Source organism: Aristolochia californica, unplaced genomic scaffold (assembly GCF_029961685.1).
Source record: "Aristolochia californica isolate CCGP_79_NKW_82.1479 unplaced genomic scaffold, dmAriCali1.0.hap1 SCAF_14, whole genome shotgun sequence".
In the NCBI taxonomy this organism is placed as follows: Eukaryota; Viridiplantae; Streptophyta; class Magnoliopsida; order Piperales; family Aristolochiaceae; genus Aristolochia; species Aristolochia californica.
The window spans coordinates 10,509,234-10,653,412 of NW_027181815.1; the positions used below are offsets into that span (position 1 = coordinate 10,509,234).

The 144,179-nt window shown below is 39.1% G+C and overlaps 5 protein-coding genes across 11 annotated transcripts; 2 read left to right on the top strand and 3 right to left on the bottom strand.

Moving 5' to 3' along the window:
* Positions 1 to 3,911: 3,911 nt before the first annotated feature.
* LOC137950705 (myb family transcription factor EFM-like) lies at positions 3,912 to 6,197 on the bottom strand. Its single transcript, XM_068797305.1, has 4 exons — positions 6,011 to 6,197; positions 4,933 to 5,553; positions 4,721 to 4,797; positions 3,912 to 4,542 (listed from the first exon to the last, which is right to left on the bottom strand). Exons 1-4 carry the CDS (start codon positions 6,195 to 6,197, stop codon positions 4,072 to 4,074), a joined length of 1,356 nt encoding a protein of 451 aa, XP_068653406.1. The 3' UTR covers positions 3,912 to 4,071.
* A 52,911-nt stretch (positions 6,198 to 59,108) lies between these two features.
* LOC137950072 (pleiotropic drug resistance protein 1-like) lies at positions 59,109 to 65,769 on the top strand. 6 transcript variants are annotated; one of them, XM_068796431.1, is made up of 24 exons: positions 59,109 to 59,431; positions 59,537 to 59,657; positions 59,729 to 59,817; positions 59,898 to 59,982; positions 60,066 to 60,225; positions 60,319 to 60,395; positions 60,536 to 60,589; positions 60,739 to 60,829; positions 60,916 to 61,217; positions 61,303 to 61,584; positions 61,661 to 61,977; positions 62,066 to 62,226; positions 62,326 to 62,429; positions 62,530 to 62,686; positions 62,767 to 62,895; positions 62,938 to 63,038; positions 63,128 to 63,460; positions 63,555 to 63,845; positions 63,924 to 64,007; positions 64,106 to 64,239; positions 64,335 to 64,562; positions 64,674 to 64,845; positions 64,933 to 65,187; positions 65,272 to 65,769. In XM_068796431.1, exons 1-24 carry the CDS (start codon positions 59,109 to 59,111, stop codon positions 65,527 to 65,529), a joined length of 4,308 nt encoding a protein of 1,435 aa, XP_068652532.1. In that variant the 3' UTR covers positions 65,530 to 65,769. The 6 variants fall into 6 exon arrangements, with proteins under 6 accessions (XP_068652532.1, XP_068652533.1, XP_068652534.1 ...); XM_068796432.1 differs by having other exon boundaries at positions 62,947 to 63,038; XM_068796433.1 differs by having other exon boundaries at positions 62,767 to 62,846; positions 62,910 to 63,038.
* Positions 65,718 to 77,567, bottom strand: LOC137950073 (cytochrome c1-2, heme protein, mitochondrial-like). The gene is made up of 8 exons (XM_068796435.1): positions 77,420 to 77,567; positions 76,803 to 76,966; positions 75,670 to 75,854; positions 75,232 to 75,511; positions 75,080 to 75,151; positions 66,418 to 66,534; positions 66,268 to 66,333; positions 65,718 to 66,160 (listed from the first exon to the last, which is right to left on the bottom strand). Exons 1-8 carry the CDS (start codon positions 77,421 to 77,423, stop codon positions 66,044 to 66,046), a joined length of 1,005 nt encoding a protein of 334 aa, XP_068652536.1. The 5' UTR covers positions 77,424 to 77,567; the 3' UTR covers positions 65,718 to 66,043.
* An 8,922-nt stretch (positions 77,568 to 86,489) lies between these two features.
* Positions 86,490 to 93,703, top strand: LOC137950297 (ABC transporter G family member 39-like). 2 transcript variants are annotated; one of them, XM_068796689.1, is made up of 25 exons: positions 86,490 to 86,605; positions 86,776 to 87,120; positions 87,243 to 87,363; positions 87,479 to 87,567; positions 87,681 to 87,765; positions 87,890 to 88,049; positions 88,146 to 88,222; positions 88,327 to 88,377; positions 88,469 to 88,559; positions 88,661 to 88,962; positions 89,063 to 89,344; positions 89,468 to 89,784; positions 89,866 to 90,026; positions 90,146 to 90,249; positions 90,339 to 90,489; positions 90,587 to 90,715; positions 90,789 to 90,922; positions 91,014 to 91,346; positions 91,431 to 91,721; positions 91,812 to 91,895; positions 91,977 to 92,110; positions 92,187 to 92,414; positions 92,493 to 92,664; positions 92,755 to 93,009; positions 93,107 to 93,703. In XM_068796689.1, the coding sequence occupies exons 2-25, from the start codon at positions 86,786 to 86,788 to the stop codon at positions 93,362 to 93,364; spliced, it is 4,344 nt and encodes a 1,447-aa protein (XP_068652790.1). In that variant the 5' UTR covers positions 86,490 to 86,605; positions 86,776 to 86,785; the 3' UTR covers positions 93,365 to 93,703. The 2 variants fall into 2 exon arrangements, with proteins under 2 accessions (XP_068652790.1, XP_068652791.1); XM_068796690.1 differs by having other exon boundaries at positions 90,792 to 90,922.
* Positions 93,704 to 108,164: 14,461 nt separating this feature from the next.
* Positions 108,165 to 111,435, bottom strand: LOC137949680 (probable inactive receptor kinase At2g26730). Its single transcript, XM_068795812.1, has 2 exons — positions 109,906 to 111,435; positions 108,165 to 109,004 (listed from the first exon to the last, which is right to left on the bottom strand). Exons 1-2 carry the CDS (start codon positions 111,185 to 111,187, stop codon positions 108,358 to 108,360), a joined length of 1,929 nt encoding a protein of 642 aa, XP_068651913.1. The 5' UTR covers positions 111,188 to 111,435; the 3' UTR covers positions 108,165 to 108,357.
* Positions 111,436 to 144,179: the final 32,744 nt, after the last annotated feature.

Below are 144,179 nucleotides of genomic sequence, written 5' to 3' on the forward strand. Positions count from 1 at the left end.
CCATTGTCATTACTTTCGAAAATGTCAAGAGGGGCAAAGAATCAGCGCCAATAATTCGAAGATAATGAAAATAACAAATTCGGAGGAAAGAAAAAAGGAATGCCAATTGAAGAAGAACAGAAGACGGAGAAATATAGAAAAAATCCAATTACCTCTTGGTATCTTTTACTAGAACATCTTGCCAGAAATTATAGGGCATTCAGACTCTATGGGCGGTCGGCTGCCTTCATCTTCTTGATCTTCGTCATCATCATCCTCCAGTTCTTTGACGACGCTCGTTCTCGGCAACCAACAGCGTCGTCCCTTTAGTGGATTCCAACGAAAGACAACTGATGAACGCAAGAACGGCAACGCAGCGGAATTGGATGATGATGATGACGTAGACGAAGAAGAAAGGAAGGCCAATGGCATCAGTTGTGAGCTTCGGCTTCGTCTTCTTGAAATCTTCCGTGAACTCTTCATGACTTCAATAAAAAGCCTCCAAAAGCGTTAATTTATTGGGGTTGGGTTGGGCTTATTACGTTTCACTTATACCATGCAGAAGCCCAATACAATAGTATTTTATTAATTTTTTCCAAGCTTTGTCCGGGTTCCATTGACACTCAGGTTCGTTCAAGTATAATTAGTAAAATATATATATATATATATATATATATATAATGCCAAAATTATTATTTTTTTACATTTCAATTACTAGTTTAAACTATAAATAAACTATTAAATTCGATGAGATGATTATAATTTTTAGTACTCTCTTAGTCGTTTTAGAATCATTCATGAGATGTTGTTTATAAAAAAAATTCTGAGTCTTAAATAAGAAAATAACATGTATGCTCTTATATGTATCATATATCTTGTACAAGTATGCTCAATTTCACAAAATTGAAAGGACTTTTTCCTCTTTAGTTGTTTTATTTTTTAATTAAGATGTTACATAATTAAAGAAGATAACAATTTGAATTAGGGGTTAAGAGGATAAAAATATTTATGGGGGGGTTAGTCAACATTTACGACTACTTCAACTTCAAATTCAAATTCAATTGAATGATCTAATTCAGCTTCAACTTCAAGTCGGGTGTTAGTGTGGACGAGTTTAAGTGTATTAGAAAATAGTTTCCAGTGTTAGTGTCCCAAAATGATAAATATAACCAAAACAAGAGAATGGGTAACTTGTAATAATATAATTAAATAGAACATATATAACTAAACACCAAATTACTAAAACAAACATGATTACTACACTAAAATTCTACCTTTGTATATTATTTATTTTTCTCATGCATTTTGTAGTTGACTAACTCATTATCTCATGGTATTTTTTTGCCTATTCAAATGTTCACTTCTACCCGATGTTGAAGCCTTGAAATTTTGTCATTTCATGAATCATTATAATGCTCATGAAAATCGAAGCTCGGGTAATTCCATTTTTTTTCCTTACATAGTATATGGATCCGTATAACTTGAGGGTCACCCTACCTACTATCTTCAAGCCCATGGTGCAAAATTAATTTAAAAAAGCATAGTCGAGTTAGTAGAGTGCTAGAGCCTTTCGTCCCGAGAGAAGAAACCAGCTGAAACTAAAGACAATGGTGACAACGATTGAGACGAAGCAGGCACCAGTAGCGGCAAAAGAGATGTGCTCCGCAAAATTAGGAAAACGGGGTGAGAGCCTTAAATGGGGAAATCAAGGGAAATTGAAGTGGAATTGAAGAAATCAACACCGAAATGAGGAAAATCGAAGGAAATCAAAACCGAAATAGGGGAAATCAAAGAAAATTGAGAGGATTTTTAGGGAAAAATAGAGCAGCGACAGGGAGAAAGGAGAGGGAGGCCAAGAGGGAGAGCAAGTGCGCGCGCGTGAGAGACAGAGAGAGAGAGAGAGAGGGAGAGAGAGGGTGACCAAGAGGAGGAGAGGGAGAGGGAGAGAGAGGGTGACCAAGAGGAGGAGAAAAGGGAGAGGGAGAGCAAGTGAGAGAGAGAGAGAGAGAGAGAGAGAGAGACAAGAGGAGGAGAGGAGGGAGAGGGAGAAGGGAGAGGGAGGCCAAAAGGGAGCAAGGAGTGCGAAGACAAAGAAGCCGAGAAGGGAGAAGAGAGTGCAAAAATGATAGGGAGAAGAGAGCGGGAGAAGAAAAAAATAATTTTGGGATGAAGAGACACATCCCAACAGCTTCAAGTGAATGACTCGCAAAAATGGGCATATTCCTGATTCCACAGTTTAGCCAGGGGTGGCTTCGTCCCGATTACATACATCATTCAGATGAAGTTGATGGGCATATTCCTGATTCCACAACTTCTTTGAATGACCTTAGTAATTGGGATGAACTTCATCTGCACCCCCCACACCGAGGGAAAGAGAAAGTGAAAGCAAATTCTAGAGTGTGCTTAGGAGAAAGTACAATGGAAAGTGCAAAAAGAATTTATTAATAAATATGTTAAACAAAAAGACAGATTATACCTTTTTTAACTTAATAAATAATAAAAATTTAAACTATTGTTTTATATTTATTCAAATATATTTCAAAATAAATAAATAACCCTACATTGAAATTATAATTTTATTATTCTAATTTAGCAAAATTACCTTAAAAATTAAAATTGTATTATTTTAATTTACAAAAATATCCTTACTAAAATAACCCTATATGGAAATTCTAATTTTATTGATTTGATTTACAAAATATCCTTACTAAAAAAATTAACTCTACGTTAAAATTATAATTTTATTATTCTAATTGTTGGAAGATGGGCCTAAACCCACACGACCAAGTGTGTTGGAAGATGGGCTCAAGCTTACATATCCAAGAGAGGCGGAAGATGGGCATACTTGCCCACAAATCAAGGAAAAGAACCACCGGCCCACAAGTGATAGCATGATGGTAAATAAAGAGCCATATCATAAAGATGAAAATAATTTAATTATTTTAAGTTTTAGGCCATAATTGTAATATTATAGAATTATTAATCTATAAATTGAGCTTTAGGGGAAGAGTTACAACACAAGTCAACCTTTTTCTTCCTCTTGTTTTCTCCCAATATGTCGTCTCTCCTTTTCTCCATGAACTAAATACATGAAATCTTGAAAATCAACATGGTATCAGAGCATTGATTTTCAGGACTCGGAGCTTTGGTATTTTAAAATTCCAAACTTCTTAATTTTTTAGTTTTTCTCTTTATCATGCCCTTGTTTTTGTGCTCCCCGCTAGTAATTGCCACCAAGCCAGTATGCCCAGAGGCAACTTCCTGGTGAAGTTTATCGAGCGGATCGCCTTCGTTGATAGTGATGACCGCCTGCAAGCGCTGCAAGAGCTTAAAAATCACATCATTGGCAATCGAACCAAAAAGCTTTCCTACATTAAACTCGAAGCAGTTGAGTTAACCCAGCGAGTTTGGCCAACTCGAACTACCTTCCGTTGTTTTTGTTATGTCTCGTTTCACCTGATAGAGATCAAGATAATCAGGATAAGAGAAGTTGAGATTGTTTCAACTTCTAACTCTACGGTCATGTATATTTGTAACTCTACATTCATGTACATCATCTTATCATTTTGTAACTATAAATACATGTATCAATGAAAGTAATACGATCGGGAAATTATTCTTTTATCTCTTTCTATAAGCTATGATACCATATAGTTATTTAATAGTTTAGCAATTTAACTACTTAAACCATTTTTTCTCAAAGTTCAAGTAACTTCTCAACCAATAGACCAGGTCTTGTTCAGGTCTTGTTCAATTTTATGTAAAATTACTTTCTCCGTCTCATCTCAAAGGTCCAGTTTGTCGTTTCCCTAAGGTCAGACCCGACAGAAAATGACGGATACTGCACATTCGGTCATAAGAGTAAAAGGTCAAGGGTAAATATGTCTTTATGTTTTATAAAAAAAAAGAAAAAAAAAACTACAGTAGCCGCATAAATCCAACCAACTTGATTTTCCCACCCTGCGACAAGATTAGGAAGAAAACAAACGGTCGCTTTTGTGTTTTTCTCTTGCTTCTCCTTCCGTGATTCACGAGAACGACAGACACTAAATACCAAAAATACCCTACCCCTGGCTCTAATTCTCCACAGTGCTAGAACTTGAGAGTAATTTCACTGCCGTTACTCTCCTCTCCGTCGTCTCTCAGGGACAGCAATCCTTTAGGCCCGCCACGCTCGTTGTCCCCGCTGTCCCCCTTCCAGCTGCTGCTCTCCGACTTTCCGTCCTCCTCGATGCTCTCCGACCTGTCGCCGGGGCGTCTGAAGTCAGATTCCGGCGAGCTGTGCACCTGCGAGGACGCCTTGTAAGCGTGGTGGAGGTTTGGATGCAATGCATGAGGCGGCGCCGGATAAAAGTCTTGCACCACCGGCGGCTGCGCGCAGTAATGGGTGGAAGCATGGGACACCGAATGTGTGCCGTAGATAGCGGGTGCAGCTCCGTGAGCGGCTGCGGCGGTCGCGTACTCCGGTGGGACCCAGATTCCGCCCAGTACCACCAGCTGAGGCGTCGGGCTGTTGGATGGTTGTGGGGCTGGGCAAGGTCTTCGCGTGTGAAGCCTATATTTCTGTTAAGGAAAAAGAAGAAAAAGATGTTTCGTTTCGTCAAATCCTTTTCTGCTGTTGATTTGTACCGGAAACAATCAAATGTACAGAAGAATGACCAGTTTTTTCTCTTTCTTTCTTGCATGTCTGCTGCAACTAACTTGGCAGACAGAGAGATAAAAGGGAAGACAAATATGCTACCTGCAAATGGCTTTTCACTTCATCATTCGTCAGCCCGTCAACCTTCATCAGCTCCCTGATCTGCTTTGGAGTTGCAACTGTCAACGGTCCCAATCATTAGTGAAATTATGGAGAAGATAGATTACCACGTTGTTTATGTACATGAAATCGAAATCGAAATTGAAAGACTCCAGAGAGAGAATTCAGGTGAAGAATATACAGTGCCTGCGTACCTTGAGAACCGCCAAGCATCTGAAGGGCGTTGACAAATCTCCGGTGCAAGTCCGGCGACCAACATCGCCTTGCCTTCCTATGAGTCTGTGCTGTTGTAGTTGATGTAGGTTGACCCTCGGTTGTCATTGCTGCTCCCTTTCCTTGCTCTACAATTGCACCTCCACTGCTGCCTTTTGTACAAGTACTGTCTCTTCTTGAACAATTCATTCCTTTCTCCGATTCCGAGCATTTCTTCTCCTCCGGCTCTTTATCAATGGAAGACAAGGCCAAATCGGGGAGAGCTCGTATAGGGGAATTTGCGCCAGTGCTTCGTTCTTTCGAGAACGGAAGAAAGGCTCCCCCGTTTCTCTGCTTATTATCCAAAGAAAGCTTTGGGCTGATGCTGAAACCATGATCAGTTTCTTTGACCGACGAAGTAACGGTGCCTTGGTGCTTGTTTCCTTCGTTGGCTTGACTCCACAACTGTGCCGATGTCATCCAGTTTGCTTTCTCTGACATGTTTGGCGTCCTATCTGCTCCCTCAGAGTTGGGATTTTTGAGCGGCATGAATTCCTCTAAGACTGGTCTTGAGCCTTGATTCATCTGGAAGGATTCTAGCTGCTGCCTGGAAGCCTCAACAGCTGAGAATAGAAAAATGAAATTTAGAACACGAATCACAGAAGCCGTCTGAAACTATCTTTTCCTATTCGAACTTCATCTTGCAGATTCAAAACAGGATCAAACTGACTTTCACTGTTAAGACAGACTGATATCTTATGCTGAATCTGCTTTGGTAAATACTGTATTCTTGCTAACGATTTCAGAATACCCAACTGGATGAATTTTCATATGCAGTGTAACGTAAATTTTACGATAGGAATACAGAATAGGTTCAAATTAGGAAGCAATAGTAAATAAAAAAGGAGTAAGGAAAGAAAAAAAAAAAAAAAGCCAATCTTCGACGCAGTGGAAGAAATGGAAAAAAAAAAAAAAGCTTTTTCAACTTCACACAGGAACGGTTAATTTGAATCCCAGTACGTTCAAAGAGTCACTAAAGAAAGTAAAGCTGTCTCTGGATCGATGAACAATAGTAGCTACCATTATTCAGAAGTTGCATGCAGAGAGGCAGCTCACGCTTAAAACCATCGATCTTGAGACGTTCTTCTTCCAGATGGGAGAGAATCTCTTCGAGCTTCTGGTGCTCAGCTTGATCTCCAAAGGATTTCAGAAGCGTGGCGTAGCTCTTGGGTTTGCACTCGAGGGTGAGCTCTGAAGGTGAAGCCATGTTAATTCCAAAGCCTTGGCTTTCAACCACTTCTGATCTCAACCTTCATTACATGGGAAAAAGAGAATCGAGGAGGCGGACAGGGGAGGAGAGCGAGAAGAGAGAAAACTCAAGGAGGATCGCGGGGGATCGTCCTCCTTTTAGGGGTGAGTTCGAGGGGAGAATAAAGTTGGGTTTTGAAAGAGCAAAAGGAAAAGCAAGAGATAAAGCAAAGGGATGGTAACTTCTTGCAAAGAACAAAGGCAAAAGTCATTAGGTGTTCTGAGAAGGAATCAAGGTGAACACAAGTCATGTGCTCGGTGCCCATGTTTGCCAACTTTTCTGAGATTTCATTTCACCATTAAAACAGATTCTTCTCTCATTCTTTCTCCTTCACCTTCTTCTTCTCTTCATCTTCTTCTTCAGTTTCTCCAAACCCTTGTTGTCTCTCTGCTGATCACCCTCCCGTCGATAGAGCTAGCTTTTTCGCAACGTATTTTTCTTTTAGTACTCTCACTATTTCATCATGAATGTCTACCATTGAAAGCTTCGGAAGTTGAAACTGGTATATATGTCCAACTGTACGTAGATCGTAACCATTCCAGAGCAGAGACAATGATTCTACCGTGATTATTTAAATGATTAAGAAAATGGAAAGCTTCAAAGAGCATATACCAACCTATAAAAAAGGGAGCCTATGGAAACATTCCAAAATTTCTCCCTGAATTAAAGAAAAGAAGCCCTTTTATGCTTGAAAAGCTACATTCAGGGAAGAATATCTAAGTACCAGTACATAAACCAATATATTTTAATGAGCAACAATCAAAAGGAATATCAAAGTTTGAAATTTCTACGGTAGAGTACAATTAGCGCATGACCCCAAGCATTTAAAGAGGCAAAACTCTTAACCCCGAAAAGAATAAAAAAAGGATAATGCAGTCTACAGTGAGAAAGAGACAGAGAGAGAGAGAGAGAGAGCGGAGGAATCTTGCTCCCTGGCCTGCTACTCACTTTGATGAAGTGGTGAGGAAGTTAAGAAGATTCTCCCGAACTCAGAAAGAATTTAGAGAGAGAGAGAGAGAGAGAGAAAGGGGGGACGGAAGGGTGTGCATCGAATTCGCTGTGCAATAATGAAGGCTGGTAGCTTTCCATTAACGAGCCTTCTCACAGAAGCCTCCAGAGCTTGCCTTTTCTGGGGATTTTGCTGCTCTCTCTGCGAGTCCTTCGTTCCTGACATCTGTCTTGATTATATATTTCCTATTTTCTCCTTCGTCCTGAATATCCTTGTTGTCCCTGCTCCTTTCGAATCTTCAGCCGCGCGTGCCATATTTTCTCAAGCAAGAACGTAGAACTGTTTAAAAACAGAAGCAGAGCCCCCCGGAAGACGTTTTCTCACTGTACCAAGCTTCCTTGCACATGTACAGAGCTACTTGTTGTTGAGACTCGATCGAGATGCTCTTTGTGATCTGTTATTCTCTTTCTCTCTCTATACCAGTATCTGGACCAGCAGAACCTAATCCAAATCTCAATCCTCTAGCTGAAATTGGATACGTACTGGAAAAAAATTTCGATCTATAGACTCTTGTTGGTGGGTGCCACTCACGTTCCGCAGCTCCTAATCACCACCAAATTGGCATTTGGCACGGATGACTGTAATCCAGAGGATATGCTGCCTCTGTACTTTGTCGAATTTGAGGCAAATGGTTTTTTCCGTCTACTAAGATCAAAGTAGAGAAAACACATGAAAAGTAGCAAAGTTGCCGTGATTCCTGTGCTTTTGTCCAGGGGTATCCTTCATGGGCGTGCGTGTTCTTCACTCTTTGCTCGTTGTAAGACAACCCACAGTAAACTATGTAAAGTAGAATATGGCCAGATAAGGTTTTAGATACTAGTAGGATTAAAGGTTCAAAGCTAGCCCAAGTGATGCTCGTTGTATTCCACATTATCCAACGCAAAAATATCAATCCTCAATCGTCAATCTACTCAGCTGATTATAATACTGGAATAACTCTCGGTGGCTGTCCTTGAGGGCTGGTCATCCTCAAAGCATGGTTGGAAAATTCCTAGCCTTTATTAAGAAAAGCTGTTGATCCGCCCAGTAATGGAGTCTAGATCGTCTTCTCCTATGCAAAAGGGTCGCGCATCTCGACTTTATTGTTGGTCGTAAATTTGCTTCTTGCGAATGGTTTGAAGTACATTTTGTAGAATATATATGTACAAGATGTTTGCCTGGGATGTTCTTGTTCTGCCATTAAAATAAAAACATGGAGGTTGGGCCCTGGATCAACCCTGAATCACTCTCGAATATCACGACATGGGTAGCTGATTATTCACACACCACGTATCAGAAATGGGAAACGAAAACGATGAAGGAAGTTTCTACTGTTACATCATAAATATATATATATATATATATATATATATATAGAGAGAGAGAGAGAGAGAGAGAGAGAGAGAGAGAGATTCCCAGAAGAAGATAAGAGATTGTTCCAACTGAATTTTCACAGGAATGCTTCATGGCTTCCAAGAGAGACAAGGAGTTCATTATATTCTCCATCATTTTCATGGGGAATTGAAAGAAAAGGTCGCCCATTTTCGTTTTCTTGATTCAATGGTTTGACCATTGACTGAGACGGACGGCAGGCCGGTAGCATCTGAAGGGAGGAAGTGGAGAGAGGAATGGAATCGGCCATGGTCGGCCTCTAAAGAACTCCGTTTTAATTACATAAAGAAGTGCATAGAGTGCAATCAAAGGAAGGAATGGTGCATGTTTAATTAATTAAATCTCCATTATTCCAACTTTTTACACCAGTACGAGCCACAGCAGTAAAAGTCGAGTATCGTCTCTGGCCGCAAAGTGGAGAGTATCGAAACTTTTAAAAAATCAAATAAACTCTTTGAAATTGGCGTCTTGGTAACCTAGTGTGAAACATCGAATCTGTTGCCATTGATCGATTACTGTTCAGAAAAAAACCAATTTGTATACATCCACTGGGTTGTGATTGGCAGCAGAGTTACAACTAGAATTCTGTTTAAATGATAAAAAAATTTGAACTTGAATAATTGAAACCCAAAGTGATCTACCCTTAATTCAAAAGGTTAGAACTACGTTTTGTTTTTTGTGTTCTCACTACAAGAAACAAAACAGAACCTACTTCCTCGTCTCCCATTTTCCGCCCTTTTCCTTCTTTATCGAAAAAGAAAAATATTCCTTCTTTTTAACCTTCTTTCCAGCCCTTCATTAGAAGAGAAAAAGGAGAATCTAGCTGCTGTGGAACTGGAAATGGAGACACTTTAGCTTAAAGAGAATCCATATGGGAAGAAAATTCGCGGTTATGTTACGCGAGTGACTTTTCCCACTACTATCCTCAAGTGATCAAAGATGAACACGAGTTAGCCTTTAATTCCTTCAAATGGGGCATTTGAAACACAAATTTTATTAAAAAATTTCCTATAGAAAATTTTTATTTGACCAGTTTTCTTGCTGTATCTTCATAGTTTAATTGATCTATAAAAATAATATTAAAAATTCGTTTTGTTATTTTTTTTTTTCTCTTTTTGTGGGACAAGAGGAACTGAAGTAAAAAATTTCTCATTCTCTAAACTGACGCAAACATATAATATGAAAAAAATAGTCAATAAAATCTTAACTGTGTAAAAGGAAAAGAAGACGAAGAGGAAAAGAAGAGGACGAGAGGAAGAAAGAGGAGATGAGTCTTGAGTACCTGAGGAGAAAGATCAAAGGACGACCGTTGAATGTCTATGCCTGAACCCAATAACAAAAGACTCTTAATGCAGCATTTATTATTACTTTCTTACATGACATTTACTGTGAATGAGAAAGAGTCGAGAGGAGAATTTAAGAGGGGAAAATTTTGTTTGCCTGAAATATTATGAGTTATCTCGACGAGCCTCAAGCCTACCTGTGTAAAAGCTTGAGCTCAATTAAAGAACAATTAAAGCATAATGCAGAGAGCCATTGCCCTCAACATAGTGGCTAGAAGAGGCAGCAATGCTTCCCATGAGTGTAAGCAAGGTGAGAAACACCCTCTAAGTTCCCTTTTTCTCTTTGTGATGTGGCGGAGGGACTCATCCTCAAGTCATTTAGGGGTGACTACCTCTCTTCTTCCCACCTTTCACTTCATCAATGAGGGAGAGGTGGCCGCCCTTTTGCATTCAGCGTTGAGGAAAGTATAGGGTCCCTTAGTCAAATCAGCAAAACTAGTTCGAGCTAATGGTCAGAAGGTGTCTGGGTCTTGTTAATTTCCTCTAGGTTCGATTTCTGCTTGTTCTGATGCTCGTCCAACTACGGTCAGAAGGTATCTGGCACGGCTGGCTTGGCTTCAGAGGGATCTCTTTCCAAGATGAACTAATTGCTTACAAATGCTGAACAAGATTTCTTAACCACTTGAGAGAACTTTTTCTTGTTGGTCGTGATGGTCATTCTTTTGGTAGTTCTATCTCTATGATCTCATGTTGGCATGTGTTGAAAGACACCTTAAGTGGCATCAAGGTAATAACCTTATCCAAGTCAAGGAGGTACAAAGGGTAATTAAGTGTTTTCTCATAAGGATGGTACAAGGGTATAATTATGTAAGATGATGTATGTCTATTTGTATTTTTTTTCTTTTGAAAGTTTGTAGCCCTAAGACTATTGCAGTCATTGTAACCTGCCTGAATAAACTAAAAGTAGGTAAGGGGTAGATCATTCAAGTCTACCCTCTTCTTTGGAATTCGTCCCTAGCCTTTCTCTCTTTTCCCAATCTCTCTCGAACTCCATCTCTCTCTAGCCATCTGTCTCTTTCTCTCTTCTTCTTTCTTCTTGTCCTTTCTTCTCCCCTGCTTATTCCTCTCCTCTCTCTCACCCTCTACTCGAGGACCTTATCATGAGATCCTAAATCCAATGTCATGTACTTTGAATTAGTTAACAGATTTATGATCTTTAAATTTTCTCTTTTACTAGTCTCATAATCTAGTTTGTATTATGAATAATGAAGATGACTCTCTCTTATTTGATGAAACCAATCCCTTATGTTTTATTTTAGAACTTTTTATTTTTATTCAGAATTTTAAATACTTTATATGATTTAAACTAAGGAAATATTTTCTCTTATATTGAGAACTGAGTGAGTTACTTCCTAATTTGTTTGAGTTCTTTAAACTACAAGAAACTTCTAGTAGGAGTATTTTTTGCTGCAGAAGTTCTTACAACATGTGTACAATTTTCCCTATCAAGATTAATAATAAGTAATAGTATAAAAATAAAAAATGTAATTGCAAAACATCAAAAATAAATTAATGAATTTATAAATATACAATGTTCATAAAATATGAACAAAATGGACATGTAAAAATATACAAAAGGTTGATCTTGCTACATCACTCAAGGTAACCCAACAAATGTTTATCTTGTGATTAACACTCCCCCTTACGTGTAATACCTCTTTTGTAGCTTTACATGTGTACAGTTTGGGTGGAAGCCCATGTATGAGCACCTACTTTGATACTATGTGAAAGAGAATTTGGGTTCAAGGCCCATCACAAATGACTAGCCAAGTTAAAAAACTTCTTTTCCAACTAATAAACCTAAGGTCTTTGTACTCACTAGTCAATGTGTGAGTATGATCTTTAACATATCTCATACTATAAGCAGTTGTAGAAAGAATTGATGCATCTTGTCATGCTATCGTAAATTATGTAACTCCTCCCAAGTTAGGTACAATCCTCCTCAAGTTGTGTTGCACAAGTACTAGAAGATCTCGAGGTGACATGGGTGAGGAGAGTGACCTTGACCCAATCCCTTGATGTAGCCAGGTTTGTTACTGATGACAGATTGCAATCGCAAGCTTATCCATGGGGGTATTAGTTACAATCACTTCATGCGGGTGTAAATGGTATACAAAAAAAATGGAATAAGCTCTTCCACATACTGTTCCGATTAATGACCATTATGGTATTCCCTATACTTTTTGTCTGATTATTTTTTAAGATATTCTAGATTCACTTATTTACTCAATTAACACCTAGGTAAATAAACAGAAAATAGTAAAAATTAATATAGAAAAATAAAATTATTAAAAAGAAAAAAATATAACAACATGTTTATAATATTTGAAGACAATAAAAAGTCATATAAAAATATACATAACAAGGTCCTCCTACATACATAATAAAATTACATTAATACCTTTAATTGATAAATAGGGGTATGGATTAGGTATTATCCATTTTTATTTTGTTTAATAAAAATAAAATAATAAATGGGTTAAAATTATCCGATTATATAAATGGGTAAGATTTTTTTTTTCAATTTTTTTTTAGTTAATAAACTACAAATGAAAAATCAAGTAATCGAATAAAATTGACACCCTATCCACCATCTATTGCATCTGATTCTGTTGAAGATAGTGTAACAAATTAGATTAGTCTCTTAAATAAAAATAAAAAAATAAATTAATTTATGACAAAATAAACGTATGCTTCATATTTTCCTAAGATCTTGCACTCCATCGTGCCATCCTATGATCGGTGTCTTAGAGTTATGGAACCTCCCTCACCCTATAAATTTTAACATACAAAAGTTAATTTAACAATAATGATAAAAAAATAAAACATAATTGAAATTGTGAGACCACATGTCTTCTCCTAGCAAATATGCACGAATGACTTTTGTCCAAGAGTATGACTTTTGGAAGGATTATGAGAATGAGAACAATTGCCCACAATGTGGTGAGGAGATGACATGTCGTCTCACAATTTCAATATACTCTTGGACAAAAGTCATCTCCTTACATGCATGTATCTTATCATAATAAAATCGTAGCTTACGCAAGAGAGTTTTATCCTCATAATAGTTGTGAGGTGGTGATTTGCCTAGAGGGAGAGCTTCTTTCATTAGTGAGACTATACTATCCTTTTTTTTTTGCCCGTGTCGCATGTTGTCTTAATATAGAGCAAACATATGAGAAACTTCAACTTAGAAAGGCTATCACAACCAGGATCTAGTTATCAATTGGCATCCATGTTAATTTTAGGGTTCCATACTGTTGAGATCTTCAACTTAGAGGGTAGGAAAGAAGAGGGTAGAAGGAGAAGAGAATAAGTGAGGTGAAGTGAAGGAAGACAGGTAAAGATGGATAAGAGAGAGAGAGAGAGAGAGAGAGAGAGAGAGAGAGAGAGAGAGAGAGAGAGAGAGAGAGAGGAGAGAAGAAGGGGGAGAATAAGGGTTGTGCAATATTTCCAAAACCTCCCCCTTAGCCATTATTTATAGATGTCAAGAGTACATAAAATTACAAGTACACCCTTCACCCCAGAGAGAGAGAGAGAGAGAGAGAGAGAGACATAGAGGAGAGAAGAAGGGGGAGAATAAGGGTTGTGCAATATTTCCAAAACCTCCCCCTTAGCCATTATTTATAGATGTCAAGAGTACATAAAATTACAAGTACACCCTTCACCCCAGATAGAGTGAAGAACAAACAAAAAACTTAAGACATTTACAATAATGGCACCCAAGCTTGTCTATGGTTTTCAACACTCCCCGTCAAGCTGGTGGTGAAAAAAACATAATATATCCCCAGCTTGGTACATGTAGTGGAGAGAATTTGGAGTTGATTGACTTCGTGAACATATCAACAAGTTGTCTAAGAATTGAGACATGTTTAAGACGTATGATTCATGTTTGCGATATTTCTCTCACAAAGTGAAAATTCACCTCGATATGCTTAGTTCTCTCATGGAAAACTAGATTAGAGGTAATGCAAATTGATGCTTGATTATCACAAGCTCCATAAGGCCTTCTTTGTGGAATCCCAAATACAACTAGAAGAGATTTAATCCATAGAAGTTCACTTACTACATGTGTCATAGCTCCGTATTCTGCTTCTGCACTAGACCTTGAAACCACATTTTTTTTCTTACTCCTCCATGTAAAAAGGTTGCCTCACACTAAAGTACTATATCTTGAAGTAGATTTTTTATCATATGATGATCCAACCCAATCAGCATAGGCTTTCAATATTTAGATGACCATGACACTTATATAAGATCCTTTGTCCTGGTGTCTTTTTCAAGTACCCAACAATCCTCTCCAATGACTGCCAATGAGACATCTAAGGTTTATGCATATATTGACTAACCACATTGACTCCAAAAAAATATTTGGTCTAATCACAGCGAGATAGATAAGCTTGCTAACTAGCCTTTGGTACTTACCAACATCAACTTCTTCTCTCGAACCAGCACAAAGTTTTGTATTTGTGGGGTGTCAGTAGAACGACATCCCATCATTCTTATTTCTTCAAGAAAGTCAAGAACATATTTCCTCTATGTTAAGATAATAACATACTTGGACTTAAGTACCTCGATACCAAGAAAATACTTTAGGAGTCCTGAGTCTTTCGTCTCGAATTCATTGCATATCTTGTTTTTTACTTGACTGATACTATCAGTATCACTACCTGTCAAGATAATATCATCCATCTATACAACAAGTAGTACAAATCCTTTCCCAATATGCTTGACAAATATAGAATGGTCCATAGAGCACCTTGTCAACCCAAATCAAATCATTGTTTGACTAAACTTGTCAAACCAAACCTATAGAGATTGCTTCAAACCATATAATGATTTTTTAAGGCAGCACACCAACTCCCCCTCAGCCACATATTCAAGTGGTTTCTTCATATAAATTTCCTCCTTAATATCTCCATTGAGGAAGACATTCTTTACATCTAGCTGAAAAATATGCCATTGAGAATTAGTAGTGATAGATAATAAGAAATGCAACGAGTTGAATTTGGTGATTGGAGAAAAAGTTTCCTCATAATCGATCCTATAACATTGGGCTTAGCCTTTAGCCACAAGGCGGGCTTTAAGGCAGACCACCGTGCTATCGTTTGACAATGAAGACCCATTTATAGCCCATCGTTTTTTTTTCAGATGGTAGGGAAACAAGGCGCCATCTTTTGATTCTCATAAAGAGTTGTCATTTCTTCATCCATGGATGGTTTCCATCCTGGATTTTGTAGGGCCTCCTGATAAGATTGAGGAATACCATTAGAAGAAATAGAGGCAAAAAACTGACAGTGAAATGGTGATAACCAATGGATAGATAAAAAAATAAGTAATGGGGTGAGAGGTAGAGGGTCGGTTGTAGGCCCTAGGTTCTTTTCGAAAAACAATGGGTCGGGTATCAAATGAAGGACCAAAAATAGGAGGTGGAGAAGGAGAGCTTAACTAAGAGAAATATGGAGACTTGGCGAATGCTTCAGGAGGTGGGGCAGGTACATGAATACCACCATGAGTTGCAGAGACATCAATTGTCACAATAGGTTTAGGAAAGTCATCGGCTACAAAAAAACTAGGTGGGGCACCGGTGGATAGATAAAAGGGTTGGTCCTCATAGAATGTGTCATCACTAGAAACAAATAATTTTCGAAGAAGCAGACTGTATAAAAAATATCCTTTTTTTAAGTACGAGAGTACCCTCAAAAATACATCAAATTGCCCTAGGATCCAATTTAGTAGTATGTGGGGAAGTATTTTGAGCAAAATAGGTACACCCAAAAACGCTCAAAGGAAAAGAGAATAGCTTATCACCGGGAAAAAAATTAAGAATATGGTGTTTGGTTACCAAGAACAGAAGAAGGTAACTTGTTAATAAGATAACAGACTGTGAGGATGGCATGGGGCCAATGGAAATGAGGCACATGCATATGATGGAGTAGAGCACGAGTAACCTCAAGAAGGTATCTAATTTTTCTTTCAATGACACTATTTTGTTGTGGTGTGTTGACACAAGAGGTTTGGTAAATTATGCCTTTTTCTTGGCAAAAAAGATTGGAAGTCTTTAGATAGATATTCCTTGGCATTATCGGAGTGAATAATCTTTAAGGTAGTATTGAAGTGAGTAGACATCACGACACAAAAAGACTTAAAAAGGTGTAAGACTTCTGATCTTCCTTTTAAAAGGAACAACCATGTAGCTCGGGAGAAGTCATCCACAAATGTAACAAAATACTTTGACTAGGAAATATTGGATATATTCATAGGGCCCCATATATTAGTATGAACTAAAGAAAATGGGGCAACACTTTTGGTTTCGTCGTGAGGAGACTAAGTACTTTGTTGGTGTTTACTTAGTTGACAGTCTTTGCAATTAAGACTTGAAATGGACTGTAAGGTGGGAATAATCTGTTTGAGTGACTAAAGGGATGGATATCTTAACCTATTGTGCCATTGAAGAGTCATATGTTGAGCACTTGTAGTGGCTGTTAGTGCTGGTGAGTCAAGATTGTAGAGCCCCCCTCTTTCACGGCCTCCACCAATGAAATGTTTTGTCTTCAGATCCTGAAGAACACACGAAGTGTGAGAAAAGGTGATAGAACAATTAATTTTTTTTATGAGTTGACTAATGGATAAAAGGTTTAATGGAAACTCGGCAATAAATAAGACATCTTTTAAATGAAGAGTAGGTATAGCAAATGTTGACCCCACGTCACGTAACTTGGTTTGGGATCCATCATCTATGGAGACAAATTTGTGAGGTAAACAAGGAATTATAGAATTCAAGAGGGTACCATTACTTGTCAAGTGTTCAAGGGCCCCAAAGTCAATGATCAAGGATGGAGAAGTAGTTGAAACTATACATGTTATAGAAGTACCAACAATAGGAGAAATCTTATTAAAGGTGGCCTGACTGTTTGGATAAGCCATCAAATGCTTTATCTTATGAAATAGTGCAAATTCTTCGACAGGGACTGTCTTATGGTATTTTTAAGAGCCATCATGGTGCAAGCTGACAATATTCATTGAGTAATAATTCAATGTAGTCAAACCGAGGACAATGAACAACAATATACACCAGCAAGGGTAATGAGACACAATGAGTGTGTCAAGTTGGGTTAAGATTTTGAGTCAAGCCAAGTCGAGAGACTGAATCTAGTGAACCAAGGTACCAAGTTAGACTGAGTCAATCGACCAAGTCAGGTGCCAAGTCAAGATTTTGGGTGAAGCTGAGTTAATCCGGGTGATTATGAACCATATACAACTTAATATAAGCCGAGTTAGTTCTGTGGTTGGTCGGTTTCAAGTAAGCCAAATAAGCCTTAAGCCTTAAATTCCAACATATGAGTCTGATACCAGCATAAATTCAATGTAATTTGAGGATGTTTGCTATTTTCGTAACCATAGAGTATTGCTGCTTCAAAATAGATTACCGATAGTCAGTTGAGATTAAGGAAGTCAGCTGAAATCTTCCATAAATGGTATAGTAATGGCTATAGATAGCAAGGTGGCTCGGGAGTGCAATAGCCAACAAAGATCTTCACATAACGATAACTGCAAGGCTGATCACACAAAGGGGATTCCAGATGGCTCTTGATACATTAGAGATCTTCCAGAAATAGAAGAACAACTTGGAAGACAGCTGATACCAAGATCACTAAGATATTGCGAGAGACAATCTTACCAACAGAGAAGCAGCAACGAATCATCAAGATCCTAGATTAAGGGAAGTAAAAAAACTTCCAAAAGGGAATGATCCTTGCTATAATCTACCAGGCTGGATCAAGAAATTAATAGACCCTCGCCAATATTCTGTTAATTGCTGCTTCGTTTCAGTTAGGAAGCAGTGGTTGGTCCAACTTCCTTTCAGTCTCGGAAGCAATGGTCCAACTTCTTTCATGAAGAACGTGGTTCCATTTCAGAAGTTTATGACCCACGTCCCCACGTCCTTGGAAGTTTATGACCCACATCCCTCCCATCGGCCATTACAGGAAGCCGAGAAGCTTGGCTTATAAATACAGTGTTTGGTCCCCAATCTCATTCACTCATTCAAATCTTCAGCTTACACCTACACCATCACTGACAGTGATCAGAGAGTGGAAGAGTCAAACAGAAATAGAGACCTCCGGTGAATTTTACGGAATCCAATCGTATGGAGGGAGGTAAGATTTTGGGCTTCCGTTTAAATTTTATTCAATGAATTTCATGTGGTAATTAGAAATTCACGATGAACTTATAGTTGGTATTAGAGCATGCCTCTGATCCTACATGTCGGTTCCATGTTAGAGTTATAGTAGTTAGCTCTTTGTTTCTGCTCTCTGTTTGAAAAAAAATAATCTATGCACTCACTCCGTGCGACAGCGGTGCTCTCGCATCGGCGAACAACATCGGAGAACAACGCCAGTGCCAAAAATCATTCCAAACGGTTTGTTGGCATCAACATTGTACAGAAAGCCCATGTCGATAGACGTTTAAAGCTCTCTGTATGCTCACCGTGGCGATAGTCGGCAACTCTGGCATTATCGTAAAACGTCGGAGCCGATGCGGATGGCCTTTTCGATAGGTTTTTCGGCATCAACGATGTTTAGGAACGTCGATGAAATGCCGGCGAATCGACTTTCTGAGCACGGCTGGAGGTTGAAGATGACCTCCCGCGTAGAAACATAAAAATTAAAGTTATAAGGTTTGTTTGTAAATATAAGCTTAGTCGACTCGCTGTTCCAACTCAGCAACCGAGTCGCAAGCCGGGGCGACTCGGTGTAATAAAAAAAAGGTTTAGGTTGAGTTGGCTCACCAATATACGAGGTGTGCATGAGCACATCATGCAAATGAGAGATATTACGTCTCAATTGAAGAAACTCGAGGTTTATATGTCGTAATCTTTCCTGGTGCACTACATCTTTAATACCCTTCCGCACCAATATGGACCCTTCAAAATATCCTATAAGAAACATAAGGATAAATGGTCAATTAATGAACTTTGGACCATGTGTGTTCAAGAAGAAGGGAGACTGGTGATGGAACCAGAGTACCATGTTGGCAACGCATGGAAAGGGAAAATACCAAGCCAAACTGAAAGGAAGGGTAAAATACACACCCCTCCACCCCTCCCACCCCCCCCCCCCCCCCCCCCCAAAGCTGGAATTAAGAAGGATTCCAAGTATTTCTTTTGTAAAAAGAAGGGACACATGAAGAAGGAATGCGCCAAGTTTCAGAAATGGCTTGCTAACAAAGGTAAACCAACTTCATTTGTTTGTTATGAATCTAATATGGTTAATATCAATATTAACACATGGTGGATTGATTTTGGATCAATAATCTACATCTCGAATTCCTTGCAAGGTTTTAAAAACCTAAGGAAACTAGTGGGAAGTGAGTATAACATCTTCTCAGGAAACAAGATGAGCTCACATGTGGAAGTTATAGGAACTTGCTATTTAAATTTAAGTAGTTGGTTTGTTTTAAAATTAGATAAGATCTTTTATGTTCCAAGTTTTTCTAGAAACTTGATTTCAGTTTCAAGACTTTCACCTTATGGTTATTCCTTTACTTTTTTAGATTCATATTTCAATTTATTTTATAAGTCTGATTGTGTTGGGAATGCTATTTTGTCTGATGGTCTTTATCGCATCAATTTACAAAACAATACCGCTTATGATTCAATGCATGTTCACACTGTACTAAAAGAGGTGTTATTAATGAGAACTCCTCTACATTGTGGCACCGGAGATTAGGTCATGTCTCCATGGAAAGAATTAAGAGATTAGTAAATGAAGGGGTACTTAATACTCTAGATTTTACTGATTTTGAGACTTGTGTAGACTGCATTAAGGGAAAGCAGACTAACATGTCAAAAAAATGTGTCAATAGGAGTTCAGCCATATTAGAGATCATACATACTTATATATGTAGTTCATACATGGACTCACATGGTTAGAAATACTTCATCTCTTTTATAGATGATTACTCACGATACATGTATCTCTACATGCTTTATAACAAGAATGAAGCATTAAATACCTTTAAGATCTTTAAGGCTGAAGTAGAGACACAATATGGTAAGAAAATTAAGATCGTGAGATCAGATAGAGGTGGAGAATACTATGGTAGATACACAGAGAATGGACAAGCACCTTGGCCATTTCCAAAGTTTCTTCAAGAACATGGGATTGTTGCTCAATATACCATGCCTGGTTCACTGGACCAAAATGGTGTAGTAAAAAGAAGAAACCGAACATTATTAGGCATGGTACTGAGTATGCTTAGCAGCTCCAATCTTCCTAGATCCTTGTGGGCTGAAGAACTCAAGACGACAGTGTATATATTAAATTGAGTTCCAACCAAGGTTGTTCCTAAAACGCCATTTGAATTATGGAAAGGTTGGAACCGAGTTTGCGACATATGCGTGTTTGGAGATGCCCGTTTGAAGTGAGAACTTATAATCCACAAGAGAAGAAGCTAGACCCAAGGACCATTAGTGGGTATTTCATTGGATATGCTGAAAGGTCCAAAAGTTACACATTTTATTGTCCATCTCACAGCACTAGGATTGTGAAATCAAGAAATGCAAAGTTTCTTAAAAATGACTTGATCAGTGGGAGCAGTCCAACTCGAAACATAGTTTTTGAAAAGGATCATTTAGAATCTTAACTTTAAGAAGATCTACTAGACTAAAGAGATCAACAATTCTTGATGATTATATTATAAATCTGCAAGAATCTGACATTGGAGCCGTAAATAATCCCAAGTTCTTTTCACAAGCCATGAGTTGCAAAGAATCAGAATTATGGTACAATACCATGAAGGAAGAGATGAGTTCTATGCAAAGTAATAGAGTCTAGGATCCTCTTGAGTTGCCTAGTGGATTTTAAGTCATTGGATGTAAATGGGTCTTTAAGACAAAGAAAGACTCATTAGGCAACATTGAGAGATACAAGGCAAGACTCGTTGCTAAGGGATTCACCCAGAAAGAAGGAATCGATTACATGAAATTTTTTCTCCTGTATCTGAGAAAGATTCCTTACAAATTATTTTGGCATTAGTAGCCCATTTTGACTTAGAGTTGCAACAAATGGATGTGAAAATGACATTTCTCAATGGAAATCTAGAGGAGAAAGTTTATATGAAACAACCTGAAGGATTCCTCTCTAGTGATGGTGAGCAATTGGTTTGAAAGCTAAAAAAAGTCAATATATGGATTAAAATAAGCATCCCGGCAATGGTATTTGAAATTTCATAATGTAATTTCTTCATTCAATTTTTTAGAAAACATTATGGATCAATGTATATACCAGAAGGTCAGTGAGAGTAAAATCCATTTTGTTGTTTTATAAGTAGACGACATTTTTCTAGCAGCCAATGATAAGGGTTTTCTGCATGAGGTGAAACAATTTCTCTCTAAAAATTTTGATATGAAGGATATGGGTGAGGCATCTTATGTCATTGGCATTAAGATTCATAGAGACAAATTTTGAGGTATCTTAGGTATGTCTCGGGAAACTTGTATTAATAAAGTGTCAGAGAGATTTCAGATGAAGGATTGTTCACCACGTGTAGCTTCCATTGTGAAGGGTGATAGGTTCAATTTGAACCAATGCCCAAAGAACGACCTTGAAAGGGAACAAATGAAGGATATTCCATATGCTTCTGTTGCCGAAAGCCTGATGTATGTTCAAGTCTGCACAAGACATGATATTGCATTTGCTTTTGGAATGTTAGGACAATATCAGAGTAAAGTTTAAAAGCTTGATCTACAGCGACCAGGTGGACTTCAAAGTCTAAAAGCCAAACAAACTATGATACCAATCTACCAAGCTGGATCAAGCAAACTGCAGAGCAAGTTATGGGCCAAGTGAGCTATTCCAGAATGAGATATGCCATCAAGCAAGGTACGTGAGACATGCCATGAATGATACCAATGTCACTAGCTTTGGATGAAATATTATACCAGGAGGGAAGATATCACACGAGATCACAAAGAAGCAACAATTTACCACAAGCTCTTTCACCAAAAACCGAAAACAGATGCTATTGTTAGAAAGCAATCTTTGTGAGAGCTTCCTTGGATCAGTTCTATAAACAATATTTTTGCTCAAAATATAGAGACATAATTACGATGATCAAGCAGAAGCTGTTGTATATCTCGCAGGGTATGAGGGTGTCCAACAACGAACAAGCAATCCGATCTATTGTCAGAGTCATATTTGGAACAACACATTCAAGAAAAATTGCCTTGAATACAAAAGTGTCTTGTAGGTGTATCTTGTATATCTCGTATGTTGTAGATTGGGGGTGTAGCTCCAAGGTATTGAAGAATTGCTGAAGACGGAAATAGTTTTCTCCAAGGTATTGAAGAATTGTTGAAGACGGAAATAGTTTTCTCCAAGGTATTGAAGAGAATAAAAAAATCAAAAAGAGTTGTTTTAAGGTGCCAGATTGAGGTTCTATCCATAAACTTAAGAGAAAAACTGAATCCTCCCAAGTTCAACCATAGCATTCCAGCAGTATACCAACACGTATACCAATCATGGCAACAAGTATCCCGAGCATAACATTCAAAGCATAGCAACTTAAGATACCAACACATATACCAAGTAAAGTATTCCAACAGATTAACAATAATAAATAGTACTAAAGGAAACTGTGAAGTATTAATTGCTTCAGATCTAAGAACAAGAGAAAAAACTTATCTTTGTCATGCAACTCCTCCATGCCAAATAGTTCCTTCATAAATCATGATCCGAGTACCAAAAAAATATGTGGAATCCTGAAATTACTGCTCTGATACCATGTTAATTTCAGGATTTCATACTATTGAGATCTTCAACTTAGGGTGTAGGAGAGAAGAGGGGAGAGGGAAGAAGGAGAAGAGAAGAAGTGAGGTGAAGTGAGAAGAGAGAAGAAAGGATGGATAAGACAGAAAGAGAGAGAGAGAGAGAGAAAGAGATGGATACGTAATGGAGAGAAGAACAGGGAAGAATAAGGGTTGTGGAAGATTTCCAAACTCTCCCTCTTAGCCTTTATTTATAGATGTCAAGAATACATAAATTATAAGTATACCCTTCACTGAAGAAGAGACACAAAATTTAAGATATTTACAATAATAGCACCCAAGTTTGTCTGTCATTCAACAATCCACGAACGAATGTATAAAATTTTCACTAGCACATGTTTCTTGTCCCAATTGTTGGGTACAATTTTGGGCTTTGGTTGACTATCATTGACAAATGTTTGTTCCATTTACACGTCATGGATGAGATCATAGATTCCATCATGCATAAGGATTTCGTTACTCACTTGATGATCTATTTGGGCTCTAGAATGTTGCCTTTGATGGGTAACCTCATGGCTGTCAAACCCAACGCATGAAATGTCCATCGTATATAACTTGGTGACATCCCATGTAGTTTACTATGTTGCAAAAGTATTTACAGCTAAAACCAAACTTTATGAGGCAAGTCATATGCATGTAATATAACTCTTTCCCATTTCAATTAATGTCCTATTGTTCCTCTCAACAACACCATTTTATTGAGTTCAAGGAGCTAACAAGGTATGATTCTCTACCATGTTGATTACAATAGTCCTTGAACTGAGAATTATCGATTCTCTTTTATGGTCACTCCTAATTTTGACAATGTTATAACCTTGATCCTTTTTCACTTTTTTACATAATTTGGCAAAGGATGGAAATACATCATCCTTGTTTGCATGCAATTCTACCCATGTGAACCTAGAATAGTCATTTATAACCACTACGGCATGAGAATTCTCAATTTTCTTTCATGGTCACTCCTAATTTAGGCAATGTTATAGCCTTGTTCATTTTGTACTTTTTTTTACATAATTTGGCAAAGGCTGGAAATGCATCATCCTTGTTTGCTAGAAAATCTACATCTATAACCACTAGGGTCAGACGCTTTCTGTTTAAGCTTAAAGTATGGGTAGGTCCAACTAAATCCATGTGGATTAGTTGAAGAGATCACGTGGTAGAGACTACATTTTTGGATTGAAAAGATCTTTTACATTGCTTTCCAAGTTGGTAAGCATCACAAGGATTTTTCTTTGAATAAATTTCTGATTTGGTAGTCCTACTAAATTTTTCTATGCCAATTTGTTCAACTCGTCTATGTTAGCATTCAAACATATTGCACTTGTAAAGGGTGTTAGAAGACGGGCTCAAGTCTACATGACCAAGGAGAAGGCCCACACATCCAAGAGAGGTGGCATGATGGTAAATACGAAGTCATCACATAAAGATGGCACAAGGATGTAATTAGTCAAAAAGAACATGTTTACTCATGTCTTTTCCTATGTAAAATTTGAAACCCTTTGGGCATTATATATATTATAACATCCTCTCGAAAACTATAAATAGAGGCTCTTGTCTTGGAGTAGAGCATCAAGTCTCTCTCCCCTTATCTCAATTAGTCCCTAAGCTCTCTCTCTCTCTCTCTCTCTCTCTCTCTCTCTCTTTCTCTCACCACCTTGTTCAAGGTTTCTTCTTCTCTTTCTCTCTCACCACCTTGTTCAAGGTTCTAATCATGGGGTACAAATTCAACATGGTATCAGAACATTGGATTTAGGATTCTCACATCAAGATGATGCTCTAAAATTTTTATGATAAAAACTAATGAAAAACTCTTTGTGAAGCAAGGTTCAAGTTTGTTGAGATAAGTTTCTTGTTCTTATTATTATTACTTATTTATGGCTTCATGCTCTTGGTTTTTTTTATCTCTGGAAGATGATTTAGAGACTATTCTCTTTATCCTATGAAAGTATTGACATTCATATCTCTCGGTTTGGAAGAAGCTTGTAAAGGCTGGACTTTTTTCAGTCCATTTGCAAGTTTTTTACTGAAATCATTTGATGTTGAGATTTTTTTGCATGGAAAGCTACTATTTGTGCATGAAAGTTTTGTTTCTGATGGAAAAACATTCTCTGACACCTACTATGATCCAAGCTTGATAAAGTATCGGTTTTTGAGAAGTTGATTACATTTGTCATTGTGTTACTTCTTCATTCCTCCATGTTTTTTGGGAAGAGCTATTTTTGAATAACCGAGACTCAGTTATTTTTTTATTCAAAGCCGCGAGAGTATTTCCTTCTTCTTACATAGATTCCCACATGAAACTAAGGTTGGCAGATTTGTTTACAAAAGAAGGAGCAAAGAAAATGGAATTAAAGGTGATGTATTGGAAAGACTAACGTGGCACCAATTTTTTAAAAGGAAACTTTCTCTTTTCTTTAAGATCTCAAGCCACCTCGAGATCTCCTTGATTAGGACTAATTTATTTATCATAAATAAAAAAATACCATGCCTAAACAAAAAATAACTGAATCTAGTCAAGTTTTTATGAGTTGGATTCAAAGATTATTTTTGGAAAAGATCTTGGAAGATTTGAGTCTCTCGGCAAGGAAGATTGGAGAATTGATTCTTTGATGATTTGGCTTTCTTGATTGAATTTTTCGTCTTAATCTAAAAGGAAGATAAGAGGTATGATTCAAGTGATTATTAGCCAACACTCTTTCTTACTTAGTGGATGGGACATTGACCTAAGCCTAACATCAACTTTGGGCTACTTCAATTCAACAGGATTTGGAAATTACCTTCTTCCTTCATCCTTTACAATTAAGGTATCTTATTCTTCTCTCATCGTTTTTTTAGGATACTATAACCAGTTTTTAATTCTCAATGGCTGAAGAAAACATGGGAAGTAAGAATGATATGCTCAAGATTACCACTATACCCTTGAGAGGGTTATCTAACTACTTGAACTAGTCAAAATTGGTTAGGAGGTTTCTTATTACCCGAGACCTATTAGGTCACCTAACCAAGCTCGAACCACCTATTGATGAGGCATCTTCTAGAGGTAGCTCGCGACTTACTATACTCTATGAAAGTACCATACTTCTATTGGCGACATGTCATACTTACTACATGCTATTAATATGCTACCCTCATCCGTACTCGATCATAAATCCACATACTCTATATTATTTCCAAATGATGAACCATTTTCACTTCCTTTAAGAGTCTTCAGGTGCACATATTTTGTTCATGTTACATCACCTCGGAGAAATAAACTTGATCCAAAATCTGTCAAGTTTATCTTCTTGGGATACTCTCACACACGGAAGGGTTATATTTGTTTTAACCCTTCTCTCTGAAGGTTACATGTGTCTAGGGATGTAACCTTCTTTGAAGACACTTCATACTACTCCACCGAAAAATGCTCCTTTGGGTCTCTCTTCTGTATAAGCCTCTCCTTGATAGGTTGTGCCCGATGCTATGGATACTCTTAAACCCCGTCAAGCATTGGTTGATACTACACCTATGGATTTTATGGATCCCACTGAGGTAAGTCCATCTCCACCTGTTCCATTTGGACCACAATATGATACTCTGCCCATAGCCTTATGGAAAGAACCCAAGACTTATACTTGGCCTTCTACTTCTCACCAAATATCCAATTTTGTGTCTCACCATTGTTTGCCTTCTTCATGTTGTCAACTTCTTGCATCTATCTCTTTCATCTTTGTACCATAGTCCTATCAGGAGGCTATGAGTCATCTAAGATTGAAGATAGCAATGGAAGAAGAAATGCAAACACTATATCAGAATCAAACGTGGAATCTAGTTTCTCTTCCTTTAAGTAAGAAACCCATGGGTTGTAAGTGGGTTTGTACCATTAAACATAATCCGGATGGATCAGTTGCTCGCCTTAAGGCACACCTAGTTTCCAAAAGTTACTCAATGCTATGGAATCGATTATGAAGAACATTATTTTTGGTGGCCAAATTGAACTCGGTAACGTATATTATTATCCCTTGCTGCTAATTCCTCTTGGTCAATATATTAGTTTGATGTAAAAAATGCTTTCTTGAATGGGGAAATTAAAAAAGAAATATATATGCAACAACCACATGGATTTGTAGTCGAGGGGGAGTCAGTATGCAGATTGAGGAAATCTCTATATGGTCTAAAAGAGTCTCCTCGTGCGAGGTTTGATAAATTTAGCCAAGCACTGATACTGGTTGGATTTCATCGATGCTCAGTAGATCACTCTGTATTAATTAAATACACCCCCAAAGGGAAAGTACTTCTAGTTGTTTATGTAGATGATATTGTCTTAACCGGTAGCGATTCAGATGGCATTCAATACACCAAAAAGAAGATATATCAAGATTTCAAAACAAAAGACCTTAGATTACTTAAATACTTTCTAGTTATGGAAGTGTTATAGTTAGCCAAGCATGGGATCATACTATCTTAGATGAAATATGTCCTTGATCAACTTGAGGAGACAAAAATGATAGGGTGTAGACCAGAAAATACACCTATGGATTCAAATACCAAGCTATCTATAGGCTCTAAAGAAGATATGGATATTGAGAAATATCAAAGACTTGTGAGAAAACTTATTTACCTCAGTGTAAAAAGACCGAATATATCATATGTAATAAGTATGGTCAGTCAATACATGCATAAACCACAACTTACTCATTGGCAAGTTTTGGAAAGAATATTACGATATTTGAAAGGAGGTCTGGGAAGAGGGCTTCTTTATAAAAACCATGGTCACTTCAACATAGAAGGGTTCTCAGATGCAGACTGGGCCAGATCTCCGGATGATAGAAAGTCCTTGTACCATGGTTGGAGGAAACTTGGTTACATGGAGAAGCAAGAAGCAGAATGTGGTGGCAAGGTCTAGTGCAGAACCATGACACACACAGTTAGTGAGTTTCTATGGATTGAATCCCTTCTCAAAAAATTGGGATTCTATAAAGGAGCTCTTATGGATCTATATTGCAATAATCAAGTGGCTATCCATATCACTTCAAATCTAGTCTTCCATGAAAGAACAAAACATATTGTGGTGGACTGTCACATTGTAAGGGAAAAATTCCAAGCCGACATATTATCCCTTAGACATATCTCATCACAAGGGCAAGTTGTAGACATCTATACAAAGCCAGTCACTCACAAGATTTTATCCACCATTTGCATTAAGCTGGGCATTTATGATGTTTTCTCACCCCTAGCTTGAGGGGGAGTGTTAGAAGATGGGCTCAAGTCCATATGACCAAGGAGAAGGCTCACACATCCAAGAGAGGTGGAATGATGGTTAAATAAGAAGTCATCTCATAAAGATGACACACGGATATAATTAATCAAGAAGAACATGTCTATTTATGTCTTTTCTTATGTAAAGCTTATCGCCCTAAGATAATTATAGACATTGTAACATCCTCTATAAAACTATAAATAGAGGCTCTTAGTTTGGGGGTATAACATCAAGTCTCTCTCCCCTTCTCTCAATTTGCCCCTAGCTCTCTCTCTTGTCCCAAGATTTCCCTCTCTCTCTCCCTTTGGTCGAGCTCCTCTCTTGGTCTCTTTTCTTCTCTTCTCTTCTCTTCTCTTCTTTTTCTCTTTCTCTCTCACCACCTTGTCCGAGGTTTTAATCTTGGGGTCCTAAATTCAACAAAGGGTAAGTCAATGATATGTACTACATAGAGTTTTTTACTTCTATGGACCTCTAACAAGGTCTCATTTTTTTTATTTTTTATTATGCATTTGTCCTTTCAAATGATACTATATTATCTTTATCACAAAATTGGCTAATACTAAGTAAATCATACTTCAATCTATCTGCGTAATACACATTTGATATGAAAGAGTTGGGGGTACCTATTTTTCCAATTCTTTTGATGGTACATATATTATTTTCTCCAAATGTGATATGATTTCCATCTTTAAATTTAACTTGTACAATTTTCTTCTTATAATAGTTCATATACCTTGAGCACCCAGGCTGTAGGATCCATATGTTCGTTAGTGCATTGGCTCAAAGAATAAAAGATCATCCCTTGTAAATACCATTTAAGTTAGGTCCCTTTAGGAAAACATTTGTTCCACTTGTTATTTTAGGCATTGGCTCAAAGAATAAAAGATCATCCCTTGTAAATACCCTTTAAGTTAGGTCCCTTTAGGAAAACATTTGTTCCACTTGTTATTTTAGGCATCCAAGTTTATTTGCCCAAGATTTATGGATTACCTCAACCTTTTTGGTTGATTTGGGTATCCATCTTTGTTTGATGCCATTTGCATTTTTTTATTTAAAAAATATGGGCACAATGGATCAATTTTTTGCAATAGTGGCATCAGATATGAGGAATGGGAGTGAACTTTTGTGTTTGCTTCTTTTTTTCCTTCCCAAGTTTCCTCCAAGGTGTGCTTTGTTAGTGTGTCAATGCCCACCTCTCACAAGTTACTGCTAATCTAATGTATTCACTGGCCTCCCAATTATGAGGAGCACCAATGTCGATAGTGAGTAAATTAGTTAGCAGTTCTGGTTTAAAGTGTGATGAGGTCAAATTGTGAGTGCAATGGTTATTTGTGAAAAAACTGTAAAACGAAGGCGGGGTTCGGGGCGTCAGCCCCGACGGGGGTCCAAGGGAGCTGGCCCCCTTGGCGGCGAGGTTCGGGTACTGGCCCCCCGGCCCACGGTATGCCCTTAGTCTCGAATGGGAGACACAAGCATAAACAAAAAATTAAAAGGACTCATGTGTGAATGGGAATTAATGGAAGGAGTGAAAAATAGAGGTGACTCTGTACTAATCGTTGCAGCGGATAGACGCATCCATCAGAGCCAGAAGAGAAAGGAAGCTTCCTTTCTCTGATTTCCGCAGCTGTCTCCCTACTGTCTTCCTCAATTTAGTGCTGCAAATCACCTATAAATAGAGGTGTTCTTTAGCAACAAATCGCATCCAGAGTAATACCTATTCCCTGTTCGTTTTCACTTTTACTTTCTTCTTCTGTAAGTCCAGAAGCCATTGAAGCTCTTCTAAGAGAGTGTGGTGGGATGAAATTAGTTTTGTATTGAAATAAAGTTGAGCATTGGCCTTCTTCTTGATTGCTGTTAAGATGTTCCTGGGTTGAGCTTACTCTGTTTTACATGCTCTTGTGTGATGAAAATTTGAATTGTTGTACTAGTTCAATGCATTTCTTCTCAAAATCTAATCAATTACAGGATAGATTTTCAATCACACATTGTTGTGTCGAATCATTATCCAAGTGTCTTTCATTTGCTTCCTTCAAGGCAGCCAACTCAGTTTTAAGCTGGGAAATCTCCCATTTTTTAGCATTGTATTTTTATTTTATTTTATTTAGACTCTGAATAGATTTCTCAAATAAAATTTTGAATTCATTCTTATAGTCCAAATCACTTAGCTCTTTCTAAGAAATGGAGTTCTCACCTACATAAATTTTTTGTAGGTCCGAGTGGTTTCTCAAGAGGGGGTGAATTGATATATTCAAATTAAAAACTACTTGTGCGTGCGATAAAAAAGTCATTTATAAAATTAATTTAAATGAAAGATCAACATGCATCCCCAATAGGGACAAATATATTTTTGTTATCGATTTTCCCTAGTGCTAGTTACCGCTTAATAACCCTTGTTTAGGAAAATTTTACTATTAAGCTCTAATAGCTAGAAAATTACGAAAGAAATTTCTGCTCTCTTTGGCCATGTGTAGCTCAATACACAATTTTACACAAGTCAATCTCTCCAAGAGATTGCTACTAGATTTTAGCTCTACTTATGCCTTTCTATCTAGATTGACAAGTTTTAGATGAACCTGTCACAATTTCATAAAAATATAAAGGGAAAATTACACCCTTACTTGGAGAATGTTTCTCCTTAAGAGATTCGAGTTGCCTCCTTTGTAGCACGTTGTGAATAGATCAAGGAGTTTGTACTATGATGAATACAAGGATGATTGAAAGTGAATGAAGGTTTTCCAAGTGTATGGCTTTCTCTCTTTCTCTCTAAAGCACTTTTGATGGGAATTTACAAGATAAAAGTTTGTCTCTTGAAGATATGCCAGCTCATTCAATCATTTTCTCATGGTTTGATGAGGTATTTATAGTTTCCCAACTTAAACTAACCGTTATTTGCCCATTTGAAAATATCAATACTTTGATTGATCAATTGATCATTGGTAAGTGATTTATCAATCAATCAATCATAACAACTATTTTTCCTGTCTAGACAATGCCTTATTGATTGATGGATTGGTCGATCAATATGTTACCATTGGTCTAGAAAAGTCAAGTTGATCGATCATTACCAGTGGTTGATCGATCAATCGAAATTTCCTTTGGCTGTGCAATACAAATATGATCGATCAGTGTATTTTCCTTTGATCAATCATGCTTGAAGTCCCTTACTGGCGAGGTTTTGGTTTATCAATTAATCAAGAGGGATGATTGATTATTCCATGAAAGTTCTGCTCGCCAGGACAACAATGATCAATCAATCCAAGTGGAATGATCTATCATGCTTTATAGAATGAAATAACCATGTCCTGGATGATCGATCAATCGACTAAGGTTGAACGATCATACTTTATATTTCTGGCCTACACAGATCTAGATGATCAATCAATATCAATGGTTGATCGATCATTCCAATGCCAGTTTCAAATTTCAGACTTTATAAAGCATAGGATTTTTTCTCTAAATGCTTTGACGTGCTTCTAAATGATGTTTATAATGATCCTAAACATGTCTATATGCAATTTATAACCTAAACTCCGATTTCACAAATGTAGTTAAGGAATAGGAATTTTGGAATACTCTCTTACAAAAATTGACTGAGTTTAGATGTTTCTCTATAATATTTGACATCGAGTCTTCTCATTGTCTTCTTCTTTGTGGGTGCTTCTTCAAGAGATGCTCTTCCATTATGCTTGAGGTCTCGATTTTGGCTTTGACGCTTTAGACCTTGAGATGCTCTTGAAAATGAAGTATCTGAAATACTTTAGATTTGCAAGTTATTAGTTGAATTAAGTTTTGTTATCATCAAAAGCAATGTGGGAGTCAACCTACGGTCAACACTTTTTTGTTCTTCGAAATGGCTGGATTCTTCCTCAATTACATCCCAAATTGAGAGCAATACCTTCTTCTTCTTGTTCTTGGGATCCCTATTTGAGAATGGGGTTCTTCCTTCTAGATTTAGGCATTTATTTCTTCTATACCATACTTTACTAAACTCATAATAAACGTTTATTTTTATTAAAAGATTTTTTATTGTTGCCCTTGAATTGATTTCTCTTAAAGTTATTCTTCTTCTTATACATCTTTTGAATATGTTTAGTGGTGAACCTCATATCAACAGAGCTTTCTTAACTAGAGCCTTAACCAAATTTGCCTTTGAGAGTAATGTTTTTTTCCTTTGGGTTGCTCTTCTTCCTTTTCCTCTAGTTCCATATTACATGTGAGGAGGATGCCTAGTAGCTCTTGCACAAACGACATCAAAATAATTAAGCAATAATAATGATACAATTTTAAATATACACTATCGAAATGAACTTCATACAACATAAACAAACATATAAGTAAATAACAACATTAAGCAACAACTTCAATAAAATTAATTAAATAAACAATATCTATAACACTCACACTCTTCCCCTCTACAGTATCTCCCCCCCCCCCCCCCCCCCCCCTAGTCTCATTCACAATTAAAAGAATGTATTGTTTACTTCACTAATTAATATTTATGTTTTAAAACTCAACCGAACCAGCTGACTCAATCTGATTAAATCAAAATCACACCTTTTTTTTTGTACTTATTTAGGCAAAAACTAAATTTACCTTAAACTCTAATAGCCTCGCCAATTGGTCTAGTCCAACCATAAATTGGACCGGTTGAATTAGGACAAGTTTGATAATCAGTGTAACAGATTTGGAAAAAAAAAATTGTTTGAGGGAGAATTCAAAGTAGAGACCAAATACTTAAATGAAAAATATCATCCTACCTTACCGAACTATCGAATTGTGTCAAACCTATTGAAATAAAAATATATAATAAATCTAATTATAGGCTCTCACTTTGGTCCAACCTACGTTGAAACTCAACAAGGGGTTGGTTCAATTTTAATAACATAATTTATAATTTTAAATAATTAGATTCAAACATGTGATTTTGAACTAAAATTAAATTAAATTAAAAATTAAAATCTCTCTCTTCGATAGCAGAGCCCTCGCCACCTTCAACTAAAAAAACAAACAGAACATAAAAAACGGAGGTTATAAGGATTTTGTCCTAGTAAAATAGCAATAGGAAAGCCAAAACTAAAATCACTATCGTGAGTAGGTAGGAGTTGTTTAAAAAAAAAAAAACTTATGGAGCAAAGAAGTTTTAAGGATGATAAAAGACAAGAGGAAGAACTGTCACATATCCATAGAATAAAACCAGAAACTTACAAAACCTAAGTGAGAGCGAAGAGCAAAAAAAAAATCCTAAAGCTAGCAAATTCATTGTCACTTTCCTCCTTGCGGTCGAAAAGGATAATTTTATTTTCAAGATTTAGTGAATCAGCCATGGTCAAAGCTCTAATCGGGACCAAAACCTTTATTGAAAGTCTCAATGCCTCCAGATAGCTAGACGTTAGTAAAGTATTGTAGAAATTTCAAGGTGTTCAAGCTATAACGAAATCAGTAGAGCAAGATGTATTCAACGCCAAGGATGTTAAGTTGTGGTGTTTAATTAATTCCTTACATTGAGTCAGTACACGGATCGACCTTTGCGGTAAAGTAGTTGTAGGGTTGGGGAGCCCCCCTCCCTGAGGGTTCGAGGCTAGGTCAACGATATATTGATTGTTGTTTCATTAAGAGTAGTTTGGGGATTTCACTCTTGTATTATGGTTGCCTAGTTTTCTCTTTATAGTTAGGGGTACCGTTGTTAGGGTACATCATCACCGGAGAAGGATCATCAGTTACAGCTAAGATAGGTTAGAGAAATACACTTGAGTGTGTATGATTTCTCTTGTAAACTATTTCATTCTCATAGTGAATTACTACAACAGTTGATGATAGGATGTAGTCTCACCTTGAAGCGAACCTGTATAAATCTTGTATTTTTTTGTTTACTTTTTCTTCTTTTGTAATTATTATTGCTCTCGTTACTTTTAAATAAGGCATCTAATTCCTAACAAAGAAGATATCGCAGTGGGATGCACAACTCATCAAATTCTCAACCTCATACAATTTAATTTTTCAAACAAAGTCTCAAAAGAATAATTTTTCCGATGTATTCTTCTCTCAAACGGAGGTTATTTATCGATATAATTACAACCTAAAATTAGGTCCAAATTAGATCCTAAAATCATGGAAAATCAGGGGAAAAAATCATTTCGATATATCGAACCTAAAATTATGGTAACAAATTAATAATTGTACAGCTCATTGCAACACTCCTCCTCAAGTTGGGATAACATGAGAGTCGCTCACCGCATATGCTACGTCTAGCCTTGTGTGTGATAGGTAGATTAATCTTCCAACTAAATACTGATAACTCCCCTTACTTGTTGTGGTTTGATCTGGGAGAATTCTGAGCTTATGATTCATTTCTATGGGTGTCTCTACTGGTTTACAATCAAGCATTCTGGTTTCGGCTAGAAGATCTAACACATATTTTCGCTGTGAAAGGAAGACTCCATGTTTTGATCTTTCTACCTCAATTCCCAAAAAATATTTAACCTGTCCGTGATTCTTCATTTTGAATTTAGTGGCTAACTACTCTTGTATAACTTGCATTTCACCTAGGTCATCTCCTGTCAAGACCATATCATCAACATACACAATTAAAGCTGTTATTTTTCCTTCTTTGTATGTTATAAACAAAGAATGATCTGAGTTACATTACTTATAGCTAAACTCCTTCATTGTAGCCGAGAATCTCCCAAACCATGCTCTAGGTGACTATTTCAGTCGATACAATGACTTCTTCAATTTATAGACTATACCTTGACACAAAGAACTACTTTTAACTTCGAGTGGTACCTCCATATAGACTTCTTCTTCTAAGTCTCATTTGAGAAAAACATTTTTAATATCAAATTATTGCAGAGGCCAATCTCGATTTACTGTTATAGAGATAAGAATGCGAATTGTATTGATCTTAGCTACTGGTGCAAAAGTATCCTCCTAGTCTACCCCATACCTTTGCATATATCCCTTCACAACTAGTCGAGCTAAATATCTTTCAATACTTCCATCCGATATGAGTTTCACCGTAAAGACCCATCAACATCCAATTGTCTTCACTCCTTTAGGTTGTGGAACAAGTTCCCAAGTGGCATTCTTTTGTAGAACCTCCATCTTTTCGTTCATCGCCTTTCTCCATTTTGGATCAGCTAATGCATCCTGGACATTACTAGGAATAGAAACCCTGGATAATTGATCAACAGTAAATGCATATGATTTAGTCAACCTATGGAAGGATACATAGTTACTGATTGAGTATTTGGTTTTGGCTTCAGGATCAGGTTCACATTCTTTTTTTGGAATTCTTCTATTCAATATTTGTGGATATCTAGGAGTTATATTTTCCATAGGAACACACGTTCATTCGACCCATCAAACACATGATTCGTATTTACCTTAGGAGGAACATTTTGGTTGATTCTTCAGTTGATGGTGTAGACGGAGGCAACTCTGAGGGTTCTTTAGGAGAAATTAATGACTCACTCTCAACTTCATGGTTGTTATTGTGATCACTGTCTTGTTGCACATCATGACGACCTGGTTGCTTAAAAAATTCATTCACCGCTTCTAACTCAATATACTCAGCACCTCTGTTATTCTCTTGTTGAACATTTTCTTCACTTAAGTTCTCCCCCTGAAGGGAATTCTGAAAGACTCCCCCTAAGAAATAAGGCACTAATTCATGGAAACATGCATCTAGAGTCACATGGATCTTTCGGTTGTGTGGGTCATAGCATCGACATCCTTTTTGAAATTCAGAATAGCCAACAAAAACACATCGTTTGACACATGGATCAAGTTTATTTCGTAAGATTTTTGGGATATGAACATATACGATACACCCAAAAAATCGGGGTTCAAGATTCGGAAGATCGGGAATGGTTTAGGGATTGCAGTTTGTGTTGAGGAGTTTGAAACTTTATCATTCGAGAAGGTGTTCAATTGATGAGGTAGGCAACAGATTCGACAACTTCGCCCCAATAAAACCGAGGCATGTTTATGTCGAAGAGGGAGGCATACACTACTTCCAAAAATTGTCTATTCTTTCTTCCTACCAATCCATTTTGTTGGGGGTGTATAGGTGCATGAGGTCTGATGACGAATTCCATGATTGTTCATAAAATTACAGAGAGAAACATCGACAAACACAGTACCTTTGTCAGATTGCAAAACACGAATCTGCTTTTGGTACTAAGTGTGTATCATTTGGTGAAATTTTTTAAATGTTAAACACACATCATTCTTTTTATAAGCAAGGATACCCAAGTCATTCTAGTGCATTCATTAACAAATGTCACAAAGTAACGAGCTCTAGAAATAGAGCAAACCTTTGCAGGGCCCCAAACATTAGAATGAATAACCTCAAAAGGTTCGAAACTTTTATTCAAACTCGGTAAATAAGAGATACGATGGCTCTTAGCCACTTCACAAGTGTCACAATGAAAATCCAAATCATTCAAACCTAAAAAAAGTTGTGGTTGCAATTTCTTAAGATAACCAAAAGAAAGATGACCTAATCTTCGGTGTCATAACCATATAGTTGCTTAAGCACTGTCTTCACTACTAGATTGATTGCCTGATTGATTTTCAATCCCCCATTCTCTGTCAACTCCAAATAGTAGAGTTTACCCAATCTAACTCCATAACCAAGAATCTTCCAAGTTAGAATGTCCTGGAAGACACAAAACGAGGGTCAGAAAGTTACAGTACAAGCAAGAGTTGAAGTAATTTGACTAATAGACAAAGATTGTATTCAAGAGATGGAACAACAAGGATAGTAACTAATGTAATATTATTAGACAAGATAACAAATCCTTCCCAAGTAATAGGAGAGGTACTACCATTGGCGGTGGAAATAAAAGATCTAGGAGAAGGTAGGACAAATTTTAACTGACTGGAATCCCTTGTCATGTGATCAGATGCACCTATATCAATAATCCAAGTTCTATTCTTAGAATTTGCAGAGAATATTGATGTTTTACCGATAATACCTAGATGTGTAACATTTGTTGTAGGCATCATCTGATTTTCTTCTGTGGATATCATAATAGTTTTACCAGCAATCTTTTTACGAGTTTTTTTTTAGAAGTCCCACCACTCCGGATAGCCAATAATCTCGTAACAAAGTTGTTGCAAATGACCTTTCTCCCCACAATGAGTGCATACCCGGTTGTTAAATTTTCTAGAGGATTGAGTGTTTCCAGTGTTTGATGATCCTTGTCGAGTTTGGTTGACCAGCATAGCCGAGTTCTCAAAGATCGGACGATATCTCCCCATTGTCTGTCTCGGTTGATATTCTCTTCTGACATATGTATATGTGCTCTCCAAATCAAGTTTTGGGCCTTTTTGCAAGATTTCTCCACGAACCTTGTCAAACTCAGAGTCAAACCCATCGAGAAAAAAATGAACTTGAAGCCTTGCCATCACAGAGTACAACTGGATTAGCCTTTCGACTGTCCCTTCCTGAGATGTAGTTCTATGATCAATCTCCTGGAAAATAACAACAGGTTCATTATAGCACGTTAATAATGGTCTACCATTTTGTTTGGTAGAAAAAGACCTCCAGTTCAACTCAAATATACAGGTTTCATCTGATCCATTATAAAATATTTTTTTTATACGGCTTTTCATATCTCCTTGGCGGTGGAGAGGCGAATAAATCGCTGCATTAACGACAAACTCATTGAGTCAATATGCCAACTTTTCACTCTTTGATTTTCAGTAATCCATGCGCCAAGATTGCGATCTCCAGATTCTAGTATTTTTGTTTCTCCCATGAGATATCCACCTTTGTGGTGAGCGCCAATACACATCTCCATGAGTGGAGACCATAATGGGTAATTAGTCTCATCTAGGATGATTCTAGTTGGAAAGGTAGAATTGTCTTGGTGTATGATAATCTGCAGTGTTGGTGCTGGGATAAGTTCGGTTGATGTGCCTGTAGTGGTAACCATCAAATTCACAGCAATTTTACGAGGGTGATGAAATTCGAGAATGAAAAATTCGACGGAGAGTTTCGATTATTTGTAGAGCCAACAACAATGGCTGCAGCAATGGATTGTGCAGTGACGGCGGATTCTGCTTTCTATTCGCTAGGTTGACCCGATTTGGGCCTTTGAACGTGGTTCGGTAAGAGCCCGGGTTGTTCGGCGAATAATAAACCAACAGACCAAAGTTAAGCGAAAAAATATTTTTTTCCGTACCTTCGTCTTCGTCGAGACAGTGCGGAGACAACGTTGCTTCTTCTCACTGGAAGGCCGAGTAGTGGTTTGGCGGCAGCTTTCAGGAGTCCCACCAGAGTTCGAGTGGCGGCAAGTTTGTGTTACGGCGACGACCAAGAGGAACATGAAAATTAAAATGATTGCACCTTCGTCTTGTCCGTCGGTGATGCTGGTGCAGGTCGCAAGGTGGTTCGGCGCCGGCTTTCGGCGGAGTTCGGGTGGATACAGTGATGTTTTACGGGAGCACTGAAAGGTGGTTCGACACTGGAACTTCTTCGTTGGGCCAGAGCAAAAAAACAAAGAGCTTCTACTCTAAAATTAGGTTTAAATAATATCCTAAAATCAGGGAAAAAATCGTTTCGATATACATATCCTAAAATTAGGATAACAAATTAACAAATTGTACAGCTCGTTGCAACATAATTACTTGCTGGTAAAGGGAATAAGAAGGTGTGGACAGTGTTTCACAAGGTGTAGAGTTTGAAAATCGACACAGCGAAACAAAGTTGTCATCCTCGTCGCCCTCGCGGACCAAAGCCGAGGACCAAAAAGTCGAAGAAACGGCTACAGTGTAAAATAAAATAGATTTTCTCCAAAAAACAGAGCCTAATAAGGGGCTTTAACAGTGATTGGAGATACATGGAAATCATTTGGGAAGTTTGGTGAAAATTTTTTTTTGCGTCTTCTCCGATTGACTTTAAATGTCATGCAATTGCCCCAATTGAGTTTGTTAAAATCTTTGAGTGTGTGCGTTCCGAAGGCTGTTTGACGTAATTAGAATGAAGTTTGAGGATTGCATCCAACACCTTGTTGAAATACTTACTTATTGTCCAGTTTGATCTATCAAACATCTCTGTTGTGACACTATACACTTGTCTTTGACCAACAGTTAGGAGGAAATATGCAAGTTGTTCTTCAACTGAGATGGTCTTTGTGGCTGATAAAAACCCTTTACTAGAAAGTATATCTGCGAATTTGTGAAATAACAGTTGGTTCATCCTATACACTTTACGAAATTTAACTGGAGATTTGTCTAGTGCCTTCTGAAATTTGGGGAAATCCGAAGCCGAAGGGTGAAATCGAAGGGGGAAATCCGAAGCCGAAGGGGGAAATCCAAAGCCGAAGGGTGAAATTGATGCCTAATCGATGCCTAATCAAGATTAGCCAGAGAGAGAAGGGAGTGGGAGGCCGAAAGGGAGAAGACAGAGAAGAAAGGGAGGTCGGGAGGGAATAGAGAGAGAGAAACGAGAGAGAGCTTGTCCGAGAGAAGAGAGGGAGTCACAGAGACGAGAGAGGGGGTGCAACAGAGAGGGCGAGGCCGAGAGAAGACCGAGAGTTGAAGCCGGAGATGAGATGGAACTGAGATCGTGGCCGAGATCAACGTCGGGGACACAGGGAGATGAAGGAAGAGATCAATGTCGGGGGTGCAGGGAGACGAGAGAGGGAAGGGAGTGCGGGAGAGAGGAAGAAAAAAGAAAAAGACGACGCGTGATGGGGGGGGGGGGGGGTGCGAGGAGAGAGAGCGAGGCTGAGAGAGTCGCCCGTCCTTCAATTCGAAGAAGATCAAAAAGGGCCTTCTTCCACATGATTGAAATTAAACTGTGGAGATGAAGGGCCCCTTCATCCCCTGCATCGAGATGAAGCTTCATCTGCGTTCCACTAACGACTTCAATTGTTGAAGGGCGTTATGTGGTTGAAGATCATTTTGTCCTTCAAGTTGACTAACCCCCCCTTAGTAAGAGAAATTATGCATTCTCACTAGTCACTATACCGAAGGCATGACTTAAATCTCATATATTCTAATTGAGTCTAAAATACCCAACTAAAAGACCCTTTATTCTTAAAATAGTACACTTGGTGAATTTTAAAAACACCCAACTTTTGGCCATGGATGGGCTAGGACCAGGTTAATCAGTCCTAAAAAAACAAGTGGAACAAAGATGGCATCATTATATTGAAAAATAAAAATCTAAAATTGAAATTATAAGAAAAAAATTGAATGACAAGACTTCACCCAATCTATCTGTAAGTGGGGATCATGGAGGGGCCCTAATCCCCTATCAACAAAAGGTGGAGGAGATCAAGTTCCTCCACTCCACCCTCCATTTCAGGCAAGGAAAGGGTCATAGCCCTTGCCAACTGAGAGTCTAGAGGGGAGGAATCCTCCCCACCCGGCTTTGTTTTAGGTGATGAACTGCTTATTTCAAATTACAAAACTGGCTAATAGACTAGTTTACTACCCTCATACAACTCTACAAAACATCATAACCAAATAAGGAAATGTTCTAATTAAACCTTTTTCAATTGGCAACTTTGGTCTATGTTTTATAACAATATTAAGGGTCATTTATGACATAAAATCTCTAATGTATTAAACTTGGTTGCTAGATCCTATGAAAGAGTCTTACTTGATTCTCACAACAAGAAGTCTCACAGAGTTATAATTAATGTGGTGGAGTCTAAAAGGAGTTTCACGGAAGGAGATCTCACATAAAAGTCTTAGTTAAAGGTATTTTAGTAATGTTAGTCTTTTATTTATGTTCAGTTATTCTAGGACTTATCTTTTAGTATTTGTCTAGAAAATGGATAGTTTAATTGTAATTAAATTCTATTTGTATCCTATATTATAAACAGAGGCTCATTGTACTCAAATTACAACAAATTAGTGTAGTATTTCTCTTTTCTAGAAATTCAACAAATAAGTTTTGTTGAATTTATGGAAAAGAGAAATACTTCATTGACCTATTTAATCAGAGTACACGAACCTTTATTTATAATAGAGGAAACTAATAGATTCCAACTATAAAAAACTACCATTGTCCCAATTATACCCAAACTCTAACACTTAAAGATAAGTCCTAGCATAATTAAATAACCCAATATAAATAGAAGATTAACATGACTAAAAAATATTTAAACTGAAACTCTTCTATGGGTCCATATCTTATCGACTTTGGCCCATCTTCCAACATTCTTAGATATGTGGACCTTCCTTAGTCGTATGGGCTTGAGCCCATCTTCTGTGGGTCCATATCTGATGGGTTTGGGCCCATCTTCCAACATTCTTAGATATGTAGGCCTTCTTTGGTCATGTGTGCTTGAGCCCATCTTCCAACACTCCCCCTCAAGCTGAGGGTGAGAGAACATCATGAAATCCCAACTTGTTGTAAATGATGTATAGGATCTTCTTGTATAAAATGGCAATCCTCCGTACCTTCCAACACTCCCCCCCACATGCTGGTGAGCCCCATGAGGCCACATAAGATAATTGAGAGTAAAATCACTCCAAGTTGTATGACATTGCTCCGTACTCCAATAGGGCACACTCCTATCTTTTGTAGGTAGTGGATCTATACGCAATACTCAGAAGTGTAATAAAACTCCTCCATCACCGTGTTCCTCCACATGACAATGACTCTCAAGTAGTAGGAGTAATAAATGACAATTAAGCGGAGTATAACATAGATATAGTAATAAGATCTTCCATCACGGTGACCCAACCCGGACATCAACTATCACAAGTAGAAATTAACGGGTAACATAGATGTAGTAATAAGCTCCTCCGTCACAGTGTCCCAACCCGGGCACCGACCATAGATGTAGTAATAAGCTCCTCTGCCACAGTGTCCCAACCCGGGCATCGACTCTCACAGGTGATAAGTGGGTAATGCTTGTCATTCACAAACCGGTGATAAAAGACCCACGGGTATATATATAAAAAAATCTCAATGGACTTAAACTCTCAACCGAAGCAACACTCAAAACCTTAAAATGAAGGTTGGCCCAAAGATATGTGTGAGAGTCAAATAAAGCATGGTATGAGAAAGGATACTGAGGCCACCACTTCTTCAATAATAATGTCTCAACCAAAGAGACACAATAGTAGCAATTGAAATGAGCCTGGGCCCAAATAACATGAACCACAATAATAAAAGGACCCATGAAATAATCCGATGCAATATGTTGACCAAGGAATGTGTTGCGAATACCTCAAAATAATAATCCAGCCGAAAAAAATATTGAGTCACACTAAGTCAAATAGTAGATCAATATAGCCGAGTCACGAAAGAATAGGAATAAACTTTGGACATGGACACGTATATCAAGGTAAAAATAAGTGGGCCATACCTGAGTTGACTCACTGAGTTGACCCAGACCTGGTCGACTCAGTCCAAGTTGGCCTAACCCGTTGGGTTAACCTGTGGAACAGAACTGGGTTGCTCAGCAAACACTCGACCCGGATTTAATCAGCACTTCCAACTTAGGAAAAATATAATTTGGCCACACTCCGTCTAGAAATGGCAACCAATATTCTCCATAGACAAAGGATTTCCCGATAAGAAGTGCAATGGATTGGCGCAAGGAGAGGAGCCAGTGAAGGACTTCCGAAATTTCAGCAGATTAAAATCAATCTCTGCTGATAAATAGGCGGGAACAGAGAACCACAGATCGAACCGCTACCGAATAGGAATAAGCTGTAATCCAGGATAATTTGATCTGGCTGGATAATGAAATGGACAACGAAGAATAAGATCAATTTACGATCTTTTCAAACCTGGGATGGACAACAGCAACGGGATTTTCTCAGAGTCTCGAGAACAGAGTCGTCTTCTTCGGCAATGCTGGCTTCCGAACAGTTCTGAAAACCAGAGAATCACCGATACTTCAGACGACAATCATGACATCTTCAAAGAAGCAACAGACGAAAAATCAATAAGCAAAGGAACTTTTCGAAATCAGTAGAGTCATCGTCCTGACTTTCGAAACAGAACCGAAAAAATAATCTGGCTGGCAATGGCAATCTTTCAAGTAGTGGAAAATAGGATGGAGATTAGCCAATGAATGCAATCTGTGGTATAAAAATCCTTGATGTATGGAATCGGAAGCTGTATATGCCAATCGGCTAGATACTAAGCAGCATGAGATATGCCATGGGAAATTTCCAGTACAATAATACTAGGACAAATCAGCAACAAACAAACAAGCAATATATCGGCATAACAGAAACTTTGTCGAAGAGCAAATTTGTATAAACTCTCAGCAATTTCGACAGCATATAATGAGCAAACTTCCAAAAATAGAATAGCAATATAGAGGTGAAAATATAAAGTAACAAACGGATGTAAGGACTAAAAAATATAAACACAAACCTAAACTGCTGGAGATAATAAATTAGAAAAGAATCACATTAGGTCTATGAGTTGACCGACTCAATTCACAGAACCTGCTCAAATACTATGTTGAATTTATGGAAAAGATAAATACTTCATTGACCAATTTAATCATAGTACACGAACCTCTAATTATAATAGAGAAAAGTAGTAAAGTCTAACTACAATTAAACTACCCTTGTCCAAATTACCCCCAAACTCTAACACTTAAAGATAAGTCCTAGCATAATTAAATAACACAATATAAATAGAAGATTAACATGACTAAAACGCTTTAAATTGAAACTCTTATGTGGGTCCATATCTTATGGGCTTGGGCTCATCTTCCAACATTCTTAGATATGTGAGCCTTCCTTGGCCGTGTGGGTTTGGGCCCATATTTCGTGGGTCCATATCTTATGGGTTTGGGCCCATCTTCTAACATTTTTAGATATGTGGGTCTTCCTTGGTCGTGTGGGCATGGGCCCATCTTCCAACAAGTTTGTCTACATTAATGTGGGTTTAAACTTATAGTGAATTATCGAAATCCGCTCTGATACCATGTTGAATTTATGAAAAAGAGAAATATATCACTGACTTGTTGTAATTTAAGTACTATGAGCCCTTATTTATAATAGAAGAAACAATTAGAATCCAATTACAAGTAAACTACCTTTGTTCCAATTACACGAGAAATTAAACACTAAAAGATAAGTCCTAGAATAATTGAACAACATAACATCTTTATAAATAACATAACTAACATAACTAAAACACCTTTAACTAAGACTCTTATGTGAGACTTGTCAAGAAGGATTTTCGACGGTGAAGCAAGACCACAGAGTAGCGATTGCCAGAGTTCACGCTCTATTTTCTAGGAAGTGAAGATGACGTTCGTCGGACAGAGGCTAATGGTACAGTGAGAGCTCTGAGCTCTTACGACGATGGACGAAACCACCACCACCTCACGGGACAGATGGAACAGTCCAGACGAAGAGCATCGCGCTTTCTGGAGTCTTAGCAAAGAGATCGGCACTGGAGAAGATGAACAGTCTCAGAAAATGTTCTCTTCCTTCCTCTCTTTTCATTAGCTATTTAAGCTTAGGTTAAGAGGTTATTACAAATTGGACCATGGGCCCAATACAATGCCTACTCTAAATACCCTATTTATATAATCCAAATTGTACAACAATTATAATCCGAAATTCTCTCTATATTATAATGCAAGATATTGTAACATCCCCCCTCAAATTGATGTTGGTGAGTCAACCAGCAACAATTTGCCAACCAGAAAATTATGTCATGGTTGAGACAATGTTTTGGTGAAGACATCAACCACTTGAAGATCTAAAGAGATGTACGAAAGAGATATTACCCAGCACTCCAAAGTGTCGCGGATAGAGTGACAATCATCCTTCAATGTGCTTGGTGCGCTCATGGAAAACAAGATTGGCCGCAATCTGAATAACACACGTATTATCCGCATGAAGGGGAGTAGGGGAGGTTTGAGGAAACTGGAACTCAGCAAGAAGACCGCGGAGCCAAATAACTTTAGAGCACGCAGTAGATATGGCTTGATACTCAGCTTCAATAGATGATTTGGACACCCAGTCCTGTTTCTTATATTTCCAAGAAATCAGTGCATCCCCTAAAAACATACACCAGCCTGTAGTAGAGCGGCGGGTATCGGGGCACCCTACCCAATCAACATCACTATATGCAACCAGTCAAAGCTCAAAGCTAGTAGGAAAGAATAATCCACGAGCAGAGGACCCACTCAGATAGCGGATGATATGCTGAATTGCCGCAAGATGAAGGTGCCGAGGAGATGAAAAAAACTGACTGACTTGATGAACTGCATAGGAGATGTCCAGACGAGTAGTGGTCAAATATATAAGACTCCCTACCAGACGAAAATAAAGAATCAGATCTTCAAGGAGAAACCCTTCATATTTTCTATATTTCACATTGACCTCCACAGGGGTAGCCAACGAAGATGTGTCCTCCAACCCATCGAGTGTAATAAGATCTTGAATATACTTATGTTGGTTTAAGAAAATACCATTGGGTTTGTGATGTGCCTCCAACCCTAAGAAATACGTGAGTTGCCCAAGATCCTTCATATGAAAGGTGGCATGTAACACCTATTGCAGTTTGGTAATCAGTCCAGAGTCAGTACCAGTAATAATGATGTCATCCACATAAACCATGAGAATGACCATGCCCGCGACAGGCTTATGATAGAATAGAGATGAATTGTATAGACTCTGTGTAAACCTGTGGAGAATAAGTGTCCCACAAAATTCCTCAAACCAAGTCCGGGGGGCTTGTTTAAGCCCATACAGAGGACGACGAAGCTTGCAAACATGATCAGGAGAGGAGTTAGTCATAGCCAAGGGGAACTTCATGTATACATCTTCTTGGAGGTCAATGTGAATAAATGCATTCTTCACATCCATCTGATGGAGCAGCCAAGACTGAGAGGTTGTAGTGGCTAATATAGTATGGATCGTGGTCATCTTGGCAAATGACGTAAATGTTACTTGATAATCAATCCCATATTCCTGCCTGTTCCCCTAGGCCACAAGGTGGGCTTTGTACCTATCCAATGATCCATCTGAATAACTTGATAGAGAATACCCATTTACTCCCAAGATGCCGAATAGTAGGAGGGCAAGTAACAATGTCCCAAGTGTGATTTTCTTTCAGCCCTTGTAGTTTTGTCTGCATTGCCTTTTGCCAACATTTATGTGTCATAGCTTGTTTATAGCCAGAAGGAATGGAAATTGAAGACAAAGTAGTTGCAAGTGATACAGGGGAGGGGAAACCATACCTGGAAGGAGGGTAAGAATGACATGTGGATCCGCAAACAGTGATGGGAACATGAGCAGAGGGAGGATCAGGAGCAAGCACTAGGTCAGGATGGGGAGGGGGGCAGCAATGCAGTGGGGTGAGGCTCACCAAAGCTCGGCAGGCTAGACATAGATGCATAAGGCATTGTAACGTGAGAGGGAAAGAAATATTGATTTTCAAAGAAGACCACATTCCGAGAAACACGAACTCGACGCGCCTGGGGATCATAGTAAACATAACCCTTTTGAGAAACGGCATACCCAAGAATGCACACATAACTTATTGGGTTGTAAGTTTATGTCGTTCATGATCAGGTAGATGCACAAAAAAAAACACAGCCGAACGTTCGAAGATTAGTGTAGGATGGAGAATAACCAAATAATTTAACAAATAGAGAGATATGATGCAAGGTAGGTGAGGACAGGCGATTGATTAAATGAATGGAGGTAGAGAGAGCTTCGCTCCAAAACCGAGGAGGAACGTGTAGAATTTAGGATCTCATGAAAGGAACTTTAGATCAACAAGAAAGAAGAAGAAGAAGAAGAAAGAAGGAGAAGAAAAGAAGAAGAACGTGGAAGGAGAGAGTTTGGATTAAGGAAGAAGAGGGTTGCATCAAAAAGAAAAATGAGGGTTGGACGAATTTGTGGAAAGAGAGGAGAGTGCTTCAATACCCTACCTCTTAGCCAATGCCTTTATTTACAGTTTTACAATGCCCTTAGGGCTCCAACTTAATAAAACAAAAGACATAAAAGGAACACATATTTACACTTCTATGCCATCTTTATGGAAAGTACCATATTTTACACATATGTCACTCCTTTCACGTGTGGGCTTATTGTCTTGAGCTCGTGGGCTTGAGCCCATCTTCCAACACTCCCCTTCAAGCAGGAGGAGAAAAGACATCATAAATACCCAGGTTGCCACATATAAACGATAGGATTTTAGATGTAACGGGTTTAGTGAGAATATCAGCTACTTTCTCTTGAGATGACACATGTTTGAGAGAGATTATTCCTGCTTGAAACTTCTCCCGTAAAAACTGGATTTGAAGTGATATGAATGGCTGCTTGATTATCACAATGCAGATTCATGGACCCCTTTTTATAAAAACCTAGTTCGGTAAGAAGCATCCTGATCCATAAAAGTTCACTAATGGTATGGGCCATAGCTCTGTATTCTACTTCAACGCTAGATCTTGCAACCACATTTTGCTTCTTACTTTTCCATGTAACCAAGTTTCCCCCAACCAGAGTACAATATCCTGATGTAGATTTTCTATCATCAGAAGATCCAGCCCAATCTGCATCTGAGAAGCCTTCTATGTTGAAGTGCCCATGTTTTTTATATAGCAATCCTCTTCCTGGAGCTCCTTTTAGATAACGTAATATTCTCTCTAAAGCCTTCCAGTGGGTAATTTGTCGTTTATGCATGAATTGACTCACCACACTTACAGCATATGATAGGTCTGGCCTAGTTACCATGAGATAAATCAGTTTTCCCACGAGCCTTTGATATTTACCAATATCAATATCATTTTCATTTGTCGCACATAATTTTAAATTTGTATCCATAGGTGTGTCAACTGGTCTACAACCCTCCATTCATGTTTCTTCAAGGAGATCCAAGATATATTTCCTTTGAGACAATATTATCCCAAGTTTGGATTGAAGAACTTCTATTCCCAAAAAATATTTAAGCATACCAAGGTCTTTAGTCTTAAATTCCTGACATATCATCTGCTTCACCTCTTGTATGCTCAAAGCATCATCACCGGTTAAGATAATATCATCCACGTATACGGCCAATAATATTTTCCCTTTGACCGTATCTTTATAATATATGGAATGATCAACTGAGCACCGATGAAAACCAAACCGTAGGAGTGTTTGACTAAATTTATCAAACCAATCCCGAGGGGACTGCTTAAGCCCATATAAAGACTTTTTTAACCGGCATACTGACTCCCCCTCAACCACATAACCAGGTGGTTGAACCATATAAATTTCCTCACTGATATCACCATTTAAAAAAATATTTTTAACATCCAACTGATAGACGGGCCATGAGGAGTTAATAGATAAGATGATGCGTACTGAATTCAATTTTGCAACAAGAGAGAAGGTCTCCTCATAATCTATCCCATAGCACTACGTATAGCCCTTAGTAACCAGTCAAGCTTTAAGATGAGCAACCGATCCAATCAGATTATGTTTCACCGAAAAATCCCATCGACAACCAACCGGTCTTTTACCTTTCGGGAGTGATGTTAAGTACCAGGTTTGGTTTTCGTATAAAGCGTGCATTTCTTCATCCATAGCCGTCTTCCATCTTGGATGTCTTAGAGCCTCCTGATATGATTGCGGAACGAAAGTAGAAGAAAGGGACGCAAGAAACTGAAAACACTCGGAAGACAAGAGATGGTGAGACATAAAATTTGAGATAGGATGCGAAGTAGTACATGAGTGACATTCTTTTCTTAAAGCAATAGGCCGAGTATCAAATTCAGGCCCATACATAAGAGTAGAAAGACTTACCTCGAGTGGATCCGACAACTCCATAGGTGAAGGTACAGTCGGTGCATCAGGGGGTGGATCTACTTCAAGATTGAACGGCATAAGCGGACAAGGAGTAGTAAAAGGACAAGTCCATCCTGGAGGAGCATCATGGGAGCAGTAGAAGGGAGTGTCCTCAAAGAAATCACATCCCTAGAGATAAACATCCTCTGAAGGGTAGGATTGTAACAGACATAACCTTTCTGGGTGTGAGAGTATCCCAATAAAATGCACTTCATAGACCGAGGATCAAGTTTATTTTTATGTGGAGATGTAACATGAACAAAACACGTACATCCAAACACTTTCAAAGGAAGAGAAAAAGGATTTTCACCATTAAATAACACAGAGTAAGGAGTTTTATGATGAAAGACTGATGAAGGTAACCTATTAATGAGAAAACATGTTGTAAGTATAGCATGAGGCCAATAGAAATAGGGTACCTTCATGGAGTAGAGGAGGCCCCGAGCAACTTCAAGAAGATGACGATTCTTCCTTTCAGCAACACCATTTTGTTGAGGATTATAGGCACATGATGTTTGATGAATAAGCCCATTGCTCTTCCAAAATGATTTGAAGTCATGAGACACGTATTCCTTAGCATTATCAGATCTAAGGGTTTGAATTTTCTTCCCAAATTGTGTGTCAAGACCATAGCATGAAAATTTTTAAACAAAGGAAGAATTTTGGAACGCTCTTTAAATAGATATAACCAAGTCACTCAAGTAAAATCATCAACAAAAATGACAAAATATTTAACTTAGGAAATATTTGAGACACATAAAGGGCCCCATACATCAGAATGTATTAGCTCAAATGAAGCAGTACTTGTAGTAATAAGACGGGGAGAATATGTACTCCTGACATGTTTACTTAATTGACAAACTTCACAATTGAAATTAGAAAGTCTTTTTAAAGATGGAACCAAAGAACGAAGTGAAGGGGTAGACGGATGACCAAGTCGGTTGTGCCAAAGTTGGGCCTCAGATGTAGTGGATGATAATGCAACTAATGGTGGAAGAGTGAAGTAGTAAAACCCCCCCTTTTCATGGCCACCACCAATCACCCGTTTCGTAGTGAGATCCTCAAAAATACAAGATGACAGTGAGAAGGTGATAGAGCAATTTAATTGTTTGATCAATTGGTTAACCGAGAGCAAATTTAAAGGAAATTGAGGAACAAACAAAACATCTTGAAGGGGAATAAATGAAGTAACAGAGGAGGAACCTTTGCCAAGGACCTTGGTTTGGGTACCGTCAGCAATAGTAACAAATTTATGAGGATAACAAGGAGATAAGGACTGCAACAAGTGTTTGTTACCTGATAGATGATCGGAGGCCCCGGAGTCGATGATCCAAGAGGAAGAGGAAGAAGAGGAAGAAAGCATACCTAAGGCAATAGTAGTGGCAGCAGTAGATGATGAGGGAATAGAGGATTCCATGAAGGACTTCATTTTTTGAAATGCAGCATAGTCCTCAGCCGTAAGATTCACATTTCCAGATGATGATTCAGCCTTATCTTCATTTTTCTCAATGTTAACCGACACTGGGTTAGCTATGGCCCAATCAGGCTTGCCATGAAGTTTCCAGCATGATGCCACAATGTGGTTCTAACGGCCACAATAAGTGTAAAGTTGAGGCTCAGTACGACAAGAATTCTGACCCGTTTACCACCTCTATTTTCAGCCCCTCTCATAGTTCGATCCCATAGTTCGATCCCCTCTCATATTTCTACCCCGTCCTCAGGATGAGAAAGATGTTCCCCGATTGCCAGAGAACATCACCGATGGAGCATCAATAGGAAAAGGAGGGGATGGATCCGGTATCCGAAGTAATGTAGCACTAATATCATCGAAGGATGGAAGAGCAGAAGAACTTAGAAGCTGAGTTTTGGCCACCTCAAGGTATGGTTTAATATTCGATAAGCAAATGGCTGCTGCCAAAGCTTCTCTTTGTCGTTCTTGAACGGCAATATCAGTGGAATATGGCTGAGCTAGTTTCCATTCTTGAAGAAGACCTCGAAACCGTGCCAAAAATTCGTGAATATTATCTCCATGTTTCGTATGCAGCATGTTTTGTAATACATCATATATTTTTTGTAATGAAGCAGTGCTTGAGTAAAGCTTGGCACAAGTGTCCCATATGTTCTTGGCAGTTTCCAAGTGGACCACATTGTTGGCCACCTGCTCTTCCATGATATTAATGAGCCAACTTATCACCATGTTATCATCCTTAACCCACTTGTGGTAGGACACATCTTCTTCATCAATCGGAGGAGGAAAGTTAACAACGTGGCTCAAGAGGTCACGAGTATTAAGAACCCTCCGAACCGATTGTGACTAGCTCATATAATTGGAGAGACCTCTAAGCGGAATTGTAGTAATACGAAGTATATCACTCTTATTTCTATTGTATCCAATCTCCATGATGAGACAAGTAAAATATGGAGGTCAAGGGAAAAGGTCTTCTTCAAAGAACAATTACTCAATGTAATTTGAAGAACCCGTAGACCAAATCAATCACCCACAAAAGAGAACAAGAACCAATTTCTTTCACAAGGGCAAACACCAAATTATCAACAAATTTGTGCCTTTAGAAAGTGATAATAACATCCAGCCATCACTCAACTTCTCTTGTATTCATAAGAACAATGAGAAGAAAGTAGATGCAACCGATTAGGCCTTAATCCAAACTCTAACACAAACGTGCAATAGAAAAAATTTAGAGAAGATTTAACGACAAACCAAGACACTTGGAAGAGATTTATCTTCAGCTCATGGGAGACTTCAACGTAAAAAAAAAATTCAATTGTTGAAGTTAAAAAAAAATGGAACTACAAATGGTAAATGACTGTTGGAATTTCATCAAACATATAATGGGCATCCAATAATATAACACAAACCCATGAGCAATCTTAAGTAGGAGAAGATACAACAACATGTGCTGGAATTCTACCTCAAATGAGATGGATCCAAATTACATAAAGGTAATTAAATTTCACCCATCAATCTTAATAAAATGCAAACAACAAATGATCTTGATTACTCTTGTAATTGATTTACAAGGAGTCAAGATTATAACATAAATTTAGTCATAAAAATAAATCTTTACAACATATAAAGATTTATCTTGACTTGATGTGACTCAAAATCCAAGAAGTAAAGAAAAACAGTAAAAAGAAGTATGTAAATAAGAAAAGAAAACAAAAAAAAAACGTAAATAAGAAGAGTATGAACTTATCTCTTCATGACAGAACTCCTTTTAAAACTTCTTGAAAAAATTTCATAATAACTCCATGAAAAGATCCTAAACTCCTTGCTCTAATACCATGTAGAATTTAGGATCTCATGAAAGGAACTTTAGATCAACAAGAAAGAAGAAGAAGAAGAAAAGAGAAGGAGAAGGAGAAGAAAAGAAGAAGAACGTGGAAGGAGAGAGTTTGGATTAAGGAAGAAGAGGGTTACGTCAAAAAGAAAAATGAGGGTTGGACGAACTTGTGGAAAGAGAGGAGAGTGCTTCAATACCCTACCTCTTAGCCAATACCTTTATTTATAGTTTTACAACGCCCTTAGGGCTACAACTTGATAAAACAAAAGACATAAAAAGAACACATATTTACACTTCTATGCCATCTCTATAGAATGTACCATATTTTACACATATGCCACTCCTTTGACGTGTGGGCTTCTTGTCTTGAGCTCGTGGGCTTGAACCCATCTTCCAATAGAACGGATGATTCAATGAGAAGGGTGTGGACCATATCAAGAAGGTGACGGTCTTTCCGCTCAGTAACGCCATTTTGTTGTGGAGTCGAGGGACAAGAACACTGAAAGATAATGCCTTTGCTTTGAAGAAATTCCTGGAATTCAACTGACGTGTTCTCACCTCCAGAGTCAGAGTGTAGTACTTTAATGTGAGCAGAAAACTGTGTTTCAATGAGTGCAAGAAACCTCTTAAAAATGACAAAAACTTAAGAGTTAGCCCGTAAGAAGTTGACCTAGGTAAACTAACTAAAATTATTAATAAAGGTGACAAAGTACTTATTTTGTGCATGCGAGACAATAGGAGCAATTCCCCAGACATCACTATGAATAAGGTCAAAGCACTGGGAGGCATGCAAGGCATGATGAGGAAATGGTAGAACTTTACTTTTACCAAGTTTGCATGATGAACAGTCAAAATAAGTATCAAGAGAAGTGCAGTCTTGATTGCCTCATAAACCAAATTTAAACAATGTACAAAGGACATCCGAGTTTGGGTGGCCTAGACGTCTATGCCACATCTTAGTGCCAGAGCCAACAACATTACAGGCAAAAGAAAGTATAGGAGAACGTGGAGTAAAGGTGGATAGAAAGACTTTAAGTGGAAAAAGCCTACCCACTTTAGGCCCCTTCGTGATCACCTTCCCCGACGATTGATCCTGCACAATATAGCCAGAGCGAGAAAATTGAACATTACAATTTTTATCAACCAGTTGACCAATAGATAAAAGGTTTGTCGATAGGTCAAGGGACACAAAGACATCAGCTAAAGAAGGAGAAAGATCACCAATAGCACTAATAGGCAGAGTGCTGCCACCAGCAGTGTTGATGTGCAGGTTGCCATCATACTTTCTGACATTAGAAAGAGACACTACATTGTTGGTCCTGTGGTTAGAGGCACCGGAATCAAAATACCATGGATGAGTAGAGATTTTCTACTTACCTGAGATACCAAAAGTAGAAAAAGCAGATATGATCATCTGTTGTACCATTTCAGGAGGTTACCATATGTTGTTTACCACATATTGAGTTTGCTTATAATCGTACCATTCATTCTGTTACTAAGTTCACACCGTTTGAAATTGTTTATGGTTTTAATCCTTTGACTCCTTTAGATTTCTCACCTTTACCTGTTTCCGAGCACATGAACTTAGATGGTCAGAAGAAGGTAGAATTTGTGAAACAACTCCATGAGAGGGCACGACTCAACATAGAGAGGAGAACCGAACAATACATCAAGCAAGCCAAGCTAGTTTTTGAGGTTGGAGATTGGGTGTGGTTACACATGAGGATACACATCCATTGAGCTATTGCATGGCCAACTTGCATGTCCATTCTGGGATACATGTGCAAGGGGTTTCCAAGCTGATGAGGGTGTGTTGTCCAGCAAACAATCAACTCAAGATTATGTTTTCAAGTTTCAAGAAAGTTTAGAAGATCTGATCAACAAAATACATATTCAAAGGTTCTCCATCAACAAAATACACCTTCCCGTGATCTCTAGTAACATAGTTCTCATGATCTCACGATGTGCGGTGGTATGAAAAGAAGTTCCTGAATCTAACACCCAAGAGTCAATAGGGCTATCAATCAACAAGATTAAAGCATCTTGTACCTCTTTAGTCACCGTATTTGCAGCATCATTTTTCTTTTCATCCTTCTTTTGTGCTCTGCAATTCTTCTTTATGTGACCAAACTTACCACTATTCCAGCACTCTACATTCCTTCCGAATATGGACTTGCTTCTTCCATTCCTTGACTTCTCTCTACTATTGCCCTTGTTGGAATTCCTCTCAAAATTCTTCCCCATGGTATCAACACTTAGGGCATAATTAGATGTCTAGGATTCTCCGAAGTCCTTTCTACAAACTTCTTCCATAAGAATGGTATCCTGAACATCATTAAAAATCAACTTCCTGTTGCCTACAGAGTTATTGACCGCAACCCTCATAGGCTCCCAACAATTTGGTAGAGATAACAAAAGAATTAAAGCATGAACCTCATCATCAAATTTTATCTGAACCAAGGTCAAATGTGATGTCACTAATGTATTTTCTGTCATCTTTAAATTGCAGAGTTTTTTCATGACATGTATCTTATTATTTTGCAGAAGGATTTACATACATGTCAGACATAATCTTTATCATCCCTGTTGTGGTTTTCTCTGGCGCCCCGTTGTGAGCAACGTTCTTCAATAGTGTTAATCAGACTACTCCTAACACCTGTCTATCGAGGAGATTCTACTCATCATCTTTCATACCTTCTAGTTTCATATCCAGAAGTCGTGCGTGTAGCTTTAAATTGTACATATAATCTTCGATTTGCATCCTCCATAACGCAAAATCAATACCATTGAACTTGTTGATTCCTAATGTCAATCCTTCTCCGCTAGCCATTGCTCTCAATCACGAACCAAAGCTCTGATACCAATTGTTAGGAATTAAACGCCCTAATTCCAAACTAACGAGAGGAATAATAATAAATACGGAAGAAGGGAAAAACAAGCATGAAAAGCATAACAAGATTTATACAGGTTCGCCTCAAGCTAAGACTACGTCATGTCTTCTGTCGCTACAGTAATCTACTATGAAGATAAAATAGTTTACAAAAAAATATTGCACACTTACAGGTGTTTCTCTATAACATTTCGGGTAGTAACTCGAGATGCTCCTCGGATTAGGATCATAAAACCCTAATAGCGACGCACCCCAATTTAAAGAGAAAGCTAGGGCAACCCCATTACAAGGGTAATACGACCAACTCAGTGTAAGGCATTAATTAGGCTGCCCCCACCGCCCACTTTCCCTGCTCCCAACAAGTCCCATTCCTTTCCCCCCAATAGTTGCCATTCGTTGCCCCCAAGACAGTCATCCTCACCTACCCACCCCTTCCCCTCCTTCCAATTGAGAAGTTTTTTATTGATAGAATATCACTTTGTCAAAAACAGATAATCGTAGAAAAATTTGCAAGGGCAAGAAGCCTTCTTAGGTTGCACTTCTTTTATGAAATTAATTTTTTTCTAGCAGAGATAACCTCTATCAACATATTTTGATTTCACCAGTAGAAATATATTTTTTTAGCCGACAATTTTTTTATTTTTCACTGGTCTAGATGGCTTTTGATGATAAAATCTATTTTATCACTAAAAAAATCCATCATTGATATTTAATAGTGTTTTTTATTGAAATTTTGGAGGACAAATATGTGCACAACTCATGGAGTAAAACCAGGTGCACAAAAGGTTCAAGACAAAAAGGTGGAAATTGGTGACTACTTTTAACTTTCTATCAAAAGCTTAAAGACAAGTGAAAATGCTTGCTTGCCTCCCCAATTATGTGAACCAACTCTCTCTGACATCTCCAATTCAAAACAATACACAAACCACATAATACACAGATACACACATATAAAAAACATAATAACAATAAACTAAAGTCCACCTAGTGGTCTCATAATATTCACTGAACTTCATGATAGAAAAAAACTACTTCCAAATAAAAAAGAATCATTGGTTTATCAAATTATTGTACCTTTATCTTTGAGACATAAAAGCAAAGGGAATTAGATTTTTCTCAAACTCTCACGCAGCCCTTAAGAAATAAATTTAGACGTTTAGACCTAATTACATTATTTGAATAGAATTAAAATTAATTAATTAAAAAACCTAGGTTAAAGACACAAATATGGAAGAGTCTTACATGTGTCTCATGGGAAGAACTGATCTCAAAAATGGAGGAATCAATATGACTGAGTCTTACATGTGTCTCATGGGAAGAAGTCTTGGAGAAGAGGTATTGTAGTTCTATCAATTCTCTATAATAGTTGTTTACTTTATTAGGAATTCTATTTTGGGTGTAACTGGAATACTGGTAGTTTAATTTGACTTTAGCTCTAAGTGTTTTCTATATTATAAATAGAATATCATATTAGAACTTAGATGCCCTAATTCCAAACTAACGAGAGTAATATAATAAACAAGAAAGAAGGGAAAATCAAACACAGAAAAGCTCAATAAAATTTATACAGGTTCACCTCAAGGTGAGACTACGTCTTGTATTCCGCCGTTATAGTAATCCACTAAGAAGATGAAATAGTTTACAAAAGAAATTGCACACTTATAGGTGTTTCTCTTTAACCTCTTGGGCTGCAACTCGAGATGCTCCTCGAATTAAGATCTTAAAACCCTAATAGTGGTGCTCCCCAATTTAAAGAGAAAGGTAGGGCAACCGCATTACAGGAGTGAAATTTTTAAATTGCCCATAATGAAACAACAAGGGATCCACCCCCGTACCCATAAGAGGGGGGCTTCTCGCCCCCTTCCAACCCCCACGACAGCCTTACCGCAAAGGTCGATCCGTGACCAACTCAACATAAGGCGTTAATTAGGCTCCACAACTTAACATATCAATGTACTCAAATTACAACAATAAATGAGTTTAGTTTTCTCCTAAAATTCCAACAACCCATTTAAACCTAAGTAAGAATAAATCAAAATAAATTCTTTTTCCCCCAATAGCTGCCCTTCATTGCCCCCAAGACAATCATCCTCACCTGCCCACCCCTTCCCCTCCTTCCAATTGAGAAGTTTTTTCTTGATAGAATATAATTGTGTCAACAAATAGACAACCGTAAAAGAAATTGCAAGGGCAAGAAGTCTTCTTGGGTTGCACTTCTTTTATGAATTTTTTTTCTAGCAGAGACAATCTCAATCAACATATTTTGATTTCAACAGTAGAAATATATTTTCTTAGCCGACAATTTTTTTTATTTTTGACTGATCGAGATGGCTTTTGACGATAAAATCTATTTTATCGCTAAAAAATCCATCATTAATCCAAAGTGCACATATATGGTCTTATAATCCAAAGTGTCACAACTAATCCATTCTTGAATTACTTTGTATCATGTTAGTGTGGAAATACCATGATGGCAAATATTTGCTCATGCCTTACATTAGAGTATAATTATTTTTAATTTTTAATAGCAAAAATATTATTGTTTTACATTATTACATAATGTCTTACTTTATTTTTCCACAAAAGGTTCAAGACAAAAAGGTGGAAATTGGTGACCACTTTTTAACTTTCAATCAAAAGCTAAAAGACAAGTGAACATGCTTGCTTTCCTCCCCAATTATGTGAACCAACTCTAGAAAGAATTTTGGGTATGAAAATGGTGCAACACATAAAAATAGGTCCATAGACATATGTTAGACAAGAGTTTAAATGACGTTAGGTTCCATTACTTTAATAAATAAATAAAAAGATTATAGCTTGAAGGTGTACTTTCCATTAATCAGTCAAATATAACGGCACTAGCGAAGGAAAATCATCACCTCTCTCACAGGAGAAGAACCATTGATCCCTCTCACAGATGAAAAAAGCCCTTCTCTCCGCCGCTGCCTCCCATCATCCGTGTTAGACTGTTGATTCTCAGATGTGACTTTAAAAAATACACTCGTGGCTTAGATTTCTATGATCAAATCCCCACCTGATTCAGTCAAGAAAAAGGGATAGAAAGGTCGATCAGAAAAATGAGACTTCTTGTCTATGATGCATGATTACACCGTCGGCTGACCATATTTAACATTTTAACTAATCAGAACCAGTCGGCATGCAGGTTGGATTCATGTATTTCCTCCGTTGTTTCTTTTGAATTAGTACAAAGTGAAAGAAAATCTGTGCTCAGAACTCTTTCTTCCTCCCTGCGATGGGAGTTTGGAAAATTCAAAACGTTTCGCGTTGTGGAAAAGTATTCAGATACATGTTGAATTACAGAACATTCTTGTATGACAAGTTTGCTACGGAGCGATCACTTTTGATTTTTCTGTTTCTGAGATTATTTTACTTCACTTAAAAAGGAAAAAAAAAAAGACTAGGAGGTGGGGATGATTCCAAACAGGATTGTTGTGTCCATTTTCTTCTGTCATCTTCAATTCCGCAGAAATTCTTGCAGCAGTCGCTTTAATATAAATGTTTGCAAGCTTCAAGGTAAGAACAACTCTGAAGGTGAATTTAATCTTTCTTTCTAGAGTTTGGGTTCCCTCTGTGCTTTAGGTGGTTCGTTTGTCGTTACCAGCTTCTCCAACCAGACTAGATGAAATGGAAAAGAAAACTTTGCACGTGAGATTCAAACTTCAGCTAGTCCAAAAGAATGATAATACAGTGAGCTTTTGACAGGTCTCGCTTCCAATGTGATTGCTTCACAATGGGCTGATATTCATTTATTATAAAAAAGAGTAATGAGATCATATTGGAACTGTCTTCCTCCTTTATAAAACGATCCTGTGCTTGCAAAAATTAAGCTCGTTTCTTTTCCTCTGCCGTCGATGACAGAAGCGACAGGAGTGTTGCTGTGAGAAAGCAGATGAAAAGATTATCCGGTTTATCTTTTCAGAATCTTTCCTCTCGTGGTTCCAAGTTTTCTGAAACTGAGCTCGGATATCTTTCTGGGCAGGCTTATCGGACTCCAGTCATAGCTTCCGAGTAACTCCGCATGGCCTAACGCCTGAGCCTATCAGTGGTGGTTCCTCTGCTGTTAGAGACTCGGAAGGACAAAATGGAGAACGCTGATGGCTACAGAATCAGTACTTTACGTAGGAACAGTTCCTCCATGTTGAGGAGCAGTGCAGTGGAAGTCTTCTCAAGATCTTCCCGTGAGGAAGATGATGAAGAGGCTCTTAAATGGGCTGCTCTTGAAAAGCTCCCCACGTATAATCGTCTAAGGAAAGGTATAATGGCCGGAATTGCCGGTGAGGTCTCGGAGGTTGACATAGACAGCCTCGGATTTCAAGACAAGAAGGTCTTGCTTGATAGATTGATTCGAGTTGCTGAAGACGACAACGAGAGATTTCTTACGAAACTGAAGAATCGAATTGATCAGTAAGAGCCACTCATAATCAATTCTTGTCTTTCGTTTTTTCAAAATTTGAGACCCTTTTTTTGTGTTTCTCATATTCTGAATCTTTTCTTTCCTGCTTTCACTAGAGTTGGAATCGATATTCCCACAATTGAAGTCCGATATGATCATTTGAACATAGAAGCAGAGGCCTATGTCGGCGGCAGAGCTTTGCCGACAGTCTTTAATTTTACTGCTAACGTTATTGAGGTACTTCACATACATAATTCAGGAAGAAGGAATTCCAGCCGATTCAGCTGACTGTTACACAATATTTGCAGGATTTCTTGAACTATCTCCGTATCCTTCCGAGCCGGAAAAAACCATTGACGATACTTCATGACGTTAGTGGAATCATCAAACCTTGCAGGTAGAAGAAGACCCCATTAACGAAAAGTAAAATATTTATGAGATAGCTTGTCGATTAAATTTCGATCATGTATTTTCCAGAATGACTCTGCTTTTAGGCCCTCCTGGTTCCGGGAAGACTAGTTTGTTACTAGCTTTGTCTGGAAAGCTCGCCAAAGATCTCAAGGCAAGAGGGTTCTCCCATACTCCTCTGTCCATTATTATTCCCATTATCATCTTTATAAAGATGAATCCACTGATATACACCAGGTTTCTGGAAGAGTTACTTACAATGGCCATGGAATGGACGAGTTCGTACCTCAGAGGACATCTGCTTATATTAGTCAACATGATCTCCATATAGGAGAAATGACTGTGAGAGAAACGTTAGCTTTCTCTGCAAGATGCCAGGGAGTTGGAGCTGGTTATGGTGAGATTAAAATCTCTCTTCTAAGTTTCAATGTTTTGCAAGGGAAAAGCATTGAAGATTGATAGAAGTCCTGCTTGTTTGCAATTTATGCAGATATGCTTGTAGAGCTATCTAGGAGAGAGAAAGCGGCTAATATCAAGCCAGATCCTGATATTGATGTTTACATGAAGGTTGGCTTTCATTTCAGTTGCTTACAGATTTTCTTATTGTAATTTGCCATTCTGCACAATTATTTGAGTTTTGCTAGAAGATTTATCTTCAGTAAAGAGTGCTAGTATTCAACTTTTCTTGTTTTGATGTCTCTGTTCAGGCAGCCGCTTTAGTAGGGCAGGAGACCAGCGTTATCACAGATTACATTCTTAAGGTAAGCATTTCCACCCAGAAATCTGTCTATAGAAACACCACTTGTATGAACAGAGATGAAGATAATCGTCACTCTTCGTTTTAACAGAACTTCAAAAGATGAAGTGGTTTCAAAATCCTTTTCTTCTTACTTTCATCTCCTTTCTGCAGATTTTGGGACTAGAAATCTGTGCAGACACCATGGTGGGAGATGAAATGTTGAGAGGAATCTCAGGAGGACAACGGAAGCGTGTGACAACAGGTAGAAATAATCTCTAAAACCCTCATCCCCATTGGCCGCAAATTATTCAGTTTGGAGAAATTCGTTTGAAATCCCTACTTGCACAGGGGAGATGCTCGTTGGACCCGCGAGGGGATTGTTCATGGACGAGATCTCGACGGGGCTGGACAGCTCCACCACCTTTCAAATTGTTAATTCCCTGCGGCAAACTATTCACATTCTGAATGGAACTGCTGTTATTTCTCTGCTCCAACCGGCTCCAGAGACTTATGACCTCTTCGATGACATAATCCTTCTCTCCGACGGACAGATAGTGTATCAGGGTCCCCGAGAAAACGTGCTCGAGTTCTTTGAATCAATGGGTTTCAAATGCCCTGAGAGGAAGGGTGTGGCGGACTTCCTGCAAGAGGTGGGTTGCTTCGTTCCTTGGTGGGTTTTTCCTCGTTATTTTCCCTCCTCGTTTCTACTGATCTCTCGTTGTTTTGACCAAGTAGGTGACATCAAGGAAGGATCAACAGCAGTACTGGTCACGCAAAGATGAACCTTACAGATTCATTCCTGTAAAAGAATTCGCTGATGCATTCCAAGCTTTCCACATTGGCCGACAATTAGGAGAAGAACTCTCCAGCCCATTTGATAAAACCAAAAGCCATCCAGCTGCACTGACAAAATCCAAATACGGAGTGAGCAAGAAAGAACTACTTAAAGCCTGCGCTGCAAGAGAATATTTGCTCATGAAGAGGAATTCATTTGTCTACATCTTCAAAATGTGCCAGGTGAGAAGATTCTTCACTAGGCACAGAGTTACTTCAAAGTTAAAATCTAAAAACGCATTTCTCTTTCTGGTTTCAGCTTACGACTGTTGGTATGATCGCAATGACTCTGTGCTTCCGCACCAGGATGCACCGACGCAGTGTGGCAGATGGCGGAATCTTCATGGGAGCTCTGTTTTTCAGTCTCGTCATGATTATGTTCAACGGGTTCTCAGAGCTTGCTATGACCATTGTTAAGCTTCCGGTCTTCTACAAGCAACGAGACCTCCTCTTCTATCCTGCGTGGGCTTACTCCTTACCCACTTGGATCCTGAAGATTCCCATATCATTCGTTGAAGTCGCTATTTGGGTGTTTATGACTTACTTCGTTATCGGGTTCGATCCAAGTGCAGAAAGGTAGATCTTGAGAAGGAGAATCTCATAGTTTATCTCCAAATTTGGATTCAATTCTGCCATTTCTAAGCACGGACTGTTTATATTGCAGGTTGTTTAGACAGTATCTATTACTGCTAATCATTAATCAGGTAGCTTCGGGGCTGTTCAGATTCATAGCTTCTCTAGGTAGGAACATGATTGTAGCAAATACCTTTGGATCTTTTGCCTTGGTTGTGCTTCTTACACTGGGCGGATTCTTACTTTCTCGAGGTAAAACAGAGTATCATCAAATAAGATTTTTCATGGTCTCTACTAGTTTAAAATCCCATGAATGGATTTTGAGCTTTTCGATGTCCTGGTGAAATACAGTGGATGTGAAAATTTGGTGGAAGTGGGGTTACTGGGCCTCCCCATTGACGTACGGGCAAAATGGAATATCAGTGAATGAGTTCCTTGGAAATAGTTGGAGACACGTAAGAAGCTTGAGACTGGTAGAAGAGTTCTTCGTTAATTGGGGAAGTTTCTGATATATATATATATATATTTATATATCTCCTGGCCTTACCCTTGCAGATTCGTCCTGGAGCAACAGAATCGTTGGGAGTGGAAGTGCTGAAATCTCGTGGAATCTTTCCTCATTCATATTGGTACTGGATCGGTGTGGGTGCTTTGATTGGCTACGTGTTCTTGTTCAACGGCTGTTTTACCTTGGCTCTCGCGTATCTTGATCGTAAGTATACTCTCTGTTTCACGGGACCATTAATCGATCATTACCCGAACCATAGTTCTAACTGTCGGTTCAAATTACAGCATTTGGGAAACCTCAGGCTGTAGTCTCAGAAGAAAGCTTGACTGAGAAACATGCGAACAGAACAGGAGAAACCATCAAGGTTTCGTCCCGAAGAAAGAGCTTTGCTAGTCATCGCGGGAGTAGTAGGAGTAGCAAATCCGAGGTTTCTGCTTCTGCGCGATCCGATGGAGTTCATGAAGATGATCCCAACAGAAAGAGAGGCATGGTTCTCCCGTTTGCACCCCTATCAATTACTTTCGACAATATTAAGTACTCTGTAGACATGCCACAGGTAAGTAATCCCACGAAATTTCAAACAATTGACGGGAATCTCTTCGAGAGTTACTAGTTTTTGTGGTTTTATGTTCGTTCAATTCGCAGGAAATGAAGGAGCAGGGGATTGAGGAAGACAGGTTAGAGCTGTTGAAGGGGGTAAGTGGAGCTTTCAGACCTGGTGTTCTTACAGCACTCATGGGTGTCAGCGGAGCTGGTAAGACTACTCTAATGGATGTGTTGGCTGGAAGGAAAACAGGCGGGTACATAGAGGGTTCCATCACCATATCAGGATACCCCAAGAAGCAAGAAACATTTGCTCGTATATCCGGCTACTGCGAACAGAATGACATCCATTCTCCTCATGTCACCGTCCATGAATCCCTACTCTACTCTGCTTGGCTTCGCTTACCAACCGAAGTGAATCCTGCAACGAGAACGGTTTGTCCCTTCTGTCTTTTGAATTTTATTATTTACTGTCAATTTTGGAAGCCAGTTGAATGTCTAAAGAGGTGGTGGTGGTGGTGCTGTGTAGATGTTCATTGAAGAGGTCATGGAGCTTGTTGAGCTGACACCTCTGAGGTATGCTCTGGTTGGACTGCCCGGAGTTGATGGCCTCTCAACGGAGCAAAGGAAGAGACTTACCATAGCAGTTGAGCTTGTGGCTAACCCATCCATAATTTTCATGGACGAGCCCACTTCAGGATTAGATGCCAGAGCTGCTGCTATTGTGATGAGAACCGTGAGAAACACTGTCGACACCGGACGAACAGTTGTATGCACAATTCACCAGCCCAGCATTGACATTTTTGAAGCTTTTGATGAGGTAAGCACATAGTAAGATTTATCTCTTTTATGTATTGATCTGCTACTTTTTTCATTATTCGTCTCTGCGGTGTTGCAGCTGTTCTTGATGAAGCGAGGAGGTGAAGAGATATATGTCGGTCCATTGGGTCGCCATTCTTGTCATCTAATCAGCTACTTCGAGGTGAGAGCAGTACTAATCTAGTTTTACATCTTAAAGAGCTACTTTGGAAAATTTCTTTCTAAATGGATACTGATGAAATCGATATTTGATTTTTTAAGGGGATCAATGGGGTTCCCAAGATAAAAGATGGATACAACCCGGCAACTTGGATGTTGGAGGTGACTACGGCAGCACAGGAGGAAGCTCTTGGGGTTAACTTTACTGAATCATACAGGAACTCAGCTTTGTACGGGTGAGTTTATAGGAAATTAAACTCTCGAATTCGATTTAATGCCAAATGTTTGTTTGCTCCGCCGATCCCTCACTGGTCTATCGTGCTGGTTACAGGCGGAACAAAGCTTTAATTCAAGAGCTTAGCAAAGCTCCACCCGGTTCAGAAGACCTCTTCTTCCCCACTCAATACTCTCAGCCCTTCTTCACCCAATGCCTAGCTTGTCTGTGGAAGCAGCACTGGTCTTACTGGCGAAATCCGCCATACTCTGCAGTTAGATTAATGTTCACTACGGTTATAGCACTCATTTTTGGCTCCATATTTTGGGACCTCGGATCCAAAACGTAAGCTCTCTCAATCTTACATTGTTTTAAGAAACCAAAATTTTATTTTTCTTCTGGTGTTGAACTTCATTCTAGCGGAGTCCATTAATGACGCTGATGGACTCGTGACAGGGATAGGCAGCAGGATCTGTTTAACGCCATGGGGTCCATGTACGCTGCTGTTCTGTTCCTGGGCGTACAAAATGCCTCCTCCGTGCAGCCAGTGATTGCAGTGGAACGAACCGTCTTCTACAGAGAGAGAGCAGCAGGAATGTACTCTGCTTTACCATACGCATTTGGACAGGTTCCAGTTACTTGCTTGAAGGCTTCACATGGTTTTTCTGTTGGGTTTTTATGCTTCCGACATTGCTGAACCGAAATGAAATTGCAGGTTGCCATTGAGATTCCTTATGTCTTTCTCCAAGCTATAGTTTATGGGGTCATTGTGTACGCCATGATTGGATTCGATTGGACGCCTGCGAAATTCTTTTGGTACGTCTTCTTTATGTATTTCACCTTGTTATACTTCACCTTCTACGGGATGATGTCAGTCGCCGTGACTCCGAACCAACATATCGCTGCCATTGTGGCCTCTGCATTCTACGCGATATGGAATCTCTTCTCCGGCTTCTTGGTCCCTGCACCCGTAAGTAAATGCTTCCATCGTCGTTCCATCTGGTTATTTTTCCTTTTTCAAAAAAGCTCGCTCTCGATCTTGTACTAATTGCAGAGGATCCCCGGATGGTGGAAATGGTATTACTGGGCATGTCCCGTCGCTTGGACCTTGTATGGACTGGTCGTCTCGCAGTTTGGAGACTCAGATCGCGAGCTTGAATCGGGCCAACGAGTTGATGATTTTATTAGGAGCTATTTTGGGTTCAAGCACGACTTCTTGGGCGTGGTGTCGGTTGTGATCGTTGCCTTTCCTGTGCTCTTTGCCTTTATATTTGCTTTCTCAATAAAGGCCTTCAACTTCCAGAGAAGGTAAATCTGTGGTTTCCAATACAGTTTTCAGCGTTCTCCTTGGTTACCCAGCAGCAGCAGCAGTATATAAAATATGATAGTTCATGGACTTGCTTCTCGTGTACTATTCATTTGTATGGAGATCCCAAATCGTGATCATAAAATCTTGTTAGAACTCTCCTTAAACATTTTAATATCTCAGGAGATGAACACGGATGGATTTGCTCAACCATTATTTAAACTGGCCTCCATGGCTTCTATTAAATCATGATACTAACATTCGATCTTTTCCACCACAACAATGGTAACGGCAAAAATATCAGCTGTAGATACAATTGGAGAACCTGACGAAAGAAGGAAGCTGGTTTCAGCTGAACAGCATTTTTCTCCAAAAAAGAAACTTGAGATGGACTTTGGACCCATTTCCGTTTGCACTGTTTGGCATTGGGCATTCAATTTTTTTGTAAATGACAGCAACAGAAATGAACTCATTATTCGCACTCGAACCTTCCCAAAAGAAATAGGTAGCAGAAAGAACGCTAGTTGACAACATCAACTACCAGTTTACGTGACTTCAAAACTGACCACTTCAAGCGCCGATAGTAAGCTGCTTGGAGTAGGGCAAGTGACAGAACGAATATCCATTTGAATCCCATCTGTGGATAAGCAATTCAAGTCATAAGGTTAAAGCTACTGAGGGCGTGCTGGGCACATCATTTCAAAGGGCAACAATATGAACATAATTATAACCTAGAGATCTCACCAGTTTCCTCTCTTCCATCTCGGGTTCTGCTGCCCATGACAAAAACGTCACAACATCTTTCCCCATCTACAGTTTAAAGGCAAACAGAATCTGAGGATTTGAGATATAACATTGAGGTCTTCACCAAAACAGTTTCTAGGCAAAATATACCTGGGCTTCAGTTGCTGGTGTACCATCTTCATACTCAATAGCACCATCTATAAGCATTTTAGGCATTGCTATCGCACCACCAGGAAAGTAAGGGTTATAATGCAGCCCTTCTCTAATCTGAAATAAAATGTTGCCAGTTAAGAATTTCAAATTGAATGCGTCAGGTCAATCTAAAACCACAATAAATGATTGCATCAATCAGAGAACAGTACAATTTTTATGACTGATATTACCCATAACAATGGAATCATCACTACCCAAATTTCAAATTGAATGCGTCAGGTCAATCTAAAACCACAATAAATGATTGCATCAATCAGAGAACAGTACAATTTTTATGACTGATATTACCCATAACAATGGAATCATCACTACCCAAACCATAAAACTGAAACTAATGACCCAAAAGCGCTTTAACAAAATTATATGCAATATAGAGCTCCACTTGAGGAACAGTATAGATATGACACAAACCGCAAGGATGCAGAAATGGCAACCAAATCATAGCAAAAAGGAATTGCACTAACAGAAGCTCAACCAAGACTAAGCTACTAAAAGAAAGGAAGTAAATCCATAGGGTTATGCCCATCACCGCTGTCATAGCCAGAGCGCTCTTAATATGTCGGAACGGATACATGAATCCTCCTATAATCACTCTCTAATTTTCTAAAATAGCCCTCTTCAATGCTAACCTAACTGATACAATTCATATCATTTCAACTTCCTTTATTTTAGTCCAATCTGTACAAACATGGACAAATCCTTCCGATAGATTCAATATTAGTATTAAGGAATAGTCCCACATGGATTAGTAAGTACAAAAATCTTGAGTTTATTAGTTGAGAAAGAGGTTTCCTAAGTTGGTTAATCATTTTGGGATGGGCATTGAACCCAACTTCACATGGTATCAGAACAGGTACTCATATGTGGGCCTACACCTAAACTATCCACTTGTAGAACGACAAAAGAGGGCCTACACCTAAATTATCCACTTGTAGAGCCACAAAAGAGGGCCTAAACCTAAAACTATTCATTTGTAGAGACACAAAAGAGGGCTTATACCTAAAACTATCCACTTGTAGAGCCAAGGGCCTGCACCTAAATTATCCGCTTGTAAAGCTACAAAAGAGGGCCTATACCTAAATTATCCGCTTGTAAAGTCACATAAGAAGGCCTACATGTGAGGGAGAGTGTTAAGGAATAGTCCAACATAGATTAGTGAGTACAAGTATCTTGAGTTTATTAGTTGGGAAAGAGGTTTCCTAAGTTGGCTAATCATTTTGGGATGAGACTTGGATGCAACTTTACAATTAGATCTCCCATTAAACATGCTAAAATCATCAAAACTGACTCTCTAACTGTTCTGTAGCACATTCTAGTGTAGTTTTGCCTTTCTCAGCCTTGCTCTATATTGTAATATTGCAACTTTTCAAAGATTGGGTTATGCTTTCCAGTACCTTATGCCAATCTGATTATTCAGCTCATTTTAAGCCCCCTCCCCAATGTGAAAAACTACACTTGTGGTGGCTGGACCTAAATGACAAAATTTTCCAAGGGAAAATCTGAAGCTGCTGAGCCTGTTGCAGAAAAGGGTACCTGCCTTACTTTCTCTCTTGGTTTGACACTTGAAATGATTTTTCTCAATTTAGTCGTTCCTACACAAGGGAGAGTTGGCAGACCATTACTGCTCTCAAACCAACTAGACCGACTGTCCTCATCCTGTGGGAAACCCCATCAGGCTGGTATAATAAAATTAAATTTAGACAGCAGTGCCCATGGATGCCAAGGACATGGTGGCTTTGGAGGTCTCTTCCATGACAGAGAAGGGAACCATATTGTCGCTTATGCTAGCCCCCTTGGTAAATATTTGTTACTCTCATCAAGTGGAAACACATACCCTCCTCCATGGGATCTACATAGTGGCCGAAAAAGCCTTCTCCCCACTCATCATTGAGGACAATTCTCTCAGAGTTATTAGCTGGTGAAATAAAAGGCATCCAACCCACTCCCGTTGGAGGCTCCTCCCTGTGTTTGAGGCCATCATGGATAGAGTTCAACATCTAAGCATCAGCCGGCAGCACATTCCAAAGACCGCAAAGTCTGCTGCCGATAACCTTGCTAGCGAGTACTCTTTCCTCCCCAATCTCAATATCCAGATCAACTAGATTTCATTTTTAATTGCCTTGCTGAGCTCTAATTGCCCCCAACCATATTCTATTCATAGTTGTTGGTTTCTTTGTTGTTTTCCTTGCTGGTTGTAATTTATTTCACCCTCTCTGCCTGGTGAAGGTCTTTTGTAAATCCTCTTCTCCATGAATGAAATTCCCCACTCCCTCCCTCAAAACAAAAAAAAAATAATAAAATATACATCCACATCAACATTCTCATCTCTGCCACCTCATCTTCCACAGTTGGTGCTTCTTCACTGCACAATACTCAAATTTATATATCATAACAAGTCTGACAACAGTCACGAAATTCTGCTTTGACCATTTCTTTATGATGGAACAGAAATTACTATGCCTTTTGTGCCAAAATGATTGGACATAAGAATAACAAGCTTTAGTACTTAGATGAGTTTATGGACATTACATGTGCCTAAATGTAATGGAAAACTTCAGAAGATACAAAAATTATATGACTTCCAAATACTATTTAGAACTCCTTGGTTGTGACTCTTGAGAATCCCTGATCTGAACCTTAAGCTCAGAGTACAACTTCAGAGCTAGCCCACCCAACAAGAGAACTATAAAAAATAACCATCACTAAACATATGGAATTTATGAGTAGAATCTAATATGTCAATTATGTTATCGTATACAATTTTGATATGTATTTAGGAATTCTAATAGTTTGAGTGGGGAAGGGCATTATTGTAATTTTTTGTAGCTTATCACTTAAGGGACTATATAGAGAAAGGGGATGGAAATAAGGGCATGGGATTTTACCAGAAATCTTTCTTAGCATTATCAATTTCGGAATTTGCAGTGGATTTCGGAGGTTCTTGCGGTGTCATTTGGGTTTTGAAGTGGATTTTGGAGGTTCCTTGCAGAGGTTCTCATCTTTGTGGCTTTTGGTGCTTTTTGTGCATGGCAATTTCTGTGCACGACCTTCTGGGACTGTTTCCTGCTAGCACTCAATTCGGCAGATATTAAGGTGAACTATTTTTCCTAGAAATCGAAGTTTTTTGGCCTTGTATAGTTCGCTTGTGGTTTTTCCCATATAAAACACTGCTGCTCAAGGGGGGTGAAGAGACATTTTATCCTCGGTGGAATCAAGCTATATACATATATACTAGTTGAGGCGTGATTTTTTTGTGGATTTCGCCGTGGGTTTCTATCCAGAGAGGTTTCGGTGTCATCTAGATTTTATCATGTCATCTTATAGGTTAGACTCATTCCCTATTTGTTTCACGAGTAAAAATTACACTGCCTGAGAATTTCAGTTTCGTTTATTTGTTATGGGAAAAGAGTTATGGGGTCATATAGATGGGAGAAATCCAGCACATCAATAGGCCGAGGCTTTGTCCAAGTGGAAAGTCAAAGATGCTAGGGTCATGACCTGGATCCTTGGCTCCATTGAGCCTCACTTTGTTCTCAATCTGAGGCCTTATAAAAATGCAGAAAGTCAAAGATGCTAGGGGCATGACCTGGATCCTTGGCTCCATTGAGCCTCACTTTGTTCTCAATCTGAGGCCTTATAAAAATGCAGTTAACATGTGGAATTACCTCAACAAAGTTTACCATCAAGACAACACGGCTCGGCGTTTTCAATTGGAGTATGAGATGGCTCATTACACACAAGAAAGTCTCTCCATTGAGGAATATTTTTCTGGTTTTCAAAATCTTTGGGCTGACTATGCCAACATTGTTTATGCTAATGTTCCCATTGCAACTCTCTCTGTTATTCAAGCAGTACATGAAACAAGCAAGAGAGATCAATTATTGTTGAAGCTCCGTTCCGATTTTGAAATTGCACATTTTAATCTGATGAATCATCATCCTGTACCATCTCCAGATGTTTATTTTAGTGAACTTCTTCGTGAGAAATAGCGTATAGTAACTCAGGCTGACATGGAACATCAGGCTAATGTTAATGCCCCTATTACTGTGGCTTATGCAGCACAGGGGAGGAATAAGGGTAGAGACATATGTGTTGATCAGTGATTTAGTTTTAAAGTTTTTGGTCATATTGCTCAGGGTTGCCCTAAAAAGTTTTGTAACTACTGCAAAAAACAAGGTCATATCAACTTTGCCTGTCCCATTTGACCTAAAATGAAGTACTGCTTATCATGCCTCGGCTAGTGCCTCTAGTTCTGCTGCATTGCCTGCTGCCTCGCTTGTTGTTCCTATTCTACCCCTATAGCCTTAACACACCCGAACATACTCACTCCTGAAATGGTACAACAGATGATCATTTTTGCTTTCTCTACTTTTGGACTCTCAAGTAATCATAAAGTTTCTTCTAAGCCATGGTATTTTAACTCCGGAACCTCTAACCATATGACCAATACTGTTGTTTCTCTTTCCAATATCAGAAATTATGATGGAAATCTGAAAATTAACACCGCTGATGGCAGTTCTCTGCTTATCAGTGTTGTTGGTGATCTTTCCTCTTCCTTAACTGATGTTTTTGTATCTCCTAACCTCTCCACAAATCTTATTTTTGTTGGTCAATTGGTGATAATAACTATAATGTCCATTTCTCTCGTTCTGGTTGTGTTGTGCAGGATCAAGCGTCAGGGAAGATGATCCTCTTTCCTCTTCACGTTTTTCCTAGTTTTTCTTTACTTTCTTTTGCATGCAATGTTGTTAGTTCTGGAACTAAGATGTGGCATAGACGTCTAGGCCATCCAAACTCTGATGTACTTCGTCAGTTTTTAATTTTGGTTTATTGGGACATAAAACATGTTCTTCTCTTGATCTTTCTTTTGAATGTCCATCATGCAAACTTGGCAAAAGTAAAGTTCTACCTTTTCCTCCTCATGCATCTCATGCCTTACAATGTTTTGATATTATTTATACTGATGTTTGGGGGATTGCACCTGTTGTTTCTCATGTGCATTACAAGTACTTTGTTACCTTTATTGATGACTTTAGTCGTTTTACTTGGGTTTACTTCCTACGAGCTAAGGCCGAAGTTTTTTTAGTATTTAAGCGCTTTTTTGCGCTTCTTGAGACTCAATTTTCTGCCAGCATCAAGGTCTTGCATTCTGATTCTAGCAGTGAATGCATGTCTAATGAGTTTCAGGACTTTCTTCAAAGCAAAGGGATCGCCTCTCAACGTTCTTGTCCTTCGACACCTCAACAAAATAGTGTTGCTAAGAAGAAAAATTGTCACCTTCTTAATGTGGTAAGAACTCTTTTACTTGAATCATCTGTTTCTCCTCATTTTTTGTGTGAAACGCTTTCTACTTCGGTTCATTTGATCAATCGCTTACCCTCTCCAACGTTACATCATGTTTCTCCTTTTTTTATGTTGTTTTCTCCTTCATATTCTGATCTTGGGACATTTGGTTGTGTTTGTTTTGTGCATTTCCCTGCTCATGAACGACATAAACTTACAGATCAATTTGTTAAGTGTGTTTTTCTTGGTTATGCTATACCTCAAAAGGGTTATGTTTGTTATGATCCACATGCTCGTCGTATACATGTTTCTAGGAATGTGGTTTTCTGTGAAAGTCAATATTTCTTTCCATCTCATGTTGAGCTGCCATCTGCATCTTCATCTCTTGTGCTTAGCTTTTATGATTCCCCGACAATTGTGGAAAGGTTTAAACCTGGTTTTGTGTATGGAAGTCGTAGTCGACATGAATCTGGTTCCACTTCCTCTATGCCCCTCACGATCTTGACCTAGCGCATGCTCCTACTCCTGCTCCTGCTTCCACCACTCTTCGCCAGTCTACTCGCCCTTCTCAGCCTCCTAATTGGTATGGTTTCTCCTCCACTATCGCTACATTATCCTCTATTTCCATTCCCTCTTCCTACAAACAGGCCATAGAATATGAATGTTGGCAAATGCAGAACTTCGAGCACTTGAGGAAAATCACACTTGGGATATTGTTCCTTGCCCCCCTACAATCAAACCTCTTGGGAGTAAACGGGTTTTCTCTATAAAGCCTCGCTTTAATGGCTCTTTGGATCGATACAAAGCTCACCTAATAGCTCTGGGCAACAAACAGAAATATGGGATTAATTATGAGGATACATTTGCTCTTGTTGCCAAAATGACCACGGTTCGAACCTTCTTAGCTATTGCTACTTCTTAGTCGTGGCAACTATCAGAGCTACGTGATTCCGTCCACCTGGGTGGTCCCGCCAACCACTGATGGGTTAGGTACTTGGTTTTCCGCACTTAACAGACAGGTCTTTTGGTTTGTATTGGCTAGGCGTTTGACATGGTATCAGAGCTAGGCACCACGTTCCGCGTTCAAATCCCGACGGAAGAGGTAGGGAACGGGAATGGTGGGTGTCAGAGCTAGGTGGTTCCGGTCCACCTGGGTTAGGTACTTGGCTTTCCGCACTTAACAGACGGTATGTTGAGTTGTATTGGCTAGGCATTTGACATGATATCAGAGTTGGGCACCACGTTTCACGTTCAAATCCCAGCGGAAACGGTAGGGAACGAAAACGGTCCACCTGGGTTAGGTTTCGTCTACCCCTGGTCCACATAGGTTAGGTACTTGGCTTTCCGCACTTAAAAGTCCGGTCTGTTGAGTTGTATTGGTTAGGCGTTTAACATGGTATCAGAGCTGGACATAACGTTCCGCATTCGAATCCCGGGTGAAGCAATAGGGAACGAAAACGGTGGGTGTCAGAGCTAGGTGGTTCCATTCACCTGGGTGGTCCAGTCCATTGATGGGTTAGGTACTTGGCTTTCCGCACTTAATAGACCGGTCTTTTGGGTTGTATTGGTTAGGCGTTTGACAGCAACTGCATCAGATAGATGTGAAGAACGCCTTTCTTCATGGTGATCTTCAAGAAGAGATCTACATGAAGTTTCCCTCTAGTATGACTACTTCTCCTCATGATGTTTGTAAGCTAAGGCGTTCTCTGTATGGACTCAAGCAAGCTCCCCGAGTTTGGTTTGAGAAGTTTCACAATATGTTTCTTACCTTCAGGTTTACACAAAGTCAATATGATTCTTCTCTCTTCTTCCACAAGTCTGGATCGGGTATAGTCCTTTTGGTTTATGTGGATGATATTATCATTACTGGCACTGACTGTGGTTTGATTACTAAGGTTCAATAGTTGTTGCATGCCACTTTCAAAATGAAAGATCTTGGCCAGCTCACATACTCCTTAGGACTGGAAGTACATCATCGGGCCAATAGTATTTTCTTAAACCAGCATAAATATATTCAAGATATTATTACCTTGGATGGTTTAGAGGACACTTCTTCTGTTGATACTTCTATGGAAGTAAATGTCAAACACATGAAAGATGAAGGGGACCTTCTAGATGACCTCACTCTCTATCGGCGCCTGGTTGGGAGTCTCATCTACTTAACCACTACTCGCCCCAATATCTCCTATATCGTTCATCAGGTTAATCAATTTATGTCCTCTCCTCGACATCTCCATATTGCTGCAGTTCAACGAATCATCTGTTGTCTTTGAGGTTCTCCTACTCGTGGGTTATTCTTTCCTACAGGCTCCTCTCATCAACTTGTTGCTTTTAGTGATGCCGATTGGGAAGGGTGTCCAGATACACATCGATCTACTACGGTTTGGTGTATGTTTTTAGGTGATGCCTTAATTTCTTGGAGATGTAAGAAACAATATCGTGTTTCTCAATCCTCTACTGAGGCTGAGTATCGTGCCATGTCTACTGCTTGTTCTGAGATTGTATGGCTACGTGGTCTTCTTGAGGAGCTTGAGTTCCCTCAAACTACTTCTCAGATTGCCACCAATCCCGTTTTTCATGAACGCAACAAGCACATTGAAGTTGTTTGTCATTCTATCTGAGATACCTTGGAGAGTCGAGTGATATCTCTTCCTTACATTTCTTCAGATCTCCAAATGGCCGATGTCTTCACCAAAGCAATGACTAGATAGCGGCATCAATTTTTGGTTGGCAAATTGTTGCTGATTGACTTACCAGCATCAATTCGAGGGGGGATGTCATCGTATACAATTTTGATAGTATTTAGGAATTCTAATAGTTTAAGTGGGAAGGGGTATTATTGTAATTTTTTGTAGCTAATCACTTAAAGGACTATATAGAGAAAGGGGAAGGAAATAAGGGCACGGGATTTTACAAGAAATCTCTCATAGTATTATCGATTTTGGAATTTATTGACAAATTATTGAAATATGTACTCTCTCTACTTCTATTGTTTTAATGTACTGTATTACTATATTTCCTAAATGAAATTTAATAAAATAATGTCATAGAGAAATCTTTCCACGAAAAATTCAAACATGCAACAGTATGGGTCAAGCTATAGATAGATGAAGGAAGAAAACCACAGCATATGACCAGCAACGTTAAGATTCCTCATCATCCTCCACTTTACATGGCAATAACTCATGCAAGTCACACCTTGGCAAACCTTAATCAAGAAGCATCATGTTTAAATGCAAAAGAGCGGGTGAAACAGTGAAAGTAGAGTCATATGCATACAGTTTTCCCAAAAAGAATAGGACTTCAAAAGACCTACAGAAACACCAGCAGGTGGGTCCCGGTACCCAGTCAGGAGAGCAAACACATAATTCTGACCATTGTGTCGTGCCTGAAAACATGACACAGAATAAATATTAGTTGCAGAACCACATACGACATTTTCAGTGAACACTAAAGAATTTGCACTACCTTAGTTATTAGGCTAAGATCTGGCGGGTAGGCCCCACCATTTGCAAACCTCGCAGCTTGTTCATTAGCATAAGGCTGAGGGAAGCGGTCACTTAGCTTTCCAGGACGTGTGAACATCTCACCTTCATCATTAGGCCCATCGACAACCTCAATCTCAGCTGCCATTGCTTTTGTCTCCTCCTCAGTATAAGCCACACCCACAAGATCACGATATGAAACAAGAGACATAGAGTGGCAAGATGCACAGACTTGCTGATAAACTTGATGCCCACGTCGGACCCTGAAGAGAGAATTCAATAATATTACACAAATGTTGTTATTGGATATAAGTGACTCTATAATAGTTGAGTAGAAAGTGCACAAGTAGTTTAAGAGTACACTAGTCTTTCTGTAGAGACACAAATTGTAGATAGAGGGGCAGATAACGATCTCACTCACGACGCATGGTCATAGGAACTGAGGATGCCTTTGTGAGGCCAAGGATAGATTGGGCATTCTAGTCCATGTTCTGCTTCATCAGCAGATGATAAAGCTGCACAACTGAAAAAACCAGAAATGCCTGCCCCAAGCAGTGCCAATGCTCTTAGGGACTTCCCGCTAGCAGATCCAAATCCATCTGAAAACTAATTAAAAAACGAAAGATGTCTCACCAATAGGAAAAGAGAAAATTTTGCAGCCAACAGCATATTAAAGAAATTAATATAAAGTTCTCAAACAATAACAGATCTTAGAAAGACAAATATGAGACGCTACTCTATCACTGCACAGTATCCATAGAGAGTTTTATACAAAACTGTAGATAACATCAACCAACTAGAAATTCCTAATCCAAGGCATGCCAACCCTCCACAAAACTGAGCCCTACTATAAAGAGCAAAGAAACCTTCCAGCATACACGTGCTCATATTAAAGAACCCTTATCATGGGACCCATCTTGCTCCACCATGTCAGTAGACAAGGAATTTATTTCATCATTTAGGTTTTCGCTGTAATTTTTCATTACAGTTTGTACTTATTTCTTTGCTGACATGGGATTTCACTATCTTTGTTTTTACTGTAATTTTCATTACAGTTAGTACTTATTTTTTCGAAGATTTAGAGAACAGGAGTTTAATTTGTTATTCATCTTTTCTATTATGATTTTGAGAAAGTAAAATAGTCCTACTTGAGCTGTTTAACTTGAATAAGTTTAATGAAATCTATCTACATTTATTTTTACACTAGCAGGCAGTGACATAGCGGATAAAGGAAAGTAGATTAACAGAAAAGTCACAATCCTGTCAATAACTAAAACAAATGAAAAAGGGACAGCATTTGCAACCGTTTTTAAGGTTAGAAACACTACTTGTCAAGATCAGCCTTAAACATTGTTGATATGACGAACAGAGGCAATGCCCATACCCAATCCTCAATTAAACTCACCCGATGAACAGCTAAACTCAAATTGATTTGCAAGAGAAAAGGACACACATTATGAGAGTATCAGAATATCCAGATCATTTTCAACCAGAAATAAAGAGGAAACCGGAAACTGAATAAGAAGATCACAAAATTCAGAGGACCGAATGTACCTGCTTTGCATCGTATCCCAACTGAGGACGCTTGTTGGCCAGCAGTTGAACAACCCCTGCAATAGGGGCCTGACGCTGGCACTCACCATATCCTACTTTCTGAAAGAAACGTATTACGTCAGATTGCTTCCTTCTCCAAATCTCTGAAACACACTTGTAAGCCCCTAAATTTCAACACCCAAAGTCAAATTCTCTTCGGGATCCTCACTAGTGCCAGACGTTCAAGGAAAAAAGAAGAAAATCCAAACAAGGATATCCTAGCACAACAGCATCAGAAACGAAACATAGAAAAACAAATAGTAGAAATCCGAAACAAAATTGCAACAAAGAAAATTAGAAAAAAAAAAAAAAAGTAACTAATGATTGCAATCGAAATTATAAAACCTTCAACTTTTATAAAAACTAAATCTTACGTTGATCTCGTCCCAGTTATAAATACAGCCACCAGATCAAGTAATAAAATAAGTAAAAATGACAGAAACCGATGTGAAATCATTCATCGGAAACCGATAACTTTATGAGGACTCGAACAAATGACGAACTCGGATGAAACGAAACGAGAGAAAAAAAAACACACAAATGCACTGGCCAATCGAGGAAGGCAGTTGATTTCATACCCATTGCAAAGAGTAATTCCTCTGAACAATCTAGGGTTTGCTTAGAGAAGATCGGTTTGAGACACTTCTCCGTCAGACCGGTTCCACCCTCATGTAAACTTTGCAGGTACCTGGCAAGTGTTTAACATCGGAGATTCTGGTTGAAGATCCATGGAGCAAATGATAAATAGATAATACGAGGAAAACTATTTACGGTGACATCCTCGCACATTTGTCTATTTATTTTTAAAAAGATCCTCCTGAAAACTAACATCGCATATGATATTTCGCTAACAAACTCATCTCCCTCGATCCTAAAGAGTCAACTCGGACCAATTTGGACCGAGTCAACTCAGTTTGACTCAGCTATCTCTTCCTGGCCTCTTGACTCGGCGTGACTTCTTTATTGACTCGGATTATTATTACTCTGTCGACATATCAAGGATTTTCATTATTTGGTACGTGTTATATGAGTCCAGACACATTTCAACTGTTGTTATTGTGTCTCTTGATTGAGACATTTTTATTGAAAATGGACTTCTCAGTTGTAGACTGTTGTCAACATTGGTTATTCTGATGAAGAAGAAAGCACATGGTGACACCAAAATAATATCTTTCGGTGATTACCCTTTACCTCCTTATTTGGCAGTTTTACTCTTACCATTTGAGAGTTGGTATCCTGTGTTGGAACACCGTGATGGAGAATTTATTACTATACTTCTGAGTAATGCCTATAGACTCACTACCTATAGAGGATAGGAGTGTGCCCAACATTAAATGTGAGTCAAATCTATTATTCACCTAAGAGGTGTTTTTTTAGCTATCCTGAAAAAGTGGTAGACTTTGTGCCCCACAGTAAGGTTACTTTTTCGCTTGTTTAATTGAGAAGAAAGTATTATTTACTATGATCATTTGACCGGAGTATGGAACATTGTCTTACGACTAGGTTATTTTATGACAATTAGGTCTCTTGGAAAATAACAAAGAGACTACTAACTTGAGGGGGAATGTTGGAAAATATGATAGATTGTCATTTTATATGAGAAGATCATATACAACATTTGCAGCAAGCTGGAAGTTCATGATGTTCTCTCATCCCGCAGCTTGAGGGAGAGTGTTGGAAGATGAGCCCAAACCCACAAGACCAAGAAAGGTCAACAAGTCCAAGTGTGTGGAAGATGGGCTCAAACCTACAAGACCAATGAAATCCCATACATCCAAAAGAGGTGGAAGATAGGTTCAAGGCTCACATACCAAGGAGAAGGCGTACACAATTATGGCATGTTGGTAAATAAAGAGTCATCTCATAAAAATGGCATTGATGTAATTAGTTTAAGTTTTAGGGGTATTATTATAATAGTGTAATCTTATTCATCTATAAATTGAGCATTAGGGAGAGGATTAGGACATAAGTTCATAACCTCTTTCTTCTTGTTATTTTCTCCCAATATGTCATCTCTCCTTTTCTCTATGAGCTAAATCATAGAATCCTGAAAAATTAACATATTATAATTTCAAAACATTTCTAAAACATATATGATGATTTTGAGTAAGATTTTGTAAACATGAATGACCTAATGCTTTGTTCATGCTATTTCAAACTTTGGAAGATAAAACACAACTCGTACATTGCTAGAGTTCTACAGTTCTAGATTTCAAATCCATGCTTAGTTTTCCAATATCTATAACATAGAAGGTACCTATGACTTTTCTAATGACTAGGGATGGTAGGGCTTTAGATTCTTGCTGATAAACCGCTAACCAAGCTCTAATTGAACTCCAATTTGGTAGAAAGGTGCACTATGCATGCTTAGGATTTTGGATTTGACACAAATTCAGGAAAAATGTCTTCGATTTGGCTCTATTGGAAATTTTTTGGGTGTGAGCTAAGGTTTCAAAAGGTTGGAGTGTTGAGATTTGAGTTTTGGGGGGTTTCAAATGTGGTGCAAATCTTTTTTAAAAGCAGGGTTTCTTGAGATTGATTGATCATTGGTAATAACATTAAACAATCAATGAGAAAGATTGATCGATCATTCACTTAAGTGATTGATTAATCAATGTGACTACTCCGATTGTTCAATTTTCTTGATTCTTTTTAATGTATTTCTTCATTTTAGTGATGAGAATTTTTTTTAACCTTCAATTTCGTCCTACATAGACTGTCATAATAATATAATATCATCCACAAAAACTGTCATAATAATCACACCCCGATTAGTTCTTTTCACAAACACAAAATAGTCGACTATAGAACATTTGAAACTGAATCGAGTAATCACGATTCTAAAATTTTCATAATTTTCTTCTACTTCTCAAATGTGATGAAAAAATAGATGGCAAACTCTGTTATCTAGTTAAACCTTTGTTTCCGGGTCTTCCATTAACCTTCAAATCTCTTGGGAAAATTCATGCTTTTTCCCTCCACCTATGAAAACGATGAGATCGGGCTTCTTGTGCTTGATCATCCGCTCGACGAAGACCTTATCGCTCTCTTGGTTGAATACTAATTTTCCTGATTCGTCATCACCATCAACCTCGCCACTCCTGGGTCATCCTCCTCATCTTCTTCATCCTCTCCATCTTCCTCCTCATCCAACTCCAACGGCTTATTTTCATCAGCGTCCATCTTTTCCAAATACTTGAACGATTTAATCCTGCCAAACACTCCTTAGGTAGATAATCCTTGATCTGTGTCACTGGGCACTCAATAAAGATCGAGATAAACGAGCCTAAGTTGCACCAACGTTCTTAGATCTTCCAAATAAGGGAGAGGTCCCAAAGCCAGATGTCTTCCATGGCGCCGCTATTGACCTCAACACCATTAAAAGAGGCCGAAAGTGATTTGGTTTGGGTTCTCCTCTATAGTGTATTGTCTTATTTTTTTCTACTTTCATTACTCCTCTTCAGTTTCATACTTTTATTTCTTTGGTTTTGATTGCTTTGATATTCTATTTCTGGTTGATATAAAAAACTTAGACTATTTTGATTGCTATATAGAATATTGAAGAACAGGTAGTATATAGAATATTGAAGAGCGGGTAAGGAAGAATCTTACATGACTCTCTCAGTAAGAAGTCTCACAAAAACAAAATTAATATTGTGGAGTTTTACAGGAGTATCATAGGAAGAGGTCTCACAAAAGATTCTCAGTTAGTAGTGTTTTAGTTATGTTAGTCTTCTATTTATATTCAGTTATTTAATTATTCTAGGTTTATCTTTTAGTGTTTAACTTTAGGGTGTACCTAGGATAAGGATAGTTTAATTGTAATTGGATTCTACTTGTTTTCTCTATAAATAGTGGCTCATTATACTCACGTATACAACAAGTCGATTAAGCTTTTCACTTTTCCAAAAATTCAACATAGAGCTTTGTCATTTGGCTAGGAGTTATATTTTCTTCTCTCATACTTGTGTAGTCCAAGCTAGGTCTATGTGTATTTTTTATTCCCAGCTTGAGAGAGAGAAGTAGAAGAATAAGTAGAAAGGAAGATTTGTTGAGCACCCACAATGAAGAATTCAACAAGTTTTATTAAACAAGATTTTTTTTTGTGGCCAATAATAAAGAATGTCAAAGGGAGGAATAGAAGATGAAAATAATTTTCAGCTAAAGAATATTGAAGAAGCAAATACGGGAGATCTCATGGTAAAGGGATCTCACATTGAAGGATTAATATAGTAGAGCCTTAAATGAGCCTCATAGAAGGAAGACTCACAGAAGAGGTGTTTCAGTTCTAATCTTGACTTTATGTCTTATTAGGAGATTTATGTTGGGTGTAACTAGGCATGAGTACTTCAATTTTTACTTTGATCAGTTTACTACCAATCAATCGATTTACTGTTCTCCTCAAATTCTAACATTATCATTCAAGCATCACAATAAATTCAAAATAGTGAGTTGTCATAATAAAGAAAAACAATCCTTTGGGGTTTTGCCTTTAACCAAGAGATAAGAAGTTATTTAACCTGATGATAGAAATCATGTATATTAGCTATTACTTAATCATAATACTCTCACTAAGTACAACTTAACCTATCATTATGGAATCACACAAATTTGCATCTATAACCGTTTTCATGTGTAGATCTAATACATGACTATACATATCGTATAATACACGAACAATAAATAATTCACATAATATGGGTTACATGCACATCAAACAATTAAAGTAAAAAATAAAATATTAAATAGATGCTTGCAAATCAAGCCATGTCATTAAATAATGCTCACAAGTATATGGAGAAATTTGATTGCAATAGATAATTATTTACACCAGGTCAACCAAAACTCAATCTAAATTAATTGAAAATAATCACATATATTAATACTCAAGTCTAATTCATATAATAACCAAGATCAACCACACTTTTTCCAATTGAACCAAACATTTCTCATGAACCAAGCCAGCTTAAAAGACCTGTGTGAACTTATCTTCATATCTATCCTTTAGATAAAAGAGAAACGTCACTATGATTTCTCTTCAACTAAAAGACCATTTTAGCTATCAACAAAATGGGAGGACTATTGTTCCTTTGACCAATTTTCCTAATAGTAGGAGAGTTTTCTATTGGAAACAATTGACCTTTGATCGATTTTCTTCCATTTGTACCCTCATATTATCTCTTTGAGTTTAAACCAAGGTGTCTCCCAATCAAACCATTGAGGCAGATATAGGGTGGTCCCACAAAGGAAAAAAATGTGGGCCCAAGAGATCTTTTCAAGATAGTAGATCGATGAACCGAAACCCAAAAATCCTCAACATACATTGGATCATTGGTGAAAAAATAAAAAAGAAGTGAACTTCAAGCCTTGATTGTCTATTCGACAAAGGAAGTCTCGAAGGGGAGCATATGCAAACATGAAAATTTAATCTTCAAAATTAGGACCTCGGTCAACTGTCTAAATCATTGACGTTGATCAACAATCAAGATTGAAAGAACTTGATCACTAGTTAACTAATTAAGTCTAATCACATGTCTTTTTTCCCCCTTTCAATTGTACCTAGTCAAGGGTGAAGGAGAAAATAAGGGAGAGAAAAAGTATTGTGACAGTTGAATTACATCAGTTGAAACTTTGTAATCGTCTTTTGTTATTGTATTCATAGTCAAGTTGTTTCATGGAATGGACCCCTTGTATGCCAATAATAAATTAGAACTTTTTAAAATTATTTATATGTATTAGCATATATTCATACTAAAACTGATCATGTGATTATTAAATCATATTCCATTATCTAGCAAGTCTATTTGAACTTTTGATTTTCAAATCTTGCAATGATTAAGCAAGACTTATAGGGCCAAATACACTCTAACATATATTTTCATATCAATGATTGTATTTGAATTCTCTCTTGAACGTAAGATTTTGAATTTTTTAACTCTTGCATTAATTCAGAAAAATATATTAGAGACTTCTGAATTTTGAATTTATTACTCAATTGGGTGGTTTTTTCTTAAGAGCTTTATTTTTAAATTATCATTTGGGTTTTCAAATTGAACTTAAATTTTGAAATGAATTGATTTTTCTTACCATTTAGCTGCAATCATAGTTGGAGGGCACATAAGTGATGTATATGTTAGTTTTTTCTAACTATTATAAAATAAAAGGTTTAACGGTGGTTACAAAAGTCACAAAGATCAATTACTACAACTAACTAGAAATGGACTTACAACAGCTCAACAAGATAATTCAAGCTCCATGCAAAGTTTAAAGTGGTAAAAGCATTTTCAGCAACTCAACTTAAACTAAAAAATCTTTCCTAAGAATGTGAGTTGAGATTTTGGTCATACCTACACAAGGCTTGATGAGTACAATGCAAGGATTCATATTCACAATTTTACCACACACAATGCGTCTTAATATATTTAAGTTACAATCACTGCTATAAGCTTATGTGTTGTCCCCAGGTTTGTGCCTTTCGAGATCTAACATTCTATACTCTTACAAATCCTCTTCTCCCAAAACTGCCATATGTGTCAAATCTATAACTGGTCTAATATATTGGCCCAACTTTGCTAGTATGTATACACCCGTATATACTCCTCTCCCTCGAACTAATTGTCTCTCCCTTTCAAAATCAACCGATTCCACAATTTGCTCTTCTGAGTGCTGTTACATCTCATGAAGTTTGGATTCCAAATAGTGATTGTTGTTTTCTTTCATTTTAATCATCATTCAACGCCTCTTTTCAAAACCTTTATCTTCTCTCTTACTTTTAATCTAATATTTGTCTACAAATATACTAAAAATCATCAATGCTATTTTGATTTCCTACTAATGTGTTTTATGGGAAGGATTCCCTCTCTAACAAGACACCGGCTCAAGGCATCTTTACAGATGGACTCTATTGTTTATATCATCCTCATTCAACATTTAGTTCCGAAGCTTTTTAGGATAATTGTGGCATAATCGCTTGGGCCACCAATTGGTTGAAGTTGTTTGAATTTTAAACTCCAATAAATTATTACATTGTGATTTTTCTTCTTTATTTTCGTCATCTCCAAGTTGTAAGCTCGGAAAACATCATAAATTACCATTTTTATTTATATCTATTTGTTTTCATTCAAATGTGTAGGTCCTTGCCCTATGACTTTGAACAATATTGACTATCACTACAACATTATCTTTATGGACGATTTTACTCAATTTACTATTTAGTTTTACCCATCCAAACAAAAATCTGGTGTCTTTTCAACTTAGTTGAAAACCACTTTGACCTACATATAATGTTTCTCCAAACTAACACCGGTGAAAAATATTTCTCTCACCCAGTCTTGGATTCTACATATTGTATAATGTGTAAGCAAAAGTTAAGTATACATATATATATTAAAGGATTTAATGTAATGTCTTAGCCATAATTAGTTTTTAAGTGTTTCAAAATATAAAAATTTCGAAACGAAGGGAAAGAATGTTAAATTGCGGTTCCAAATTAAATTTATGTTCATTTTTCTTAGCAAAATGAGCTTGAACTTACTTTACTAGTAGATTGATAACTAAACAAGTTCTATAAGGTGTTTTTAACTTTTTCATTAAAATTGAAATAAAGACTTGGGATTCAATATAACCCCTTATGAAATAATAACCAACACTCCCCTTTGATGTTGATGATTCGCATTACAACAACTTTGGCGTACCTTTCAATGTAAATAAAATCCTCCATGGTTTTATAACCAAAAGGAAGCTTATTACTTGTAACAAAAAATTTTATTCAATGACTACCTTAGGTAGAATTCAACATAATCTTATTCATGATCAAATGTTAAGCACGACAATTTGTCCCATTCAAATCCCTCTAAAATAGGGTTGGAGGTAAACCAAAAGATCTTGACCAATCTGGATTTTGACATCTAGCTTTTTCATCTTCCAAGCGAAGACAAAAGTTAAAAGTTGAGTGGTAATTGTGCATCGCATGCTTCTTCAAACTTTTGATTCCCTCAATCGAAGTCTTCGATTTTCTTTGATGAAGTATCATAGACTAAAATATTTGAAGTGATATGAATCAAACAACCATACTCTCAATTCAAAAGTTTGTAATTTTAATTCTTGAAAATTTATTCACTCCAAACAATTCGTCAATCCTCAGCATTACTAGATATTTGTAGTTTAATCGCGCTATGTTTCAAGCTCTCAATTACAAAGGAGACATCGACCATTTTAAATCGTGATCGTCAAGCATCAGTTCTTCTTCTTCCATTTTAGTACTTGCATAAATATTGATTAGGCAAATTTTTTTGACAATCCTAACTCCACTCAAGCTTTTCAGAAGAACAGATTTTAAGTTCATGAAGTCCGACCGACATTATGATCCGGTATGCTCTGAAGAAAAAACAAAAATTGGTATGTGATTAAGATGCGATTAAGTAATCCAAAACTATTTTTTAAACTTTTTTTTTCTGTATCGATGATCTCTTTTCAAACATACATAAAGTACAAATGGACTAAAGTAGCTTTGATTTTTGAAGGAAACCCAACCGTCAGTCAGCAACTGAATCCGAATTTCCACGTTGAATGTTGACGAGTAGCTCTGCTTTCCGATTGGGTGGGAAACTGCCGTGTACAGACCGTTTCTCTTCGTCCTGCTCCCTGCTTTATTAGTCCAATGGCGGGCTGATAGATTATTCTTGAAATTGACATATTTGACTCACGTGTCTTCGAGTTTTCACCACTGCATACCCTTTACGGCTACCAATCCGAAGCCAGACGTGTAGGACTTGCAAATGTGCTTCTCTGTTCGTGTCGATTAGCAAACTGGGTTAACTGTGTGCCGCCATGGAAATCAAGATTTTTGGACAGGTGAGCTTGACTTGTATTCAGATCGAATCGGATCTGGGATTAGACCCATTGAAGTTGAAAGAGTGAAATTAGATCCTTCTGTTTTCTGTTTTGATCGAGTTCCTGTTTAACTTACTCCAAGCGTGGTTACTTAGACTGGTAAGTCAAGTTTCAACTGGACGGATTGAATTTGTATTTTTTATTATGTGTTTTAAGTCAGGTGTCAAGTCTGAGTGGAAACCCTGCTTACAATCCAACTCTTTTCACCAGTTTTAAGCAGTTTTTAATCGAACACTTGACAAGTTAAACCAGCTGCCCTCGAGGTTTCTGTTTTATAATGCTAGAACTCGGAGAAGTTAGTAGGAATTAAAGAAGAACAAAACTGGTAATCACATTAAAAAGGGTGTAGAAAATTTTGAAGTCGGTTTCTTTTGTCATTTTAACCTACTCCAAATTTGACCAGAAACTGACATCTTGACGGCTTCGCCATCGTTCAGTATCCAGTGAAAGCAACTACGAATTGTTCCGACGGTAACTGGTTCTTAGGCGAATTGTTATGGATGCTAGAACTGTTATTGTAAGATCCTGTAGTTTCCGTGCTCCTTCGTGAATGATCAATCACATCACACAATTAAATGACTGAAACTCCTAAATCTGACAGTCAAGGCTACTGCTTTTGCGAGATGAAAGTTCACTTCCTGGGGGGGGGGCTGAACGTTGGCTGTCTCTTGGAGTTAGTCCTCCGACTCCGAGCACCATAGCCACGTATTTAAACACTAGTTCCACCCTTTTTCCAGAAAACCCACTATTCTTTCTTCACAGAAGGAAGAGAGAAGAGAGAGGGGAAAGCTACTTCATTTTGTTCAGTTGCCTTCTCTTCCGGTGTTTTTTTCGCTCTACGAACAGACTTATTGCTTCTCGTATCACCACTGGTACTCTTCTTCTTCACTCTCTGCGCATGCAATTGAGATTTTCAAGTTTCTTTCAGGGAAACAAGAAAAAACCTTCTGTTTTATGTGGAACGATTTCTAAGTCTTCATTTAATGTTTGTTTGATAGACATTGCGTAACTCTGCTCTTCGTGTTGCTTCTTCCGAGTTCAGAGGTAGTAAAATGGAGAGTACCGATATTTGCAGAGGAGCATCTCTGCATCGAACATCGAGTAGAGGTGCTTCGAGAATATGGAGGCATACAGAGGATCGTGTTTTCTCACGATCCTCACGCGATGAAGATGATGAAGAAGCTCTCAAATGGGCGGCCCTTGAGAAACTTCCCACGTATGACAGAATTAGAAAAGGAATACTGGGTGGAGTTGCAGGGGAGCACCAGGAAATCGACATTAGCGCGCTAGGATATCAAGAGAAGAGGAATTTGTTAGATAGACTTGTGAGAGTAGCCGAGGAAGACAATGAGAAGTTTCTTTGGAAACTCAAAAACCGAATGGATCGGTATGCTCAAAACTCTGTTCACCCATGTTCATATTTTCTTTTCCGTCTTCGTTTACCAAGCTGTTACATATTTCTCCCCTTCTCACCTCCGTTTCTTCTCTCTTCTTCCTACTTATGCTCAGAGTTGGAATTGTGAATCCTACAATTGAAGTGCGGTTTGAGCATTTGAACGTTAATGCCGAAGCTTATATCGGCAGCAGAGGCTTACCAACAATAATGAACTTCTTTGTTAATTATCTAGAGGTAATTGCATGAGCATGTTTCGTTCCGTTCTCATAAGCTTAGAAACATTCAAAAGTTCAGAGTTCTTCAAAATGGATCATAATGACTGAGAATTTTTTTTCTCCTATTCTTAAAGGGATTATGTAACAATCTCCACATCCTTCCGAGTCCAAAGAAATCTTTATCTGTTCTTAACGATGTCAGCGGGATTATAAAGCCTAGCAGGTAAACACTAAAGATGTTGTGGTTTAAGAGAGAAGAAGGCTCAATAATAAATTTTCAGTTTCTCTTTCTCCTCCTATTGTTAACTTCCTTACTTGTGAGTGAAAATTTTGCAGAATGACTTTGCTACTAGGTCCTCCGGGCTCTGGGAAGACCACTTTATTGTTAGCTTTAGCAGGAAAGCTTGCTTCAGAGCTGAAAGTATAGCCATGCTTCACTTATTCCTTGTCAATGGCGGCTCTTCCTTCCTGATTTGATTCTTTTAGGGATTTCTTTTGTTTAAAGCATTGAAGACTGATACTTGCTATATATTGAAAACCTGTAGGTTTCTGGGAGAATTACATACAATGGCCATGGAATGGAAGAGTTCGTGCCTCAGCGAACCTCTGCCTATATCAGTCAGCACGATCTTCACATTGGAGAAATGACAGTGAGAGAAACCTTGGCTTTCTCTGCTAGGTGTCAAGGAGTGGGGACCCGTTATGGTAGGCTAAGTGGTGATTCATTACGTTTGATATTAAGTGAGAGGGAAGAAGATGTAGTGTGTTAATCATTGGTTACTGTTGTGCAATTACCCGCAGAGATGTTGACTGAGCTGGCGAGAAGAGAGAAAGAAGCAAACATTAAGCCTGATGCAGATATCGATATCTACATGAAGGTCAGTATCGAGACATTCACTTGAAGATGTGAGATCTGTCTTCCTTGCAAGATCTACAGAGTTTAACCTGACTTCGGTTTCTTCTTTTTGTTTTTGTTTTTCAGGCTTCGTCTCTTGAAGGACAGGAGAGTGTTATTACGGACTATATTTTGAAGGTATTTAGGTGACACAATACGTGGTTACCAAAAGTTCTAACGGATTGAGATCACATAACAAATACGACTTTGGGTTCTGTTGGAATTGCAGATTTTAGGACTAGAAATCTGTGCTGATACCATGGTAGGGGATGAAATGATAAGAGGTATCTCAGGAGGACAAAAGAAGCGTGTAACCACAGGTAAAAGCCAATGAAAGTAGCAGTGGAAGAAATCGTTTATCATTTCAATCTTGTTTTTCCGTTTATGTAACTGATTGTCACTTCTGTGTATGATTCATTAGGAGAGATGTTGGTAGGACCTGCAAAAGCATTGTTCATGGATGAGATATCGACCGGTCTAGACAGTTCCACCACTTACCAGATTGTCAATTGCCTCAAACAGTCCGTTCACATTCTTGGCGGGACAGCGTTGATTTCTCTGCTTCAGCCTGCACCAGAGACTTACGATCTCTTTGATGACATAATTCTCCTCTCCGATGGCCATATTGTGTATCAAGGACCTCGTGAACACGTCCTCGAGTTCTTCGAATCCATGGGTTTTAGGTGTCCAGAAAGGAAAGGTGTTGCAGATTTCCTGCAGGAGGTGAGTAAGAGGAATTTCTTTTGCCGTTAATCCCCTATAGCAAACAAACTTCAGATTTTTGCGTCAGACCGATTCGATATCATTGAATTGACTGCACCAGGTAACATCGAAGAAAGATCAGGAGCAGTACTGGGCACGCAAGGAGGAGCCATACTGCTATGTGCCTGTGAAGGAATTTGCAGAAGCTTTTCAGTCATCTCATGTTGGCCGTGAAATAGGACAGGTGCTTAGCATTCAATTCGACAAGAAGAACAGTCACCCAGCAGCCTTAACAACATCTAAATATGGGATTAGCAAGAAAGAGTTAATGAAAGCTTGCTTTGCAAGGGAATGGTTACTGATGAAGAGAAGCTCATTTGTCTACATTTTCAAAATGATTCAAGTGAGTAATATATTGCTAACACAGTTAGGTTTCTCGTTTAATTAGAGATACACATGATCTTTCCTCCTTTTTATCTTCTTCATCGTCTTCTAATCGTTCGTTTTTTTTTTCTTCTTCCTGCAGCTTATTGTGGTAGCTTTAATTGCAATGACGGTCTTCTTTCGTACTGAGATGCACCATCGTACAGAAGATGATGGACAGATATTCATGGGTGCCCTGTTTTTTGCAATTCTTACACTAATGTTCAATGGATTCGCTGAGATGGCAATGTCAGTCGTGAAGCTTCCTGTTTTTTACAAGCAAAGGGACCTTCTCTTTTATCCTTCATGGTCCTATGCCTTACCAACATGGATACTCAAGATTCCAATCTCCTTTGCTGAAGTAGTTGTCTGGGTTGCCATGACTTACTATGTAATTGGCTTCGACCCAAATGCCGGAAGGTGAGGCTAAAACCTGTAACAAGTCGATAACCTTCCTACAATGGCTGTTAATGGGTCATAACAGATTAACCTTCATTGCAGGATGTTCAAGCATTATCTTCTTCTCGTATTAGTTAGCCAGGTGGCATCTGGCCTATTCCGTCTAGTGGCTGCCGTGGGTCGAAACATGATTGTTGCAGAAACATTTGGATCTTTCGCACAGCTCGTAATCTTGGCACTCGGTGGTTTCCTCTTATCGCGAGGTATTATATAGGAAAAAACAGAGATGTTTTTACTCAAAAAGTGGTGATCTCTTCTCTGCTTTGATTCATTAAAGCATCAAGCTTGTGACGATTAGCTGAAACTTGTTCCATGAATGCAGCGGATGTGAAGAAATGGTGGATATGGGGTTACTGGATCTCACCTCTTATGTATGCTCAGAATGCAATTGCAGTGAATGAATTTCTAGGGAAAAGTTGGGATCGGGTAAGACTCTCGCAATCATACTAGAAACTGGTGCATCTCTATCTGTGTAAGAACAGAGTCTCATAGCTACCTCTCTTTGAGCAATACAGGTGTCTAACTCAACCACTCTGGGCGTCCGAATCTTGGAGGCTAAAGGAATTTTCCCCCATTCCTACTGGTACTGGATTGGGGCGGGTGCATTATTTGGATATGTAATCCTGTTCAATGGTAGTTTCGCTTTGGCTCTTGATTTCCTTAACCGTGAGTACACATTCCCATACTCAAACAGAGTCATCTGTGTGGTTTATCATGATTTTTATTTAATTAGTACTCATACTTGGATGTTCTGGGGCTATAGCATTTGGAAAGCCTCAAACAGTTTTGTCTGAGGAGGCCTTAATGGAGAAGCAGATGAATCGAACTGGACAAGTTCAAGATGTTGAGCTTTCCTCCAGAGGGAAGAGAGCTGGTCGTTCATCATCCAGAGGTAAATTTCATTCCTCTGTTATCAGTTTTTGCCAGCATTGAACCCACTAAAAAGGTTGGTGTAATTGCAATAGCAGGGAATGAATTACAGAGGAGCTCCTCTAGTCCTAATGATGCTGTTAATGGGAGAAAGAAGGGGATGGTTCTTCCCTTTGCTCCTCTCTCCATCACATTTGATAATATCAGATACTCCGTAGATATGCCACAGGTAGAGGCATCTGCAAGATGAATCAAATCATTTGTCTCAACTCAAACATGACACAGTTTGGCCTCAAAGCTGACAATTATCTAATTTTCAGGAAATGAAAGCACAGGGTGTAGTAGAAGACCGATTAGAACTTCTAAAGGGAGTAAGTGGTGCTTTTAGGCCTGGAGTTCTCACAGCTTTAATGGGTGTTAGTGGAGCAGGCAAGACAACCCTGATGGATGTGTTGGCTGGAAGGAAAACTGGTGGATACATTGAAGGAAACATCTGGATATCTGGCTATCCTAAGAAACAAGAAACTTTTGCTCGGATATCTGGTTATTGTGAACAAAATGATATCCATTCTCCATACGTTACAGTGTATGAGTCCCTTCTTTACTCTGCCTGGCTCCGGTTACCTACCGAAGTCGATTCCGCTACAAGAAAGGTTGGTTTGGTTGTTTGAAACAAAAATTTGATTTGGTAGTAGTGATCATGTGTTGGATTACCATTTTTGAGTTTATGAGTGCAGATGTTCATAGAGGAGGTCATGGAGCTTGTTGAGCTGACATCTTTGAGGGAAGCTCTGGTTGGACTGCCGGGTGTTGATGGCCTCTCAACTGAGCAAAGGAAGAGATTGACTATAGCAGTTGAGCTTGTGGCTAACCCTTCCATAATTTTCATGGATGAGCCCACTTCAGGATTAGATGCCAGAGCTGCTGCTATTGTGATGAGAACTGTGAGAAATACTGTGGACACTGGACGAACCGTTGTCTGTACTATTCACCAGCCCAGCATTGACATCTTTGAGGCCTTTGATGAGGTTACTGGCTGATGAAATCATAATAAATTTAATTAGATTTTATTCTATGATTCTTATCTCCTTGGCGTTTCCTTTTCGTGTGTATTGCAGCTCCTCCTTATGAAGAGAGGAGGTGAAGAAATCTATGTTGGTCCATTGGGTCACCATTCTTGTCATCTTGTCGACTACTTCGAGGTATGCTTACATCAATAACTAAAAATTGTTGGTTTCTTTTATGAATTCTCTGTCACTGAACCACCTGACCTTTGATCAAAGGGAATCAATGGAGTTGGTAAGATCAAGGACGGTTATAATCCTGCGACATGGATGTTGGAGGTGACTACGATGGCGCAGGAAGAAATTCTTGGAGTCGACTTCACGGAGATTTATCAGAACTCCGACCTGTATCGGTGAGTGATAACATCTGTAGCCAGTATTCCTTGTTTCGTTCCATACATTCGTCACTCATATAAAACGTTGTTGCAGGAGAAACAAAGTTTTGATTAAAGAACTAAGCATACCTCCTCCTGGGTTGAATGATCTATACTTTCCCTCTCAGTACTCACTGCCCTTCTTCACACAGTGCATAGCTTGCCTTTGGAAACAAAGAATGTCTTACTGGAGGAACCCACCTTACAATGCAGTGAGGCTCTTCTTCACCACTTTTATAGCCCTCATGTTCGGGACGATGTTCTGGGACCTCGGCACTAAGATGTAAGTACTGACCACCATTTTCTAAGTAGTTTTCATCCTGGACCGGACTTGATAATCCTTAAAAGACAACTTTTGTAGGCGAGAAGAGCAGGATTTGTTCAATGCAACGGGTTCCATGTATGCTGCAGTCCTCTTCCTAGGAATTCAAAACGCTTCATCAGTGCAACCAGTTGTGGCCGTCGAACGAACAGTGTTCTACAGAGAAAGAGCTGCTGGGATGTACTCAGCTCTACCATATGCTTTTGCCCAGGTAACACTGCGTTTTTCAACATCCCACGATTCTTTTTTCTTGAAACAATAAATCCATGGCCGCTTACCACCAAATCTTGAATGCTTCCAGGTAGTCGTTGAGGTGCCATACATCTTCGTTCAGACCCTCGTATACGGCGTCATAGTTTACGCCATGATTGGGTTTGATTGGACTCCAGCCAAATTTTTCTGGTATATCTTCTACATGTTCTTCACACTCTTATACTTCACCTTCTACGGAATGATGGCTGTCGGAATGACCCCCAACCATGAGATTGCTGCAATAGTTTCTGCTGCTTTTTATGCCGTATGGAATCTCTTCTCCGGGTATCTAATCCCTCGCACAGTAAGTTGCCTCCTGCCACTTCCAAACCATGTATCTTTATAACGTTCAATCATTCATGGCACTGGAGACTGAAAGAGCTCCTGTGTTTCTCTTTCAGAGGATCCCAATCTGGTGGAGGTGGTACTACTGGGCCTGTCCTGTTGCTTGGACTCTATACGGCTTGATTGGGTCTCAGTTTGGAGACATCGACGATCAAATGGTGAACGGTAAATCTGTTGGCGATTTTGTGGAAGATTACTTTGGCTTCGACCATGACTTTCTGGGAGTGATCGCTGCTGGGGTTGTAGGCTTCAGTCTGCTTTTCGCATTTGTATTTGCCTTGTCGATTAAAATACTAAACTTCCAGAGGAGATGATGAGATTAACCCCATTTTAAATCCTGAACTCAGAGCCCTTAAATCGAAGCAATCTTCCCGATCTTAGCTTAGCAGGTCTTGGATTTCAAAATTTCAAATCCATGCACTCCTTCAAGAACATTGCTGAGAAAATCAAGGTAAAGAAGACGGAGGAAAAGTTGGAAAATTCGTTTGATAGGGATCTATTTCTTCTTTGTTGCTGATTCTATAGTGGTTCCAGAGAATATCAAACCTAAGCCATGGCAATGGTTGAAACTTCCAACCTAATTCTCACTTATTGTCTCATCTTCAATTTGTATCCTATTCTTAAGGTCTTGTAAACTTTTTTTTTTTTTTTTTTTTGCAAAACAAGAACATTTAAATACATCAATTCGACTTTATATCTTAATCATGATTTGTTGTTAAAATGTTGTGACTATGTAGTCCCTCCCACACCCAAATGTGCCATATTACTTAGTTTATATCTTGAATAATCCTAGTTAAAATAGAACTGAAATAGGTTTTTCTTAACATTGTATATTATATAGCTTAGACTATTATACCATCAATACGACTTTATATCTTAATCATGATTTTTTTGAAAATTTGTGATTAAGAACAATAAAATATTTCTTCGAATTTTCCCTGAACTTGATGGCAAAATTCTAAATCGCATCACCATGAGAAGAAAAATTGAGATGCAAAAACTTAACCAAATTAATATACTAACCTCAAAATTTTGAAATCTAGTAAAAAAATCAAAAAGAAATATATGTCTATTCTATAGGTTAAACGTTAAAAAAAACAAAATTTAGAAATAATTAATCAAAAGTGAAAGAACAAAAAAAAAAAATTGTGGAGATCATATGATGATATGGTTATTTTATGGTTGAGTAGATAATTTTATTATTTATGTTGAAAAACAATTATGAAAGTGACTTTTATGACTCTTATAGGAAAAAGTCTAAAAGAAGGACAATTAATATGTTGTAGTCTAATAGAAGTCTCATGGGAGTTCTATGTATTTCCTCTATTATAAATAGAAGGCCGGTGTACTCAAATTACAATAAATTAATGAATTATTTCTCTTTTCCAAAAATTCAACATGGTATCTGAGCAAATTTTGTAAATTGACCTCACCTCACGTCAATTTAAATAGACTAAGTGTTTCTCTCTTCCAATTAAGCTTTAAATTAGTTTATTTTTTTTCAATCAAATAGTTTATTTTTCATTGTGAATTAATACCTATTAGCTCCCAATGCCTCCTCCCATCAGCCTATGTCCATTCCACAAATAGTCATCTCCAGCAAGCATTCCATCAAATTTTAAATCCTTCAAAAATTCAACCTATGAACTCGGCTCTTAAGCATAAGTTTGTTTTAGTCCAAGAGACTAGATTTGAATTTTTTGTTCTATTGCATTTGGTGAATGGTACTTGCCAATTTGTAGGTTTGAGGGATTTGGTCTGCATTGCAATAGTTGAAGTTCTAGTCTTCATTACAAGAGTCGTCAATGCCCTGGCTCAATCTCAAACCATCATTGTTGAAGTTGGAGGGCCGTTGGCATCATCCATGTTGTTAATTTTAACCAACACCTCTCTTTGTTGGCCCAGGTGGCTTCTCCAGAGGGGGATATGTAAGGACAATGGACACTACTTTTTTCCACTTTGGTATGATATTGTCCACTTGGGGCCTAAGCCCCTCATGGATTTGCTCTTGGGCTTTATCCCAAAAGGCCTCATACCAATAGAGATAGTGTCTACACTTACATATCCATGATCCTCCCCATTTCTACCAATGTGGAATTTGGTTGTATACCCAACAATCCTTCCCTCGAACAAAGGACCATCGAGTCTCCCCTCAAACAATCATTCATCTGTCCACTCTCTACCAACCCGGATTTTCCACTCCAATGCGTTGGAAACACATGCCTTACATGGAGTACCACTTGTTTTGAGAGTATGCTCTATCCAAATCAACTCCTCTTCACCATGTTGGGATCATGACACATCCATGAAGAATCCAGAGCACACCACCTGTCCAATGGAGCACCTCCACGGATCCCTTTGTGATCTAATTTTAGGCCCACCACCTTTGTTCAGCAATCAGATGATTCATCCACCATAGCTAACTCTGGGGCATAGCTTTGATACCATTTGTAAGGACTATGGACACTACTTATCTCCACATTGGTATGATAGTGTCCACTTTGGACCTAAGCCCTCATGGATTTGTTCTTGGGCTTTATCCCAAAAGGTCTCATACTAATGGAGATAATGTCCACACGTATATATTCATGATCCTCCCCACTTCTAGCCAATGTGGAATTTGGTCGTATACCCAACAAGATCAATTGAGATTTACAAATTAAAAGCTTAAGTAAGGCGTGTAATGTAAACCATGTAATATAGCAAATTCAATGTAAAAAAATCAATCACACATCATTGGAGACAAAAGAATTTTTGTTATTGATGTTCCTCTATTAGTATTCATTGCCCAAGAACTATTGCTCGGGAAATTACACTATTTCAAAGCTCTAATTTTCGGAATTTAAACAAAGAAATTTGGCTCTCTTTAAGCTAGTGTAGCTCAAATACACATTTTTTAAAAATACGATCTCCCTATGAGATTAGCTAGATTATAGCACTACCTAGCCATTTCTATCTAGATTAAATAAGTTCCAGATGAACCTTTTACAAAATAAAAACAAAGAGAGAGAAACTTCACTTCCACTCGTTTTATTTGAAAAATACATTCTCCTTGAGAATTTCAAGCATCCACTTCTTTTCAGTAGAATGAGAGTACGTAGGAGTTTGATTACATGAAATACAAGGAATAGGTAGAGGAAAGAGTTGAGAGTATGAAAGGTTGTGACTCTCTTTCACTCAAAAACACTTTAGAAAATATTTTTAAGACTTTGAGAATAAAGGCTTATGGATTGTTGATTTTCAAGACTTCATGGATTAACTCATAGAGAAAGAAGACAAGGGACTCATTTGGATAACACATGAGGAAGAATAAGGTTATGGACTTGTGTCCTAACCCTCCCTCTGAAGCTCTATTTATAGATGAATGAAACTACAATATTATAATTATCCCCCAGAAACTTAAACTAATTATATCAATGTCATCTTTATGAGATGACCCGTTATCTACCATCATGCCACCACTTGTGGGCTTTCTCCTTGGTCTATGGGCTTTAGCTCATCTTCCACCTCTCTTGGATGTGTAAGTCTTCCTTGGTCGTGTCGGCTTTAACCCATCTTTTAACACACTTGGACGTGTGGACCTTCTTTGTTCGTGTGGGCTTGGGCCCATCTTCCAAGACTTGCCCTCAAGTTGGGGGTGAGACAATATCATAAACGCCCAACTTGTTACAAACAGTGTATAAGATCTTCCCGTATAAAATGGCAATTCACCATATTTTCCAACACTCCTCAAGTTGGTGGTCTCTTTGTTCTAGTTAAGAGACTCAACTGGCATAATAATGGTGAGAGAGAAAAATCTCTCCTAGTCGTATGACAAAGCTCCATACTCCAGTTAAATAGTCATAGTCAGAAATAATCTCTGTTCAATTTCAAAGCCGAAAAATAAACCCAATTGTGGGGCACAGAGTTTACCCACTTTCTCAAAGTAGCTAAAAAAATACCTCTTGGGTGAATAATAGACTTGATTCACGCTGGATGTTGGGCTGTTTATAGGCATTACTTAGAAGTAATTTTAAAAAATAATAAGAGGGCAATAGGGAATCACCGAAAGATAATATGTTGGGCCCATGTGCTTTTTTCTTCATTAGAATAACCAATGAGCAAACGAGAAGTATTTCTTAAAAAATAATGTCTCAATCAGAGAGATACAATAGCAGCAGCGGAAAAGGGTTTGGGCCCAAATAACACATACCAAATAATGAAAGTCCTTAAAAAGGACAAACGAAATAATCCTCAGAGAATCCATTCGAAAGTTGTGCACCAAATAATACACTGATCGAGTAAAAATAATCCGAATCAATAAATGAGTCACGCCAAGTCAGGAGACTAGGTTGAGATGGCCAAGTCAAACTGACCCGGTCTGAGTTGACTTGGTCGGGTTGGTGTAGCTCAGTCCAAGTTGACTCGCACATCATTCAATTCGAGTCTCAGTAGAACAATAAGGCGTTGGATTAAGATCAAGCTACCTATCTTGGAGGAAGTTTAAATCAGAAACATGCCTTCGTCTTCCCCGAACAATGTTGGACAATAGGCCCAACAGAGAGATATCATCTGAAACAAAGATCCAAGAGAAGCTAAAACAAAAAAAAAAAGCTTCTGAATGGAAACCAAGATCAAATTTAATCCACCAGTTGTTGCCTCTCATTTCGGTGCCTTGCGACCATAAACCGGAGAGAAAGACTTTAGCAAAACCCAACCAGAGTTGTCAAAGATAGCATAGAAAATCCTCTGTTGACTCGGATTAGTTCGCTGGAATGATCAGTCAATCCATTAACTGAAAGCAGCTGTAGAAGCTTCCAGCAATGGCAACGACAGTAATTTGCATTTTCTCGGAGGCAACTTTCCAGAGATACCACGTATGACTTCCAAAGATATGCTTGGTACTGACTATTTATTCCTGGAAATCCGATTGTTGTTGATTGAAGATGAGCCAGGTAACCAGCGAAAGCTCATATGACTTTCTGAAATAAAAAGACACAGTAGAGTAGTTGTGTTGTCCCTCCCGTTTAACAGTAGAGACAGAGGTTCGTTGATCCAATGGAATGGATTCTAGTAGAGCCCAACAATCATCGCCTTCTTGTTCATGGGCTTCGTCTCTATTTACGTCTTGCAATGTGTCAGCCAGTCCGGTTTGGTTGGCGGTGGCGTCTCTCTGGCCGATTGTGGTGGTCGATCGTGCCTCGCTGCCCGTGGTCTCGACCCCCACTGGTTTGCTTCTATACAACTCGCGAGTCAAGAGATAAAAAACCATCACTGCTTTCTTTGATGAAATTTTGGACTAAATTCACTAAACACACAGTTCGGCTCAGAATCGCTCCTGACGTCTTTACCAGAATTTTGATCTCCACCGGCACCAGCAAGCTTCTCCGTCGACAAGATCCTTAAGACGCTCTGAAACTGTCGTTCAAATAGCCTATTGATTCTTGTCTATAGAATTAGATAAAAAATAATTTCCCAATTTATTACAAGTATACATGACTATAGAGTTACAAGTTGAGACAATCTCAACTTCTCTTATCCTTATCATCTTTATCTCTATCATGCCCCCGCTACGAGAGGAGATTCCAATCTCTGAACGTGTTCTCGAATGAAGTGATAATCCAAAGCTACATGTTTCATTCGCAAGTGAAAAAACTGGATTGGAGCATAAATTGATAGCACCTATATTGTCACAATAAAGGACCGGTTGTTGTGGAAGAAAAACACCAAGGTCGGTGAGAAGAGAGCAAATCAAATGAATCTCAGCTGCAGTGGTTGCAATAGATCGATATTCCGCCTCAGTAGAGGATCGAGCCACAATTCATTGCTTCTTAGAACTCCAAGAGATAGGATTGCGACCGAGCTAGGCATCGGTTGAAGTGAATTCATCTTTGTTACCTGCCCAATCAGCATCAGAGAAGGCATGAAGGGACAAAGAAGATTGTCGATGTAAGACAATACCATGTTCCAGAGTCCCACAAAGATATCGTAACAAACGCTTGACAACATCCCAATGATTAGTAGTGGGGCAATGCAGAAACTGAGATAACTAATTCCACATAAGCAATGTTAGGGCGAGTGAGACACAAATATTGTAGATTTCCAACAACAGTTTGATATTCAGATGCCTCAGAGAGTGTCGTGCCAGACTAAAGTGTGGTCGTAGATGATGTGGCAAGGGGTATAGTGACAGGCTTTACATTGGTCATGAGTGTGGAGATCATAGATATACCAACGTTGAGACAGAAGGAGGCCTTGAGAATGAGGAACAACTTCAATACTAAGAAAATAAGCCAAGGGGCCAAGGTTCTTGAGTGAGAATCTCTATGCAAGTAGGTGGATGAATGTCGCCATAGATTGATCATTGTTTCCTGTAATAATAATGTCAACAACATAGACCAGAATATACAACACAACTGAACCTATGTGTGAGATAAATAGAGATGAGTCTGCATGTGAGTTGGTGAAGCCCCAAATAATGAGAAACTGGTACAACTCATGATACCAAGCACGAGGTGTTTGCTTAAGACCGTAGAAAGCCTTGTGAAGTTTGCAGACATGATTCGGATTATCACGATCAATGAAACTCGGTGGTTGTGTCATAAATACATCCTCAGATAGAGTGCCTTGGAGAAACGTATTATTGACATCAAGTTGGAGAAGCAACCAACCATGACTTACTGCAATGTTAAGAATAATGTGAATAATGGTAGGCTTGACAACATGACTAAATGTTTCATGATAATCAACTCCAAAGAGCTGATGAAACCCCTTGGCAACTAAATGAGCATTGTACCTGTCAATGGAACCATCAGAAAGATATTTAGTACGAAAAATCCATTTGCAACCAACTAGAGTATGCGAGGGATCTTAGGGAACAAGTTCCCATGTAACATTCCGAACAAGAACATCATACTCATCAGACATAGCCTTGTGCCATTTGGGATTGGTGAGAGCTTGAATTACAGTTGTGGGTTCACGGTTGGCAGATGCAGGAACTTGGGCTGTGAGGTTTAGTTTTTGGATGGGTTTGTAAATGTTGTTCTTGGATTTGGTGATAATAACACAAGGGGGGGGGGGGGGGGGGGGGGAGTTGATTGGGATGATGGGTGTGGGTCAGCCGAAGTGAATGTGGTTTGGAGTGGGGAGTGGTGATGGAGAGGGCTAAGGAGGGGGATCGTGAACGGGACTGGCCGGGGGCACAGGGATTGAAGTTATAGATGATGTGCCAGTAGCCAGAAGGAAGGACACAGAGGAACACCAGTGGAAGAGTGTGCCAGATGAGGGGTGGTCAAGATGAGAGTGAAGTGAAGTGAAGGGGAAGATAGACTCAACGAATTTAACATGATGCGACACATAAAGACGAGATGTAATGGGATCAAGACATAGATAGGCACTTTGAGTAGTAGAATACCCTAGAAAAACACACACAGATGAACGAGGAGTGAGTTTGTGAGAATAGTATGGTCGGAGCGACGGATAATAAAGACAACCAAAACTGCGTAGCTTAGAATAGGTAAGTGGTTTGCCAAAAAAATTGGCATAAGGTAAAAGAAGACTTAGTGTGGGTGTGGGAAGCCGGTTGATGAGATAGACAACAGTGAAGAAGACATATGATTAGTAAGAGAGAGGTATAGAGGCATGCGAAAGAAGAGACAAACCTGTTTCTACAATATGACGATGTCGTTGTACAAAATACCCATTGTGTTCAGGTGTATGAGGTGGAGACGTAAGATGAGAGATACCATTGGTCGCATCCCCTCATAGTAGAGTGTCTTAATCCATTTACCAAAGAAATTTTCAACTATAGAATTAAATCTAATAAAGGTATCAAGTACGTGTGATTTTTGTTTGAGAGGATAAAACCATATATACTTTGTAAAATGATCCACAAAAATGACATAATACTTGAAATTATAAATAGAATAAATTGGAGAGGTCCAGACATCTGAGAATATAATATTAAGAGGGGAAGAAGAGACAAGTGTGGAATGGGAAAAAGGTAACTTATGACTCTTATTGCATTGACAAAAATTGCAAGTAAAATTAAAATTTAGAGGGTGAGACAAGTCTAACTAAAAAGTGGACACGATATGTCGTAGAATCGGAGACGTTGGATGACCTAGACGATTATGCCATGCAGACGAAGCAGTCTTGACACTAGAGAAAGCAATTATTGGTGGAGACTGGATTTGGGACGATGGCCATTCGTACACACCATCCTTAGTTTGACCCTGCAAAAGTGTTATGTTACGGTCCCGGATCTGACACAAGGATTCTTTGGGAGGATCTGGGGTCTGCCACGGGTTACGGGTCTTCCAGGCATTACTGGGATAGTAGGAAGACATGGGGAAGACGAAAATGAAAGATCAAGCCTAAGGGAATCTTGAAAACCCTCGAGCTCGTTGAGGAGAACTCTAAGCCTCTTTACGCTAGATTTGACCTAATTCTTAATACTTCAATGCTTCCTTTTCTCATTACTCTTACCCCTCAAATAGGGTTCACCCTGTTAGGGTTTAATAAAATATTATAAAAATATCCATATGAATAAAATATTTCAAAAATATCCCTGTTAATAAATAATTCCAAAAATACCCCTGTGACCTAAAACTGAAATAAAATAAAGTAAATTAAAGAAAACACTAAAATAATAATGTTATTGCGTGCATAACATTAGACCCCCCCTTGGAAGATGAGCTTGTCCTCAAGCTCAGAAGTAGTGTCTGTATGCCGACGTCTCCTTTGGTGCCAAAGTAGCATCCGCGATAGCTATGACCCCCCACTCTGTTTGCCCACTTTTTTTTTTTTTGGGCTGGTCCAAGTTAACCTGGGTTGACTCGGTTCAGGAACCCCGGTCCGACGTGCGACTCAGCGGACCAGGCCGATAAAATTTTCCTAAGTTAGGAAAATTTAATCGGGACTCATCTTCTTCCTTCGGCAGCTCCCGAACTTTGCGCCCGTCAGATCCTTTTCTCACGGCACCTACGAAGGCCGGCCACGGACGTCTCCTTCCTCTCTCCCGGCACCGACAGAGTAGCCTGATTTTCCGGTGGCGAATCGCAGCCCGTCGAGGCTTCGCCGCCTGGATAGTTTCCGAGATAGAGGGCTCTCTGAAACTTGTGAATTGTGGTTGCTCAGCCTCCCGGAACCGAGATCCCTTGCGGAAAAGTCGATTACGGCGTCGACGAACTATCCTGCTTCGCCGGTGGCGAAGAGAAGCCCGTTGGGGCTTCTCCACTGGGAGCATTACCGAGACAGAGAACCTCTGTTTCTCAGCCCCCCGGAACAGAGACCAGCGGAAATTCCATCAGAAATTTCGCCTACGGCGCCGACGGAATTTCCTATTCCCCTCCGATTTCGGATTTGCGGTCACCCCCAAATCCTCCAATGCCGACGAATTTGGAATGTCCTCTGTTAGGAAATCACCTCCCCGCTGCAGATGTAGTTCAGAGATACGCACAACGTCCATTGGGAAAGGGTGAGCACCTTCCGTTTATGTAATTCCGATGTCTCCGCCATCGGGTTTTGAACGTTTGGAGAGCTTTTCCGAGACAGTCTTCTGTTCGTCCGAGAGAGCTTTTGCTGCGTCTTCTGTGCCGCTGTCGTGCTCGGAGAATTCAGGTCGTGTGACCTGTTTTTCGAGACATTCTTCTATGCACGCAATAACATTATTATTTTAGTGTTTTCTTTAATTTACTTTATTTTATTTCAGTTTTAGGTCACATGGGTATTTTTGGAATTATTTATTAATAGGGCTATTTTTGGAATATTTTATTCATAGGGCTATTTTTGTAATATTTTATTAAACCCTAACAGGGTGAACCCTATTTAAGGGGTAAGAGTAATGAGAAAATGAAACATTGAATTATTAAGAATTAGGTTAAATCTAGCTTAAAGAGGATTAGAGTTCTCCTCAATGAGCTCTAGGGTTTTCGAGCTTCCCTCAGGCTTGATCTTTTATTTTCGTCTTTCCCATATCTTCCTACTATCCCAGTAATGCCTAGAAGACCCGTAACCCGTGGCAGACCCCAGATCCTCCCAAAGAATCCTTGTGTCAGATCCGGGACCGTAACAACTGGTATCAGAGCAGGAACACAATGGATTGTTCTATATCTCAAGAAGGAACACAAACTCGCATAGAGAAGGAATACAATTCCGCAGACAAACTATGCAAAGAATTTGGAGAAGCACGGACATTATATGAAATTTTCATAGAATGCTGGACAAGAGAGCCACGCGCTGCCACAAAACAAGTCACACGACCTGAATTCTCCTAGCATGACAGCAGCGCAGAAGACGCAGCAGAAGCTCTCTCGGATGAACAGAAGACTATCTCGGAAAAGCTCTCCACACGTCCAAGATCCGATGGCGGAGACACCGGAATTTAAAAAATGGAAGGGGCTCATCCTTTCCCAATGGACACCGTTTCTCCGAACCGAAGCTGCAGCGGGGAGGTGATTTCCTAATAGAGGAAATTCCGAATTCGTCGGCACTGAAGGATTTGGGGGTGACCGCAAATCCGAAATCGGAGGGGAATAGGAAATTTCGTCGGTGCTGTAGGCGAAATTTCAGACAGAATTTTCGCTGGTCTCTGTTCCGGGGGGCTGAGAAACAGAGGTTCTCTGTCTCGGCAATGCTCCCAGCGGCGAAGCCCCAACAGGCTTCTCTTCGCCACCGGTGAAGCAGGATAGTTCGTTGGTGCCGTAATCGACTTTTTCGCATGGGATCTCAGTTTCGGGAGGCTGAGCAACGACGATTCACAAGTTTTCGAGAGCCCTCTGTCTTGGAAACTATCCAGGCGGTGAAGCCCCGACGGGCTGCGATTCGCCACCGAAAAATCAGGTGACTCTGTCGATGCCGGGAGAGAGGAAGGAGACGTCCGTCACAGGCCTTCGTCGGTGCCGTGAGGAAAGGATCCGACGGGCGCAGAGTTCGGGAGCTGCCGAAGGAAGAAGACGAGTCCCGATTAAATTTTCCTAACTTAGGAAAATTTAATCGGCCCGGTCCGCTGAGTCGCACGCCAGACCAGGGTTCCTGAACCGAGTCAACCCAGATTAACTCGGACCGGCCCCAAAAAAAAAATAGTGGGCAAACAGGGGTCATAGCTATCGCGGATACTACTTCGGCACAAAAGGAGAAGTCGGCATATAGATACTACTTCCGAGCTTGAGGACAAGCTCGTATTCCAAGGTGGGTGTAATGTTATGCACGCAATAACATTATTATTTTAGTGTTTTCTTTAATTTACTTTATTTTATTTCAGTTTTAGGTCACAGGGATATTTTTAGAATTATTTATTAATAGGGATATTTTTAGAATATTTTATTCATATAGATATTTTTGTAATATTTTATTAAACCCTAACAGGGTGAACCCTATTTAAGGGGTAAGAGTAATGAGAAAAGGAAGCATTGAAGTATTAAGAATTAGGTTAAATCTAGCGTAAAGAGGTTTGAGATCACCTTCTTGATCTCGAGGTTATGATTTTCTTTAAAAGCCCACATATTCTCCTATCCTCCATTGATCTTCGTCTTCCCCATGTCTTCCTATTCCTACGGTATTGCCTGGAAGACCCGTAACACGTGGCAGATTGCAGATCCTCCCAAAGAATCCTTGTGTCAGATTCGGGGCCATAATATGTTAACCCCGTACGAAGATCCTTCACACGAAAAGAAGTGGGTAAGAATTCAATGGAAATATGATTAGTTTGGCAAAATTGAGAAGTAGAAATAAGATTCTTTTGCATGGTAGGAATACAAAGAACATTATTTAATAAAAATGTACTAGAGGGTGTAAAGAGATATTTGTAACCAGTATGAGTAATAGAAAGACACGTATCATCACCAATTATAATGTCGTCAGTACCGTCATAAGGTGTATGAAGAGAGAGATTACTCATGTCGGTGGTGACATGGTACGATGCTCCACTATCCATAAGTAAAGGATAACCAATAGGAGTGGTGGTGGTTGCAAGATGAGCACGTGGTTGCCATGATGTCGCATGACGAGGTAGCCAATGAGAGGTGGTGCTAGGAGCTTGGGGAGGTGGCAAAGACTGTTGCATCTGGCGAAAGACAAGACACTGTGGAACGTTGTGTCCTTTTTCCCAGCACAACTGGCAACAGCCAAGATAAGGTCGAGGTTGAGATCGACCATCCGGAGTGATGATATTGTGGAGACTAGAAGTAGTACCTGGTTGTGAACGTGATGAAGGCACCCCTTGCTGTCTGTGATTACAATTACTGGTCCTATCGAAATTGAACGAAGCACTGGCAGGATTTGCAGAAGCTGGAAATGGAGACTGAGCTTGTTGAACACGTAGCGAGACTTCTTTGTTGATGAGTTTTTCATGCAGCTCATTAAAAGAGATGGGCATGTTACGACCATTGATATTATCAATAAGTGGTTTGTACTCATCATTGAGCCCATCCAAAATTGTCTCAGTGAGATCCTCTTGATCCATGGGTTTTTCTAGCGCCTCAAGTTCATCAGCTCGCGTTTTAATATATTGCATATACTCGAAAATTGATTGAGATCCCTTAGTTGTATGTTTGAGTGTTTGAGTCACTCCTTGATATGTTTGATGTGACCTCTCGAGGGCCGAACATATGTACTAGCCGAAATAGTCCAGGCTTCATGACAGGTGCTTGAGTGAGTGATAAGTGGAATAATAGATAGCATTAGTGTACCGATAAGAGCACAAAAAATAAGCTTATTTTGACAAAGCCACGTAGTGTGTTCGGGGTTCAAAACAACATGATTATTGATCATCTTTGTGGCAGACGGTAGATAATAAGAACCATCAACGAACTTGAGAAGATCATAACCTAAAAGAATAGCCTCTATCTGAGCTTTCCGGCTAAAATAATTTGTGGAGGTGAGTTTGACCGATTTGTGGATGTGGAGTACCGTCAGCAGTGTGGCTGAGTCATGAGCATTGGGAATAGTAATACGAGAATCTTCAAAAGCCATGAGGAGTTTTTTTTTTCTCTCTCTGTAGCCACTCCCATCACTGCCACCACCAACGATTGGTACTTGAGCCTCGGTATCCTGACACCGAGCTTAGCCTTTGGTCCTCCCTACAGAACCCCACCACTCTATTCCGGAAGGTCTCTGTGACGAATGGGAGAGTAGGTGATACATAGGTGGTGTAAGAGGGTGAGCTTTTGGGTTGTTAGTATGAGAAAGAACTTTCTTGTTGGGACGTGTTAGTGTTTGTTTTGGAAAGTGATTTTGAGTTGGGACTGAGATGAAAAATAGAGACACAATGTATAGTATTGTTTATGGAAGGAATAGGGTAGGGATCATAATGAGGGAAGGTAACAGGATGAATTGTTAAGTAAAGAGGATTTGTTTGGGTAACAGAAGGAGCGCCCAAATGGATAGAAAATATGAGAAAGTTGACTGAATTTAATTATTCACTCTATCTGGTTCCCTAAACCCACATGAAACCTAAGAGGATTTCGAGAGAGACTAAAGAGACCTTTGTCCCTTTTGCATTTCTCCTTACTCTTAACAATATTTGTAATAATGATGAGATTACTCTTGAGCTCATTCTTACATTCGAATTCAAAAGGTAACCCTACGAACTTGGGAGATCATAACAGTCCTATTCATGCCCTCTTCATTGAGAGAGAGAGAGAGAGAGAGTGTTCACTAAATTAGTTGATATGCCTGGATTAAAAAAAAAAAAATCTTCCTTGGAGACCATAATCTCCTTCAACACGATGTGCACGTAAGTTGAAGTGAGGCCTCCCTGTTGTTGGGCCAATCTGTTTCGTAAAATGCCAAGCTGACTTGCTACTCAATCTCGTCTGTCTCCACAAAGTAGAAAATAAGTAGCAAACGTCGTGCTCACGCTTACTAGAAAAGCCGGCCAAAATTGCATAACAGAACAACCCTTGACCGGCGCTTTCAGGCAAGCAGAATTCCTGACCGCCGCGAGTAATTTGAGCTACCGCCACCCAGAAAATGCCCAAAGCTAGTAAACACAGAATTTGCGAGAATTCTCGCGCGTATGGAAATTGGGAGAATGACTCCACCTAAAAGCTTGGCAGTAAGCGGTGAAGCTTTTCTGCAACTAGACTATTCTTTCGTAACACGAGTCCCAAATCATTGAGGCCCAGCAGCCCCGATGCAGCAAGCACCCTAAGATAGGCCTTAAACATTTCGAGTCAGGTGAAGCTCTTACGGCTCCCATAAGATCTGTTTGAGGCTCTCTGTTTTCTATTAAAAAGCACACAAATTGGCTTCTTTGATGTTCAGTGTCTGCACTCTGCAGCAGCAGGTCAGTTTCTTGTAAAGGATCCTTTACCAGGACCAACTGCAGTAATGGATGTCTTCTCTGCTACTGACCACCCCCACAATACCTTTTCTTAACAGCACATGGGACTCGCTTTCAAAGAAATTCTGAACAGGGACCCTCCGGAGGATTATGTTCGAAGCTGAGAATCGAAGCTACTCCATTTTTATTTTTTTTCTTCTTCTACTGCAACGTTTCTTTTCTGAAGACCTAATTTGATACTACTTCTTTCAAGAGTCGAGACAAAGGAGTGTCTTCGTCGTCTAACCTAAACCATCTTTGTCTCACATGAGCAGTCATCCGTATTTGTTAAACAAAGCAGAGCAGAGATGGGAGTAAAAATAATAAGCGTATGAAGGAGAGAGAGAAAGCGGAGGTCGCAGCTGAGCAGCAGCTTTAAGAAAGTAATTCTTCAAGGGAATCCAAATGTTTCTTAGAAAAAAGAGTGTCACTTTCGGTGCTCATCGCTCTCTGCTCCTTTCTCACTTTCTCTGGGTGCCCTTCACGTGGCTGGGACCGCTGCCTCTCGAGACTCTGAGGGAGAGAAAGAGAGAAGACGAGTCTCGGTGGCTCGCTTGTCGGATGGAAGGATCGAAGGACGCCGGTGTTCTATATCTGTCACAACAGCTGTCCTTGTCAGACGAGCCCTAAAATAATATAACCCAAGAGAACAAAACACACTTAGTGACCACTTCCGCAGTTGGTCTGCGTGTCGCCACCCCCCCACCCTACGTGGCGTCGGCGTGCCCGGATACCACACGTGTTCCAAATCCGAATCCGAATCCGAATCCGAATCCAAATCCAAGCAGAAAAGAAAATTAGAAGAGTTGGGCTTCTGGCAAAAGTTTCATCAATCTTCACAGATGGAAATGCCCCAAACAATTCATAAAAATCATAATAAAAATCAATTTTGTAGACGCCCTTGTAGAGATTCAGGCCGCCCTACTGCTCTTTTATAATATATGTGCAGTTCTTTCTCTCTTTTTTTTCCGTCGTCGGTTTTCTGAGTAAAATACCAGGAGTGATTCATGGAGTGGGTGCAGCGGGAGGGGTGTGGCCGTCAGACCCACCTTTGGAAGGGTCATCGGAGGACTGTCGCAAGCCATCATCAGTCTCGTTCCGATTCATGTCTTCCATCATCCGGACAACCTCCTGGATGTGAGGCCGTTGGTCGGGGACGGTGGAGACGCAGGCCATCGCAATCTGCAGTAGCTGCACCATCTCCTCCTCGATATTCTGATATCTCATCAGCTCTACGTCGAACACCTCCGCCGTCCACTCCTCCCGAACCACCGATTGCACCCATCGCGGCAAGTCTATCCCCTCGTCTCCTAGCGACGCCTGGTTAGGAGCCTTCCCCGTCAATAGCTCCAGCAGCAGCACCCCGAAGCTGTACACATCCGACTTGAATGTCGCCTTCCGTGTCTCCACCACCTCCGGGGCACGGTAACCCGCAACCCGATTTGGAGGGCCTGTTTGCCCAAACAGCGGGTTCAGCCCGAAATCGGAAACGGCAGCCTCCAGGTCTGTACGGAGGAGGACGTTGGACGACTTGATGTTGCCGTGCACGATCTTACCCATCAGGTGAAGGTGGGCGATACCCCGTCCTGCAGCTAGAGCGATTTTCATCCGGTTGTCCCAGTCCAGAGGAGTGCGCCCTGAACCTCGACTCCCTGTACAGATTCGCCGGCCGCCGAACAAATTATCAATTTAAAGTATAAAGTATGAAGAGAGAATCATGGGGAAAAAAGGAATCAGTTCAAAGAATTTGACTGAAAACGATGGAAGGAAGCCAATTGCGAACTTGCTAATTAGTCAAGCTGCTAGCCAGAGTCGTTTTCCACGATAGAAACCGAAGAGTCAGCTTGTCATTATTTAACATAATAATAGCAAAAAAATGCTCTAATCTGGGAATCTGATCATCCGTTTCAACCATTCGATCTCAAGGACGGCCAGAAGAACCCTACTTTTACACGCATGAATGGTCACCTAAAAGCCTCGATCACGGCACGAATGAACGAACGAACGAGTAAGCAACAAACAAGAAAAGAAAACAAGCAGGAATAGAAAAACTTTTTCTTGGGACTCTGACGAAACCAATTCTGGCAATGGTTTACGCGGATCAATAGCCGTCTTAGAGAAGAGCGCGGAAAATAAATGACGGCATGTTTGTCGAAGACGAGAAGGAAACTTGATATTCCAGTTCACCGGGAGTGGACTCGTTCCACAACCGTCCGGCACAGAGTTGCTGGACAGTACCATCTGATTTTTCCCAACTTCTAAAATTCAAACGACAAAATTAAAGGTTAAAGTATTCACACCCTGAAAATTTTAGTTGAACGCCATGGCTCCACCTCCCCTCCTTCCCGGGTTTTGCGTTTTATGACAGAAAACAAAGTGCCCTCTGTAACTAAAAAGTAAAATCGTGTGTTTTCTGAGCCTAACAGAGTAAATCCCTAATCTATGGCAAAAAACACTAAAACAGCTGAAGATTTCTTCAGAAGCCAGAGAGCAATGTCGCTTAATAATGAAGTAAAATGTCCGGAAAATCTGAAGGGATGTTAGAGAATTTACCATGCAAAAGCGCAGATAAGCTTCCGGCAGCCATGAAATCATAGACAAGAAGCTTCTCGTCTTTGGAATAGTAAAAGGCCCGTAAAGGAACGACATTTTCGTGTTTCACCTTACCGAGTGCCTCCATTTGCATTTCAAATTCCTTCTTCGCAACAGTTACATCTTTCAATCTCTTAACCACTACTGTGGTGCCTTCCTCCAAAACCGCCTTATACGAAGTCCCAACGCTTCCTTTCCCCAAAACTTCCGCAGACGCTCGCAATAGATCTTCCAAATCGAAGCTATAAAGACCACCGTCGAAGAATACTAGTTTGTTCCTCTCTCCCTCTATCGCTCCCGACCCTATCTCGTCTTTTGAAGAAGATGTAACTGTCTCCGCCACAGGGACGGCCCGCGGCGCCGCCTTTGGCGCCCTTGCCGAGGCCCCTCGTAGCCGTCGACGAAGTAAGCATAGCAACAGAATCAAGAGCAGAGCAAGTAAAACCGCGGCCGATGCGACGGATATTGCGATAATAGCCGCCGTAGAGAGCTTCTTAGACTTTCTGCCAACTGGGGTCAGTGGCAAAATCGTCGAGGGAGATGGGGCGGGAGGGAAGAAAGGGTTGCAAGGAGTTAAGGGTCCACCGCAGAGATTAATGTTGCCCGCGAAGGACGATTCCGGGAATCCGCTGAGCGATTGTGGGATAGACCCGTTGAGATTGTTATTCGCAACGTTGAAGGTATCTAATTTTGGGACACTGATGCTGGGAAGCTTACCGGAGAAACTGTTGTTTTGCAGGAGAAGACCTGTCAAACGAGTTAGATTGTTGACAGAGAAGGGTATATCTCCAGAGAAGTTGTTAAAGGACAGGTCTAGCCTGGTTAGTCGACTCAATTGAGAGAGAGAAATGGGGAAGTCCCCCGACAAGAGATTGTTCTGGAGGTAAAGGCTTCGGAGAAGTTTAAGATTAGAAAAATCGGAAGGGAGGCTACCGGATAGGTGATTCGAACGGAGACTAAGAACCCGGAGTTCACTCAGACGACCGATTGTGCCGGTAGAAATCCCACCGACGAGGCCGACGCCGGGGAGACGAAGCGAGACAACATGGGACTGGTTGGCGTCGCACTGGACGCCGACCCAGTTGCAGGCCGAGGTGGAGGCGTTCCATTGGAGACGATTCTCGTGAGGGATTTGGGAGAGGAAGGCAAGGAGCGCTTGTTTATCCTCAATAGGCTCGCAGTTGACTCGATTAGAGAGAGAAAACAAGAGAAAGGATAAGAGTACAAAAGGATTAAATGCCATTGAAGGACTTCGCGGAGAAAAGGGAAAAGCTGATGTCGATCAGGCTTATAATGGAGGTTTTCTAAGAGGAAAGCTGGCAGTTTCCCGGCGAGTAGCCATGCGTACTTTCAGAGAGAGAGAGAGAGAGAGAAAGAGAGAGAAGGGAGTACCGAGGGGGAGAGAATAATAAAGTGAGAAAGCAGAGGGAAAGATGAGCTACGCTATATGATAGAAGCCGTAGAGAAACATACCGGCACCGTTTCGGATCTATATCGGACCCGTCTCCGAAAAAATATCAACTAAACAGTTACAACTTACAAGCTTACAGGTAAAGAGAGTGTCCAGTTTAAAAGCGCACAGGTGGGGTCCACCCAACGATGTTTCTCTTGAATCCGATACCATTTGGAGGGATCGATCCGTTTCTTCTATTTTTACTTTTACTGCCAAAGTTATCATGTGACGACAAACGTACGAAATGACGAAGTCACCCCTGCTCTGTTCTTTGTCCTTGCTCGTACGGCAGACACATTTAATGGTTTTTTTGTTCTCAAACGCGTTATTCTGTACAGGGTTATTATTATTATTTCCGTTTTATACAAAAAAAAAAATGATCTTGATCGGTCGGACGGTTGAGATAATCGTTCATCGTACGGTTTAGATTACCATCCTATGTCTTGTATAGGGTAACCCTAAACCTGATTATTACGACAATGCTTTTTGTTTAAGGGATGTCACGTAGCGGTGGTCCATTTTAAGATCAGGGAGTGTGAGGTGCCAGCTCTGACTAATAATTGGTCACCACATGCTTGGGTGGTCCCACGCCACAGTTCCCGTGAACTTTCACTTTTAGTGTAAGAAAGACAATGTCGCCTTTAGATTTCGTAAGGGAGGAGGTATTTGACTCATTGCTTGGGCTTCTTTCTCTTCTTTTAAAACGAAGATGGAGAAGCAGCAGCAGCAGCAAAGTTTTACCAGGTTATGGACGTGATTGCGTGACATTTGCAGGCGACTATGCGCCTTTGCTTTGCTGTCTTACATTACTCACCACCGTTCTTCCCCATATCAACAATAATTTATTAATAGATGCCATCCTCTTCTTTGGATCGTAAATCTTTAAGCCTTTTCGGTGTTCAGAACATGCCCAGCCACTGCTACCCAGAATTTACTTTCGTAAGACGATGAAGAACAAGAAGGTGGCTTGCTTAATTGAACACGATAAGGTTTATTGTTGGGTCAAGCGAGCTCAACAACTATGTCATTCAGTTTCTTCGATGGAGTTATGACTTACTGACTCACAGTTGAATGGTTTGCTGCAGACCCACATCCACTTTTGTGTCTCTCTTTCTTGCAAGAATGGAGGATTGGGTATAAAGCTAAGCCATCATTGTCACAAGGACCTTTCCCTCGTACCAGCTCCGTTTCTTCTTTTTCCTTGCAATTCATTTCCCATCATCCAGCATAGAGAACAATAATATTCCCTAGTCTCTGTTAACCCCCCCCCCCCCCCCCCCCGTCTCTCTGCTCTTGCTTGTCTGTAATTAATACGAGAGCCTGTCTGATATGACTTTGCAGCGTAAACAACGAAAAGGCAGCATGGATGGTTGATAGTTGCAACTAACATTCGTAATTTTATACATTTTTTTCATTAAACTTCACTACTAGTCGAAAAAGTTCGTGTGGATTCACCAAATTTATCTCATGGCTGATGCTATTTCCTTTACAAAATGAAGATAAGACGTTGTATCTGCTTCTCGCGATCTTCCAGTGCTTTTCAACTGTAAAAAAGGGGAGGGAACGCTGCCGCTTCGGTTTTAAAATCTCTGCAAACGAAAAGCTAACACTGTAACGTACCTCTGCAATCTTCTGAAACTTCCTGTAAAAGACATCTTCCTTGCTAGCTTTATGTTCAAGCAAGGAATAATATTAGGTGGGCGGAGGAGAAAATGTGGACCGCCTCCGAGACGCTTCTGACGGGTTTTTTTATCAAAATAACCAATTTTAAAAATATATTTTGAGAAACAATAATACCATTAATTTATTTTGAAAAATATCTAACTTTGACCGGTCAACTATACATGTGTATAGTCAAAGGTGATACATAAACTTTGACTGCTTATGTATCACCACATCATCAGTACAGTGTAAGTAGATAAACACATCGACTGCCATGTCACTATCCCGACACGTCATCTACCACGTAAGCTTGCTACATCATTAAATGATAAAAATTTTGAATAAATTTTTTATTTTATTTTAAAAATCAAATTTATGAATACACTTTTTATTACCTTATATCTAATATAATAAATTATTAAAATTCTAATAAACAATTAAAAAATTAGCTCTTACTTATTTAACACCATTTATCCTCTCTAACTTTAGCTTTCGTTGCGGCGTCATTCACGTATCCTCACCTCTCTTCCAACTAGTCGGCACTATGTCGCCCCCCCCTCTCTCAGTGCCTTCTTCCTCCTCTGCCCCTCTCACCTCGCCCGCCCCTTACTCATGTCTGCCTCGCCCTGGAAACTAACGATAAGATTGACGAAGGCTCCCAGGTTGTACTTGTGTGCCCTCCTCTAGTTCAGTTTTAGGTAGCAGAAGAGGAGCTCCTCCATGAAGTTTCAGTCCAAGGGTGGTTGGGCTCCCTCTCTTTGCCGCGCCTCCACCATCTCCTGCATGGAGCGCCTTAAGTCATCGTAGGGGCACCGCGAGTACGTCGGAACAGCGAACCAGTCGCCCAGGAGGCGGGCATCCCCGGCAGTAGAGGAGGCGTTGTTTGTTGTTTCCAAGCTCGGCTGAGGTCCATCGAACAGCAAGTTGTCGTCGGAAGTGGAGACAAAGAAATGATGGGAAGAGTGTAGATTCGGTAGTGTTCTCACGAATGTGGGTGATTCATAGAGGACCACATTCTTGCTAGCTTCTTCTAGTGAACAACAATGCAATGGAAGCTTGTAGACCAGGCTTCCATTCGCCAGAACCGATGGATCATAGATCTGACATAGACGGATCACAACGCCAGAATTAGAACTTTTTAGTTTACAATTTTGTATATAAATATGTGATGTAATGGTTTGTAAAGATCGTGGTGAATAAAGCTTTAATCTTTACATGGTATCAGAAGTCCTTCCGATCCTGTTTCCAGTGTCATTTTCTTATTTCCTCTTCGATGAGTAACCCTCTTCCGCCATCCCGTTGTTCATCGCTGTCGTAGCAGTGTCCAGCCTAGCAATGGAAAACAAGAGTTCCCTCCTAGATCTTTCATCGCTCGATCTGTCGAAAAGTTTTTCTTCGACTACCACCACCCTCACCCAAAGAGCACAATCGCTCGGCGACCTCACGCGGTTGGAAACGAGCATCCCCCCATCACCGGCTCGAAAAGCGACGCCAATCGAAATCTATCGGAGACAAGCTGCAACATCTCGGACATTCGCTGAAATACCAGCTGCCCGCTATTGGAAAAGAAGGAGACGAGCCGCACGACTCGCTTCTGTCGTGCTGCCCAGAACCAGGTTCTCTCAGTCCACTCTGGTTGGCACAGCAAATTGGGTTCGCACCGGACCCAACTCGGTCCAACAGGTAAGGTAAAAAAAAATGGACGCTGATTCCTTTTCTCAAATTCTCCCATTCCATACCCTCATCCATATGATTACCATTAAACTTTCTTCCACAAGATATCTCTTGTGGAAAAGCCAACTTCTTCCTCTTTTGGAGAGTAATAATTTTCTCCCCTATGTAGATGGAACTCTCACGCCACCACCTCAGTTTGCTACCATAGATTCTACCATTCCTACTACTGAATATTTGCAATGGAGAGCAATGGATCAACGCATTATCAGCCTCCTCCTTTCCTTCCTCACCGAGTAGGCAATGGCTGAAGCCATTGGCTTTTCCAATGCACGTGAGGTCTGGATCGCACTGGAAAATGCCTTCAATCATTGGTCGAAGGCTCGGGAAATCCGACTCAAAGACGATCTTCAGCAGGTAAAGCGCAAAAATCAATCCGTTGTCACTTATACACGCACTTTCAAGAGTTTATGCGATTAGCTTCACGCAATCGACAGACCAGTCGACAACACCGACAAACTCCACTGGTTTCTCCATGGACTTGGTGTCGAATTTTCCACCTTCTCCGTCACACAAATGGCCCTTACGCCTCTCCCTCGCTTCTCTGACCTCGTCTCCTGAGCAGAGAGCTTTGAGCTCTTTCAAAAATCACTTGAAAGCTCTGTCTCTCTTGCTGCTGCTTTTGCTACCACAACCCGAGGATCAGACCGATCGATCTGTCGCAACTCTGGTTGCACCCATGGACGAACAAATGGTTCTGGCAGCAACTATGCCAACCGAGCCTGACCTCATTCAACACAGGGCCGTCGACCTCATCGCTATCAGATATGTCATCTTGATGGTCGCTATGTTGATCAATGCAATCAACGTTATGCCCACAGTGAGACAAATGAGTCTCCTGCTCATCATGCCAAGGCGTTCACAGGATCATGTTTTCTCACTGGATCAACACCCTCCGACTGGTTCTTGGACACTGGGGCATTTGCTCATATGTCCATTAACACATCCATCCTAGATCAGTCTGCTTCGTACATGGGTAAGGACTTTGTAATTGTGGGGAATGGTGCCTCCTTACCTATCTCCCATACTGGTATTATCTCTCCTACCCCAAATATTTAGTTGTTAGATGTTTTAGTTGTTCCACATCTCATTAAAAATCTTATCTCCATCAGTAAATTAACATCTGATTTTCCTCTCACCGTTACCTTTACTAACAATTTTTTTCACAATTTAGAATCGTCTCACAGGAATGGTGGTGGCAACCGGTAAAAGAGATGGAGGCTTATATGTGTTGGAGTGTGGCAACCCTGCCCTTCCTTCGGTCCTTAAAAATAAATTTTTACACGCTTCCTATGACTTATGGCATGCTCACCTAGGACTTGTAAATCATTCAATTATTTCTTCTTTACATAAACAAGGACATCTTTATCTTACCTCTTTATTGCCTTCTCCATCCTTATGTAGTTCATGTCAACTTGCTAAAAATCATCGTATACCTTATCTACGTCATGAACATAGATCATCTCATGTATTAGACCTTATTCATTGTGACATATGGGGGCCCTGCACCTGTCAAATCCCATTTAGGATATGCATATTATCTTCATTGATGATTTTTCCCGATTCACTTGGCTTTATCCTTTGAAATTCAAATCAGATTTTTGTAATATTTTTACCCAATTTCAAAAACTTGTGGAAAATCAATAGTTGGCACATATTAAAAAAATTTCAAAGTGATGGTGGAGGAGAATTTACAACTAATTCCTTCCAGACTCATCTTCGTACTTTTGGAATCCATCATCAAATTTCTTGCCCATATACAACTGCCCAAAATGGACTTGCAGAACGCAAACACCGTCATGTGACTGAAACTGGTTTGACACTTCTTTTTCATTCTCATCTTTCTCCTCGCTTTTGGGTTGAAGCCTTCAGCACTGCAGCTTATATCATCAACCGGTTACCCACATCATTCTTGACGGTAAATCACCGTTTGAACTTTTATATAGTTATGTTCCAAATTATGAAAATTCTCATCCCTTTGGTTGTCATGTATATCTTTGCTTATGTGATTATATGACTAACAAATTTTCACCTCGTAGTCTTCCATGCATTTTTTAGGTTATAGTCCCTCTTATAAAGGGTTTTGCTGCCTTAATCTAATCACCTCACGGCTCTACATCACCTACCATACCCAATTTGATGAAACCAACTTTCCTTTCATAAAATCATCTCAAGCTCACCCCCCTTCCTCTCTCCATTTTTCCAACTTTCTAGAACCCAGTCTTATCCATACAAAAACTCCTTCCTCCTTACACCATTCTCCGCACATTACTCAATCTGGATTAAACCCATGTTCAATATGCACTGACGATGCAACCATGCAGACTATTGATTCTTTTGCAGGTCCCTCCTCGTCACATCAAATGTCCACTCCGACACCGCCCGAGACACAAATCACTCCTCCTACTCCACTGGGTTCTCATCCTATGCTAACCCGAGGTAAAGCTGACATTTTCAAACCTCGCCATCCAGCCAACCTCGGTATCGTGGGCTTCTTAGGATTTCTCTTTGCTCTCCTTGTCTCTACTGAGCCGAAAGGATTCAAATCTGCCGCTAAGAATCTAGTTTGGCATGCTGTCATGGATGACAAAGTTCGAGCTCTGCAAAATAATCGGACCTGAATTTTAGTCCCTCGACCTACAAACACCAATATTGTGGGTTCCAAATGGGTGTTTCGAACAAAATACCTGCCTGATGGATCCATTGAGCGCCTCAAAGCACGCCTCGTTGCCAAGGGCTACTTTCAAATCCCTGGTCTTGATTACACTGACACCTTTAGCCCTGTGGTAAAAGCTACTACTGTCCGGGTTGTGCTCTCTCTTGCTGTTACCAACAAATGGCCTCTTCACCATCTTGATGTCAAGAATGTATTCCTCAATGGTACTCTCACTGAAAATGTTTACATGGAAAACCTCCTGGGTACATTGACTCTCGTTTTTTGCATCATGTATGTCAGTTAAAAAAAGCTCTCTACGGTCTCAAGCAAGCTCCTCGTGCTTGGTTCCAGCGCTTCAGCTCCTTTGTTACTCAACTTGGATTCTCGTGCAGTCGTGCTGACACTTCTCTATATGTTTTCATCAGCATTCAAACACTATATATATGGTCTTCTATGTTGACGATAAAATTATTACTAGCAACAAGTCAACCCTTATCACCAGGTTCACTCGTAAGCTTCATTCTGAGTTTGCAACTAAAGATTTCCGTTGATAGATGCCAGATTCTGACATGAGAACTAGGTTAATTATAATAGAATAGCCCTTATAATTGTGTAATAGGTGGTTATTTATCGGTTTTCAAATGAAACATGTATTTATTGAATTTGGCATTAATCACTGTCTATATTGCATATTTTTCTCTCCTGAATTATATTTCATTGCTTTTAGGGTTTATTTCTTCCTGAAATGATTTTTATGGATTCAATTATGGAATTTCAGGAAAATTTTGGTGGAGAAGGAGATATCTACAAAAATGCCATTAGTGAAAGAGGGAGATTTTTAGGGTAACAATGTTTTGAAGGAAAAAGGGGGGAAAAAAGGGGACCGTTGACTGGAAGGGGGGAGCAGCCGCTGGCGAAAGGAGAGGAGAGCTCGAGAGAATCTCCCTCCAGCCTCCGAACGTTGTTTGTCACCATCGTCCACCACCATCTGGCAACCGAGAACAGACCCAAGGAGAGCTCAAGAGAGTCTCTGTCGCGACGAGTTCGACGTTGCCATTTTTTGCTCGCCAGGCCGAGAGGTGACCTGAGAGGGCTCCACCGGCGCCGATTCCGCATTCTGACCATCCTCCGAAGTTACCCATTTCTGAAGCTATTCCGACTCCGATCGAGAGTCGAGAGAGCTGGTCAGAGGATTTCGGCTCCATTCCGTCGTCTGCCGCACCACCTCCATCCGTGGGTTTCTATCCTTCTTCGCCGGCGTCGTCTCTACCTCCGGCCACTCGCTATTGCAACCCGAAGCCATCAATTTTCTGAAATTGCAGCACCCGTGAGAACGAACCTTTGCTGCCCAGCGAGAGGAAGGAGAAGGGGAGTAATCCGTCATTTTGTAATTTAATTTTCCTATAGTTTGAACTTAGGTTTTGAATGTTTATTAAATTTGATATGAGAATTAATGTTTATCGAATATTTGTTTTTCGGATATTTGATTAAATTAGCTAGTTAGGGTAGGATTATAATTTTGGTTAGATTTTGGTATTTTAATCTTATTTCTGTCTTTAACTTTATGCGCCCGAGAGGGGCTAAACTCAAGGATTGAGAAACCGGATTCGTGATTACGTGGCACTCGAGAGAGGCACAAATCACGATAAAATTCAAAGTTGATAATTTTAGCATCATCACAATAGAAAATTGATTCTCTGGATTCTATTGTAATCCGATCTCTCATTAACTCTAGGCGCCCGAGAGGGGCTAGACACAAGGATTGAGAATCCGGATTCGTGGTTACGTGGCGCTCGAGAGGCACGAATCACGGTAAAATCTAGAGTTGACGTTTCCTGTTGTGCAAGTAGTTAATTAGGTTATTGTTTGATAATTTTGGATATAATTAGTGTTTAGTTCAGATTAATTCATCATATTTGGTTAGGCTAATTGATTGAAGAATACACAAAATTCAGTCCTCCCTGTGGATATGACCCTCGCTTCCTGCTAGATTACATGAACAATTCGTACGCTAGTGAGGTATAAAAGCCGATGCAATTAAATTTCACATCACGTTTTTGGCGTCGTTGCCGGGGAGGCACGTATTAAGTGTATTTCTTTGTTCTCCATGGTCCTAGGTTAGGATTTAAAAAAAAACACATGCTTATGACTCCTATTGGGATGTCTCTATTTCGCCTAGTGTTCGGCAAAGTATGTCATCTACCTGTTGAGCTTGAGCATAGAGCTTATTGGGCCATTAAGGCTTTGAATTTTGATTTAGCTCAAGCGGGTGAGGAGAGGAAATTGCAATTGAATGAGTTGGAGGAGATACGTCATGATGCTTATGAGAATGTCAAACTGTATAAGGAGCAAACAAAACTTTTACATGATAAATCTATTTTTCGCAATTTTTTTACTGTTGGGCCGAATGTTTTACTTTATAACTCACGATTGCATTTGTTTCCAGTGACACTAAGATCCAGGTGGTCAACGAGTCGGTCTTCAACGTCAACTGTCAGCGACTCAAACCGTATCTTGAGAATGTCCCCACACCGGAGAAGGTGATGGTGATTTTCTTGGAGGAACCTGTCCATTCATCTTGACTGTGTCAGAGTCTTGCTTACGACTATAAACTTAGCATATTGTGGGCAATCCCCACGTTTCTATCCCTTTGTACATTATAGTTTTTATTTTTGGTTTATTCATTCTTATTGGGATAACCTTTGGTATACTTTGGTCTTGATTGATTGGAGGTCCCCCGGCGATGCCGGCCCCGTCATGGACTCAGGGTACTCTCTTGCTGGCTGAGAGCGTAAATGGTTCCAGTAGCCGATGACCAGACTTTTGGTACCTGGTTTGAGAGGTCTGTACTCAAACAACCGTTCTGGGATTGACCAGTTCGATCTTGAAGTATTGAATGAAAACCTTATGGTGAGTAACTCAAGGACTTGTGTTCAGCGCGTGATTCCTATTGCCTTCAGTGGCCAGTCACACGGAGATTTCTTCAAAGTGTGATGTGGGATAACGGTTTCATCTACGGATGATTACCTATGGGTACGATTGATACGAGTAAACCGTCTTCGAGGGAGACTATGTATCATTCCTGGGGGTCTTTATTGACTCTTAGGTATTATTGTTGATGACCAAACACATATGGTCCCACCTATGGATTTAGGAGCCTTGAGGGAGCTTAACCCTTACTCTGCTAGAGTATAACTAGCTAAGCTGTGAGTCAACTAGAGTAGTAGCTACTAGACGAGAAGACCTGCACCAGAACCGACGTTAAGGCCAACAATAAATCGTCTAGTAAATCAGATATTTTAGTGATTGTTAGTTGGTTTGTTTGAGGATGTGTCATGCTCTAGGTTTGGGGGTGTTTGCTGATATCTCTTTTCCTTGCACTGTTTTGGCTTCGCTTTACTTCTTGTGTGCCAATGGAGCATGTGGTTTCCATGAGTTTTATTATTCTTTAGTTGTTATTCCTTTTTGTAGTCGTTCTGGTGTTTTAATTTTTCCCCATTGAGGACAATGTCAGGTTTAGGTTTGGGGGGGGGGGGACGGTTCTTTTATGTCTTAGCAATGATTTTCTTTTGATTTTTGTTCGTGGTTTTCAAATTACTCCTCTTAGTATGTGGTTAACTTTAGTAGAGTTAAAATAAGTTGCTCAAATGTGTTTCAAAATTTTTCGTAAAACTGTGTAGAATATGCCTATTAGAAATCTGATATCATTTGTTGTGATCCATGAGAATTTAGTGGATAACTTACTATTGCATTAGACTTGGAACTTAGTTGCAAAAGAGAACATGTAAATCTAGTGTTGATCTATGTTAGTCTGAATAGTCTTGTATTCCTAGTTGAACTCATTCTTTTTTATATCTCAGTGAAATTCCTTTTTGTAATGTATGAATGCAAATGGAAATGCTCTTGCTTGCAAAAGACAGATAACCTCAAAAACAACATGGGCAAACCCAGGGACATGCACCAGAACAGTCTGTTACTTAAAAATAAGTGCATGTGCAGTGAAGACGAATACAAAATGGTGGTAATACCAAAAGTATTCAATGAAACAAAAATTACGCTGGTAATAGCAAAAATGCGCTGGTAATAGCGAAATATGGGTTTAAATCTGGAAGCAATGAGTTTCTTTAACTTTGATGATGAATTGTAAGTTGAAAGAAGTTGTAGGTCAAGATTGAAATTTGTATACTTCTTTTGTGAGATTGTCAGACAACAGGCTTACTCTACTATTTTCTTTTAATTGTGATGTGACCAAGATTTTATTGTTATTTGTTGCCTCTTTGTTCTATTGAAGTAATTGCTTATGGGTCACATTGGTTCAGGTGGAGTAACAATGAGTGTATTTGGATTGATAATGTGCTATATTTTATACAGGTTTTCAAATTGAGCAGGGTTTCAAATGATTTTCAAATATTTTACAATACTAAGTGTTAGTCATATGATAATGAGGAGTAAATTTTCTTCAGTTTTCTTTTTATATTGTTGATTTAGATGAATTTTGTGGGTAAATTCCATGCAAACCCTCACGAGACACAACTCGTCCACTACCGTCAAGTAGGGGTTTAACGGCTTGTTGCATACGCTAAATGCAATCGTGTTCCCTACGAAAGTGGTATTTTGTTTTCCTAGGCTTAATTTTGGTTCTATTGTTGTTTTGCTAGGGATTTGCAAAAATTTAGGTTTGGGGGTGTGATAGATGCCAGATTCTGACATGAGAACTAGGTTAATTATAATAGAATAGCCCTTATAATTGTGTTATAGGTGGTGATTTATCGGTTTTCAAATGAAACATGCATTTATTGAATTTGGCATTAATCACTGTCTATATTGCATATTTTTCTCTCCTGAATTATATTTCATTACTTTTAGGGTTTATTTCTTCCTGAAATGATTTTTATGGATTCAATTATGGAATTTCAGGAGAATTTTGGTGGAGAAGGAGATATTTACCAAAATGCCATTAGTGAAAGAGGGAGATTTTTAGGTAACAACGTTTTGAAGAAAAAAGGGGGGAAAAATAGGGAACCGTTGACTGGAAGGGGGGGTGCAGCCGCCGGCGCAAGGAGAGGAGAGCTCGAGAGAGTCTCCCTCTAGCCTCCGAACACCGTTCGTCAACGTCGTCCACCACCATTCGGCAACCGAGAACAGACCCGAGGAGAGCTCTAGAGAGTCTCCGTCGCGGTGAGTTCGACGCTGCCATTTTCTGCTCGCCAGGCCGAGAGGTGACCTGAGAGGGCTCCTCCGGCACCGATTCCGCATTTCGACCATCCTCCGACGTCGATTACCCAATTCCGAAGCTATTCCGACTCTGACCGAGACTCGAGAGAGCCGGTCAGAGGATTTCGGCTCCATTCCGTCGTCCGCCGCATCACCTCCATCCGTGAGTTTCTATCCTTCTTCGTCGGCGTCGTCTCTACCTCCGGCCACTCGCTATTGCAACCGAAGCCATCAATTTCTGGAAATTGTAGCACCCATGAGAACGAACCTTTGCTGCCCAGCGAGAGGAAGGAGAAGGGGAGTAATCCGTCATTTTGTAATTTAATTTTCCTATAGTTTGAACTTAGGTTTTGAATGTTTATTAAATTTGATTTGAGAATTAATGTTTATCGAATATTTGTTTTCAGGATATTTGATTAAATTAGCTAGTTAGGGTAGGATTGTATTTTAGGTTAGATTTTGGTATTTTAATCCGATGTCTATCTTTAACTTTATGCGTCCGAGAGGGGCTAAACGCAAGGATTGAGAAATCGGATTCATGATTACGTGGCACTCGAGAGAGGCACGAATCATGATAAAATCCAAAGTTGATAATTTTAGCATCATCACAATAGGAAATTGATTCTCTGCATTCTATTGTAATCAGATCTCTGTCATTAACTCTAGGCGCCCGAGAGGGGCTAGACGCAAGGATTGAGAATCCGGATTCGTGGTTATGTGGCGCTCGAGAGAGGCACAAATCACGATAAAATCCAGAGTTGACGTTTCCTGTTGTGCAAGTAGTTAATAAGATTATTATGTGATAATTTAGGATATAATTAGTGTTTAGTTCAGATTAATTCATCATATTTGGTTAGGCTAGTTGATTGAAGAATACACAAAATTTAGTCCTCCCTGTGGATATGACCCTCGCTTCCCGCTAGATTACATGGAACAACGTCTTGGTTTCATTGACCCTCATTTTCTACATCATGTATGTCAGTTAAAAAAAAGCTCTGTACGGTCTCAAGCAAGCTCCTCGTGCCTGGTTCCAACGCTTCAACTCCTTTGTTACTCAACTTGGATTCTCGTGCAGTCGTTCTGACACTTCTCTATTTGTTTTTCATTAGCATTCAGACACTATATATATGGACCTCTATGTTGACGAAAAAATTATTACTAGCAACTCAGCCCTTTTCACCAGGTTCACTCATAAGCTTCATTCTGAATTTGCAACTAAAGATTTGGGTCCGCTCAACTACTTTCTTGGTCTGGAAGCTTTGCCAACTACTAATGGCTTATTTATCAGTCAACTCAAATATGCACGGGATATTTTTACTCGTGCTTAGCTACTTGATAGCAAGCCGGTTCCTACACCTATGGTCATTTCAAAACATCTGTCCGCAGATGGTTCACTTTTTTCGGATCCCACTCTCTACAGGTCTCTCATTGGTGCCCTTCAATACTTGACCATCACTCACCCTGATATCGATCATGAGGTCAACTCTGTTAGCCAATACCTACATGCTCCCACAGAAGATCATTTTCTTGTCGTTAAATGTATTTTGCGCTATGTCAAAGGTACTATTCACTTTGGCCTTATTTTTTGTCCATCCGCTACTCCTGTTGTTCTAGTCGCTTACTCTGATGCTGACTGGGCTGGGTGTCCTGATACTCGTTGCTCCACCTCTGGTTACTCCATTTATCTTGGGGATAATTTGATTTTTTGGAGTGCTAAAAAGCAGCCAATGGTATCTCGTTCTAGCTGTGAATCTGAGTATCATGCTCTAGCGCACACTGCAGTTGAAATTATTTGGCTTACGCATCTTCTTACCGATCTACATGTTCCACTTCCACAACCACCTCTACTCTTATGTGACAACAAAAGTGCAATCTTCCTCAGCTCGAATCCAGTATCTCACAAACACGCCAAAAAGGTTGAATTAGATTATCATTTCCTTCGAGAACTTGTTGCTGCAGACAAACTTCACACACAGTATGTGCCATCTCACCTACAAATTGCGGATATTTTCACCAAAAGTATTCCACGCCCTCTCTTTGAATTTTTTCGGTCCAAACTTCACGTTTGTTCCAATCCGATGCTCAGCTTACAAGAGGGGGGGGTGGGAGTGAACAGGAATGCAACGGAAACCTCCAGATTAGACTTCCGTCCGCCGGAACCAACGGATCACAGATCCGACATAGACAGATCACAACGTCAGAATTAGAACTTTTTAGTTTACGATTTTGTATATAAATATGTGATGTAATGTTTTGTAAAGATCGTGGTGAATAAAGCTTTAATCTTTACACTTCTCCCTTCTCGTCTTCGTTGTCGTCATCTTCGTCTGTGCGACGAGAATCTTTTTACGGAGACTTGAAATTCTCGATAAGAAACTGATCGATATCCTTTAGCGTAGCCGCGTCATCTTAGCCGGCCTTTCTCTGATCACGATCATCAGCAAAGGAAGGAGTAGGGGTGGCTTCGAGCCGAGCCGGTTCGCGAGCCGGCTCGGTTCGGCTCGGTATCGGCTCGGTTCGATTTGTCATTTTTCGAGCTCGAGCCAAGCTCGAACACCGAAATCGGCTTGTTTACCTTAACGAGCCGAGCTCGACCGAAGCTAGGTTCGGTTCGTTGGCTCGCGAGCCGGCTCGAAATGAGTCGGATCAGCATGAATCGGTACGGGATCGCGAGCGAGCGGGGGAGCGGGAGCGGGAGCAAGAGCGAGGGGGGGGGAAAATTTTTCCTCCCCCCTCGTCACCGCCGACCCCTCCCATCGGTTGTTGTCGCCGCCTCTACCGCCGTCGTAGCTGTTCTCCGGCGTCTATACCACCGTCGCAGCTGCTCGCCGGCCGCCTCTGTGTCCATCCGTTCGATTTCTTCCTCTCCTCGCCGTCGCCTCTGTTTCCGTCACCGCCGCTTCCGTCATCGCCGATTCCGTCGCCGCCGACTCCGTCGTGGCCGTCATTTCCGACGATAAATCCTCCCTGGCGCCGTAAGCCCCTTCCCTCGGGGTCGTCTCGGCGAAAAACCAGAACAGGGGAGAAATAATCTCCCCCTTCCTCGCGAGAAGATGATCTCGCACGTGCGAGATCATAAAATAAAAAAAAACTTTTTCCTTTGGAAAAAATTAAAAATAAATTTTATAGAAATAATTTTCTATAAACTATTAGTGTTTCATGTTTTTTTAAACACTTTTCTAATTGAAATTTTTTATTAAAAATCATATAATTTTCAAAGTAAGATTTTTTGTACCAAGATGGGGTAGAAAACTGTATAGAAAATATTTGAATAAGTATTTAACAGTTGATGTTGTAATACTTTTAGCATGAAATAATTTTCATTGCAATTTTGTGTTTGATATTTTATTTAATTAAAAAATCATCGATAAGTATAATAATATATTAGATTGATTATTAATTTTTATTTATTTCCCTAGAAGAGACAATAAAAGGTCCATTTAACTTTCCTAAGAAAATTTTAAAATATTTCCTATAATTTTCTAATAAGTCACTAATAGTAATAAGATTTTATTTAAAAGTTTTTTTGGGAATATGTATCATAGGAAAAATATTTTTAGTTTTTCCTAGAATATAAATTTTTATCTATGGGCACTAAGGAGGCCATAATAAATTATGGCCAAATTCAAAAATTACAAAACAAGCTAAATAACAATTGGAGTAAAAAATATTAATATTGGTGCATTTTAATCCCTTATTGAAATTCAATCCTGAACCTCCCCTATCATTATATTTTTTAAAAATGTATGCATAATTTTATATATAATTTATTCAAAGCCACCCCTACGTGCGAGATCATAAACAAGGAAAAAAAAAAACTCTTTGTCCCTTCCTCATGGCTCTTAAATAAATTGAAAAGATATTTTAGTAGAAATACGTTTCCAGAGACTAGTTTTTTCAATAAATGTTGAAAAAACATTTTTAATAGAAATATAGGGACCATTAGTGCCTCGTATTTTTTCAAAATATTTTCCTAATTATAAATTTTTTTTAAAAAATCCTATAATTTTTCAAGTAAGATTTTCTTGCCAAGATGGTTTAGAAAACCATATAGAAAAATTTTGAATAAGTATTTGACAGTTGATGACATAATACTTTGAGCATGAGGCAATTTTCATAGTAATTTTGTGTTTGACATTTTATGTGATTAAAATTTTATCGATAAGTATAATAATATATTAGATTAATTATTAATTTTTATTTATTTCCTTAGAAAAGGCAATAAGAGGTCCATTTAATTTTCCTAAGAAAAATTTAAAATATTTCTTGTAATTTTCTAGTAAGTATGTAATAGTAATATGATTTTATTTAAAGAATTTATAGTTTTTATTTGGGTGATTGTAAATTGATAGTGATATTTTATTTAATTTTGTTGTGTTTGATTATTGTATGGAGTTTATTTATAATGTTATGCAGTGTATGGAGTGTTTAGATTATTTTATGGAGTGTATAAACAATTTCATGAAGTGTTTATGGAATGTATAAACAATTTTATGGAGTGTTTATGGAGTGTTTATGCAGGTATTATGTATATTGATTATGCCCAATTTTAAGTAAAGGTCATGCCGAATTTTATACAAGTATTATATATATAGATTATGCTCAATTTTAAGTAGAGGTTATGCCCAATCTTATACACATATTATATATATAAGTTATGCCCAATTTTATGTAGAGGTCATGCCCAATTTTATATAAAATGTATGCATAATTTTATATACATTTTATTCGATATATATTTTTTGAAAAGTTTGAAATGTATGTTGAGGCTTGAGCTCGGCTCGAAGCTCGGCTCAAACTCGTTGGGCTCGAGCTCGATAACAATTTTAGGCTCGAGACGAGGCTCAGCTCGAAGCTCGGCTCGAAATATTTAAATCAAGCTCGACTCGAACATAGGCAAGTTCGGGCTCGGCTCGGCTCGATGCCACCCCTAGGAAGGAGTTCTTGGGTGCTTGCATGCCGATAAGTAAGAGTTAATTTTTTAATTGTTTATTAGATTTTTTAAAATAAAAAAATTATTCAAATTTTTATCTTTTAATGACATGGCAGATGATGTGTCAGAATAGTGATGTGGCAGTCGATGTGTTCATCTACTCACACTGTATTGATGATGTGGTGACACGTAAGCAGTCAAAGCTTACATGTCACCTTTGACTATATACATTTACAGTTGATCGGTCAAAGTTAGGTATTTTTCAAAATAAGTTCATGGCGTCGTTGTTTCTCAAAATATGTTTTTGAAATTGGTTATTTTGGTAAAAAGCCTCTTCATAAATGATGAAAGAAAGCAAGACTCGGACTTGCTTTCTTCTCATAATGATAATGGTTAAGCTAATGCAAGACGGATAGGGAAGCATAGGAAGTGCTCGAAGTTGTTGTAATCCATCGACGAATGAGTGCTCAAATTTCTAGTTTCCTCACAAACTCCCTGTCAAATAAGGCTGAAGTTGAGATCAGGCGATTGAAGAAAAGAGTTGATGATGATGATAATAATAATAATAATAATAATAATAATAAATTATAGACAATTTTATATATTCTCAAAAAAATTTATCTAAATAAAATTGAAAAATATTCATAAAAAATCAAGTTTAACACAATTAGCATGGAATAAATTACAAGCAATCATATACTACATCATCTACTACATATCCTAAGTCATTTGAATCTAGAGGTTACTCTTAGAAGACCTAGTATATGCTTACTCCGCCTTCATGTGTGCTAGCTCTGCAGTCATCTTCTGCAACTCCATTGTCCTGGTTAAAGCCGTAGTATGTGAATCTAAACTTTGAGATGTGGAAAGATGGTGTGCACCAACAATCACCCCTTATCATAGTTTATCCTAACACTCAATACTTCAAATTCTATCTAGTCAAGTTCAACACCTGCTGGCTGAGTCACTTTGTCCTTATCCTACATTTCTTCCGATGAAAGTTGGACACAATATTAATATTTTCTATAAATTTATTTTTAAAAACAAATGAATCGAGAAACAAATTCTATACACAACGGTCCCAACATACTCCTTGTGGCTCCAATGAGGAAATTCTTCGCTACATGGACATCTTTCTATAGCATTCCAATAATAACGTTGTTGAAGAGCAAGTATAAAAGAATTTCACATGACTCGCACAACAAGAAGTCTCATAGAGCCAGAATTATTATGGTGGAGTCTTACAGGAGTTTCACAGGAGGAAATCTCATAGAAGAGTCTCAGTTAAAGGTGTTTTAGTTATGTTAGTCTTCTATTTATGTTCAACTTTTTAATTGTTCTATGACTTATTTTTTAGTGTTTAACTTTGGTTGTAATTACGACAATGGTAGTTTAATTATAATCGGATTATAATTGTTTCTTTTATTAGAAATAGTGGTTCATTGTACTCAAATTATATCAAGTCACTGAAATATTTCTCTTTTCCATAAATTCAACATAGTATTAAAGTAGGTTCTATGAGTTGACTTGGTCAACTCATAGAGAGTATGTGATCCTTTTTTTGATTTATCATCTCTACTAGCTTAAGTTCATATTCTACTTTTTTTTCTTTTTATCCTTTCCCATTACCTATTTTTTCATTTACATTTGCACCTCCATACTGAAGTTTTTTTATATTGAAAATTATATATTAACAAAAATATCTTCGAGTCTACTTTCCAGTGCAAAAAATATTTTGGAAATCGGACTTTCATACAAAGAGAAATTGATATTTGAAGCAACAAAGGTCTGGCAACAAGAAAGGTTCGAGCAGTAGCATAAAGCTTCAATTTTCAAACCATTTTATGGCATTAAGAATGAGACTTTATAGGTGCAACTATATGTCAAGAAAAATATCTGTAAATATATTTTCTAACCTATCAAACCAATTGTCTATCGAAACTTTCTAGAGGGAGATATCAATATCAGAAGCGTCAACGGTCATATTGGCAAAAAAACGAAAGTTCGGCTAGATTACAGAGACTGAAATCTTTCAGATTTTTTCGCTCAAAAGAAGTATATTTTATGAACATATATTATAATTGAATGAACGGTATCAAATTATAATTTTCGAAAGAGAAAATTTTATGTTAATCTGATTTATGTGTAAGGAGATATTCATATTGGAATTGGCAAGGGTCAAGATACAAAATGAAGCAAACCAAGAGGTCACGAAAAATTCAAGAACGAATTTTTTATGTCAAATTAGGAACCGATTTAAAACTATTTGAGTATAGTTTCTTGAGAAACAAATTATTTGCGACTTTGAGCTATATTTTGAGCTATATTGATATCATAAATACCAAAGGTTCTATAAAAAATCTTTCTATGTATTGACATGAATTGAGTTTCCTTTTCTCCTAGAGTCGTGGTTTTTTATCCAAATTTCTCTTCTCATGTGAGAGTTTTGGTCAGACATAATAACTCTTTGATGTGCTATAATTTACATATAAGTGGCATTGGGGGGCATTGATGTAATTGTAACATTTTTGCTATTATAAATAGATGTTAAGGGGGAGGATTAGACAATTCACTCACAAACCTAATCATCTTTCCCACTTTCTCAAACTCTCTCCAAACAATTGTCCCTCTCTCCTTCTCTTTCTCTCTTTCTTCTCTCTTTTCTCTTCTTCATCTTTGGTTTCTTGCTTACCTTAATTGGTTGGTTTAGATTAATCATCATGGGATCCTAAATCTAACATGGTATCAAAGCTATGGGTTTAGGATACCGAAGTAAAGGTGTTGATAAATTGGCTTTCATCAAGCTTCATTTTGGAGTTTTTTGGTGAAGCAAGGAGCAAGGTTGAAGCACTCCGCTCATTCAAAGATAAGTCTTTCATTTCTCTCTCTTTTGTTGAGATGTTTACTGATCATTGATCTTGAGAAGAAGATTGATGAATTAGCATGTTCATCCTATTTAAATAAAATATTAAGTGTTTCTATGTCTTATATTAGCATAAGATTTCTCAGTTCAGTTTTCTCTAACTCATGCGAGTTAGATAAAGGAGTAGTTTATACCTTGTTGCTATTTTGAATCCCTGGAAAATTATTATTTGGCTAAAGCCTTATTGTTTTTCAGCTATAACCGTGAGTTATTATGTTCAATACCATGGTTGAATTCGTTGGAATGTCTAAAGGACTGGCTACATGGTAGATTTTTTTCTCAATTGATACCTTCTTGATCGACACAAGGAATATTTTTTTGTTTGGAAAGAAAGTTACTGGATTCAAAATCATTTAAGCATTTCCATGTTGAATTATATTCTAGGATTTCCTACATAAAATAACTAAGGTTAAAATAGAAGTCAAAGATTGTGATTTTTAATACAAGTGGCGCATATGAACAAGAATGACAATTTCCTTCTTTGGAAAGATTCTGATTTTGCCGAAGATCTTTTATGATTTGATTTTATTTTGAGATTATTTCTTGATTAAGGAATATATGAGATTTATTCTACATGGCATGGGCCTGCCCTTGGAGGCTTCTTTTTGAAGCTCATGATTCAGTTAATTTACTAGTTAAGCCTCGATTTGACTTCATTCTCTCTCTTTTGGTTGATATCATGCATGTAAGAGTTGGTTATTGATTAATTGATGGTTGAGGATTATATGAATATGGCTGGTAAAAGTGACTTGCTTTAGATATCATACCCTTAAGAGGGTTATCAAACTATTTGAGTTGTCATCAATAGTTTAAGAGATTCTTTATCACTCTAGATCTCTTAGGACGATAACTCTTACAGTAAATGGCTCAAGGATAACACTCTTGTTATCGTTTTGTTAATAAACAATAAGGAAGATCGTGTGGCAAATAAGATTGTCCACCTTGAAACGGCGAAGGAACTATGGGACACTTATGCAAAATTATACCCTAGTATCGAGAACTTGCAAAAGTTGTATGATGTCTTTCAGAATGTTTAATACGAAACACAAGGAGAATTTGCGTGAGTATTTGGCCTGATTTAGAGGGTTTATTCAGGAGTAGAAAATTGCTTAGCCATACAATATTGATATCTCGGTTCAAGGAAAGCAGTGGAAAGCTTTAACAACTACTATTTTTTTGGCTAATATTAAGTCGTACCTTGAGGTGGCTAAATCACAACTTCTCGGTTCTACAACACTTCAATCCTTTGATGATAAAAATGTCACATTGCTTCAGATTCCAAACCCCTCTTCCACACCTCATGTTGAGATATTTTCAGCTATGTACTCTGGTAGCAAGGATACAAATCCAACCAACAAAGATCGCAATAGAAATTCTAGAGGTGGTAGAGCTGGTTCAAGCTCTTCGAGGACTAATAACAGAGTATGCACTTACTGTGGAGGTTTAAATCATCTGGTCGATTCTTGTTAAAAATTTCATGGTAAGATAGCTTGGGTTATTGCCAATCAAGCCTTAGTCACTAATGGTGAAAAAATAAAGAGAAAACAAAGTCATAAAAAGGAATAAAACAGTCTCTGATGATGACTTTGAGCTACTACAGAGGTTGAAAACTTTGATGGTACCTATTGAATTTTAGGATTCCATGGATTAGTTCATGGAGAAAGAATAAAATGAACTTATTGGGAGAAAATAGGAGGAAAAATGAGGTTATAGATTTATGTCCTAACCCTCCCCCTGAAGCTCAATTTATAGATAAAGAAAACTATAATATTATAATTATACCCCAAAACTTAAAACTAATTACATCAATGTCATCTTTATGAGATGACTCTTTATCTACCATCATACCACCATTGTGTGGGCATTCCCATCGTCCACCTCTCTTGGATATGTGGGTGTTCCTTGGTCGTTTGGGCTTGAGCCCATCTTCTAACACACTTGGATGTGTGGGCCTTCTTTGGTCGTGTGGCGTTGGACCCATCTTCCAACACTTCCCTTCAAGTTGGGGGTGAGAGAACATCATAAAAGCCTAGCTTGCTACAAATGGTATATGAGAACTTCCCGTATAAAATAACAATCCAATCCACCATATCTTCCAACATTCCCCCTCAAGCTAGTTGTCTCTTTGTTCCTGTCAAGAGACCCAACATGCATAATAATCGTGAGAGAAAAAATCACTCCTAACCGTATGACAAAACTCCATACCCAAGTCAAATGGTCATAGTCAGATATACACTCTATTCAATTTCAAAGGCAGAAAAGTAGCCCAATTGTGGGGTATAGAGTCTTACCACTTTCTCAAGGTAGCTACAAAAAAATACCTCCTAGGTGAATAATAAACTTGACTCATGTTGGATGTTGGGGGCTTACCCCTATCCTCTATAGGTAGTAGGTCTATAAGCATTACTTAGTAGTGATTTTAACAAATAATAAGAGGGATATGGGAATCACCAGAAGATAATATGTTATAACTACCATGTGTTTTTTTCTTCACCAGAAGATAATATGCTAGGGCCACCATGTGTTTTTTTCTTCATCGGGATAACCAATGCTGACAACAGCAAGAAGTCCTTCAATAATAATGTCTTAGTCAAAGAGACACAATAGCATCAGCAGAAATGGGCCTGGGCCCAAACAACACATTCCAAATAATGAAAGTCCTTAATTAGTGTTGAATTTATGGAAAAAATAAGTACTTCATTGACTTCATTAACTTATTATAATCAGAGTACATGACCATCTATTTATAATAGAGGAAGGTAGTAGAGTCCAATTACAATAAAACTACATTTGTCCCAATTACACCCAAACTCTAACACTTAAAGATCAGTTCTAGCATAATTAAATAACTCAATATTGATAAAAGACAAACATAACTCAAACTAGAACTCTTTTAGGACGTGCCCATAAGATAAAGATATCTTTGTGAGTCCTTCATCGTCCAACTTATGTGATAAGAATGTCAGCTCGTGGTAATCATGGTGGGTCCTATTTCTTATGTGTTTGGGCCCATCTTGTGGGTCTTCCTTGGTCATGTGGCCCATCTTATAATACTCTTAGATATGTGGGTTTTCCTTGGTTTTAATGGGTTTAGGCTTATCTTCCAACAATTGGGACATATAAAATAATCCTAGATAGTCCATCCAACTCGGGACTCGGCCCCATATAATTCTGCATAATAACAAACAGTTAACCCGATAGAGAGTTTGAGTTAACCCGGGCAGAACCGAAACACGTGTGTCCGAGTCAACTAGGTAAAGTCCTATCCGAGTCTCGACAGAACTGCATGTCACTGGATTAAAATCAAGAGCTACCTAACTTGGTAGTCTTTTAATTCAGAAACATGCCATCATCTACCACACGGCGCGGGACAGTAGAAGACCTGAGAGCAACTTAGGCAATCACACAGCAAGAGATCTCGGATTGGGCCGCAAAAATCTTCCCGAAGAAGCAGCAGCGAGCGACAGAATACTAGCCACGGATAAACAGTTGGTCTTTGTAACTGTAGTAGGTAAACAATAACAGAGATACGATCTTCTGAAAGCAGCAACGTCCCAAAATAGAGCTGGTAATTGCCTCAAAAGACTGCTTGCGAAAAAATCATCGGAATCCCATTACGGCTATAAGCAGAAAGCGATCTCAGCAATCGCTGAGTAATGGTGGTTCCAGCAATAAAACAAACGCCAACAGAGATAGAGCTAGAACCAGAACAACAGAGTAAATCCGGTATTCCGCAAGAGCTTTCTGAACTTGATTAGAGGCAGAGATCTCCGAGTCGAGCTTCTACTCAATCACCGGCACAAATAATCTCGCAGATTTGCAGAGATGAAGGAGATCAATCAGTGAGGAATGCCAGCAGGTACCAGTATCTCACGAGATCACAATGAAACGTAAGATCTTAAGCCGGTTATCAATGGTTGACAACAACGGTGAGGAGCAGACACGAAAACTGCATCGAAAAATCATGAGATCAGCTCATTTCTATGGCTGGCATGCTCTGTTCGGCATTGCTGTTTTCATAATGAAGTATCAAATGCTAGCAGGATAATCTTCCAACAATGCAGCAGCAATAGTTATAGCGAAGAACAACGAGATTAATACTGTTATCAATCAACATCTTCCGAAGAAAAAAACAGCAGTAACTTCCTTGATTGAGCAGAGAATGGACAGGCAGTCTCTCACTCGTTGGAAAAGAGTAATCTCAATGGCGGTCCTCTAGAACGAGAAGATGATGACGTTGTAGCCGGTCTAGCTGAATGGGATGTGCTTTTTGAAAACATTGGCTCAACCACAAGATTTGGATCGATGTATCACTGATAAAACTTGCACTTGAAATGATCGACGCCGTCCAACCGAGAGGCCATGTGAGGAGGGATGTGACTATTGGATCAGTAATCTGCCCATCGAGGGTGACTCTCATAATTGTAGGACGCAGATGTGAACTTCTTTATGTGCTGCCAATCTTCCCCAATTTATCTCCCTCCTCGAAATAATCAAATCTCTTGTTTTGGCTCTCCCCGAGGGGAGAAAATCAATCCATTCGATCTTAGAAAAAGAAACCAAAACTGGCACTTAAGCTATTAAGCAGACGTTATGAAGATCATAGGCTTAAGTGTTAAGTTGTGGAGCCCAATTAACGCCTTCTGTTGAGTGTCATAGATCGACCTTCACGGTAAGGTCGCCGTGGGGGTGAGAAGGGGGATGAGAAACCTCTCCTCCCATGGGTGCAAGGGCGGAGCCCCCGTCCGATCCACGATATATTGACTATTGTTTCATTAATGGTAATTTAGAAATTTCACACTTATAATGCAGTTGCCCTAGCTTTCTCTTTAAATTGGGGGGCACTGCTATTAGGATTTTAAGATCTTAATCCTAGGAGCATCTCGAGTTGCAGCCCAAAAGGTTATAGAAAAACACTTGTAAGTATGCGATTTCTCATGTAAACTATTTAATCTTCATAGTGGATTATTGCAGCGGTGGAAGACAAGACGTAGTCTCACCTTGAGGTGAACCTGTATAAATCTTGTTTTGCTTTTCCATTCTTCCGTATTTATTATTATTGTTCTCATTCGTTTTGAATTAAGGTGTCTAATTCCTAACAACTGGTATCAGAGCTTTGGTTTGTGATTGATAGCAATGGCTAGCAGAGAAGGATCGACACTAGGAATCAACAAGTTCGATGGTATGGATTTAGCGTTCTAAAGGATGCAAATCGAAGATTATTTGTACACTTAAATGTTGTAGACACCACTTCTAGATATGAAACCAGAAGGTATGAAATATAATGAGTGGAATCTCTTCGATACATAGGTGTTGGCAGTAGTCCGGTTAACATAGCTCTAGAACGTTACTCACAATGTGGCATCAGAGAAAACCAAAATAGGGATGATGAAGATTTTGTCCGACATGTATGAGAAGTCTTCTACAAATAATAAGGTACATCTCATAAAAAAATCTTCAATTTAAGGATGACAAAAAATACATTAGTGGCATCTCATTTGAATGAGTTTAGCATGATTGTCAATCAATTGACCACATATCAAATTAAATTTGATCATGAGGTTTGTGCTTTAATTCTTTTGACGTCTCTGCCAAATTATTGGGAGCCTATGAAGGTTGTGGTTAGCAATTCTGTAGGCAACGGGAAGTTGATTTTTAATGATGTTTGGGATACCATTCTTGAGAAGGAAGTTTGTAGAAAGGACTCTAGAGAATCGTCGACATCTAATTCTGCCATAAGTGTTGATAATAGGGACAGGAACTTCGAAAAGAATTCCAACAAGATCAACGGTAGAGGGAAGTCAAAGAATAGAAGAAGCAAGTCTAAATTCGGAATGAATGTAGAGTGCAGGAATTGTGACAAGTCTGGTCACATAAAGAAGAACTGTAAAACACCGAAGAAGGATGAAAAGAAAAGCAATGCTACAAATGCGGTGACTGAAAAAGTACAAGATGTTCAACTCTTGTTGGTTGATAGCCCTACTGATTCTTGAGTGTCAGATTCAAGGGTTTCTTTTCGCACCACTGCGCACCGTGAGATCATGGAGAATTATGTTGTTGGAGATCACGGGAAGGTGTATCTTGCTCGTGGAGAACCTTTGGATATTGTCGATATTGGTAATGTTAGTTTGAGGATGTCAACGGGTCAGTGTGGAAAATTCACAAGGTGAGACATGTACCAAAATTGATGCGTAATCTGATCTCAGTCGGGCAACTTGATGATGAAGGTCATAATGTAACTTTTAATGGTGTTGCCTAGAAAGTCACTAAGGTAGCCATGGTTGTTGCACGAGGAGTTAAAACTGGAACTTTTTACATCACTTCCAATTGCCAAGACACGAATGCAATTGTTGATGTTGTTACTGATTCTGACTTGTGGCGTTATAGGCTTGGTCACATGAGTGAGAAGGGAATGAAAGTGTTTCAGTCCAAAGGGAAGCTACCAAGGTTAAAAACTATAAACAACAGTTTGTGAAGGTTGCATTTTCGATCAACAAAAATTAGCTTTTCTAAGGCTGGAAAGGAGCAAAAGACAACAAAATTGGAGTTGGTTCACACAGATGTGTGGGGGCCTTCAAAGGTTACTTCTCTTGGTGGTTCTAACTACTATTCAGTAAGTAAAAAATTAGCTTTTCTAAGGCTGGAAAGGAGCAAAAGACAGCATAATTGGAGTTGGTTCACATAGATGTGTGGGGGCCTTCAACTGTTTCTTCTCTTGGTGGTTCTAACTACTATGAAATATTTATTGATGATGCAATCAGAAAGGTATGGGTTTATTTCTGAAAAAGAAATCTTATGTCTTTGATACCTTCAAGTGATGGAGACCAATGGTTGCGAATGAGACAAATTTGAAGGTGAAGTGCTTGCAGTTAGATAATGGGGGAGAATACATAGATAATGATTTCAAGCGGTATTGTGTTGATAATGGAATCAAGATGAAGAAGACCATTCCTGGAAAACCTCAACAGAATGGTGTGGCAAAGATGATGAATAGGACTTTGAATGAGTGTGCTAGGAGCATGTGGATACATGTGGGATTGCCAAAGATGTTCTGGTTTGAGGTAATTAGCACAACTGCCTATTTGACCAACAGATGTCCCTCAACACTATTGGATTGCAAAATACCAATAGAGGTCTGGAACAGCAAAGAGGTAAACATTTCTTTCTTGAAAGTGTTTGGTTGTGTTTCTTATGTTCACATTGATTCTACTGTTAAAAGTAAACTTGATACTAAATCTAACATATGTTTCTTTATTGGCTATGGTGGTACTCAGTTTGGTTATGGCTTCTTGGTTGACCAAAGTCGTAAGGTTATTAGAAGCAATGTGATCTTCAATGAAGGTGTCATGTATAAAGACAAGTTGAGAACAAAGTCTGAGAGCACAAGTTATGAAGCCAAAAAGTTTGAAGTGATTCAATTGAGAGACCTTCTATCTATTGAGATGGAGAATATTACTTAGGAAGATTAGGAAAACATACCCCCAGAAGAAAATTGAAATATTCCTGTGACTGAACTCAGGAGATCTGCTAAAACTAGCATACCACCATAGAGGTACTCTTCTACACTGAATTATATTTTGTTGACTGGTAAAGGTGAACCAAAGAGTTAAGAGGAAGTTGTGCAAGCTGATGAATCAACCAAGTGGGAGTTGGCCATGCGGGATGAGATGGATTCACTGTTATCCAATCAGACATGGCAGTTGACTGAGCAACCAAAAGGTAAGAAGGCCATGCAGAATACATGGGTGTACTAAATAAAAGACAAAGATGATGGCAACAAGCGGTACAAGGCTAGACTGGTGGTAAAGGGCTTTCAAGAAAAAGAAGGCATTAACGACACTAAAATTTTCTTTCCAATGCTGAAATTGACTACTATTAGAACAATTCTCGGACTAGTGGTAAATGAAGACTTGCACTTAGAGCAGTTAGATGTAAAGATAGTCTTTCTTCATGGTAATTTGGAGAAAGAAATTTACATGATGTAGCCACAGAGGAAAGGAGAAAATGGTGTGCAAACTTCAAAAGAGCTTATATGGTCTTAAACGAGCTCCAATACCATGGTATAAGAAGTTTGACACCTTTATGAGTATTAATGGTATCTTGAGGTGTCAAGCGGATCATTGTTGTTATGTGAAAAAGCTTGATGAGTCTCACATTATTCTACTGCTATATGTTGATGACATGTTGATAGCAGATGCTTGCAAACAAGAAATAGATAAGTTGAAAAGGGAGTTGTCCAAGGAGTTTGCAATGAAGGATTTAGGTGTTGCAAAACAAATCCTTGGGATGAAGATTACTAGAGACATTGATGTCTTGAAACTGTCACAAGAAGAATATGTGAAGAAGGTGTTGAGTAGATTCAACATGAATGATGCAATACCAATGAGTATTCCATTGGCTAGTCACTTTAGGCTATCTAAGGAGCAGTCACCTTCTACAAAGCAGGAGAGAGCCAACATGGCCTATGTTCCTTATGCTTCTACTATTGGCAGTCTCATGTATGCCATGGTGTGTACTAGACTAGACATAGTTCATGTAATGGGAGTTGTGAATAGATATATGAGTAATCCGGGTAAACAACATTGGGAAGCAGTGAAGTGGATTCTTCAGTATTTGAGAGGCACTACAAACTTAGCCTTATGTTTCAGAAAGTCAAACTTAGGATTACAAGGTTATGTAGATGTTGACATGGCTGGAGACATTGATGGCAGGAAGGAAGAGTACCACTGGATATGTATACACATTGGGTAGTGCAGCAGTTAGTTGGGTCTCTAAGTTGCAGAAGATAGATGTTCTTTCCACCACTAAGGCAGAATATGTCATTGTGACCGAAGCCAACAAAGAGATGGTATGGTTGCAGTCTTTCTGGGAAGAATTAGTTCTCAAGCATGGGAAGAATGTGTTGTATTGTGACAATTAAAGTGCTATTCTTTAAGCAAAGAATCTTGTTTATCATGCCAAAACAATGCACATATAGGTGCATTATCACTTCATCAAATCGGATTTGAAGGATGGAGTCTTAGCACTTGAGAAGATTCGAGGGAATCAGAATCTGGCTGATATGCTGACAAATACTATTACGATCGAGAAACTGAAGTTGTGTGCAACTTTAGTTGGAATTCTCTCTGAGGATTGAGAAGTTGTTGTCATTGCAGAGGAGATATTGATGATAGATTAATCTCTAACTGGGAGATAGTTAAGTTGTGGAGCCTAATTAACACCTTACACAGAGTTGGTTGCAAATCTACCTTCGCGGTAAGGTCGACGTGGGGGTTGGAAGGGGGGCGGGAAATCCCCCTCTCGGGGGTGCAGGGGCGGAGATCCCTTCCAAGCCACGATATATTGATTGTTATTTCATTAAGGGCAGTTTGGGAATTTTACTCTTGTATTGTGGTTGCCCTAGCTTTCTCTTCAAATTGAGTGTGTGTGTGTGTGTGTGTGTGTGTGTGTGTGTGGGGGGGGGGGGGGGGGGGGGGGGGGGGGGGGGGGGGGTGTAGGGGGGCATTGCTATTAGGGTTTGATGATCTTAATCCAAGGAGCATCTCAAGTTTTAGCCCGAGAGGTTAGAGAGCAACACCTGTAAGTGTGAGATTTCTCTTGTAAACTATTTCATCTTTATAGTGGATTACTGCAACGGCAAAAGACAAGACATAGTCTCACCTTGAGGCGAACCTGTATAAATCTTGTTGTGCTAGTTAGTTTAGAACTAGGGCGTCTAATTTCTAACATTAAGTTTGTTGGGATTTCTGCAAGAGCTTAACATAGTCTCGCATTGGTAGATGATGGTTGAGTCTGGTCTTGGTGGTAATTACTGAAGTATCAATATGAGCAAAAAAAGAAAAGAAAAAAAGGCTTTGGAATCCTAAAAATCATACATGTGAGTCCTGAAAATCAATGATTTGATACCATGTTGATTTTCAGGAGTCCATGGATTAGCTCATGGAGAAAGAAGATAAGCAACTCATTAGGAGAAAACAGGAGGAAGAATGAAGTTATGGACTTATGTCCTAACCCTCCCCATGAAGCACAATTTATAGATGAGTAAAACTATACTATTATAATTACACATCTAAAACTTAAACTAATTACATCAATGCCATCTTTATGAGATGACTCTTTATTTACCATCATGCCACTACTATGTGGGCCTTCCTTGGTCAGTGGGCTTGAGCCTATCGTCCACCTCTTTTGGATGTGTGACCCTTCCTTGGTCGTGTGGGCTTCAACCCATCTTCTAACACACTTGAATATTAGGCATCCCTTGGTCGTTTGGTCTTGGGCCCATCTTCCAATAGTACCCACATCCACATCTTCCTCAAGTACTACTGATGCTACTATTGTCTCAGGTATGATTTTTGTCACTTCATCCTCCTCATCTTGGATAATTGACTCTAGGACCTCCGAGCATCTCACAGGTAATGTAAGTCTTTTGCATTCTTTGTCTCTGTGTCGACCTGATAAATTTGTTACCATAGTAGATGGATCCTAAATCAATGCCTATGGGATGGGCCCCACCTCTGCTACCCCTACACTTTACCTTAATGATGTCTTCTTTGTTCCTCATTTTCCATTGAATTTATTGTTTATAAGCCAGATAACTAAGAAGTTTAATTGTTTCATTACTTTTCCCCTTCATCTTGTGTTTTCAGGATCTGGCAATGGAACAGGTGATTGGGTGAGGCAATGAAAAAGGAGGTCTCTATTACTTAAATTTGCCTCAAGTGACTACGGCTTCTATTTCTCAAACATAGGCACAGAAGATTAGGGCATCCGTCATTTTCATCACACAAACACTTGTTTCCTTCTTTAAAGTCTCTTTCCCATTTGAATTGTGAAGTGTGTCAATTGAGCGAACACTAAAGAACTACTTACTCTCCTCGAGTTGAACCTAAAGGTGTTGCTGATGTATGGGGACCCTTGAGAATTTCGAATATTTCTCAAGCTAAATACTTTATTATGCTTGTCGATGATTTCACTAAAGTGAGATGGCTATTTTTACTCAAGGATAGATCTAAAATTCTTTCCATTTTTAAATCATTTTATGTCATGGTCTCAAATCAACTTATTCACAAATTACAAGTACTTCACTTCGATAATGCCAAATAATGTATGCTAGGAGAATTTCATACCTTCTGTAAGGTTAGTGGTATTATTAATCAAACCTCGTGTGCTTACACCCCTTAACATAATGGTGTAACTAAAAGAAAGAACTAACATCTTCTTGAAGTGGCTCGTGGCCTTCTTCACTCTATGAATGTGCCCTACTTTAATTGGCCACATGCCATTCTCACAACCTATTTTCTCATTAATAGGTTGTCATCCTTCGTACTTAATGATAAGTCTCTGTACTTATTCCTTATTATTACTGGGTGAGGACCTATTTTCACTTCCCTTGAAGGTGTTTGGTTGTTCTTGTTTCATACATGTCACATCCCCGCATAAAAGTAAATTAGATCCAAGGGCTATTTAAGTGTATCTTTTTGGGCTACTCTCCCACCCAAAAAGGATAATTTTTTTATGACCCCTCTCTTCATAAAATATTTCTCTAGGGATGTGACCTTCTTTGAAGATAAATCCTTTTACTCCACCAAGGATGTTCCTCCAGGTCTTTCTTCAGTTCCTGCAACGTCTAAGCCTATTGTGCCCATTGATGCAGATATCTCTCTACAACCCCCTGAAGCATCGAGTGATACCACACTTATGGAGTCTATGGATCCTTATGTGGTAAGTTTTTCTTCTTCTCCTCCCATATTTTGTCCATCTTTTAATACTAGTCCTATTACTCTCCGTAAGGAACCTCAGACTTGCACTAGGCCCTCTACCTCTCACCCTATATCTAATTTTATTTCTCACCATCATTTGTCTCCTTCTTGTTGCCATTTACTTGCATCTATATCTTGTGTGTCTATTTCTCAATCATATCAGGAGGCCTTGAGATATCTAGGATGGAAGACGAAATGATTGCCTTATATGAGAATTAGACTTCGACCTTGGTTCCACTTCCTCCCGGTAAGAAACATGTGGCTGTCAATGGATCTTTGCTGTAAAGCATAATCTGGATGGTTATGTAGCCCATCACAAAGCCCGCCTAGTGGCGAAGTGGTACACTCTGTGTCATGGAGTTGACTATGAGGAAACATTTTTCCTTGTGGCGAAGTAAAATTTGGTACGTATTTCTTTATCACTTGTTGAAAAATTCTTCTTGGTCAATAGATCAAGTTGATGTGAAAAATATTTCCTAAATGGTGAAATTAAAGAGGATATTTATATGTATCAACCATCTATATTTGTGGTTGAGGGGGAGCCAGTGTGCAAATTGAAAAAAATCTTTGTATAGTTTAAAACAATCTCCCCGTGCTTGGTTTGACAAGTTTAGCCAAGCAATGTTTCGATTTGGGTTTAACAAGTGCTCAGTAGATCATTCAATATTTGTAAAGAATACCTCAAAGAGAATCATATTACTGGTTGTTTATGTGGATGATATTATTTTGACTGGTAGTGATACAAATACTATAATGGAAGTTAAACAGAAAATATGCAACGAATTCAAAACAAAAGACCTCAGACTTCTCAAATATTTTTTGGGCATTGAAGTATTCCAGTCTTAGCATGACATTGTCCTATCTTAGAGGAAATACGTTTTTGATCCACTTGAGTATACAAGAATGATGGGATGTAGACCAACTAATACCCCTATGAATGCTAATACAAAGTTATGTGGATGCTACGATGAAGATGTTGATATGGGTAAATATTAGAGACTGGTGGGAAAACTTATTCATCTCACCGTGATCATACTAGATATATCATATGCAGTAAGTGTGGTTAGTTAGAATATGCAAAAACCGCAACTTACTCATTAGCAAGCATTAGAGATGATTATCAAATATTTAAAAAGAGCTCCAGGCAAGGGACTTTTATAAAAATGTCATAGTCACAATAACATTGAAGGTTATGCGGATGCTGATTGGGTAGGATCACCTAATGACAAGAAATCTACCTCTGATTATTGCACTTTAGTTGGAGGTAACTTGGTGACTTGGAAGAGTAACAAATAGAATATTGTTGCAAGGTCCAGTGTCGAGGTAGAACACAAAGCTATGGCCCATGTGGTAAGCAAGCTCCTAAAGATCAAATATCTCCTAACTAAATTAGGGTTCCACAAAGTACCATCTATGGAACTTCATTGTAACAACCAAGCAGCCATCCACGTTGCTTACAATTCAGTCTTCCATGAGAGAAAAAAACATATTGAGGTTGATAGTCATTTCATATATAAAAAGTTACAAGCATGCATTATATCTCTCATACATGTTTCAACTTAGGGGTAGGTTGCAAATATCCTTACAATTCTGGTTTCATCCAAAATACAGACCACTATATGAGCTAAGCTAGGTATATATGATGTTTTCTCTCCCCGAACTTGAGGGGGAGTGTTGGAAGATATTGTTGATCGTAGGTTGACACCATATTAATTTTGATAATAACAAAACTTAATTGAGCTAATAACTTGCAAATCTAGTATTTCATATACTTAGCCTTCAAGAGCATCTCAAGGTCTAAAGCTTGAAAGCCAAAATGAAGACCTCAAGCAAAAATTGAAGAACAACTCTTGAAGAAGCCACAAGGAAAAAAACAACGAGAAGACTCGAGTTCAAGCATC

What these genes read in the sequence shown, in the direction of transcription:
- LOC137950705 (XM_068797305.1), bottom strand. Translation starts at nt 6,197, where the DNA reads ATGGCTTCACCTTCAGAGCTCACCCTCGAGTGCAAACCCAAGAGCTAC. An exon ending in CATGCAACTTCTGAATAATG is followed by an intron (nt 5,554 to 6,010) that starts GTAGCTACTATT and finishes TTCTATTCTCAG; the next exon opens with CTGTTGAGGCTTCCAGGCAG. An exon ending in GATGCTTGGCGGTTCTCAAG is followed by an intron (nt 4,798 to 4,932) that starts GTACGCAGGCAC and finishes GACCGTTGACAG; the next exon opens with TTGCAACTCCAAAGCAGATC.
- LOC137950297 (XM_068796689.1), top strand. Translation starts at nt 86,786, where the DNA reads ATGGAGAGTACCGATATTTGCAGAGGAGCATCTCTGCATCGAACATCG. An exon ending in TTACGGACTATATTTTGAAG is followed by an intron (nt 88,378 to 88,468) that starts GTATTTAGGTGA and finishes TTGGAATTGCAG; the next exon opens with ATTTTAGGACTAGAAATCTG. An exon ending in CAGAACTCCGACCTGTATCG is followed by an intron (nt 92,111 to 92,186) that starts GTGAGTGATAAC and finishes ACGTTGTTGCAG; the next exon opens with GAGAAACAAAGTTTTGATTA.
- LOC137949680 (XM_068795812.1), bottom strand. Translation starts at nt 111,187, where the DNA reads ATGGCATTTAATCCTTTTGTACTCTTATCCTTTCTCTTGTTTTCTCTC. An exon ending in CTTATCTGCGCTTTTGCATG is followed by an intron (nt 109,005 to 109,905) that starts GTAAATTCTCTA and finishes GAATCTGTACAG; the next exon opens with GGAGTCGAGGTTCAGGGCGC.
- LOC137950072 (XM_068796429.1), top strand. Translation starts at nt 59,109, where the DNA reads ATGGAGAACGCTGATGGCTACAGAATCAGTACTTTACGTAGGAACAGT. An exon ending in GGAATCATCAAACCTTGCAG is followed by an intron (nt 59,818 to 59,897) that starts GTAGAAGAAGAC and finishes TGTATTTTCCAG; the next exon opens with AATGACTCTGCTTTTAGGCC. An exon ending in GCTTCTTGGTCCCTGCACCC is followed by an intron (nt 65,188 to 65,271) that starts GTAAGTAAATGC and finishes TACTAATTGCAG; the next exon opens with AGGATCCCCGGATGGTGGAA.
- LOC137950073 (XM_068796435.1), bottom strand. An exon ending in TGGGATACGATGCAAAGCAG is followed by an intron (nt 75,855 to 76,802) that starts GTACATTCGGTC and finishes TTTTTTAATTAG; the next exon opens with TTTTCAGATGGATTTGGATC. An exon ending in CACCAGCAACTGAAGCCCAG is followed by an intron (nt 66,334 to 66,417) that starts GTATATTTTGCC and finishes TTTAAACTGTAG; the next exon opens with ATGGGGAAAGATGTTGTGAC.